At 39.2% G+C, this 113,813-nt stretch overlaps 3 protein-coding genes and 1 non-coding gene across 5 annotated transcripts; 3 read left to right on the top strand and 1 right to left on the bottom strand.

Annotated features, from left to right (window-relative positions):
• Positions 1 to 20,164: 20,164 nt before the first annotated feature.
• Positions 20,165 to 26,361, bottom strand: PIERCE2 (piercer of microtubule wall 2). Its single transcript, XM_037053939.1, has 2 exons — positions 26,001 to 26,361; positions 20,165 to 20,562 (listed from the first exon to the last, which is right to left on the bottom strand). Exons 1-2 carry the CDS (start codon positions 26,016 to 26,018, stop codon positions 20,215 to 20,217), a joined length of 366 nt encoding a protein of 121 aa, XP_036909834.1. The 5' UTR covers positions 26,019 to 26,361; the 3' UTR covers positions 20,165 to 20,214.
• Positions 26,362 to 26,420: 59 nt separating this feature from the next.
• On the top strand, positions 26,421 to 113,168 carry CCPG1 (cell cycle progression 1). Of its 2 annotated transcripts, XM_037053938.1 has the most exons (11): positions 26,421 to 26,538; positions 51,765 to 51,833; positions 54,391 to 54,511; positions 60,048 to 60,124; positions 61,788 to 61,992; positions 66,455 to 66,703; positions 71,712 to 71,833; positions 76,009 to 77,417; positions 79,452 to 79,549; positions 109,687 to 109,804; positions 112,800 to 113,168. In XM_037053938.1, exons 2-11 carry the CDS (start codon positions 51,774 to 51,776, stop codon positions 112,816 to 112,818), a joined length of 2,478 nt encoding a protein of 825 aa, XP_036909833.1. In that variant the 5' UTR covers positions 26,421 to 26,538; positions 51,765 to 51,773; the 3' UTR covers positions 112,819 to 113,168. The 2 variants fall into 2 exon arrangements, with proteins under 2 accessions (XP_036909833.1, XP_036909832.1); XM_037053937.1 differs by lacking the exons at positions 109,687 to 109,804; positions 112,800 to 113,168 and adding an exon at positions 64,602 to 64,697 and having other exon boundaries at positions 79,452 to 80,206.
• Positions 70,842 to 70,944, top strand: LOC118992709 (U6 spliceosomal RNA). The gene has a single exon (XR_005067708.1). It is a non-coding gene; the product is annotated as a U6 spliceosomal RNA (small nuclear RNA).
• On the top strand, positions 79,452 to 113,168 carry PIGBOS1 (PIGB opposite strand 1). The gene is made up of 3 exons (XM_037053940.1): positions 79,452 to 79,549; positions 109,687 to 109,804; positions 112,800 to 113,168. Exon 3 carries the CDS (start codon positions 112,873 to 112,875, stop codon positions 113,035 to 113,037), a length of 165 nt encoding a protein of 54 aa, XP_036909835.1. The 5' UTR covers positions 79,452 to 79,549; positions 109,687 to 109,804; positions 112,800 to 112,872; the 3' UTR covers positions 113,038 to 113,168.
• Positions 113,169 to 113,813: the final 645 nt, after the last annotated feature.

Below are 113,813 nucleotides of genomic sequence, written 5' to 3'. Positions count from 1 at the left end.
AGCTTACAGGATGTTTGCTAGGGACGCAGGCTCCTTGGGGCTGAGACTATTTTTCTTGTTCCCAACATTCCCCCGTTTTCTTTTGGGGCTATGTCAAACCTTTGATTCTTCATCACTCCGGAGGATGGTGTAGGGTTGGGAGAGTACCATTAGCTTAACCACTTCTATTCTCTCCTTGATGAAAGCAAGTACTTTATTTAAGATAATAGGTCCTATTGTGACCACTAATGAGAGCACTAGGAGTGGTCCAGCAATGGCAGATGTAAGGGTGGTTAGCCAAGGGGACATTTTGAACATAGATTACCAATTAGAACTTTCTTCTTCTCTATTTCTATCTTTTAATCTTTTGGTGAGTGTTTCGATATTTTCTCTAATTACTCCAGAGTGGTTAGCATAAAAACAACACTCTTCTCCTAATGCAGCACATAACCCACCTTGCTGGAGGAGGAGGAGGTCTAGTCCTCTCCTATTCTGTAAGGCTACTTCAGCAAGGGAGTCTACTTGGTGCTCTAGATACATTACTTGATCTTGTAGGAGGGATATATCCTTGGAGAAAGTTTGGGATAATTGCCTGAGGTTGAGCTCCCCCTGTATGAAAGCCCCTGCCCCTACAGCGGCAGAACCTACAATCCCTATAGTGGCTACAATTGGGATAAGCAGCGGGCACGTTTGGTGCGCTTAGGGGAGGCAACTGGAAACTCAGGATTTCCTCCATATAAATATACTTGAGGAATAATATAAGCACTAACACAGAGCTCGGGGTGAGTGGGGACAATGCATTTAAAAAATGCCTTGGGTACAGACAAACCATAACCCCTCAGAAGCTTTGGTTATGAAGGGGTTCCCTGAGGTTGTTTGCAGGGTCTCTTGGTTAAGACAGTAGTCACTATAGTTTGGATTTTTGTCTAGAGTGGAATTTGCTTGGAGGTAACAGGTTCCTTTCCCATGGAAGTCCACAAGGGTGAGGGACCCTTCAGTAACACAATCCTCCATCTGGTCTTGATCTCGGTCTATGTCATTTGTAAGAGTGACTGTCTTAGGAGCTAATTCTCCTCTTTTGGAGGTGTTGGCTCCTAATCCTATATAAAAAGGCGGCCGGGGACTTAAACATAGCCAGCAGGACTCTGTAATTTCTGGCTGAGTATTGTTGAAGAATGGGAAAACTTTATCCAATAAATCTAAGGCATAGATTTCTTGGTGATGCGGTCTCTCTAACGGCGGATTAGGAGTGTAGAATGGTAGCTTAGGGCTCTGGTCTTCTTCTGACTTTTCAACAGGGGTTACAGATGACCCGCTCTGACTGGGAGAACTCGTGGTGGGTTGCGGTGGCCTCCTTGTGGTGGGCTGTGGTGCCTTTGGTGGGAGACCACCTCCTGCCCCCTTTAGGAGTGACTCAGTTTTCGTAGGGAGCTTCTTTATAGTGAAAAGGGTTCCTGGATCCTGTCCAGTAACATATAATCTTAAACCCCAAGTTCTCCCTTTAATCCATTCAGAGTCTTCTGGGTTCTTACTAGTAATGACTGTTGGGTTACACTTATTTTTCCCGCAGTCTTGAGGTTTCCCCCATTTACTTTCCCTATCTAAGTTAATATGGGGATCTTTTCCTCCTCCTGGGACCCATCCTCCCTTGCTGACTAAAGTCTCACAACCCCAACCCCAACGCAGTAAAAATCTTCCCATCCACAGCCACAGGCTCTCTTTCTCTCCAGTTGTGGGCACCTGTAGGCTCCCGTTCTATTTAATTGTTTATTTAAAAATTCTTCTTCATCTACTGGTATGGGTTTTGGGGGAGCCCCTCCTCCAACTATCCTAGTGGATACATAAAGGGTTGAAGTCCCTAACCTATCTGAACCCGAGGAATCTTTAAGAGTGTCTCCAAAAAACTTAGAAAAATCAGCTTGTAGGGTTATTGGGCCCGCATCCCAAGTAAAATTTTTAGCAATAGCACTTCCATCTGCTGTTTGAATTAATACCCATTCTCCTCCTTTTAACCCCATATTTTGACCAAACAGGAAACAAAGAATTAGTAGTCTTAGTTGGCAGAAAAAGTCAACTTCAAGGGTTCCCCCAGTTTTCTTTTGACTTGCCATCTCCGGGGATCCTTGTCAGGGGGCTTGGCTGTTTTCACGTGGGAGAGATGGATCCAGTAGGGTTTCTCTGCCACTTTAATAGCCGTTGGCGTGCTTAAGAGTACCTGGAATGGTCCATTCCATCTCGGTTCCAGGTTACCCTGCCCGTGATTGAGGATCCACACCCACTGTCCAGGTTCTGGTGGTTTAGGTATTTGGGTGCCATGATCAGCGTCTGATAGAGCTGTCTTCTGAAGGGCTCGCACCTCGCTCCGGATGTGCTGTAGTGCCTGTAAGGACTTGAGGAAGTTGTGGTTAGAAACTTCTAGCTCTTCTCTAGTTAACCGAGGCACAAGAGGTATTGGTTGCCCAAATAAGATTTCATAAGGGGCCCATTTCTTAAGGTAAGGAGTATACCTTGTTCTAAAAAGGGCGAAAGGGAGTAGTTCAACCCAGTTTTCGCCAGTCTCTTCCCTTAATTTCATTATGGTTTCTTTTAAAGTCCTGCTCATCCTTTCTACTTGTCCTGAACTTTGGGGCCTATAGATGCAATGCAATTTCCAATTGATATTTAACTGTAGCTAATTCTTGAGATATCTTAGAGACAAATGCAGGTCCATTGTCCGATCCTAGGGCTATGGGAATGCCATATCTGGGTATGATTTCCCTCAATAAAACTTTGCAAACGGTGGAGGCAGTCTCTCCTCATGTAGGGAATGCTTCTACCCATCCTGAGAAGGTGTCTACTAATACTAATAGATACTTATAACCTGATTTCCCGGGAGTCATCTCTGTGAAATCTATTTCCCATAACTCTCCAGGAGCTTTTCCCCAATACCTTACAAGGGGAGGCAATTTCTTATTCTGCGCATTTACCCTAGCACAGATGCTACATCTAGAGACAATGGAGTGAATAATATCCCTAATGTTGGGCCCTAAATAGTATTTCTTGACAAGCTGTTCTAACTTATTTTGCCCTAGGTGGGTACTAGTATGAATATCCTTTACTATCTTTCTTATTACTCCTTGAGGCAGGTAGAGTCTGGAGTCAGGAAGTTCTATCCACCCCTGCTGATTTTTCTGTCCCTTTAGTTGTATCCCTTCCTGCTCTTCCTCTGGGAAATACTTAGGATCCGGAGGTAGCGTTGGCTGAGGCAGTAGGGGAAGGAGGTTTTCTTGTTGTCCTGTAGCTGCTTCTTTCCCAGCCGAGTCCGCCAGGCAATTACCTTTTATAACAGGGGAATTCCCCTTCTGATGTCCTTTGCAATGAATGATGGCAACTTTGGTGGGTAACCAAATGGCGTCTAGGAGGGCAAGAATTTCACTGTGGTTCTTAATGTCCTTTCCTTCTGCCATTAGGAGGCCTCTCTCCTTGTATATGGCCCTGTGGGTGTGGGCTGTGGCAAATGCATAATGGCTGTCAGTGTAGATGTTGGCCACTTTTCCTTCAGCTATCCATAAGGCCTCGGTCAGCCCTATCAGCTCTGCCCTCTGTGCAGAGGTTCCTGCAGACAGTGCCCTTCACCACAGGACCTTATCTCCTGTGGTCACTGCTGCCCCTGCGTACCGCTGTCCATCCTTGATAAAACGGCTCCCATCAGTAAAGAGGGTCAGGTCTGCCTTTTCATATGCCTGATCTCTTAAGTCTGGGCAGGAGCCAATCACTGTGTCAATGATTTGCTTGCAATTGTAGACTAAAGTGGAATCCGGTACTGGCAGCAGGGTCACCGGGTTCAGGGCAGCTGTTTTAAGGAACTGAACAGACCGAGGGTTTAATAGCTGGGCCTGATACTGCGTTAGCCGTGCGTTAGATAGCCACCTATCTGGGGGCGCTCGTAGCACTTGCTCTACATAATGCTCCCCAATCACCTGTATGTCCTGTCCCAGAGTCAACTTACTGGCCTACTTGACCAGGGTTGAGGTGGCAGCAAGTACCCTCAGACATGTTGGCCATCCTGAAGCCACAGGGTCAAGCTTTTTAGACAAATAGGCAACGGGCCTCTTCCACGGCCTGAGTTCCTGGCTCAGCACCCCTAGGGCTACCCCTCCCTTTTTCTGCTATGAACTTCTGAAAGGGCTTAGCCAGGTCTGGCAGGGCCAAGGCTGGGGCGGTCACTAGGGCCGCCTTAAGTGCTTGGAACGCTTGCCTCTCTTTATCTGTCCATGTGAACTGCTCTTCTTTCCCCCTGGTTAGTTCATGCAGGGGTCTAGCTAGTTCTGCAAAGCCTAGTATCCACAACCGGCAGTATCCTACTGTGCCCAAGAATTCTCGTACTTGCCTTTTGGTGGAGGGCTCAGGAATCTGCAGAACTGCCTGGATCCGTTGGCTGGACAGGGCCCTTTGTACCCCCTGCAAGTTATACCCCAAATAACTTACAGTCTGAGTTACAATCTGGGCCTTCTTAGTGGAGACTCGATACCCCATCTGCTCGAGATCCTGTAGCAGATCTATGGTGGCCTCTTCACATTCTCCTTTATCCTTGGCTGCTATGAGAATGTCATCTACATACTGGAGCACTACGATCAACGGGTGGGAGGAGCAAAGAGCCTGCAGATCTTTGCTGAGGGCCTCATTGAAAATGGTGGGGGAGTTCTTAAACCCTTGTGGTAGCCTAGTCCAAGTGAACTGCCCCACCAGTCCATTTTCTGGGTCGTTCCATTCGAAGGCAAAGATCCCTTGGCTCTGGGGCGCCAGGGGAATACAAAAGAAGGCATCCTTCAAGTCTAGAACTGAATAATAGGTATGGGTCGGGGGCAATGAGCTCAGCAGGGTGTACGGGTTGGGCACCATAGGATGAAGTCTCTACCCGTGCATTCACCTCCTGCAAGTCCTGCACTGGGCGGTAGTCCTGAGTCCCTGGTTTCTGGACAGGGAGTAGCGGGGTATTCCATGCTGATTGACACTCTCGGAGTATGCCTGCCTCTGGCAGACGTTGCAAATGCCGTGCAATACCCTGTTTGGCTTGGGCTGGGACTGGGTATTGCCTAATTCTAACTGGGCGGGCGGTGCTCAGCAGCTGCACCAGGGCAGGTGGCTGGTGGATGGCCAACCCTGGTGGATTGGTCTCTGCCCATACTCCAGGTATCTTGGTGAGTAGGGCATCCGGGACCCCTGCTCCTTCCTCCTTACCTCCTTGTATAACGGCAAGTAGGTATTCTTCAGACAGTGGGACAGTTATCTCCAAGATGACCTCTGCCTCCTTGCCCTTGTTCATCGAAGGGCTCTCTTCACGTCTGAAGGTAATGGTGGCCTGAAGCTTCTGCAACAAATCTCTCTCAAGCAGTGGGTAAGGGCAGTCTGGGATAACTAGGAAGGAGTGGGTGATGGTGCCTCGGCCCAAGTTAGTAATTCTAGTGGTAGTCCATGGATAGGCTTCTGCTTTGCCAATTGCCCCGACTATTTTGGTGGTTGCCTTCTGAATTTGCCCCTGAGATTGTTTCAGGACTGAAAAAGTGGCTCCCGTGTCGACCAGGAAGTCTATTGGCTTAGCTTCAACTGTTAAGGTGACCATGGGCTCCTGGGAGCCAATGGGAATGGAGCCCTGGCCCCGTCAGTCTAAGGTTTGGAGCAAGACTTCAGGGTCTTGTTTTTGTCCCTGACTATCTGCCTTCCTAGCCTTCAACTTCGGGCCGTCCCTGGCCCTCTCGTTGTCCCCCTTTTCCTTTGGGAGGAGGCTTCTGAGCGGCAATCAAAATCTTAGCAACTTCCTTTGCTCTGCCAACCTCCAGATCATCCCTATTAATATACACTTTCTGTGCTATTTCTAGTAGCTTGCTCCTATTCTCTCCCTCAAATCCTTCTATTTTCTGAAGCTTTTTTCTGATATCTGATGCTGCCTGAGTCACAAAAGCTATATTTACTAGCTTTCTGTTCTCCTCCGCCTATGGATCTAGAGGGGTATATACTCTGTAGGCCTCCATGAGTCTTTCTAGGAAGGATGCTGGGGATTCCTCTCGCCCCTGGATGACTTCACTGACTTTACTAAAATTAGTCGGCTTTCTAGCTGCTGCCTTCAGCCCTCTGAGTAGAGCCTGGCGATACTGGAGGAGCGCGTCCCTTCCTCCAGTAGTGTTGGGATCCCAAGCTGGGGGCTGGGATGGGAGGATGCCCTCAATTTCCCTCCTTCCCACCACGGTGTCCCCTTCCTCCCCCAGGACTGCCTTTGCAGCCTCCCTAATAATCCTATCTCTCTCCTCCAAAGTGAAAAGAGTCTGCAGAATCTGCTGGCAGTCATCCCAGGTGGGTTGATGGGTTCTAAATATGGTTTCAAGGAGGAAGATTAGCCCTTGGGGTTTCTCAGAGAACGGGGGATTCTGATGTTTCCAATTATATAAATCACTGGTGGAAAAAGGCACATAAATAAGGTGGGGAGGTGCCTGTGGCAGAGCATCTGGTGCGGGCGGTGCCTCCCAGAGGGGAAAAATGGTGGAGCTTCCCACCAAAGACAAAGCAGCGGGTCCTCTCGCCAGAGGCAAAATGGCGGAGTTTCCCGCCAACAATAATACCCCCTCCCTGTAGAGTGCCCCTCCCCCCCCGGAGGGTGTGAGACGGGCTCATGAACCCGCTAACATCCCGGTGGGAGGAATCAGGTTCCTCTTTGTGTGGATAGGGTGGAGGAGCATGCACAGGGTCTAGATGGTCCTCCGGTGGTTCTGGCAAAACAGGGTAAATCCTAGGCTGGTTTCAGGACTGTCTCGGGGTAGGACCAGGACCTCTCTGCCTTGCCCCTCCTTCTCCTTGGCCTTATTCCCTCCTGCAGTGAGGCAGATCGCCCGTCTGCCCTGCTGATTTCCCTTCAAACATTTCCTGACATATCCAGGCCGATCAGTAGCAATATCCACCCAGATATCTATGTACAGGTATTGGTCGGGGTGGGGAACTCTATAAACAGTAGCCCGGACAGCAAATAGGGTTGGAAGCTCAAAAGTGCCCTCTGTGGGCCATCCTACATTGAAGGTGGGCCATTCTAGTTGACTGAAGGTTCAAAGGAATTCAGGCTCCGGTGGCAGGCCACCATATCCTTGGGCTCGCCTCTGAAAATCAGAAAAATTTTTCAACAGGCAATCAAGCGGAGAACCGGGCACAGATTCTTGTTGACCCATCTGAAAGACCTTAGGGATTTCAGAGGCCAAACCAATACACCAAACAAGACATACAAAGACCCCGACAACCAACAGGACGGAATGAACACACAAATTATCCGAGTCTCTAGACATACACACTTGCAGACACACCAGGCACACTCGCAGCGCAGCGCAGTGCAAGTGAATAGAAACCTAACGGGCCGGGTCCCAATCTAAATCGTCAATACCAAGTTTCAGAGGGCGGCGTCCTACCTCTGAAAGTCACTGGGTAGGTCACAGGCAGCATCCCACCTACTACCACAGGGTTTCTTACTCCGGAGTACAAACACTAAAGAGGATCCTCACCAAATACTTACTCAACTAGAGCTGCCCGTCCGGTCTCCAAACTGAAACTCCGCCGATGGAGATCTCGCTGGGGCCTCCAAATGTTGCATCCATCAACTGTGAGAACAAATATCGGAGACTTTCAGGGTTTCAAAGATGTTACTTTATTGGCCAAGTTTAACCTGCGCAGGGGCGAACTCTCAAAGTGTCCGGAGACACGGTGCCTGCAGGGGCTGCAAACGAGAGTCCTGCCCAGCGCTTACAGCTAAATCCTTATATAGAGGCAAGCAAGCAAGTGTTGCACAGAAGCAGATGTGGTGGTTGGCTATTGGCTTACAGAGCCCGTGCGCGGTAACAGGGTGGGGTCTGACTCAACTGAAAGGAAAAATTTGAAACTAAACAGATGGCAATCAGCTTACAGGATGTTTGCTAGGGACGCAGGCTCCTTGGGGCTGAGACTATTTTTCTTGTTCCCAACATCAAACACCATTTTGACATTCAAAATATGTTGGCCAACCCAGGTTTTCCTCTGGCTCTTCTTATTACCATCCGAATCAGAAAACAAAAGACTCCTATTAGCTGGAGGAGATAGAAGGGGAAGTCTTCAAGATATTTATGAATATTTTTGAAACTATCCTCTAAATAAAGTCTTGGTTAAAATGCAACAGGTATTTTTTGTATTCATGAAATACCTGACCTCTTATTGAGCAATTTCTTATGGTTTTCAAGGGACTTTTGGTTTCCATGGACATGGTAGGTGATAAGAGCTAAAATATTGATAAAGACACTTTCATTCCCTTTATGATTAAAACTATGCCTCCCAAATAATAGTGCTATTGTTAAAGCCCATGAATAAAGTAAAAGAAAAAATTGTTATAGTAGTTCTTTTTTTATATGCCAGTGGTTTGATTGAAATTAGTTTCAAAATACCCAATAGATAAAAAATTACATAAATGTAAACTGGAGAGATCTTTAATCCCCCACTACTGTGTGATGAGCAATATAAATGATGGGGAACTCAAATGTTGGAAAAATTTTAGTTTTAGATGGTAGCTAATAAGCTTAGTAATCAATGTATGTGAAAAGCTATTGTTTCAGGAACTGAAGGTATGACCCACCCTGTATGGCACAGATGGAGGAATGCTGTGGCTTTTATCTGGTTAACTTCTCCCTGAATTCCAAACCCCTTGCCTGCACTTTTCTTCTCCTTATAGAAAGGGTCTGTTTAAAATGGGATTTAAGATGGTCTATTAGGGCACAAACCCACAGTCTTCTCAGATCTCCAGCCTTCTGAATAAAGTGCCCATTAAGATCAATCCCTGTCTCTGCTTATTGGGTCTGGTAGGTGACATCGGCACAAACTCTGGCTTTTCTGGTTTCACATTGTGTACATGATTATTAAAGAAAATTTGATTATCAACAAATACTAAAGCTGTATAAAAGTATTGCATGCAGCCCTGGCTGGTGTGGCTCAGTAGATTGAGTGCCGACCTGTGACCCGAAAGGTCACCGATTCACTTCCTAGTCAGGGCATGTGCCTGGGTTGCTGCTCAGGTCCTCAGCTGGGGGCATGCCAGGGGCAACTGGTGGAAGTGCTGAAGACTGCCCTAATCCATGATGGTGTGGGGGTTAAAAGCTAGGCACCCCAAGGATGTGGATTGTTCTGAGCTAAAGGCAACTTTAGCTGAAGGCTCAGGGGAAACTTATGCCCCTCTCTTTACTTAGAAGAACTTGAACTAGGGGCCTTACCTTAGGGGAATTTTATCAGCAAAAGCTTCTTTGACCTATCTAGAAGGCAGGGCAAACTTCCATTTACTAAACATCTATTTTTATCATCCTGCAATGGTCCTCTGACGCCCCCAAGGCACCTTACCTCATCCCTGTCTTAGAATGTCTTCTGTGCCTCAGTGCTCTTTTTTATTTCTGAGCTCCTCATACATATGGGGTCTTTGACTGTCTCATGTATGTGGGATTCCCATATATATGTATGTATTTGATTTGGTTATTTTTTCATATCTGTATGATTATTAGATGAGCTGAAAGAACCTTGAGGCTGGAGGAAAGTTTCTCCTCCCCCACAAGGATCTAGTACTTGGAATTCCCAAAGTACGAGATCCAAAGCTTTAGACAAATGCCAAGCCCATCTTTGTGACCTTGTATCCAATTGTGATAAGCCTCCGTATATCAGGTAAGTGGAGGCCTTATGTGCTGAACACCCAGTCAACTGAATTAAGGTTGATGACAATAAGATATTAGGAGAATGAAAAAAAAGAGGGATTAGGGGAATGGATAGGCTTCTGTAAAAGCCCCACAAAGTGGCTGAGCCGAAGTTGTGTGCTGATTAAGGACCATGGCAGAAGGAAAAGAGTCTCAGGCCAAGGCTGTCACTGAGGAGTACTTCAGATGCAAGAAGTGAACAAATGAAAAACTTGCTCTTGAAAACAAAAGGTATTCCTTGCTCTGGCCAGGTAGCTCAGTTGATTGGAGTGTCGTCCTGATAGGCCGAGGTTCCTGGTTTGATCAGGGAATATACAAGAATCAACAAATGAATGCATAAATAAGTGGAACAACAAATTGATGTTTCTCTCTCTCTCTCTCTCTCTCTCTCCTACTCTCAGTAAAATCAATCACTCAATCAATCAATAAAACAGTCAATTTTAAAAACAGACATTCCTTGAAGAAACTACTTTTAACATTACTTAAAACATACTTTATTGGACTTCTGCCAAGATGGAGGTATAGGTGGAAACACTGTGCCTTCTCCCAAAACCAAATTTGAATACAACAAAGGTTTGGAGAACAAAGACACAGCCAAAGAACAGAAAATCGAATTATACAGAAGTCCCACAACAATGAACCGTTCAACCAGGATGGTAAGAGGGGCGGAGCCACCAGCGGAGCAGGATCGGGCAAGAAAGATCCCCAGACCCAGGCATGCAGGCAGCTCGAAACCAGTCGGGGTGCGGGGCAGACTGACCGTGGTCTCACATTCGCGCACAGTGAGACAGACCGCGCAGGCCCCAGCAGGCGAACCCCGTGGTGGAGGGCTGACGGCAGTGGCACATTCGCGTGCAGTGGGACAAAATGCACAGGCCCTGGTGACAGTGGCAGCAGTGGCGGGAGGTGACAGACGGCAGACGGGACTGCCATTGCTCCTCTTTGACCCCGCCCCCACATACAGCGTCACAACCCAGTGACTGAGTTGCCCTGCTCTGGTGAACACCTAGGGCTCCGATCTTGATACGTAACAGGCATGAACAGTCCAAAAGAAGTCTCAAGAAGAACTCAAAGCCCCAGAGCCGATAACTCTAAGCGACCAAGAAATAGCCAGCCTCCCAGATGCACAGTTCAAAACACTGGTCATCAGGATGCTCACAGAACTGGTTGATTATACTCAGAAATTAGAGGAACATATGAAGGCTAAACTAATTGAAGGGAAGTGCACAGGAAACCAACAGTGATGGAAAGGAAACTGGGACTCAAATCAATGGAATGGACCAGAAGGAAGAACAAAACATCCAACCAGAAAAGAATGAAGAAATGAGAATTNATTACATTAGCCAAGACTAAAATGAAGGAGAGAATCCTAGAAGCAGCAAGGGATAAGGGGACAGTCACCTACAAAGGAGTACCCATCAGACTGTCAGCTGATTTCTCAAAAGAGACCTTACAGGCAAGAAGGGGCTGGAAAGAAGTATTCCAAGTCATGAAATCCAAAGACCTACATCCAAGATTGCTTTATCCAGCAAAACTTTCATTTAGAATGGGAGGACAGATAAAGTGCTTCTCAGATAAGGTCAAGTTCAAGGAGTTCATCATCACCAAGCCCTTATTATATGAAATGCTAAAGGGACTTATCTAAGAAAAAGAAGATGAAAAATATGAACAGTGAAAGGACAGCAAACTCACAGTTATTAACAACCACACCTAAAACAAAAGCAAACCAAGAGGACAGCTAGATCAGGAGTGGAACCATAGAAATGAAGAACACATGGAGGGTTAGCAACAGGGGGGTGGGAGGAGGAGAAGGGGGGAGAAGGTACAGAAAATCGCATAGACAGTAGGTAGAAAATAGATAGGGAGGAGGGCAAGAATAGTAGGGGATATATAAAATCTAAAGAACTTGAGATGTGGTTATAAACTAAGGGGAGGAGAATGGTGGGGGAGGGGTGTGCGGGTTGAGGGGAATGAAGGGGGGAAATAGAACAACTGTAATGGTATAATCAATAAAATATATATTTAAAAAATAAAATCAAAAAAAATTTTAATTATAGAAAAAAACATACTTTATTTTTGTAATTTTAATGGCCTACAGAAACATGTGGGTTTTTTAAAAAATTTTTTTGTTGGTTTTGTTTATTTTTGTATATGTTTTCAAGGTTTTATTTATTTACTTTTAGAGAGAGGTGAAATCAGTTGCCTCTCACACACTCCCAACTGGGAACCTGGCCAGAAACCCAGGCATGTGCCCTGACTGGGAATTGAACTGGCAACCTTTTAGTTTACAGTCTGATGCTCAATCCACTGAGCCATACCAGCCAGGGCTGTTTATCTTAGAGACAGGGAGAAAAGAGGGGCAGATACATTCATCAGTTGCACACATCCCCAACTAGGGACCACCCTGCAGCCCAGTCATGTGTCCTGACCAGGAATCAAACCTGCAACCTTTTGCTTTGTGGGACTATGCTCAACCAACTGAGCCACACAGGTCAGGGTAAAATATGCTTTTTTGTTTAGTGAACAAACTGTTTAGTACCATACCTAGTATATAGTAAACTCATAAAAATTTTGAACTATTAATAGATAGTAAAAATTAGCCAACTATATTTGGTCAGAATATATTGTTTAGATTCTTTTAGATTATTTGTATCTTTTTATTTATTTTTTAAATGTTTTCATTTATCGATTGATTTTAGAGAGCAGGAGGGGAAGGGAAAGAGAGAAACTGAAACCATAAAAGACACTGGAGTTCGGGCTGGATGTTACTACCAAACCCAATAAGCATTGACAGTGATTGAATCTTTATGGGCGCTTTATTCAGGTGGCTGGCCATCTGAGAAGATGGTGAGTTCATACCCTAACAGACCATCTTCCCTTTTCTTTCCAGGCCAAGGTTTTTATAGCAGGGAATAAACAAGGTGGGGTGAAGGGTTTTGAAATTCAGGGAGGGTCAGGTAGAAAAACCTGCAGCATTCCTGTCCTGGGTGGTTAGCTGTTCCCAGGGACAGGTGATCCTTTGCTCCCTGAAACTCAACGGCCTGGATGCCTCCACTTGTCCTCAGGGGGTAATCTTTAGCGGTGCCCCAGGAGGTCTGCTCTTTTCCCAGGAGCCAGGATGGGCCTTATGTTTAGTTTCTGAAACAAAAGCTTTAACATATACATTACTTGCTAGGCTTAGAACTATTTACCTTAAAGTAAAATTTTCCAACTCTTAAGTCTCCTATCAAAACACTGATTTGTTCTTTCACTTCCTTATGCATTCATTGGTTCTTTTCTAAAAAAAATATTTTATTTATTTTTAGAGAGAGGGGAAGGGGAGGAGAGAGAAGGAGAGAAGCATCAATGTGTGGTTGCCTCTCTTGTACCCTGCACTGGGAACCTGATCTGCAACCCAGGCATGTGCCCAGCTGGCAATGGAACTGCAACCCTTTGGTTTGCAGGCCAACGCTCTATCCACTGAAGCAACCCAGGCAGGGCCTTTGGTTGATGCTTATATGTGCTCTGACAAGGGATCAAACTTGTAACCTTGGTGTAATGGGACAATGTTCTTACCAACTGAGGTACCCAGCCAGGGCAGATTAGATTCTTGATGAGGTAAAAGTATATTTAAGATAGTCTTTTAGTTTTTAGTTAACAGAGGAAAAGGACTGAAACAAACTGGTAAAATACTCCTTTAGGAAGATAAGTTCAAGTTTTATTTGAAGCTGGGAGATCAAATGATGAATCCAGAAATGGAAGTGTAACTTCCAACATTCTGATTGTGTAAAGGTGGGAAAATTCGTATAAAGAATGTGAGTTGTTTTTTTTAACCTAATGTGTGTTAAATATTTTCCACAAGAACTGATTTTTCAAACTGTTATATGAAATGGAGGCTTTCATTGATAAAAATGACAAAGCACTTTTAAAATTTTCAATTGTTTTATAATTTAGGGTTGCATAGTTCAAAATGTACTGCATTATTTAGTATATCTCACAGGTAATGAATTTAATAATTTACAGTCTAATGCCTTTTTTCAGGTTGACCTTATATATTCCATGTCAATGTAAGAAATGTCCAAACCTGTGAGAATTTTCATGAATTTATTTGAGCCAAACTGATGACAACTGTCAGGAAGCAAAACCTCAATGGATTGAGAAAAATGCTCTGGAAAATGGCAATTTGGAATCTTATTTTATGTATCACAATTAAAGAAGAGGTGTAAGGAGGTTACAGGAAATCTATTGGTGATAGATTAGGCAGGTGGGAGAAAGCAAAGCTGGGAAACCTCTGGAATTAGATAGACACATACTTCTCTTACACAGGTGGGTACAGGATAGTTAATAGTCAACAATGAACACAATAATAATAACAATAAGGGGATTTGTAGTCTTGTCTCTAGCCACAGGGGTTCCGGAAAAAAAAGTTCCCTTGACATTCCACAGGTAAGTTATTTTAGATGCAAAAAGACTATAGGCTCAATTAACAAAGATTTTTTTGTTGGGGAAGACTCTAGCCTAGGACAAGTGTCCACCATTATCTGCTTTTAGGAAAGTTTTCAATTTGAGACAATCCTATGTGGTTACTCTGGTCTCTGAGTTTGCAAGGCAGTCGGGCAGACCTCCCCTGAGCTTGTCAGGTTTACTGTGTGGTCTCTTATCTTCCACATCCAGATAGTGAATAATTCTGTTTATTTAGCTTATCCATACCTTTAATTTTATACACTTGAGTTCTTTAAAGTACATATTAAAGAAACATTACTCTGTGGTTGTCTTCAGCTACATCTTCTCTATAGAACTATTTATTGTAGGTCAGCAATTCTCTAAATGTGGTCCTATCAGCATACAAATGTTATATTACAATCCTATCTTAAAAGTAACCTTTGATGCCCCATCTACTTCTAGCTATTGTCCCATTTCTCTGTTCTGGGTAGAGCAAAACTACTCTAAAGTAGTTTCTACTTCTTCCATTCTTTTTTAAAAGATTTTTATTTATCTAATTTTTAGAGAAAAGGTACGGGAGGAGGAGAGTGGGAGAGAAACATCAATGTGCAAGGGATATATCCTCAGTTGCCTCTCACACCCCCCTGTCCTACAACTGGGGAGCTGCCTTGCAACCAGTGACCTTTCCATTTGCAGGCTGGCACTCAGTCCACTGAGCCACACCAGTCAGGGCTTTCTATTCTTTTATAAACCTATTCCCATACAGTTGTCCTCTCTACCACATCACTGAAACACTTCTTGTTGAGGTAACAATGACCTCCACATTGCCTAATCAAGCCCTCAGATCTCCATTCACTGTCATCTCCCAAGATAAATTTTACATGGTTGGGGCATTCCTTTGTGTGTGTGTGTGTGTGTGTCGTCGTCTTTCTTCCTTTTTTTTTTTTTAAATTTTCATTCCCTTTAAAGACAAATTCTTCACTTGGCTTCAGGCATCACAATCTTCTAATTCCTTCTACTTTACTAACCACTCCTTGTTAATCTCATTTGTTTATTCCATTCATTCTCCTGACTTGTAAATGTTGGAGTTCTGGGAGCTTAGTTCTTGGGTTTCTTTTCTTTTTTAAAAAATATATTTTATTGATTATTCCATTACACTTGTCCTATTCCCTCCCCTTACTTCCCCTCCACACTGCACATCCCCTCCCCCACCATTCCCCCCTTTATTTGGTTTATGTCCATGTGTCACAAGTTCTTTAGATTCTATATTTCCCCCACTATTCTTGCCCTCCCCTCTGTCTATTTTCTACCTACCGTCTGTGCTACTTATTCTCTGTACCTTCTCCCCTCTTCTCCTCCTCCCACTCCCCTATTGCTAACCCTCCATGTGATCTCCATTTCTATGGTTCCACTCCTGATCTAGCTGTCCTCTTAGTTTGCTTTTGTTTTAGGTGTGGTTGTTAATAACTGTGAGTTTGCTGTCCTTTCACTGTTCATATTTTTCATCATCTTTTTCTTAGATAAGTCCTTTTAACATTTCATATAATAAGGGCTTGGTGATGATGAACTCCTTGAATTTGATCTTATCTGAGAAGCACTTTATCTGCCCTTCCATTCTAAATGAAAGCTTTGCTGGAGAGAGCAATCTTGGCTGTAGGTCTTTGGATTTCATGACTTGGAATACTTCTTTCCGGCCCGTTCTTGCCTGTAAGGTCTCTTTTGAGAAATCCGCTGACAGTCTGATGGGTACTCCTTTGTAGGTGACTGTCCCCTTATCTCTTGATGCTTCCAGGATTCTCTCCTTCATTTTAATCTTGGCTAATGTAATTATGATGTATGTGCCTTGGTGTGTTCCTTCTTGGGTCCAACTTCTTTGGGACTCTCTGAGCTTCCTGGATTTCCTGGAAGTCTATTTCCTTTGCCAGACTTGGGAAGTTCTCCTTTATTATTTGTTCAAATACGTTTTCCACTCGTGGCTGTTTCTTTCCCCCTTCTGGTACCCCTATAATCCGGATGTTGGAATGTTTGAAGATGTTCTGGAGGTTCCTAAGCCTCTCCTCATTTTTTTTGAATTCTTGTTTCTTCATTCTTTTCTGTTTGGTTGTTTCTTTCTTCCTTCTGGTCCACTCCCTTAATTTGAATCCCAGATTCCTTTCCATCGCTATTGGTTTCCCGGACATCTCCCTTCATTTCAATTAGTTTAGCCTTCATATGTTCCTCTAATTTGTGACTAAAATCAACCAGTTCTGTGAGCATCCTGATCACCAGTGTTTTGAACTGTACATCTGATAGGTTGGCTATCTCTTGGTCACTTAGAAGTATTGGCTCTGGGGCTTTGAGCTGTTCTTGAGCCATAATGTTTTGGTCTTTTTGCGCCTGTCACATATGAGGGGCAGAGCCTTAGGTGTTCACCAGGGTGGGGCAACTCAGTCGCTGAGTTGTGATGCTGTATGTGGGGGTGGGGTTAGAGAGGGGCAATGGCGTCTGTTCTGGTCTCTCTCAGATCTCGGTCCCCCCTGCTGCTTCCCACAAGCAAACCTGACCCCCCTGGTGCCGGCTCCTGGGTGTCTGGGCCTGTGCACCCTCCAGGACCCTGTGGGTCTCTCCAATGAACTCTGTGAGCCTGGGAGCTTCTCCTGGCACCTCGACCCTGAAAGTTTTTCCAATTGATGCTTTTAGGCTTTAATTCCTGTTGCTGGGGCCCTAGTCTGCACTGTCTGTCCCACTGCTCGTTTTTTTGCCTGGTTTATCTGTGGGCGAATGTGTGACCACAGTCAGCTAGCCACCTTGTGCTCCCACTGGGTCCACCTGTTGCCACCCCACGCCTGGGATCTGCCAACTGCTGCCTGTGCTCTTGGGTAGGTTAGGTCGATTTTTCCTGCCTGACCCCACTCCGCCAGCCACTGACTCTGCCCCTCTTACCGGTCTGGCTGAATGGTTCGTTGTTGTCGGACTTTCGTACAGTTCAATTTTCTGTGTTTTGGCTGTGTTTTTGTTACTAAAACTTTGTTGTCTTTAAACTTGGTTGTGTAAGGAGGCACAGTGTTTCCACCTACACCTCCATCTTGGCCGGAAGTCTCTTGTTGTTTTTTTTTCTAAGTACACTTCATCTTATCTGGTTTCATGATTTTAAATAATATATTTGTGTCAATATTAGATATTGTTTAAATTGATTATATTCAAATTTGGCTTCTCCCTTGAACTCTAGACCTGGTACTGAATTGCCTCACAGCAGGTCATTTTCCCCAGAATAGTCCCTTCATTTCCTTCAGGGCTGTAGCCAAGCATCTCATCAGAGATTTCCCTGACTAACTTACCTAACACAACTTCTTGTCTGAGCACTCCCTCTCCCCTAACTCTATTTGATTTATTTCTTTGTAAAAAGTTATTTATTGATTGATTTTAGAAAGACAGGAAGGGAGAGAACGATATTTATTTGTTGTTCCACTTATTTATGCACGCATTGGTTGCTTCTTTTATGTGCCCTGACTGGGGATCAAACCCACAACCTTAGCATATCAGGACAGCACTCTAACCAATGGGGCTACCTGGCCAGGGCCTTATTTCCTTTATAACACTTATAACTTGGCATGTTTTATACACATAGACACATATATAAATATTCACATGTAATATATGTGTATATAATAAATGCAGAAATGTTATATAGATATATTTACAAGTAAATATGTATGTATAGATTTATAAATATTTGTCTATATATAAATCTGTAACATGTGTAACATATTAACATTTAAAATGTTTACTCTGTGTGTGTGTGTGTCTGTACATGGTTTATGCATGGTTTTTGGTCTGTTTTCCCCTACTAGGATTAACTAGAATCTAAGCTCCATGAGGGCAGGCTTAGTGCCCAGAATAGTCCCTAAACTTTAAGGCACTGAATGGCTACATAATGGTATTCCAGACAGTGTGCTTGGTTTCAAGATATTCATCCTTTCTGAGAATTTTAGCAATAACTAGAAAACAAAAGGCCTAACAATCTGCCATAGTAAGGAACATTAGTCTAATACACAGATTTACACGTTAAAAAGTTGACTCCGCTTGCCACACATGGATCACCTACAGTGAAGGGAAAATGGCTTGTATAGTTTATGTGGAGAAAAAGCTAGTACATTCAAATTCTGTTGTATTATTTGCCTCAAAATCTTGTGCAGTCCCTCCGTTTTTGCTGTGTTAGAGGTAGCAAACAAAACCAATTTTTCTTCTTGCTTGTGCTGTTACCAAATAACAAATTTGGGGGTATCTGAAAGAATTTCATGAGGCTGCAGAGTTTGCACTGTTTCCTCATATCAAGCGATTTTTTAAAATAGAAGATCATACTTTTCTGATTCCTTAGTGACCCACAGGATTATTCTTTCTAATTGATGTTAATATCCTGAACCTAAAACCAAAAGGGAAAGATAGGTACAGTGACAATAACAGCTTTTTAGTAAAAGCAACATCCTCTTTGGATTTCTTTTGGTTAGGGAAAACAGGTAGCAATGTTGGTCTTCAGTAAAAGTGAAGTGGTGTAATACAAAGTTTTGGAAAGTGGAGGACACTCTTCATTTGACACCATTTTGGCTTATGAAAGGTTTCATAGGAACACTCTACTCTTGGATAGCAGGGAAGCCTGTGTCGAACTAATTGCATCTATAAAATGGTGTCACCTTCTGTCACACCTTTGTATTTACGTACATTCTGTTTCTGCTGCTTGGACTGACCTTTCCTTTGATTTGGCTTTACCTTTTCCAGGACACTTCTTCTGATCAGCTTGGTCTCATAATTTTTTTTTAAGAGAGAGAGAGTCCCTGGCTGGTGTGGCTCAGTGAATTGAGCGCCAGCCTGTGAACCCAAAGGTCGCTGGTTCGATTCCCAGTTAGGGCATATGCCTGGGTTGTGGGCCAGGTCCCCAGTTGGGGGGTGTGTTGGAGGCAACTACTCATTGTTGTTTCTCTCCTTCTCTTTCTCCTTCCATTCCCCTCTCTCTAAACATAAATAAAATCTTTTAAAAGTAACAGCAGAAAGTAACATCATAAAATTTAAAAAAGAGAGAGAAACATTCGTTGTTCCACTTATTGATACCATCATTGGTTGATTCTTATATGTGCCCTGACCAGGGATCAAACCCTCAACCTTGGTGTATCAGGATGATGCTCCAACCAACTGAGCTAGTTGGCCAGGGCTCCTTGGTCTCATTTTGAACCATTGTCTCTATGTCTAAAAGACTTTTGTATACTTTACATTGCATAAATTGTCATATATTATTAATTTGCTAATCTTCTCTAAAATTCACTGAAACAATAAAATTTGACTGAAACAATAAGATTGTCTTTTATTTTTGTTATATTGGCATAGTATAGTGTCTGTCATAAGTAGGTATTTAATAACTGTTTGCTGAATGAATGAGTAACAAGTCCTCTCTTCCACAAGCCTGGCAGAGGGAACTAACATTTCCCCAGGTTCAAAGTCATTACTTGAAATGACACAAAAGTGGGAAGACTGGTCAGGGTCTTTACTTTAATCTTTTTCTTAGAGCTCCTGTGTTCCTTTGTCTTGATAAATATACTCAATAGACAACTGAGATCATGAAGGTTTTTTGATGAGTGGGGTGTACATGTAATAAATAAAGCAAGGATGTATAAAAATGATTATACCTTTTATGCTGCTTTTCTGAACACATTTGTATTTAAGAAGTCAGTGTCAGCCCTGGCTGGTGGCTCAGTTGGGTGGAGTGTCGTCCTGTACACCAAAAAAAGGTTGCGGTTTCCATCCCCAATCACATACCTAGGTTGTGGGTTCTATCCCTGCTTGGATCACATGTGGGAAGTAGCAGATCAATATTTCTCTCTCACATTGATGTCTCTGTCTGTCTGTCCCCCTTCCTCCCTCTCAAATCAATAAAACATATTCTTGGGTGAGGATTTTTTTTAAAAGTCAGTATCACTCAGTTCTCAGGTGAAATGCTTCATTTCTTAAAGGTATTCTTTAGGTAATTAAAATATTTTTATATTTCAAATTAGGAATTCTAGCCTTAGTCTTAAAACTTATTTTTTCCTGAGTTTATTTTCTCTTAAATATACAAAGGAATATATTTTCATAGAGTGTGCTGAAAATTAGGAAAATCAAGGGTTCTGCTTCTGTCAGGTGCAGTGTTTAGAGTGTTATTTTGATAAAATCCAGTAGCTCTGATATGGCTTGAAAATTCTTGCCCTTTTGGAGTATAATTGCAGGGAAAAAACTGCGGTATAGGTGAAAATTCACCATAAGCACTTGAACTAGTTTTATACATAATCATCTTAGGCTGTGATAGTGAGGTTGCTGTATGGAGTGTCTTTGGATCCAACATGCAGGAGAACACGGGATTGCCGGGGTTCACACAGGTAGGCAGTTGTGCAGGTTTCACTTCTGTGTCTGAATTTGGAGCTGAAGTACTTTTCTTATCCTAAAACGTAAACACATCAAATCATTCTCAATTATAAAGTTCTGGGGGGGAAAAAACAAAACTATTCAACTTAGTCCCAACCCTATTTTATACCACTCACAAAAATTAACTTGAAATGAAGAATTAAATGTAAGATCTGAAACTGCAAAACTCCTAGTAAAAAAAATAGGGAAAATTCTCCTTCATATTCGTCTTGGCAATGATTTTTTGGATACGATTCTAAAGTACAAGCAACAAATGCAAAAATAAACAAGTGGGACTACATCAAACCAAAAAGTTTCTGCACAGCAAAACAACAACAACAAAAGCCATCAACAGAATGAGACAATCTATAGAATGGGAGAAAATGCCTGTAAACCATATATCTGATGAAGGGTTAATATTAAAAATATATGAGGAACTCATATAACTCAAAAGCAAACAAAAAAAATCTGATTAAAAATTGGCCCTGGCTGGTGTAGCTCAGTGGATTGAGCACAGACCTGCGAACCAGAGGATAGCGGCTCGATTCCCAGTCAGGGCACATGCCTGGGTTGCAGGCCAGTTCCCTGCAGGCCAACTCCCAGCAGGGGATGCATGAAAGGCAACCACACATTGATGTTTCTCTCCCTCTCTCCTTTCCCTCTAAAGATAAATAAATAAAATCTTAAAAAAAAATTGGTCAGAGGACCTGAATAGACATTTTTCCAAAGAAGACACACAAATGGCAAGAAGTACATGAAAAAGTGTTCAACATATGTGGAATCTAATGAACAAACTGAACTAACAAGCAAAATAGAGACAAACTCATAGACAGCAGGCTGACAGCTCTGGGTCAGGAGAGGGTTCAGAGGTGGAGGGATCAAGCAAAAAAAAAAAACTCACGGACACAGACAACAGTGTGGTGACTGCAGTGTGAGGGAGGAGGTGGCTGGAGGTGGGTGGAGGTGGAAGAGGATCTAGGGAAGATAAATAGTAATGGAAAAATACAATAAAAATTAACTATTAAAAAAGATGTATCTACAACCAGGTCTGCCCAGAAAGTATCAAGCTTTGTAATGTGAAAAATAGAGACATTTATTGAAGATGATAACAAGATACAAGAAACATTGTACATAGGACAATGATGCCTCAGTCCTTTTCAAACTAGACAGACACCTTGGGACCTCATACAGTTCTTCCAGTTACCATCATCTGCCTCATATTTTCCTGAATCTCATTGATGTTCTGAAATCTCTTCCCTTTCAAAGGTGAATATCGTTTTGGGAAAAGCCAGAAGTTGCAGGGCGCCAAGTCTGAGCTGTAGCGGGGAGGCGGGGGGGCTGAGTCACCTGTGTGATTTGATGTTTTGCCAAAACCTCTGCACATGATGCATGAGCAGGCATGTCACGATGAAGCTGCCAGTCACCATTTTCCCATAGCTGCAGCCTTCTGAATCACCCGAATAGTTTTCTTAGAGAAATGTTCAAACTTAATGCAAAATTTGATGTAGATTCATTGCTCTACTCGTTCTTTTTGAATGTGACGACCATACACTACACATGCTCACTCAGCAGTATCTACCACCCCCACTAACTAGTACAGTGAAGTCATCATTGTTCATGCATGTGCACTCCAGTCCACTTTCCTTGGCTGCCAGGTTACATCAATGCTGCACAAACCGTTCTCATTATATTAATGATGGTTGGACTTTTTCTGGACAGACCTGGTATTTGAACCAGAATAAAGTTGTAACAAATAAGTTTAAAAACGCGCATACACAATGAACAACATGAGAAAACCACAATGAGATACTGTCTCACAGCTGTTAGAATTGCTAATCATCAAGAAGTTCAGAGCTAACAGGTGCCGGCAAAGACGTGAAGGAAGGGGAACCCTGTGCACTGTTAGAATGCAAATTGGTGCAGGCACTCTGGAAAATTGTATGGAGGTTCCTCAGAATATTAAAAATACAACTACCATATGATTCAGCAATCCCAATCCTGGATATGTATCCAAAAGAAATAAAATATTGGGAAGGGAAAATTTCCTCTATCCTAGGTTCTTTTGGCTGGTCTGATAATCAAATTGACATGAGACAGGTTAGTAGTAGAAAAACAAAAGTTTAACAAAGTTTAAAAGCTTGTGTATCTCACATATATGGAAGAGACCCAAGGAAATTGAGCAAGTCTGAAATGGATGAAGCCACTACCTTAACTAACATCACCAGCTAAAGACAAAATATGCTGCCCACACTGTTGTCTGTGGGCAGTCAGTTATGGGAGGGGAAATCACCAGGAAAGCACAGTAACCGAGTGTAAGGTGGTTTAGCAGATTTAAGTCCTTGACTTTGCCATTAATATCTGTTCCCAGAGATCAGGTCATCCCCCCAATTCCTCCTAAGATGGAGTCACCCTTACAAGTGGAGATTTCCCTTATACAGTTACATGTAAAAAAAAGCTCCTACAAAAGCGTAACTTCTGAGTTTTTAGAGCTTTTCCTATGTTGGCAGCTTTCTTAAAAATAATCAGCCTAAACTAGTCTTTATGCCAAAGAGAAATACTTTGGGATGGCAAATTTTGTTTCCTTATAAAAATCGCTGTCTCAAAGAGATGCCTGCACCCCCATGTTCATCACAGCATTATCTACAATAGCCAAGCCACAGAAACCACCTCAGTATCCACGGAAGGATGAATGGGTAAAGAAAATGTGGTATATATACACAATAAACAGAGAAAGACAATTACTGTGTGACCTTACATATTATTCATAATCTTAAAAAAAAAGCCAGTCTTACTAAGAAAGAGTAGAAATGGTGGTTGCCAGGGGCTGGGAAGAACTGGGGGAAATGAGATGTTAGTCAAGGGGTATATACTTTCCATTATAAGTTCGGGGGAATCTATGTACAGCATGGTGACTATAGTGAGCAATACTGTATTACCAGCATATACTATATGAAAGTTGCTGAGAGAGTAGATCTTAAATATTCTCACCACACACACACAAAATTGTAATTATGTGAGGTGATGAAAAGTGTTAACCTTATTTTGGAAATTGTTTCACAATATATTTATATATCAAATCATCATCTTGTATACCTTAAACCTACACAATGTTACATGTCTGTGTTATATCTCAATAAAGCTGGAAAAACAAAACAAAAAACACAGCCCTAACCACTCCACTTTTTGGGGAATCCTGTTCTCTTGAGGGCATTTGGGAGTAATCCCCTTGAGAGATCTCTTGTGGGCATCCCCTCTCAGCCTTTTGGCTAAGATCAAGTGTCAAGTAATGGTGGTTAAGTGCTATGAAGAAAGAGAAAAGACCCAAGATATTTATGAAAATCCACAGGAAGTTCTAACCTACTGTGGATGGCTAAGGCAGGCCATTCTGGTGAAGTGTCATTGAATCTAAGAGTGTAAGGCAAGTAAGGAAAAGACAAGTGGGAACAAAGAAAAGGTGAGGCCCAAGTCAAGTAAGTTGACATGAGAATAGAGGGGCAGATGCCAGACTGCAGGGTGGTGTTGGCTATGTTAAAAATTTGGATCCTTATGGTAAAAGCAAAGGCAAGCTATTTAAGGGTTTTATGGAGTAGCATGCCATGATGTCACAAGTTTTAGTATGATTACTTTGGCTGTTGTCGGGGCCTTGAATGGGTGTGGAAAGGAGCTATAGCAGGCCAGGTGATACTCAGGCTGCTGGTTCCAAGATCATACTTTGAGTTAGTCAGTCCTCACTAAAGGCTGTTGATAAGAGTCTTGGAATTTGGGTGAAACCAATTTACCATAGGCTAACTCATATAAACAAGAGTTAAGTTTGTAGGGCATCTCATGAATGTTATCACAAGGACTTGCTGTCCTGGTTTATACCGCTGTTATAAAAGATGTGGCTAAGTGGTGGTCAGGGGTTAAAAAGGCCTATGGGAAGAGTTAGGATGTACTGGGACATGGAGTACCTAAGCCACTGCCTGTGCTAGAACAAAGAAGGTATGTGTCACTGGCTAAACACCTGATCACAAGATTCCCCATTATCAGAAGCAACTGAGGGGTAGCTGAAGGCATCCTACTGGAAACCAGCTGAATCTTCACTGCCACTCTCCTCTCCTTGGAGCTTTTTTCCCCAGAACAAGGCCCATAAATTTGGACTTTGTGTCAATGAACCAGCCATCCTCAATCAAAGGACACTGTCTGGCAAACACCTGTACCCAGGACACCTGGGGCAGATCAGCAGGGTGATCCACTCTCTCCTGGGGTCTGTTACACACCCTTAAAAACCCTTATACCCTTTCCCTTGCAGCTGTAGTCGGCCGGAACTCAGCCTGCCCGATCTCAGCCTCCAATAAAAGCCTTAATTGGAACCCTTTTGGCTCCTGGTCCCTTCTTAGCAACCTTGGCTACCTAACAGGAGGCAAGTGAAGGAGTGTGGGCGAAAGGACAGAGAGAGGGCCATAATGATACTTACATGGATTGCACAAAAACATGTCAAGCAAACTAATTGGTAAATTTGTATTTGTATACCTCCTGCTGTACGGGTTATAAAAGCACAAATTACGTGTTACCAGGGCTGGGTTCTGATGCTGGTGCTCATAATAGCTGTGTGACTTTGATGAAATTGTTTTACAAGGTTTCAAGTTCCTTGTCTATGAATTTAAGTCAAAGGAGATGGATTCGATGGATACTGTATCCTAATTTGAGGACTCCCTTAACAGGGCTCTTCAGATATAGCATTAGGAACTGATTTTCATTTCTTTTTTGTTTAAGAGAGGGGAAGGAGAGAGAAAGGGAAAGAAACATCAGTATGTGGTTGCCTTTCACATGCCCCCCACTGGGGGCCTGGCTTACAACTCAGGCATGTGCCTGACTCCAAATCGAACTGGCAACCCTTTGGTTTGCAGGCCAGCTCTCAATCCACAGAGCCACACCAGACAGGGTAGAACTGATGTTCAATTATTCAAAAAGCATAAAGGAAAGTGTGACATATCACAGTTAAATATAGTCACAGTTAAATATAGTAACCTCCAAAGCAAAAGATCCGGAAGTCTGATTTTGAGGCATCCTTTCATTTCAGCTGAGCCCCACCATCTTCCTTGTTAATGTTTTCCTTACCTTTTTTTTTTTGCCACTATTGAGGGACGGACAGTTAAACCTTAGCTTTCTAGTTTCCATCAACAGTGAGTATAAGTACACCATATTCTTTGATAGCGCGTATCTTTTGAACAAGGTACAAAGTAAACATGTGAAAATTACTAGGTACGTTTTCAAAGCCATCACCTCACATCTTGCAATACGGTAGGAGTTGCATATCATCCCCAATCATCTTTACACCTTCAGAGCAATTCTGGCTTAATGCAATAATGGATATTTGCATCTGTGTAGCCCAGTGGTTGCCTAGAAAATTGTTTTTTTGGGGGATAGGGTGCCCTAAATTTAAAGCAAAGAATATTAACATTCACAAACATCCAGACCTTTGCCAAAACCCACCCAGTCATACTCGGTCATTCTCGGTGTCTTCTTTGTTTATTTTTTCGTCACAGTCTTCCTGCAGCAGACCGCAAGAAGGCCGGCCAGTGCCCCAGGGGATGCGGCCTTTTTAGTACACCCAATTAAATCCGGATCAATATCCGGAGCAACCCTCCAGGGTAAAACCGCTAATCCTTTCGAGTGATTGTAGCAGCCGGTCTCCATAACAACCGCCCGCGGCGCCTCTCCGCCCTTCCAGCGCCGGGCCCGGATGTTGTGAGGCTCACGGTCACCTGGACCCGCGTCCTGCGGACTCGTCCCGCGCGTGCCGCGCGCCTCTTTGGGAGTCGTAGTTCTTCTCTCCGCAGCTGCCAGACTGAAGGCGCGGGCGAAACTACGAGACCCAGCGTGCACTACGGCGGCCCTCCGGCCGCCGCCTCTCGGCTGCGGACGCCTGCTTGCAGGTTGTTTTTATGAGAGGCGTCACTGCGCTCTGAGCTGTGAACACAGCCACAGCGACGGGCTGCACGGTGGAGCTGCGGTGGGGCTGCCCCTTCAGGTACGGCCTTGGGCGGGTTTGCACCCCGGGAAAAGAGTCGAGGTTACCTGTCGCGGCCCTGGTTGGCACCGTCGGATCAGCCTGGCGGGGGCACTCGCGCGGTCTTATCTGGGGTTGGGGCTACCGGGGCCCCGAGTTCGACTGCTGTCGCCGGGAGCGTGCTGGGTGGCCTGATAATTCTAGATGCACCCCCCGCGGCCAGAGTCGGTTCCTGAGGCGTCGCGTCTGATGGTCTTGGAGCCTCCGGCCTCCACGTGGAGACCCCAGCGGTGCGCCAGGGGTGTGGGGGAGTTGACGGCCCCGGGTACCTTCCGTCCTTCACTGGACTGTTTTGGGGTACTTCTCGGTCTTGTTGGTGAGACTCCATATGGTAAGATGTGATGTGCGTCACCCTGCCTGGTTTTCAACCGGCCCATCTTTTTTGGTGACGTTCGAATCCTCTGATGCCAGGAATAGAAAGATTAAATATTAAATAATGCAAATGAAATTTCTGCTTGTACTCCAGGCTGATAATGATCAAACCCCTCTCCATATCCTTGTCCTTTACTGGGCCGCCTTTAGCGTCGGCGTTCCTAATTGATAAATTTTCTGGAGCAGCTGTCCGTTTAGTGCCTAGTATGTGCTACATGTTTCCCTTGTTTGATGAATCCAACTGCCATTGGGAGCGCCAGTTTTAACGAGCTCAGCCCATTACGGCACTTCGTTGAGTGGTGAAATTTGCACTGCTTTACTTTAGCAATCTTAAAAAACGGAATGGAGTTTTCTTGTCACTAGAATAGGTAACTGCTTTGGTACTGCGAATTGCGCGAATTGTAGGAGATTTGCGTCTTCCAATAACGTTACATCCCCTGGATAGTCCTTGAAACGTCACTATTAGCCCATCATATCTGTGGTTTACGTTTTCAGTCTTATTAGGCCCGCAGTTTCTTGGTGATACTTGATGTGAATGGTTTACTATTCTGTCTTGAGCTCTGATCCTAAAAAGGAAGGGAAAGAGGAAGTGGGATGTTATTTCAGTGCATAATTTAATTCTTTACCTAAGGATGGGATTCTAATTATACAAACTTAAAAAATCATTCTCAAGTCTGTAAATTGTTTTTAATAAAAGTAGGTTGGAAAACAATGCAATTCTAATTTTGTAAACCATATAGATAGAACTTACAAGCAATTATATGTTTATATGAAATGTCAGCGTAAGAAATGTTTGAACTGTAGGAAATTTTTATGAGTTGAGCCAAACAGACAAATCCCAACCAATTGAGAAAATGCTCCAGAGAATGGCAGTTTTGTACCTGATTTTACACATTGCAATCAAGGGAGGGCATATGAGGGGATTACAAAAAAGTCCATTGGTGATAGATTAGGAAGGTGGGAGAAAGCAAAACAGGGAAGTCTCTGGGATTGGATAAAAAGTAAAACCAATAAGACACAGGCCTCTTAATTTGTGGGTGTAGGGTAGTTAGCACATAACACAATAACATCAAATAAAAGTAACAGTGAAGGATTTTGTGGTCTCTGTTCTGGTGCAGTCAGGGTCCCCCCCAAAGAAATTACCCTAATATTCCCTAAGTATGTTGCTTAGATGAAAACAGGCCTTCCCTGAGCTTGTCTGGCTTAGTATGTGGTCCTTTTTGTGTCCCAGAAATAAGACTCAAACAATAGTTATAAAAGTGAAACTATAAATGATTTTTTTACACTTTCTGGTATTTTGCAGGCTTTCTATAGCAAAATTTGATTTTCAAAAAGACAATAGGTACAGCAATTTCAGTTATAAAGATTCTTTAAAAATTATTTTTAAAAGATTTTATTTATTTTTAAACAGGAAAAGGGAGGGAGAAAGAGAGGGAGAGAAATATCCATGTGTGGTTCCCTCTCACACCTCCCTCCCCCCACTGGGGACCTGGTCCTCGACCCAGACAAGTTCTATGCCTGGGAATCAAACCTACAACCCTTTGGTTCACAGGCTTAAGCTCAGTCCAATGAGGCATACCAGCCTGGGCAAAAAAAAAAAAAAGTACTTTAAAAAGCAAATAAGTAACAACAGAAACTATGAAGTAATTATTGAAAGGGATAAGAATTCATTAGGTGGACTGGAAAGGACAAATAACGTATTGACAATAATTCTTAGCCTTTGTATATCTCATTTCATTTTGGTTTGTTTTTTCACTTTGTACAGTAAAATTAAAGACAAAGTGCTTAGGCTTTCTTCAGTTAAGGCAGTAAAATCTTGATTATTCCTGTAAATCCATCATGTGACAAAATATGGGAATATTAATCTGAAAATACACCCAGATCTGGATAGAATCTTCCATTTATTGTTTTGTAAGCACTTGACAGTGGAAGTAAAGAAGTTAAGCAGTTATTATGACATGGTGCATTTCGAGCTTGTTTGCATTAAATCTCTTTGAGTACTGTGTTTTATATGTCTGATATTTTGAATATGGATAGATAAGTAGCATATTATTTTGCCCACATTTTTTTTCCATCATACAGAAAGGGCCATATTCTATAGGAATAGTCTATGCATTTTTTGTAATTTTCAGTCTTGAAAGATTGAGGTTTGCCTCTTCCCCAGTTGTCCATTAACAATAAAATATCCATTCTGAAGCTTTTTTTTCCCTCCCAAGCTCCAATATTCATACTTTATTTTCTTAGGTTATCTTCTTTGGAGCTTTACTTCTCTCCTCAAATTTCAATTCCTTTTCAGTGTTTTCTACCTATATTTTGTGAACTGTGTTGGTTCAATAATTTATTAGGTATTTTGGTCCATTTATAGGGCATATGAAGCATTCATAATTGACATGTATGATGTATGATTTAGTTCCGCAGTATTGTTCAGGTTGTATAATTATATTCTTATCCAAGTTAAATAAAGATTTAAAAAAATTAAGTGAGCATGAACTCCTAAGATTATAGAAGTAGTAGTTTCTGAACACGCAAAGAGTAGGGATACAGTAGCAAGGCCTGTTGAGCCCAGGATTTTCTAAAACACAAAATGCAGACTCATCTAACAGTGCAGAAGTACTAGAGGCTGAATTGCATTTGTTTATGTGTGGTTAAGGTGAGGAAGTTACCATATTGTAAGTGATAATTCACATTTTCAAGAATTTTCTTCCTGGCAGTTCTGCAATTTTGACTAGATTAAAACAGCTAAAAAATAGGAGTCAGTTTCAAAGGTCATGTCTCATTTATTGCACCAGATAAACTTGAAAATAATCTCTCAATTTGAGCTCCAAAATGAAATTAGCCCTGTAATCTGGGGAGGATTGCAACTAACTGATACATTCTGAGCTTTTTTTTTTAAAGGACATTTAATGTGTGGAAACCTGTTTAAAGGCCTATAGGGTTTTTGAAGGAAATATTTCAAAATAAGTAGAGTGAGGTAATGATTTTCCTCTGTCATTACAGGAAGTCCATCTAATTTTTCTTTAGTGCTTGTCTGTAAATCACTATTCTAAGATCTTCTGGTTCTTTTTGCCAACCTGATGGGATATAAATAAAGAGCATTGGATTGGAAGTCAGGATGTTTAATTATGCTGAGCAAATAATGTAATGTTAGGGGTCCCTATTGTTTCTATTTGGGTTGTAAGTGATAGCCAGTTGCTTTACTTCATGGGGTATTTGTGAAGATCATTCAGATACAAAAATACTGTTCTGTTAATTGACCCAGTGAATCATGCAAAGTATTGTTGCCCTGCTGAAGTAGCATTTAGATAAACATTATACATTTGAAGTGTGATGACTCCATGTGATACATACTTTTTGACTGGAAAGTTTGATGGAGAAATAATCAAACATGATCCTGATTTGATATTTCTGGAAGAGCTTTTTCACTTCTTATTTTTATTTTTTTTTTTTGATTGAAGGAAACCTGGCCCCTTTCCTGACTGTGGCTTTGCACTCTGCTGCCTTAAAGGTCCTGAAACTGCAGTGTGCTTTTTTTAGTTGGGCTTTTAATTTTGGTTTTGATTTGTTTTAATTGCACATCTAAAGTATAAGGAAGATCATCAGTCTAACTTAACAGTAGAAAGTGGATGTTGTCTTTAGTGTTTTAAAATGGTACTTTAAGTTGATTTCATGAACAGGTCCTCTGGGAGAGACACATTGTATGTGTGAGTAAGCACTGGTCTTTCAGTGCAAGAAATAGTGTTTGAGCTTAGAAAGCCTTTTGGGGAAGTCAGCCTTGCCGGTTACAGTTAGGTTGACATATTACATGTAAAAAAGTGTTTTGGAAACTTTGTTAATAAATTCTGAAAACTTTATGAGAATAAATATAAGTAAATGAAAGTAAGAGCAAAGAAATAGTTTATCATGGGTTAAGACTTTATTTGGTTGGTAATGTAAATAAATCTTTAGTAGTATTTTTAAAATTTTATTTATTTATTTTCAGAGAGAGGGGAAGGAAGGGAGGAAAAGAGGGAGAGAAACATTGATATGTGAGAGATACATTGATTGGTTGTCACTTGAATGCCCCAAAGTGGGGATCTGGCTGGCAATCTAGAAATGTACCCTAACTGGGAATCAAACTGGTGACCTTTTGGACACTCAGTCCACACCAGCCAGGGCTTTACTAACAGTTTAATTTACTACTAGAAAGTAATAATGTATGTATAGGAATATATATTTAATTATGTATTCTGTAATAAGGTGTGCAGACTTTTAAAAATGGAAGACAATAAAAATGCATAAAATTCCTTTTTTGTTTTCTACTTTTTTTCCTCAAATGAAGAAGTTGAAGACAGTTGTGAAAAAAATTAGAACAGACTTGGCTGGAGTAGCTCAGTGGATTGAGTGATGGCCTGTGAACCAAAGGGTCACTGGTTTGATTCCCAGTCAGGGCACATGCCTGGGTTGTGGGCAGGGTTCCTAGTAGGGGATGTGTGAGAAGCAACCACACATTGGTGCTTCTATTTCTTCCCCCTGCCCCTCTCTGTCAAAATAAATAAATAATAAAAAATAATTAGAACAGATAATCCTATTGTGAAATGTATGTTTAAACAAAAATATAGATTATATGATGAATATATATATTTTTTAACAGGTGAAAACTGATTTTTTTAAAAAAAAATTGAGAATAGAAGAAAGCAAAGACCCAGAATCCAGGAATTGTAATTATTTATCCATAACAGGAAAAGGGGGCCCACCAGGGGCTTGTGGTGCCCAAATGAGGACAGTATGGAGCTGTGTTAAACTTAAATATTTGTTGGCTCTTTCAGGTTTTTCTAAAATTAAGATACAACAATCCGGAAAAGTCAGGATTTTTCTCAGAATGAGAATACCTGGTGGAAAGAATATTTCTAAAAAATTGCATTTATTGATTTGAGAAAGAGAAAGGGAGGGAAGTGAGACAGATTGAGGGAGGAAGGGGGGGGGCATTGCTTTGTTGTTCCACTTACTTCTTTGTTTCTTGTATGTGCCCTGACTGGGGGTTGGTTGAACCTGCCACCTTAGTGTGTCTGGACAATGCTCTTACCAATTGCACTAGGCAGTGAGGGCCAAGAATATTTCCATACTTAGAGGTATTTTAATTTTCCTGTAGGATTTTGTATTTATAATGTCTATTCACTTTATTTCAAACTTTTTATCAAAGTGTTACCGAACAAGGGTCCGAGGGGGGAGCAATACTTGGCCCACCGAGGGATGCCAAAAACTGCTACAGAAAACAGGGGCCCCTCCCAAGGACGATACACTAATATCTATAGGGCTCTTCTGTCCGCCGCCAATTGGAAACACATCTCTCAATGCCAGAGATTTGTGAAAAGGAAACAAAATGTTTATTTAATGCTATTCAGGCCTAATGCCTTCCTTAAAATATTAAAGTCTTTAAGGGTATACACCTACACACACACACACAGCGCTCCCTTCTCCCACTGTCCCAACTCCGGGTACCGTAAATCAGGAAAAGAGCACACGTCGTTTTTCAGGTCGCTGGCACGTGAGCTGTGTTGCCTGCCTGTCCAGGCAGGATCTCCAATTAATCCAAAGTCATGTGGCACCTTTCACTGGCAAGAGTTCTTTGTACCAAGTCCTAGTCAAAGTCTCTCCTGGTTTCCAGGCTACTCAGCCAAAGGGAGCACGCCAAAGCTGCGTGGGCCTCTTCTCCCAAAGCCGCACTCCACCAAAAGCGCATCTTTCTTCTTCACCTGGCCGCAGGGATCTCCATTCTGGCAAAGCTGCGTGGTCTTCCCTTTCACCTGGCCAAGAGGGAGGTCTGCACTCCCCTGAAACTGTGTGGCTCTCCCTCCTAATGGCTACAGGGGTCTACATCTTTCCAAAACAGGGTGGCTCTCCCCCTCACCTGGCCAAGAGGGGGTCCTCACTCTGCTAAAGCCACATGCCTCTCTCGCAGGCACTCTCTCAGAGAAGCAGCCCCAGTTCCAGCCTGGTTAGCTGCCACTCACTTCTCCCTGGCCCAAAGCTTGGCCACAGCTATTTAACATATCTATGAAACCAGTTAAAGGTTATAGATATGTTAAATGACCATTCCAGAGGTTAGCTGCAAAACTGTTGCTATGCAAAACAGCTCTCAATGGCCCTGCTCCATTCATCCCTTCCCCCAACTGACACCCTGGTGGGGGGGGTGAGGACATCTTAATATTTCCTCCAATATTCCTGTACACTTTGAGTTCTGGACACCATTCCAAATCTTTTCTGGGCCCCCCCTTGGCTGCACCCTGTATCAAAAGGTGTGGCTTCTTTTATTTAGATTAGGGCAAAAAGGGGATACTTTTATCTTCAGCTACCACAGTACTTGCTTTTGTTTCCCAATTTGAGGGATGTTACATCACAGAAAGAAACTTGTGAAGAAATTGTATTGACTAACTTCTTGCAGAGTTTATTTTTTTAGATAAAAAGGTTAATCTGCTGCTTCCTTCTGGGCGTGGATAAAGTGAAAATACTACTCCTTTTCAAGACTTTTTCCCCAGATCCCTATCTTTAGTGTTAGATTTTGGTGTTTTAAGTGGATTTCCACTCAGAGCTAGGAGGCCTGCTTGTCAGAGATGGGTTCTCTTTGCATCCACTTGCATGGTGACTATAACCAGGAGGCAGGGCAACTGTAGGACCCTCATCTTGATGCCGTAAGTACTGCTCTGTGGACTCATCCAAGACCCAAGTCCTCTCTCTGCTGTCAGTTTTTCACTGATACCTCAGATAGTAATTTTTTTAAAGATTTTATTTATTTATTTATCTTTAGAGGAGAAGGAGAGAGGGAGAGAAATATCAATGTATGGTTGCCTCTAATGCGTCCCCTGCTGGGAACTAGCCTGCAGGGAACCGACCAGCAACCCAGGCATGTGCCCTGATGGAATCGAACGCCATCCTCTGGTTCGCAGGCCCGTGTAATTTTTTAAATATGATTCCCATTATGTCCTTAAAATATCTTGAAGAAACTGATTATCTGGAAAATGATCAGATTTGAATCAGTCATTCACTGTACTGAAAATTGGGTTTGTCTTTTTATTTTTTTTGGATTTATTTACTTATTTAATCTTTATTATATTTTTCCCATTACCATTTAGTCCCGTTATATCTCCTCTCCCCAGGCAATCACCACACTGTTGTCTGTGTCCAGGAGTCCTTTTTCCTTTTTTCTTTTTTGTTCCAATGCCTCAACTCCCTAACTATCACCTCTGCCCCCACCCCCGGCCCCCCACCAACCCCACTAGCTGTCATCTGCTCTCCATGTATGAGTCTGTCTCTGTTTTGCTTGTTAGTTCAGTTTGTTCATTATATTCCACATAAAAGTGAAATTATGTGTTATTTGTCTTTCTAACTGGCTTATTTCACTTAGCATAATGCTCTCCAGGTCCATCCATACTGTTTTAAAGAGTAAAGTTTTGTTCTTTTTTCACTGCTGAGTAGAATTCCATTGTGTAAATGTCCCATTGTTGTTTTATCCACTTATCTATTGATGGACACTGGGCTGCTTCCATATCTTGGCAATTGTAAATAATGCTTCAGTGAACATAGGGATGCTTATGTTTGTCTTTTTTAAAAATGTTTTTCTTTTCTGCTGATTATAAAGGTAAGTGCTCACTGAAAATTTAGCAGACATATTACATATAATCTTTAGATTTGAAGGATACTCTTTAAAATGTAATATACTGTATGTAGATTAATGTAAATAGGATTTTATTATACATATTCTGACTTATTGCACTCAATATATTATTTATAATAATCCTATGTCAAGACATGTTTATTTTGTCAATGGCTGCACTAACTATAGATATTGTTGATTTTAATAAATTCACTGTTGGTAGAAATTTCACTCTTGATTTTATGTTATGAAACTTGTTCTAATTCCCATGTAGGAGTTTCTATCAGATAAATTCAGGGGTGCTTGAGAGGCACATTGATGTTTCTCTCTTTCTACCTCTCTTCCCCCTCCCTAAACATGAATAAATAAAAATTTTAAAAAAGAAATGGATAGGAAATAAAATACAGTTGGTACACAGGGTATTTGCCTGTAAAATTTGGTAGTTACCTCAAAATTACTCAAAGTAAAACCAGAAAAGTCAGTGTTTGTGCTGTCTGTCACTACCAGAATCAATAAGTAGGGACAAAGATTGAATCTTTATGGACGCTTTATTCAGATTGCCGGTGATCTGAGAAGACTGCAGGGTTATGTACCCTTAAAAAGTGACCTAATATTTAAAGCTGACTCTTTATAAGACAGGGTAGGTAAAGGGTTTGGAAAAAGGTTAATTGGGTAAGAGTTGCAATCCAGCACAGATTTTCCTAGTACTCCTTTATCTGTTGATCATAAATTCTCTATCTGCATCATCTGCGGTCCCTCCCCAGAACACAGTGGCTCAGATACCATCTCCATCCCTTGCAGACTCCCTGGCTCAACCACACAAAGGTTGAACTGCTGGTTAACCTCCTGGAATCATGTAGTCTGGTTCCTGGAATAACAGCATTAATCACTTAAGCCTATGAACTAAGGCTAAAACCGTTAAGTCTTGAATTCCCCTATCAAAAGGATAGTAATCTACATTTCCAAAGTTTATAGGGCCTAGTTCCTCATATCTTATTAATATTGACCTGTTTAATCTTCTTAATCAGACATTAAAATAATCTTTCTCTTTGGGTGTTTTTGGTAGTAAGGTAGAGCATAGTTTTCTTACTATTAGCCATTTTTGTGTCTTCTGTAACAGTGGTCCCCAACCTGTTTGGAACCAGGGATTGGTTTCATGGAACACAGTTTTTCTGTGGACTGGGCCAGGGGGTGTTTTCTGGGTGGTACAAGCACATTACATTGAAGTTCACCTGCTCTGTGGCCTGGGTTCTCTGGCCCTGGGTTTGGAGACCCATGTTGTATAAATTGCTTAGTCATGTTCCTTGCTGAATGTTCTATTCCATTTTTTAACCTCTTGTTTGTTTATTGGTGCAGTTTAAATACTTTGAGAACTATGTCATATATGTCACAGGTATTTTCCCAGTATATCATTCATATTTATAGTGACTTTGGCAAATAACTTTATGATTTGTATGTAGTAAAAAATTTCCCTTTATGATTTCTGCATTTTGTGTAAAGCTTAGAAAAATGATCATCTTTCCCCCAACATTATAAAACTTTTTGAGGGTTTTTTTTCCTTTTGTGTTTTCATTTTATATCTATAAATCTGTGAGCCATATTGTTACCAAGTAACTGGTCCTGGAGTTTTTTTGTTGTTGTTTCTTAATTTTTTTTTTAAAGATTTTACTTATCTTTAGAGGGGAAGGGAAGGAGAGAGGAGAGAAATATCAATGTCTGGTTGCCTCTTGTGTGTCCCCTGCTGGGAACTGGCCTGCAACCCAGGCATGTGCCCTCCCTGACTGGGAATCGAAGCATGATCCTTTGGTTCACAGGCCAGTGCTCAATCCACTGAGCTACATCAGCCAGGGCTGTTTCTTAATTTTTAAGAAGATTTTATTTATTTATTTAGAGAGAGGGAAGGAAGTGAGAAAGAGGGAAAAACATTGATGTGTGAGAGCTATATTGATTGGTTGCCTCTCAAATGCCCCCAACTGGAGACCTGGCCCACACCCTGACTGGGAATCAAACTAGTGACCTTTTGGTTCGCAGGCCGGCACTCAGCCCACTGAGCCACACCAGCCAGGGCTGATCTTGAAGTTCTATGAAGCCTTATGTGAATAATGTTGATCTTTTACAAGACAAACAAGTCATGAAAGTCATCAATCTGAAAGTCTTTTGCAACATCACATTTATGAACTTTAATGGAGGCTTTGATTTTTGTGTGATAGAACTTGGCAAAAATTGATTTTTATTTTCGCTTTGGGAGGTTAGGTGAAGGAGAACAATGAAATTGGTTTTCTTTCATTTTTTTTAAAAAAAGGTTTTAATTTACTTTTAGAGAGAAGGGAAGGAAGGGAGACAGAGAGGAAGAGAAACATCCATATGACATGGAAATCTCTGTTGGTGCCTGGACCAGAACCTGAACCCACAACCCAGGCATGTGCCCTGACTGGAAATTGAACCTGTGACCTTTTGCCTAACCAACTGAGCCACACCAGTCAGGGCCTGGGCTTTCTTCCCCTCCCCTCCCCTCCCTCCTCCCCCCTCCCCTTTCTGTTAAAAGCATTTTATGTGAAAGTGGCTCTTATCTTACTGCATCTCTTTCATCCTCTAACCTTCCACACACAGTCCATAGGAAGACTTTTGTCATGTGTTTTGAGTGTCTAAGTTGGCAAGTACCTCTTAGTTCCATATTCAAATATTTTGTCCCTTGATTCTGTTTGTAAAGCAGCTTAGTTTGGCCTTTGCTTGGTGAAAATATTTTACAACATTTATCTGCTATCTTAAACACCCTATAGAAACTTAATCTTTTTCAAATAAAGGGTTTACTTGACCATTCTAGCCAGTAAGCCTTGGAATGAACTTCCCTAGGGTCAACTTTTATTTCCCACAGTGCAAAAAAATCTAGTGATTTTCAACCAGTGTCCTGCAAGAATTTTTACATCATGCAATACCTGACTATTTAGTAAGGGGCACTGACTTCTTTTCCCTTTGTCAAAGAAGAAAAATGACACCAGACAACACAGCAATATCTGTCAGGTTTGTCAGATAGGCAAAAATATTTTTGTGTGGGCTACAGAATTTTAGTCATTAGTTTATGTGTGCCATGAGATGAAAAAGGTTGAAAATCACTGGCCTAGTGGGTAATAAGCATTCCTATGCTAGGTTTATTTATTACCAGAGTTTGGGGACTGGAATAAGGTTGACCTTATAAATGATTTAAAAAACTGTAAACTGACCCTTAAGATTAAATTATTTGGAAGAAAGAAAAAAACTGTAAACTGACCCTTAAGATTAAATTATTTGGAAGACAGAAAACAATACAGTGGAAGCTTCTTCCCTCCCACAATTAACAGGATGGCAGACTCTGTTTACTGAGACATTTTTCACCATTTAACTCCAGAAGTAGTTATGTCAGAATACTTTTTTGAAATGTGAATTTGTGCCAAATTATTAGTAAGTCTTAGATCATTTTTTCCTATATCACTGTTTCATTAACACCTAAACATCCATTAACAGCGAAATAAATTATAATAAATAGAATAGTCTGTTACGTAGTCATTAAAGTTATTTTTTAATAATTTAATAATTTACCTGGTTTGTGTGGCTTAGTGGTTTGAGTGCTGGCCTGTGAACCAAAGGGTCGCTGGTTAGGCTCACAGTCAGGGCCCACGCCTGGGTTGTAGGCCAGGTCCTCAGTAGGAAGCTTGTGAGCAGCAACCACACATTGATATTTCTCTCCCTGTCTCTCTCCCTCCCTTCCCTCTTTCTAAAAGTAAAATAAAGTCTTTAAAAAATAATTTTTGTAAAACATTAAAAAAATTCTTAAGCAGTTAAGTGGGAAAAGTAAGGTAGAAAACTCATTGACCCCAAAGCTTACATAAAATGTTTGCAAGCATATATTCCAGGTGCATTTAAATAAAATTTGCAGCAGATATAAAGTGTGCCCCGGTTATTGAGGGAGACTTACTTCACCCATGTTTTTGTTACCTCTGTACATGCTCTTCATACTGCCGGAAATGCCTGCCCTCTTCCCTTTTATTTGCACGTTTTACTTCTGTTCATGCTCACCTTGCATGTTGCCTAATTTTTGAAATCTATTTTGAGCCCCAAAAGATATTAATTAAAATAAAAGGGTTTAAAACAGTGCCATATAGTTGTTGCTCAGTAAATATTTGTTGAATGAACGTGAGTGAATGGATGGATGGATTTATCTTAATTGCTGGAAGGGTGGGGGAGCAATATAAGTAGGTAAAATGCAACAAGGTAATAATGAATATAGAGATAAGAATTCTAAAATGGAACCAAGAATGAAGATATTACTCCACACAAAATATACACTGTGAGGTTCTGTATTCTTTTGTGTGTGTGGGTGCACGCTGCAGTGTTGTTTATTTCAGTACTAAAGTCAATTTCACCTGTCTCATATTTCTCCCCTGTCCCTCAGTTGTCAAGATATAATTGACGTATAACATTATATTAGTTTAAGATGTACAAGAGGTTTGTATATTCTTTTTTTATTTTCATTTTTATTTTTTTAAATATATTTTATTGATTATACCATTACAGTTGTTCTATTCCCCCCCTTCATTCCCCTCCACCCACACACTCCCTCCCCCACCATTCTCCCCCCCTTAGTTTATAACCACGTATCTCAAGTTCTTTGGATTCTATATTTCCCCCACTATTCTCGCCCTCCCCCCCCTATCTATTTTCTACCGACCATCTATGCTATTTTCTGTGCCTTCTCCCCCTTCTCCCCCTCCCAACCCCCTGTTGCTAACCCTCCATGTGTTCTTCATTTCTATGGTTCCACTCCTGATCTAGCTGTCCTCTTGGTTTGCTTTTGTTTTAGGCGTGGTTGTTAATAACCGTGTGTTTGCTGTCCTTTCACTGTTAATATTTTTCATCTTTTTCTTATATAAGTCCCTTTAACATTTCATATAATAAGGGCTTGGTGATGATGAACTCCTTGAGCTTGACCTTATCTGAGAAGCACTTTATCTGTCCTTCCATTCTAAATGAACGTTTTGCTGGATAAAGCAATTTTAGCTGTACGTCTTTGGATTTCATGACTTGGAATACTTCTTTCCAGCCCCTTCTTGCCTGTAAGGTCCCTTTTGAGAAATCCGCTGACAGTCTGATGGGTACTCCTTTGTAGGTGACTGTCCCCTTATCCCTTGCTGCTTCTAGAATTCTCTCCTTCATTTTAGTCTTGGCTAATGTAATTATGATGTGCCTTGGTGTGTTCCTTCTTGGGTCCAAGTTCTTTGGGACTCCCTGAGCTTCCTGGATTTCCTGGAAGTCTATTTCCTTTGCCAGACTGGGGAAGTTCTCCTTTATTATTTGTTCAAATACGTTTTCCACTCGTGGCTGTTTCTTTCCCCCTTCTGGTACCCCTATAATCCGGATGTTGGAATGTTTAAAGAAGTCCTGGAGGTTCCCAAGCCTCTCCTCATTGTTTTGAATTCTCATTTCTTCATTCTTTTCTGGTTGGATGTTTCGTTCTTCCTTCTGGTCCGGTCCATTCCATTGATTTGAGTCCAAGTTTCCTTTCCATCACTATTGGTTTCCTGTGCATCTCCCTTCATTTCAATTAGTTTAGCCTTCATATGTTCCTCTAATTTGTGACTATGTTCCTCTAATTTGTGACTATAATCTACCAGTTCTGTGAGCATCCTGATAAATAGTGTCTGAATTGTGCTTCTGAGAGGCTGGCAATTTCTCGGTCATTTAGAGTTATTGGCTCTGGGACTTTGAGTTCTTCTTGCACCATCTTTTGGGCTGTTCGTGCCTGTTCCATAGCAGGACCAGAGCCCTAAAGTGTTAACTAGAACAGGGCAACTAAGTCGCTGGGTTGTGATGCTGTATGTGGGGGCGGGGTCAAAGAGGGACTATGGTGTCCTGTCTGCCGCCTGCCGCCGTGGCCCTCACCTGTGCTGCAGTTGCTGCCATCACCGGGCCCACGCGTTTCGTCCCACTGCACGCGAGTGTGCGTCAGTCCTCGCCCCCTGGGGCCTGCGTGGTCCGTCTCACTGTGCTCAAATATGCGACTGCCTGCGGTCAGTCTGCCCCGCACCCCAACTGGTTCCGGGCTGCCTGCGTGCCTGGGTTGGGGGACCTGTCCTGCCCGACCCTGCTGGCTCCGCCCCTCTTACCGTCCCTGTTGAACGGTTAGATGTAGTCGGACTTCTGTATAATTCAATTTTCTGTCCATTGGTTGTGTCTTTGTTTCTCCAAACCTTTGTTGTATTCAAACTTGGTTGTGGGAGAAGGCACAGTGTTTCCACCTATGCCTCCATCTTGGCGGAAGTCCTAGGAATCTCGAGGTTTGTATATTCTTACCAAGACTAGGTAAATGAGGGAAAACTCTTCAATGACTTTAAGCCAATTCCTCAGGATAAGCTGTTATTCTAACAGTAAAATGAGAAAGAAATTTCTGCTTATGGTCCTTTTAAAGATTTTTGAAAATTATTTAATTGTGTGCTTACTCATCCTTTCAAGGAACAAGATAATGAGTTCATTAGGGCTCTTTTTTTAATGACTTGCGTTAACATAGATTAGTGCTGTCACAAAATAAGGTATAGCTTGGGAGTAAGATTAAGACTCGGGTGCTCTCTGCACTACACAGTTAAGAGAGTAAAGTGCCTTTGGCTAGATCTTGACTAGGCTCCACTATCTTTGCTAAGATCATCTTCAGTATTATATGAAGAATGCTGTTTTTTTCGGACAGACATAAGTATATTATCATCTCGTTGACTGCTGCAAGCAAGGCGAAGTCTTACAGAGGTCAGCTCCAGCTGGAGACTTACATCTTTTTGTGGAATAGATTCTCATAAGCTTTGGTAAGAGGTTGTTTTAAAACTGAGGAGTACAATAATAGGAATCACACCACAAGGGTGATGTGGCATTAGGCCTCATCAAATTTCCCTTCCTTGCTATTGGAGATTTTTAAATTTTTTTTTTTTAGATTTATTTATTTATTTATCTTTAGAGGGGAAGAGAAGAAGAGAAGGAGAGAAAACATCAATGTATGGTTGCCTCTCGTGAGTCCCCTGGTGGGAACTGGCCTGCAACTCAGGCATGTGCCCTGACTGGGAATTGAACCGTGATCGTGTGGTTCGCAGGCCCGCACTCAATCCACTGAGCTACACCAGCCAGGGCTGGAGGTTTTTAATAGTCAGCTAGAGTGGGCAACTACACCCTACACCTAGCTGGGTGTTAGTGGATTCCTTATGCTTTTCTACTTAGACCCATTCATTGTGGTGATTGGTGATTTTAGTGGCCTAAAGTCCTTGTTGAAAATAGGCAGGATTTAAAAAAATAATCATAATTAGACTAAATTGAGCAGGCAAGTGTAAAGACTGGGCTAGACCTGAAATTAGAGCTGGATTCATCTCATTAGTATTTCTGATGTTTTACTTCCTGATATGAGTAAATCAAATGCTTGCGTGTCTTTTAGTATAAATGAATAGAATGATGAGATTGGAGATTAATAAATATATATTGTGTGACTTTTTTATGACTAGTAGGTAAATTAAAATTTTTATGTTATAATGACATTAAAATAAGATTGGTGTTCTTTATCAAATTTTAAACTTACTAGTAATTGGTAAAGTAACTCAAGGGAAAAAAGTAATATAAGCCACCATTAAGCAAGTTATACTAAGTATGGAAGTTATGCTAAGGAATAAGAAACAAATGCTATAGATTCAAGGGAGGGAGTGATCATTGTGTCAGAAACAGTGGTTGATCTCTGAGAACTTCGTGGAGAAGGGCTGAGCCTTATATACAGAAATTAGAAGGAAGGAGAAAGCATTCCTGGAAACCTAACTTGATTAAGCTTAAACATGGAAGTAGGAATGTTCATTCTGTGTTCAGAAAACACAAAGCAAGAAATTACTTTGACAAGGTGATAGATTTCAGGAGGAGAGCTAATCAATTAATTGCAAACCAGAATAGAGCCAGATAATGGGAGCTTTTGCATGTTACCCTAAGAAATTTGACTTTATTGTACAGAACATTTTTCAAGTTCGGGGGAGACTTTTGAATGGGAAGAAGTATTTGGAAATAAATATTGTACGTAACCTGCAATCAGTTTTATCTTTGCCTGTATGTAAGTGTTTAGATTGGTTGTGTGTGTTTAGGGGGGGACCAAGAAAAGAGCTGAAAGTATGATCAGTATCAGTAATAAAAATGGCATTTTATTGGTGTAGAATCAGTGGAACAGAATGGAGACTACAAATTGATTCATAAATGTACAGGAACTTACAATACAAAAAGTGGCATTTTAAATCAGAAGAGTTATCTAATATTCAGTAATTGGGATATTTCCACTTCCCTTTCCACACAAAGGGAAGAACCCCAGATGCATTAATGAAATAGCTGAGTGTAAAAGGGAAAACTGAAAAAGTATTCGTAGAAAATACAGGGAAATAGATTTTATAGTCTTGGGAGTAGGAAAGACTTTCTAGCAAGATATAAAATATAGATGCTATAAAGGACACAGTATTCTTTCTTCTCTGTCCTCTACATTTGACTGCATAAAATTTAAAAAAATCTATGAAAGAAGATATTTTTTTAAAAATTGAAGCATACCAGAAGGAAACATTTGCAGTAGGTATAACAATGAATTCTTCATGATTCAGCTTAATAAAGAACTTGTGCGAGTCAATAAAGACAACCCAATAGGATAGTGAACTTATGAACATTAGATGATTCACAGAAAAGGAAATACACAATGCCAGTAAATATTGGAAGAGATTGCAATCCACTCAATCATCTGGGAAATGCAGATTAAAATAAAATTTTTTCTTTTTCTGATAAGAGGGTCAGAAATTAAAGATGGTTGTTACTATGTTGGCGAAGCTGTGGAGAAATAGGTACCCTCATATGCTGGTTGGAGGCTTCTCAAACAACCTTGTTTAAAGTGCCAATCCCTATTCCTCATTCTTAACATTCAGTTTTCCTCCTTGCATTATTTTTCTCCATAGTACTTGCCAGCAGGCTTACAACATATTCTGCTCGTTTTGTATTTTACTAGATATAGACTGTCTTCTACTAGAATACAAGCTCATTGGGGGAGGCCCTTCCCTGCCCCTAATGCTGTATCCCCAGCACTTGGATAATAGTTTACAGTACATAGGTGTGCAATAAGTGTATGATGAGTTTATGTTCCAGATCAAGATGGACTAATTTAAAATATTTCTGTAGGGTTGTTATTGGACAAAAAATAGAGCAGAAAGAACATTTATTTATTTATTTGTTTATTTTCTCACCCGAAGATATGTTTATTGATTTTTGGTGGAGGGGAATATGTGTGAGAGAAACGTTGATCAGCTGCCTACTGTGCATGACCTGGCTGGGGAGCGAACCTGCACTGTAGATATGTGCCCTGACTGGGATTTGAACCTGCAACCTTTTGGTTTACAGGATGACACTCCTGTCAATTGAGCCAACTCGCCAGGGCTAGAAAGGACATTTTAAAGGTTTCATTAGTTGGAATCTTGAATCCTCTTCCCCGTTTCAAATAAAGTCTATTTTGAAGTCAGCATTTTCATATCTTTTTGGGAAGATGAAAGTTTCAGAACCTTGAAAAGCATTATAGGAATAGGTTCTTAAAAGCTTTATAGATGGACTCATTTTTGATCCCATGTATAGTGCAGCTGCACTTTTGGAACTTTTGCTGACAGCCCATTGGCTGGCTTACTTCGGAATTATAGTGTGTGGGAGAATAATGCCCCTATTATTCCTTATCATGTCTGATTCTAGAAGATCCAGTGGTTGAAACTTTACCTTTCACAGTAAAATGTAGCTACCCAGGAATGATGAAGGGCACCATCATGTCAGGTACCAGTCACTTAGGTTATACTTTATAGGTAAAATTAATACTGTTGCTGTTACTAGTTTTGACAGTTGCTACCTAAAGTGTTTTACAATTATATTGTTGGTCCATAACTCTCCCCTAAATTCAGCCTACAGCTGCCTAAGCTGTTTGTTGTGTCCAGTTAGGTGTGAATGGTATCTCTCTCAAGTTTAATATGCCCCAAACCAATTTACCAGTTTTCCTCTCCTAACTTACTGCTTTTGAAGTCTTTCTGTCTCAGTTCTTGTATTTGTTCAGGCCAAGAGTCATCCTTCACACCTCTGGTTCAGTATGTATCAGGAAGCTCTGTTGCCTTACCTTCAGAATACGTGTATGATCTGTCCACTCCTCATCGTCTTCACTGCTGCCACCCTGTTTCACACCACCTTCTCTCGACAGGATTATTGTAGTAGCTTCTCGAATGGTCTTCCTGCTTCTGTCTTTGCTTCCCCATAGTACTGTCTCAATAAGACAGTCAGAATGAGTTTTCTGTTCCTTTTCTTCAAAAATCTTTTGTGACTTAGTAAAAAGCTAAAGTCTTAGGATCTGTAATTATTATTTATAAAGCCCTTAAAAGGGGAAGGGTGTGTGTATTTACATGTGGTCAAATTATGAGAGAAGAACCTCAGGGTTCCTCCAGAATTTTTAGTTCCTTGAGTAACAGTGTAGATTTGGATTACCAACTGTACTGTCACCCAAGAAATCTGTTTATGATTAATACCTAATATGTATCAAGCAAGCACTGTGCTATGTGCTGGGAATACATAACAGGCAGTCAAATAAGCAGTTACAGCACAGCATTCCACTTTTAGTAGATTAGGGAAACTACTAGCCTTTGGGACTGAGATCAGGTCAGGGAATGCTTCACAAAGAAGTGATGGCTTTTGCTAAGATAGGAAGCAGTGGATACAAGATTTGGGTTGGGATACGTGGGTGGGGAATATGCAAAACTCCAGAGTTAACAGAAAGCATTGCCTTTTAGGACAGTTGAAAAGTTTGAGGGAAAGGGATTTGCTGTAAAAAAGATAAGATGCTAGAGTTAAAACTAAGATCCAAGCCTTTTGAGATTATCCTGAAGACTAAGAAAAAGCTTGAAAGTTTTAAGGAATGACATGAGATTATCATTTTAGGAAGATCACTTACAATGGCAGCTTTCACAGTCAGTGCCAGCCACCCTAGGGTGGGGCTCAGAGATGTACTTTCTAAAATTTGCTTTAATTGAACCACACTTAACTTTTTGAAAATAGCTAAATTAGGGTGACTCTCTAGTGTGAGATTGAATTTTGCTCATCCAAACTATTACTTTGGTGTTATCGTCAGTAAGAATCTTTTTTTCTTCATTTGGGCTAGATGTCAAGCTTGTCCTTCCTTCAAGACAAGTAAATAATTAAATTGGGGGCTGATTAAAATGGGCTCTTTCATTTGTGACATTCAAATAAGCTAAAGTTGTCCCATTTTAGCAATGTATTTAACTTTCTTTTGAAATTTTTTTTTCATCTCTGAGCTATTAGAGTATTTTGTGACAAAGCAAAAGCTAGCAACCACCTGCTTTAAAAAACTTTAAATGGAAATTACCTAGAGAAGGGTAGGGAATACACACACATTAAATATCCCTGATTGTGTCTGGTGAAGTTTTGGAAGGTTATTAAGAAAATAAAGCATCTGCTCTGGCTGGTGTGGCTCAGTAGACTGAGTGATGGCCTACAACTCAGAGTCACAGGTTTGATTCCTGGTCAGGTCACATGCCTGGGTTGTGGACCAGGTCCCCTTTTGGGGGCATGTGAGAAGCGATTGAGAGGCGCATGTGGTTGTTTTTCTCCCTCTCCTTCTCCCTCCCTTCCTTCTTCTCTCCCTAATATTAAAAAAATAAAATCTTAAAAAAAGAAAACAAAGAATCAAAGTCTCAGAGTTGAGATGCAGGAGCAATGAGAATGTGGGCTGCTGCTAGAAGAGGCAGAAGATGGAGGTATACAAAGGAAGGAGAGAAACTTTCTTTTTTAAAAAGATTTTATTTATTTGCTTTTAGATGGGAAGGGAGAGGGAGAGAAACATCAATGTGTGGTTGCTTTTCACAAGCTCTTCACGGGGGGACCTGGTCTATAACCCAAGCATGTGCCCTGACTGGGAATAGAAGCAGCAGCCCTTTCCTTCGCAGGTAGGCGCTCAATCCACTGAGCCACACCAGCCAGAGCGAGAAACTTTCTTATGAAGAAATGCTTTTTAGGCTTCAGCCACTTTAAAAAATATTTATTTATTTATTTTTTAGGAGTGGGGGAGGAACAGAGGTAGAGAAACAGCAACATGTGAGAGACATGGATTGGTTGCCTCTCACATACACCCCAACTGGGGCCTGGCCTGCAACCCAGGCATGTGACCTGACAGGGAATCCAACAGGTGACCTTTTGGTTTGCAGGACAACACCCAACCCATTGAGCGACCTGAGCAGGGCAGCCACTTTTCTTTGTATCAAAGTCCTATTTGGTGCTTCTTATTGCATTGAGAAAAGTTTTTCAAGTTTACTCACTTAACCACAAATCTGGTAGTTATCCTGCGTGTTCTCCTTTCTATAATTGGTTATTTAATTCTCTTACGGAAAAGTCTTTTCTGTCTTTTCAAATTTCTCCTAACCCCCCTCCCTTTCTTCTTTAACCTCCATCAATACTGGTTCAATTTAGGTGCTCATCTTTATCATGGAATATTGCACTGATTTCTTGAATATCACAGATCTAGGCAGCCTTCAGTTGCTTTCCCATCTTAATATATGCTCTTTTATTTTTTAATTTTTATTTTTTAATATATTTTATTGATTATACCATTACAGTTGTTCTATTCCCCTCTTCATTCCCCTCCACTCTGCAAACCCCCTCCCCCACCACTCCCCCCCTTTAGTTTATGTCCATATGTCACAAGGTCTTTAGATTCTATATTTCCCCCACTATTCTTGCCCTCCCCCCTATCTATTTTCTACCTACCCTCTATGCTACTTATTCTCTGTACCTTCTCCCCCCTTCTCCTCCTCCCACTCCCCTGTTGCTAACCCTCCATGTGTTTTTCATTTCTATGGTTCCACTCCTGATCTAGCTGTCCTCTTGGTTTGCTTTTGTTTTAGGTGTGGTTGTTAATAACTGTGTGTTTGCTGTCCTTTCACTGTTAATATTTTTCATCTTCTTTTTCTTAGGTAAGTCCCTTTAACATTTCATATAATAAGGGCTTGGTGATGATGAACTCCTTGAATTTGATCTTATCTGAGAAGCACTTTATCTGTCCTTCCATTCTAAATGAAAGTTTTGCTGGATAAAGCAATCTTGGCTGTAGGTCTTTGGATTTCATGACTTGGAATACTTCTTTCCAGCCCCTTCTTGCCTGTAAGGTCTCTTTTGAGAAATCAGCTGACAGTCTGATGGGAACTCCTTTGTAGGTGACTGTCCTCTTATCTCTTGCTGTTTCTAGGATTCTCTCCTTCATTTTCATCTTGGCTAATGTAATTATGATGTGCCTTGGTGTGTTCCTTCTTGGGTCGAAGTTCTTTGGGACTCTCTGAGCTTCCTGGATTTCCTGGAAGTCTATTTCCTTTGCCAGATTAGGGAAGTTCTCCTTTATTATTTGTTCAAATAGGTTTTCCACTTGTGGCTGTTTCTTTCCCCCTTCTGGTACCCCTATAATCCGGATGTTGGAATGTTTCAAGATGTCCTTGAGGTTCCTAAGCCTCTCCTCATTTTTTTTGAATTCTTGTTTCTTCATTCTTTTCTGTTTGGTTGTTTCTTTCTTCCTTCTGGTCCACTCCCTTAATGTGAGTCTCAGATTCCTTTCCATCACTATTGGTTTCCTGTGCATTTCCCTTCATTTCAATTAGTTTAGCCTTCATATGTTCCTCTTATTTGTGACTAAAATCAACCAGTTCTGTGAGTATCCTGATCACCAGTGTTTTGAACTGCGCACCTGAGAGGTTTGCTATTTCTTTTTCGCTTAGAGTTATCGGCTCTGGGGCTTTGAGTTCCTCTTGGGCCATGTTTTGGACTGTTCATGCCTGTTATTTATGAAGAGCGGAGCCCTAGGTGTTCACCAGGGTGGGGCAACTGAGTCGCTGGGTTGTGATGCTGTATGTGGGGGTGGGGTCAAAGGAAAGCAATGGCGGTCCCCTCTGCCGCCTCCTGCCGCTGGGGCCTGCACAGTCTGTCCAACTGTGCGCGAATGTGCGACTGCGGTCAGCCCGCCGCCTTGTGCACTCACTAGGTTCACACGCTGGGGCTTGCGTGGTCCGTCTCACTGCTCACTCTTCTGCTGGTTTATCTGTGCGTGAATGTGTGACCCCAGTCATCCTGCCCCGCCCCCTCACTGGGTCCGCGCTGCTGCCCCGGGTGCCTGCGCCCCTGGGTTGGGGGATCTTTCCTGCCCGACCCTGCTCTGCTGCTGGCTCCGCCTCTTTTACCGGTCCTGGTTGAACAGTTTGTTGTTGTTGGACTTCCATTTAGTTCAATTTTCTGTTCTTTGGCTGTGTCTGTGTTTACTAAACCTTTGTTGTATTCAGACTTGGTTGTGGGAGAAGGCACAGTGTTTCCACCTACGCCTCCATCTTGGCGGAAGTCCCTTAATATATGCCCTTTTAAAGATTCATGTCTGTTCTTATAATACTCCACTCATGCTAAAATAATTTCCTTTCTTAAAACTTTATTCTTTAACTTTTCTGCCTTCAGATATTTTTAAGTACCAAGAGGTCATAGACTTTGTGGTGTTTTCTACTGTATTTCCAGAGCCAAAAAGAGAGCCTTCTGTACTCCTGGTGCTCAATGACTAAAGAGCTTCAGGAAATGCATCAGGCTGCTTTTTTTTTTAAATAAAGATTTTATTTACTTTTAGAGAGAAGAAAAGGGAGGGAGAAGGAGAGGGAGAGAAACATTAGTGTGATAGATACATAGATCAGTTGCCTCTCCCACGCTCCCAGTTGGGGACCTGGGTGGCAACCCAGCCATGTGCTCTGATTGGGAATTGAATCAGAGACCTTTTGGTTCTCAGATATATTTAATTTATATATTATACGTAATATATATGTAGTTTATATAATATATGAAATATTGTTTTCCTCACTGATACCACACATGTGAAATATCCCAAGATTAAATGGGTTTTACCCCTAGTCTCTGCAGTGTTTTTTTCCTTCTCAAGAAGGTAGAGAAAGCAATAATATGACTCATGTTGGTTTGTTTCCTTCAAGTTCTTCATGCTAGTCTCATGGCTGCCTCTAGTATGTGATTTGGTTGTTAGAGTAAGCATTGTTTAGGCAGGATCTGTAAGTTCCCTGGAGCTATTGTGGAAGAGCTTATGTAATATATAATTATGAACACGCTAAAAAGATACATAATTAACTTAATTGTTTAGCATGACTCCTTTTCAGTCTGCCTCGTAAGTAATTCGCTATTTTGCAACCAGAGTGCAGTTTAATGCTCCTATAGACATGAATTACACCATTGAAAAATAAATTTACATTTATCAAATCTAAAAATTTCTTGTTATTAAGTGGTAATATTTTCAACTAACTTTTCTTATCTTAAAATAATAGTTAACACTTTTTTAAAAAATTACTTGTTTTTAGAGAGAGGGCAAGGGAGGCAGAGAGGGAAACATTACTGTGTGGTTGCCTCTTGCGCGCCCCCTGCTGGGAACTGGCCAGCAACCCAGGCATGTATGTACCCTGACTGGGAATTGAAACATGATCCTTTGGTTCACAGGCCTGCACTCAATCCACTGAGCTACACCATCCAGGGTGGAACTTTTCATATTAAAATATTCAACACGACAAATTCCTAACAAAAAATAGGTTAGTGTAGGATTCAATATGCAAATATTACATTAGGTGCTAAAATTCAGGTTACAAATGTAAATATCAAATAATGTCATGCTTTTGGTTTAATAGAAAATAAAACAGTTGTGTATTCATACTCAACATATAGGTTAAGTACAGAGAGAAATGGGCAAGGATGTCAAAGAGGTATGCAGAGATTTAACAGTTCATGTCATCTGTAGCTCTTCTGACAAACTGTAGAGGGAAATATGTGGCAAGTGCTCTGTAATATGGTGGCTTCAGTTCATCAGTGATCACTGTGTTCATGGGTTTTAAGCACTGAAAACTAGATTCAAAGTCTGCTCAACAAGCTAATAATACTGTAAGTCCTTTCTATTAAAAAACATAGTTTAAATTTAGAAAGTTCAAGGTATAGCCTACGAAATTATACTACTGTATGTAATCAGATATACCGCTGTGCAAAGTTAATTCTAGTTAACATATTTTATATTAGTTATCAACAGCACACATTTTATATCCAAAAAGAAATATTATCAATCCACTAAAGTTTGTTACATTTAATTTCTTTTAAAGAGGAAGAAACTAACCTTTAAGAATAGGGTTTTTTAAAGCTTATTTTCAAATTATTGATAAAAACTTACTAAAAGAGGCCCTGGCTGGTGTAGCTCAGTGGATTGAGCATAGGCCTGTGAACCAAAGGGTTGTTGGTGCAGTTCCCAGTCAGGGCACATGCCTGGGTTGTGGGCCAGGTCCTCTCTGTAGGGGGTGTGCTAAAGGCAACATTGATGTTTCTCTCTCCCTCTCTTTTTCCCTCCTTTCCCCTGGCTCTAAAAATAAATCTTTTAAAACAATTTTTAAAAGAACTTATAATGTCTGTAAAATATTATAACCTCATTTATAAAGCCTTATTTGACCATTTTCCTTTCTTCTGACAAAGTAATAATTACTTTTTAAAGATTTTATTTATTTATTTTTAGAGAGAGGGGAAGGAACGGAGAAGGAGAAGGGAGAGAAACATAGATTGGTTGTTTCTTGCACATCCCTAGTTGGGGACCTGGCCTACAACACAGCGTGTGCCCTAGCTGGGAGTCTAGCTGGGAGTCAAACTGGCGACCCTCAGATTTGCAGGCTGGTGCTCAGTCCACTGAGCCACAGCAGCCAGGGTGAGGCTTTTACTCTTTGCTGTCAGTTTCCTGTTCACTGTTTTCTCAACTTCCTCACTCAGTTAATTAAATTGGGTTCTCCTTTCCCTTCGATTCTGCCTGGCCAAATCCTACGTTTTCTTTCAGACCCAGCTTTCTTCTACATTCCAGCAATATGACTGTGGAGAGTATTTCTAGCTCAGGAGAATCTTCTTGTCATAAAAGTGTTTACTTATGTGGGTATACAGTCATATCCTGTATGGTAATCCATGGGTGGGTTGTCTCAGTTTCAACTGGGAGGTAGTAAGTCGTTTTTCATATTTGGATCACTTATAGTACTTCCTATAGGATTTTAAATAGTATATCTGAAATGTTAATATGTTTTTGTATTTGTAGGCCTCAAAAATGTCTGAAAATTCCAGTGACAGTGATTCATCTTGTGGTTGGACTGTCATCAATCATGAGGTATGCTACTTAATACTTTCTTTAAGGCAGTTTGTAATATAGTGTTAGCAGTGATTTAAATGAGGTTCTTTGAAAGCCAATATTTTTCTACGTTTAAGCATATGGTTTCATTGTCTATAGCTTGGACATTTTCCCACCTACATTAAACTTTGTTACTAAAAACTTCATGAGCCAGAGTCATCTACATTATTGTACATTATTTTTCTCACCTTTGAGACGGTAGGAAAATACTTATTGAAGGTTTATTATTGGTCAGGTCCTGTGCTTTACGTACATTCTCATAATTTTAAACCTCTGGTATAAATTGTTTTCATTCTCATTTCATAGTTGAGAAAAGTAAAGCTTAGAGAATTTGAGTAATTTGGCCAAGAGTAGGTAACTGGAAAATATCAGAACCTGCATTTAAACAAACAGAAAGGAGCATGGAGAACATGTGTTCCATTTATAATACGTATTAGCAGAAAATATGTATTGACAGAAAAAGGACTATGGCTAGAACTTTATTACAAAATGAATTTTATATAGAAGTATGATGTTACATAATTAGTATATAATAAACATCCTCACACTGGTGATGTATGTTCATTTTTGGAAAATCATAAAATACTGGTTAATAGAAGCAATAAGAAAAGTCATCTATACCTATTCAAAGTTTTAATGGATTTATCTGTTTTCCTGTTTGTTTTTAGGATCTCTTAATCCTCGCTTGCTTTCCTTCATTAATATTTAAAGTGGTATATGTATATATATATATATACATATGCATATATTTTTATTCTCACCCAAGGATATGTGTATTGATTTTAGAGAAGGAGGGGGAGGGAGAGATAGAAGAGAAACATCCATGTGAGATTCTCTGTGCACCCTGACTAGGGATCCAGCCCACAACCTAGCCATGCGACCTGATCGGGAATCGAATCCGCAATCTTGGTGTATGGGATGACACTCCAACTGAGCCACTTAGCCAGGGCTAAAATGATATTTTTTACAATTTGATAATTTAAGATTTAGACAAATGGTTAGTCATATCTTCTATAAAACAACATTAACAAAGAAAGATTGCTTTTTCCACAAGAAAGTTTCACAGTTTAATAGCAGCCATACCAACTGGTTCCTTCCTTCCTTCCTTCCTTCCTTCCTTCCTTCCTTCCTTCCTTCCTTCCTTCCTTCCTTCCTTCCTTCCTTCCTTCCTTTTTTGGTGAGGTGTTTTTTTGTTGTTGTTGTTTTTTAATGAGTAACTCTTTTTCTACAAAGCTTTGATGAACTTGCATAGCAGCAACTTCTTCAAGCATAATTAACTAGGAGCAAGGCAGCTGTGGGGGTCCTACTTGCGGTGTGCGGTGTGAAGCGAGACAGCAACCAAACCCCTCCAGCACTCAGACGCTCATCAGGGCATTGTGTATAGGGGGTATCTTGTCCCAGAGTGAATCAGAGCTGTACTTTTATGTTTCTTCCCTCCATATCACTAGATCAAGTTCTACTCTTCTTTTGCTCTTGTGTGTTCCCTTTTCCTTTCCCATTGCCCCCATTCCCATTTAGGGCAGGACTGATCTCTGGGACCCCCAACCCATCCCTACTCTTGCTTCTGTGTCATTCTCCTACCACTTTAGGCAACCCCAAGACGTACACTGAGGATTCTGTAGTACTCAACTCAGAACCTACTCATGTAATGAATTCTTTTAAGTTTTGTTGTTTTGAGCTATGTTTGTCAGGAGAATTCAGGCCTTTGGGTTTCATGGGTTAGTAAACTATAGGAAAATTGAGGGAGTATGGGGAGAGGCAGAATCAAATGAGTGGTTAACTTAATTTTGCTAATTAAGGCAGAAGATCTACTGTTTGATTAAAGAAAAGACAGCCTGATTGAGACAGAAAACAAATTGAGAACCAAAAAATATTGTATGACATTTTTTTGCTTTTAATTGCTCATTTTTAACTTTACAAATGAATGATAACAAAGCCTCAAAAAAGAATAAATAAATAGTCTGACATCAAAGTAAGGACAAACTTGAAATTAATAATCTAAAGTTATATATATAAGCTAAATTTACTCCGTTAATCTGATGGGTTCATGTTAAGCCTTGCCCTTAAACTTTTTTTGGTTGCTAAAATAAGTAGTTACTTATATGTGGCTGTTTATCTGAATGGGCTATAAATTTGAATTTTGGATTCAAATATTTTATGTCTTATAATACCTGTAACAAACTGCCTTGCTTATAGTAGTTCTTTAATGTTGAATACAAGCACATTAGTAGAAATGGATAAGTTCAGAAACTTTTATCCTTTGGCATTCACATTTATTGCTTGGACTTATAAAATAGTGATCAGATCATTTGACTTTTGGGCCAACTTCTGTTTTAGAATCTAAACCTGTTCTCCATTATGCTGTTTGCCTGCCGTAGACCTTTATGGACTAAATTGAACAAAAGGTAGTCGGATTAGATCTGTTTTCTTTGGAGTATGGCAGCATTGAGACTTGTGGTAATGGAAGCATCAGCTTGTAGTCAAACCTAGCTTTGAGGAGCTGATAGATAAATAACTGATTTTCACTTTTCCTTAGGGGTCTGATATAGAGATGGTGAATTCTGAACATGGGACAGCCAGTGACAGCAGTGAGCTCACCCCAGAGGATTCATCTTTAGAGCAAGAGGAGCTGCAAGTATTGCAAGTAGAGCAGGGAGGTAAGAGGTTTAAAAAGTCAGGTTTTTAATTTTTTTAAATAGGATATGTGAGAGGCATTACAAATCTTACCCTCATCTGGCTAATCTAGGTCACCGAAGGACTAGAAGTTGAGTATGTAGGTGGGCAGGCCTGCAGAGCCTGGCGGTACCATCCTGCGAGGGGGGGTTGTTTATTTGCAGCTCTAGTATGTTTGGGCCTCCAGATAACATGTGTTTGATATTGCATGTGTTAGTAACTCAGTACTGTTAATCTTGATTAGGACCAGTGATGTACAGAATTATTGAGTCATCACAAGTGACTTACTAAACTGATTTCCAGTTATTGTCACATGTAAGAGTACTTTGGTTAGAGGTGGTAAATGATATTTAAGTACTGTATGATATATATATATGACATTATGTTATATATAATCATACTTCTTTTTTTAAAAATATATTTTATTGATTATACCATTACAGTTGTTCTATTCCCCCCCTTCATTCCCTTCCACCCGCACACTCCCTCCCCCACCATTCTCCCCCCTTAGTTTATAACCACGTGTCTCAAGTTCTTTAGATTCTATATTTCCCCCACTATTCTCGCCCTCCCCCTATCTATTTTCTACTTACCATCTATGCTATTTTCTGTGCCTTCTCCCCCCTTCTCCTCCTCCCAACCCCCTGTTGCTAACCCTCCATGTGTTCTTCATTTCTATGGTTCCACTCCTGATCTAGCTGTCCTCTTGGTTTGCTTTTGTTTTAGGTGTGGTTGTTAATACCTGTGTGTTTGCTGTCCTTTCACTGTTCATATTATTCATCATCTTTTCCTTATATAAGTCCCTTTAGCATTTCATATAATAAGGGCTTGGTGATGATGAACTCCTTGAACTTGACCTTATCTGAGAAGCACTTTATCTGTCCTTCCATTCTAAATGAAAGTTTTGCTGGATAAAGCAATCTTGGCTGTAGGTCTTTGGATTTCATGACTTGGAATACTTCTTTCCAGCCCCTTCTTGCCTGTAAGGTCCCTTTTGAGAAATTTGCTGACAGTCTGATGGGTACTCCTTTGTGACTGTCCCCTTATCCCTTGCTGCTTCTAGGATTCTCTCCTTCATTTTAGTCTTGGCTAATGTAATTATGATGTGCCTTGGTGTGTTCCTTCTTGGGTCCAAGTTCTTTGGGACTCTCTGAGCTTCCTGGATTTCCTGGAAGTCTATTTCCTTTGCCAGACTGGGGAAGTTCTCCTTTATTATTTGTTCAAATAAGTGTTCCACTCGTGGCTGTTTCTTTCCCCCTTCTGGTACCCCTATAATCCGGATGTTGGAACGTTTCAAGATGTCCTGGAGGTTCCTAAGCCTCTCCTCATTGTTTTGAATTCTCATTTCTTCATTCCTTTCTGGTCAGATGTTTTGTTCTTCCTTCTGGTCCATTCCATTGATTTGAGTCCCAGTTTCCTTTCCATTACTATTGGTTTCCTGGACATCTCCCTTCATTTCAATTAGTTTAGCCTTCATATGTTCCTCTAATTTGTGACTGTACTCTACCAATTCTGTGAGCATCCTGATAAATAGTGTCTTAAATTGGGCTTCTGAGAGGCTGGCAATTTTTTGGTCGCTTAGAGTTATTGGCTCTGGGACTTTGAGTTCCTCTTGCGCCATCTTTTGGGCTGTTTGTGCCTGTTAAGTAGCAGGTTTGGAGCCCTAGGTTTTCACCGGAGCAGGGCAACTCAGTCTCTGGGTTGTGACGTTGTATGTGGGGGCGGGGTCAAAGAGGGACAATGGCTTCCCTCTGCCGCCTGCTGCCGCGACCCCCCACCGGCACCGCAGCCACCACTGTCACCAGGTCCACGCGTTTTGTTCCACTGCACTCGAGTGTGCCACCGCTGTCGGCCCTCCACCACTGGGTTTGTCCCCTGGGGCCTGCGTGGTCCGTCTCACTGTGCGCGAATGTGTGTCCTTGGTCAGTCTGCCCCGCACCCCGACTGGCTTTGGGCTGCCTGCGCGCCTAGCGCCTAGGTCGGGGGATCTGTCCTGCCCGACCCAGCTCCGCTGCTGGTTCCGCCTCTCTTACCATCCCCATTGAACGGTTCGTAGCTGCCGGACTTCCGTATAATTCCGTGTTCTGGTCTTTGGGTGTGTTCTAGTTCTCCAAAACTTTTGTTGTAGTCAAACTTGGTTGTGGGAGAAGGCACAGTGTTTCCACCTATGCCTCCATCTTGGCGGAAGTCAATCATACTTCTTATAAGATTTGATGTTCACATTAATTAGAAATATGATGCCCAGATAATTAATGCATACTCTTATCTTCATATTTAAATTACCATTATTTCTTTTTTAAATATATTTCATTGATTATACTATTACAGTTGTCCCCCCTTTTTTTGCCCCTTTATTCCTCTCCACCCTGTAATCCACTTCCATCAGCATTCCCCCACCTTAATTAATATCCATGGGTTGTACATATAAGTTCTTTGCCTTCTTCATTTCCCATACTATTCTTAACGTTCCCCTGTCTATTTTGTACCTACCATTTATTTCCTGTACCTACCATGCTTTTTATTCCTTGTACCTTTCCCCCCATTCTCTCCTGCCCTGTCTCTGATGATAACCCATTCTGATTCTGTTCCTGTTGTAGTTGTTTGATTAGTTTTGTTTTTTTGTGTGGGGGGGGGTTGTTGTGAGTTTCTTGTCATTTTACTGTTAATATTTTTCATCATTTTCTTTTTCTTAGATAACTCCCTTTAACATTTCATGTAATAAGGCCTTGGTGATGATGAACTCCTTTAACTTGACTTTATCTGGGAAGTATTTTATCTGCCTTCCCATTCCAAATGATAGCTTTGCTGGATAGAGCAATCTTGGATGCAGGTCCTTGCCTTTCATTACTTGGAATACTACTTTCTAGCTCCTTCTTGCCTGTAAGGTCTCTTTTGGGAAATCAGCTGATAGTCTTATGGACACTTCTTTGTATGTAACTGTCTCCTTTTCTGTTGCTGCTTTTATGATTCCCTCCTTACCTTTAATCTTGGCTAATGTAATTATGATGTGTCTTAGTGTGTGCTTCCTTGGGTCCAACTTCTTTGGGACTCTCTGAGCTTCCTGAACTTCCTGAATTTCCTGGAAGTCTATTTCCTTTGCCAGGTTGAGGAAGCTCTCCTTTGTCATGTTCTCAGATACATTTCCAATTTCTTGCTCTTCCTCTTCTCCTTCTGGCATTCCTATGATTTGGATGTTTTTAAAATTGTTCTGGAGGTTCCTAAGCCTCTCCTCATGTTTTTGAATTCTTGTTTCTTCATTCTGTTCTGGTTGAATGTTTACCTCTTCCTTCTGCTTCAAATTGTTAATTTGAGTCCTGGTTTCCTTCCCATTACTGTTGGTTTCCTGTATATTTTCCTTTTTATAGCTTTTATTTCTCCCTCTATTTTGTGACCATACTTGACCATTTTTGTGAGCATCCTGATTACCAGTGTTTTGAACTCTGCATTTGAAAGGTTGGCTGTCTCTTCATCACTTAATTCTATTTTTGGAGTTTTGATCTGTTCTTTCATTAGGGCCATATATTTTTGGCGGGTCTCAGTACTCCTGTTAACATTGTAAGGGGTAGAGCCTTAGGTATTCGCCAAGGTGGGGCCACCCACGTCAGTGTGTTGTGGTGCTGTATGTGGAGGAGGCGTCCAAAAGGGAACAGTGCTGCTTGTTCAGCTGTTGTCTGGCTTTTGTCACTTGTCCTGCTGCCCACAAGCAAATTGGGCACTTCTGGTGCTGATTCCTGGTTGGATGGGTTTGTGTACATTCTAGGACCATGTGGATCCTACGAACTTTTTCCAATGAGCTCTCCTGTGAGGCTGAGAGTTTCTCCTGGTGCCACAACTCCCATAGGTTTTTACAGCCAGAGGCTTTGAGGCTTTATTTCCCTGTGCTGGGACCCTGGGTTGCATGGTCTGTGTTGCCCCCCAGTTGTTCCTCTTGGTTTATCCACATGAAGATATGGGACCACCTGCTCGGCCATCTGCTGCCTATCCTGGTCCTCCAGCCACCGCCTTGCCTTGAGTCCTCTCCTCCCCGATACCCGTCTCTGCCCCTCCTACCAGTCTGGATGAATGTTTCTTCTTTAACTCCTTGGTTGTCACACTTCCATATAGTTCAATTTTATGACAGTGCTGGTTGTTTTTTTGTTTTTAAATTTGTTGTCCTTCTTTTGTTTGTGTGAGGAGGCAAAGTGTATCTACCTATGTCTTCATCTTGGCCGGAAGTCAAATTACCCTTATTTCTAAACTTAAAAAAAATTACTAAACATGTAAAAAGAATATACCTCCCCTGCTGCCACCCCAGAGAATCCATGTGGAGGTGCACATACTAGAAATATAATAGATTATGCTTGTTAATCTTATTTTTAATGTATGTGTTAATTACTAATCTTATTTCCTCTGTAATTGTCCTTTTTCATGTGTCAGAGATCTCTTTGAGAACCATAAAGCTAGGAATTTCTCCCAGAATACATGTATATTACAAAGATCTCCATACTCCTTAGGAGTCCCTGGACCGAAGTAGACCTCTATTGAGGAGTCTTACCTCCAAAATAATATTCTGTGTGGAACTGTGTAACACAAAAGCACTGGGTATTTTTTTTCTTTTTTCTTTTGGCAGGGGTTAAATTATATGGGAAATACATGTTCATGAAAGAAAAAGAGAATGAGGAAAAAAATTAAAATTACATATATATACACACACTTTTTTGGTCTGTAGATAATTGCTATGACCATTTAGTACACAGGGTGGGGCAAAAGTAGGTTTACAGTTGTGAGTATGCGAAAGTTTATTCTTGTATTATTATTTATTGTGTTACTTTCCATATAAATAGCTATAAACCTACATTTACCCCACCTTGTATATTCTTTGCTATACATAAATTTATGTTTATTATATAGTTTTAATATTTTTGTTGATATTATATAGCTTTCTTCATTAAATATCTAATATTATGAACTCCTGTTTCCATGTTTTTTTCCTTTGATGAGTTTTAAAGCAACCAATAAAATATGGTTGCTGCAGGACATCATTTTTCTGTGTTCTTATATTTTTACTATTTTTTTATTGTAGAGCATTTGTAATTTGAAGCCATAGTTTTGATTCTTGTGTTACCGGACATTAATGGTCATTAGAAGAGTGATGTCTTTAGTTTGAATCAACTTTAAGAGTGCAGGATGTATCTGACGTCAGAAGTCTGAGAATTGATTTTCCATGTTAACAGATTTTTATAAAAGCCTTGGATTAAGTACTTTGTGAGGTAGAGATGATATTTATTTAGAGATTGTTTTGTTTTAGTGGCTCTTAAATGAGCTCAGTTCCTTATCTAAAATTATCACCTGACAATTTCAAATATTAAAACAATTATATTTGAAATAGAGATCTTTTTAGTAACAGAAGAATGACTTTGTGTGTCATTTGATTAAATCCATTTTAAAAAACTAGGAATACATTTTATGTACTCAGATTATTATGCTTATAGACTGCCAAAGTGATAAAGTATAGCTAAATTGATTTTTGCTTTTTATCAGAGAGCAGCCAAAATGTCATCATGTTAGTGGGAGAAACTGCTTATCCAGCTTTGGTGGAAACGAAGTCAGCACATGAGGTAAGCTGTGTTTTACTCTGGAAATACGGTAAACATAGAGAAGACTACTTAAAGCTTCCATTTCTAGTTGTGCATTCTGTTCCTATTTGAATTATAAACAAAGGTCATTGAAAATTTTGAGATTCCCCAGATCGATTGCTTTTAAGTTCAGAATTATTAGCTTTTATTTAAATTTCTGAATTTAAATTAATATAGAAACGTGATTTCTTGGTCATTTATGATCAGATCACCCTGAGAGGTTACCTTCCATAGAACCCCACTTTTTATCTACAGTTGCCCCTTTTGGATCAGATAGTGCGGTCTTAGAGTGCCAGGAAGGTTCATTCCTCGGAAGTCTCAGTGTTGACGTCTTGGGATCGTTGGAGATGGGGCAATATTGTAACCGTGGGATCTGAATTGAGGCTGAGTTTTTCCAAAAGGAGAAAGGCAGTTAAATGGAAGGCAGTCAGGTCTCATGGTCTTCACTGTGGAAGAATACTCAGACCATTTCTATCCTGTATATCATGATTTGAGTTCTGCCCTCCATCTCATTTTTCTGTGTTTGATCAGGATAATACTTATGTAAGCCATGAAAAGGATATTACCAGTGATAGATTTTTAGCCATCATAAATAGTTGTACTGTAGAGAAGAACCCAAAGAACAAGTATAACTATTATGATTAGTATCAGTAGTAGACAGGAAAGGACAAAATGGATTTGGAGTTTGATATCAATCCATAGGTATACAGGCCAGTTGATGTCTTGTGATATAGTTTGACTGATAAAGTTGTGTTCCTTTTTTTAATCACCACCTGAGTATGTGTGTAATGATATTAGAGTGAGAGAAAAAAATGGATGTCAGAGAGAAACATCAATCAGTTGCGTGCCCCCACACCCATACGTACTCCAACCAGGGATCGTACCTGCAGCCCTTTTTTGCCCTGACTGGGAATTGATCCTGCAACCTTTTGTTGCACCCGATAGTGCTCCATCCAGCTGAGCCACTTTGCCAGGGCACATCCTTGAATTACTGTATTTTGCTGTGCTTATTTGGTGCACATTATACACGGGATTGTTATGCCCATGGCATGGAATCATTATGCCTATGTATAATGCACACCCTTAATTCTCCCTCAAAAATTGGGTCAAAAAAGTGTGCATTATACGTGGCAAAATATGGTATTTTAAAAGTTAAAATGAAGGTCAGTTTTTAAATTTGAAAGCAAATTAAACCTTATCCTTTAGCAATTACTTGACTTCTAGATAAAACTAAATAGCTAGATAATCTTTACATGGCATAGCTATTAAAGTTTTTACATATATAACCAGGACAATTTAATCAGTCTTTTGATGGGCAGACTCCCTGAGTTATGCTAAAATAAATCCATGGAACTGGTGAGAAATCTCTCCTCTCCGTGGTCACTGGGTGGCAAAGGTGGGCTTCTTAGCATCTGCAGCCTACCAGGAGTAGGCAGCAGTTAGCGTCCCCAAGGGATTTGAAGGTGTTTTCATACTAAGAGATGAACCTGCTATTGAGTAAACCTTTCCTATTGGATGGAATTCATATCTTATATTTTTAAGCCTTACTGCTTACAAACCATTATTTACTTTAAACTGTGTAGAAAACAGTAAGGCCCTTCAATAATTGTTGAGTATAACTGTCTCTAAAATTATGATTCCTTAGGGAGAGGAAGAAAGATCACCTGAAGACAATGTCTACTTTGGAACTGTCAGTGATGATTCTGATATTGTTACCCTTGAGCCACCTAAGTTAGAAGAAATGGGAAATCAAGAAGAAGCCGTAATTGTTACAGAGGTACAGAGTCCAGAGGACTTCAATATGGGCTCTTCTTCCAGCAGCCAGTATACATTCTGCCAGCCAGAAACTGGTAAGTACTATATAAAGAATATACTGATAACAGACTTAATGTAGTCACAGGTGACTACATTTTATACAGTTGTTTGTTTTATAACCCCAAATCTCGAGTTTTTAATACATTTGAATCAAACTTAAGAAACACATTTATAAAATTTACTGTCATATTTAATATTTTCCTAGATTCTAGGGTGTATAGCACAGTCTTCTTTAACAGTAAATACCTTCTCTTAATCATTAGTGAAAGACAAAATATAGCCTCAAAGAGGTTTGTTAATATCTCAAACACTCCAACCAAAATGCATTTGACATTTTTTAAGATCTTTTTCTTTTTAATATTTATTTATTTTTAGAGAGAGGGAGAAAGAGAAAGGAACATCAGTGTACAAGAGATACATTGATGAGTTGCCTCTCTCACACCCCCAACTGGGAACCTGTCTAACAGCTCTGGCATGTGCTCTGACTGGGAATGAAACTGGCAGCCTTTTGGTTTGCAGGCCAGCACTCAGTCCACTGAGACACACCAGTCAGAGCACACATTCTTTAGATCTTTAAGAGTGGGAGACTGAGCCATTTTACCTAAAAAGTGGGAGAATGTTAAGATTTTAACCTACATTGGTAAAAATTTTATATCGTAGAAAAAGTGAAAGAAACTTCTTATTGAAACCTTTCAGATCTATTCAATAATTAGTCATTTAATAAACATTTACTGAGTGGTACCATGTGCCAAATGGGGCTTAAGTAGATGTCAGTACAGCAGCACCCCAAGTCCCGGATTTTTAGATTTTAGATTGATTTATGAAAATGTGCCTATTGTAAGTCATATCTTTTTTTTTTAGATTTTATTTATCTTTAGAGGGGAAGAGAAGGAGAGAGAAACATCAATGTATGGTTGCCCCTCGTGGGTCCCCTGCTGGGAACTGGCCTGCAACCCAGGCGTGTGCCCTGACTGGGGGGTTCAAAGGCCTGAGCTCAATCCACTGAGCTACACCAGCCACGGCCTGTAAATCATATCTTAATGCAGTTAATGCCTGTTGTTCAGACAGAATCATTTGGAGGTTAAAATGTTAGTTACTGAACTAGTTCCCTTCTAGAATTTTTTGGCTCAACTTTAGGGGCATAAATAACAACTTTCAATGTGATACAATATTCAGATATAACTTACAGGAAAGATATAAGAAACAAACCTATAGTTAACCCACAGTTGCAACTTACGGGTGAATTACAGGAAAGAAACCTTGGAACACTGCTAGTAATTTCAAGAATTTCCTAAGTTGATACAGAAACGGGAACATGTGGTATCTATTTCAGATCATTTCCTCAGATTTTACCATTCTTTAATATTTACATTTACCAGAATCAGATAATGGAATTTCTGTTACTGCACTTATAGTTAATAAAATGACAATTAGAAGTTTTTTTAATTATTTCACTTAATAACGAGTTATTTTCAATTAGTATGTCAGTAATTTGCCTGTAAATGAGCTTGAAAACACTTGATTCAGATGTTTAAATACTCATCTGGCATTCTTAGTGGTCATAGAGAAACTTCAGCCTTGGCCAGAATAGGGCTAATGTAAATGATTTTAGAATGCATTTTAGTCATTGAATTTTATTTTATTTACTTAAATATAGGAATCATGCTATATTCAAGTTTTTTTTTTCTTTTTCTTCTTCTTTAAAAGACCATGCTGGACCCTGGCTTGTGTGACAGTGGATTTAGTGCTGGCCTGTGAACCAAAGGGTTGCAGGTTCCATTCCCAGCCAGGGCACATGCCTGGGTTGCAGGGGGTGTGTGAGAGGCAACCACACATTGATGTTTCTCTCCTTCCCTTTTTCCTTCCCTGCCCCCTGTCTAAAAATAAATAAATAAAACCTTAAAAAGAAAGAAAGAAACTTAAAATTTAAAAAAATTAAAACTAGAACACCATGTTAGTTCAATTTGAGAGTATTAATAGGCAAGAAAAGGTAGTTGAAGCAGGAATTTTGCAGAAGGGTCCAAGCATGCATTTAAGAAATTTACATGTACTATTAATTGTTTTTCAGATAATTGGACACTTCAGAGCACATCATTCTAGTTTTTATCTAACTTTATAAATTTGGACTTTGGAATTTTATAGATTCAGTTAAGAGGTATAGTTTATTAGGTATATTTTATCCATTGCTGTTCCTCCCAAAGGACAATGCTACATAATAAAAAATGACATTGGGTTATAAACCAGTTGTACAGTTTTTGTTCTCTATCACCGCCCCCCCCTTTTTTCTTTTGGTTTAAGTTCCTGCTGCCCATTGCTTACTCATTTTGTTTTTTCCTTTTCCTTTCTTCATCTCTGTAGTATTTCAACTTCAATTTTTTCTTCTAAATTAGATTCTTGTGATAGTAATCTTTTATTGATGTAAGAGCACTCCCCACCCTCTTCACGTGGCCCTCTTCTTTCCTAAGAGAGCAAAGCATGTAGTTGTAGAGAAGTTTGTATTATATATGTTTTTTTTAAAGGCATTATTGTAAGATTTTGATGGAGCACAAATAGCAATGTTATATGATAATTAAAATAAGTATTTTCAATTCTTTTTACTTATAACAAAGCTTTATACATCTTTTTTCCTGTTTATTCACAAAAGAAAGGTGGTGGGAGAAGCTGTGGAAGATTCCTGAATGCATAAGGGGATGGGATGATCAGCTGAAACACCATGTTCCTAGCCAACTCGCTTTCCAAGGTGGTGTGACTAAATCTATCAGCTTTTCTAGAGCTGAGTATGCCTAGTCACATTTACTGTTTACTTAGTGCTTTAAAGATACCTGTTGTCAGCTGTGGTACTCTAAACAGGTGTTGAAGTTGATTTTGTAATAAAGCTGGCTAAGCTTATTGCATGCCTTTGCATTGCTTGCATCTTGGACTAAGCTTTAAAAATTTTTTAAAAAACTTAGTCCAGTATATTTCAGCTTTCATATGTATGGGTTAAAAAAGATGGAAGCATTAGATAATGATGTGAATTTATTAATATGGGTTAAGCTGGTTTTTTGACTTGGAATATATAATGAAGGCAGTATGTTAATATAGAATTAAAAGTTTATTTAAGGACTTTTGGCAAAAGGGTTTTTTTGTTTGTTTGTTTTTTGATTTTTTTTGTTTGTTTTTACATTTACCCATCTTAATACTATCAGAATGTCTGACTTGAATACTCCAACCATGGTCATGCCTTTGTATTATGTAATGCTTTGTTTAAACCTTCCTTTCTTTCTTTTTGGCCAAGATATGTAACCTGACAGCTGAGGTGAAGGTATCTTGGAAGAACTAGTGATCTAGAATAAACATGATGGGGGTGAGGGTCATGAACAAAAGCTTCCTCACTGGCATCTGTGTCACTAAATGTTAGGAATATTCATTCATTCAACACAGTGCCTTCTGCCTTTGTGTTTGTTGTTGTAAATGTGAACGTTAACTGAATTCTCCGTGATTCTTCTTTAAAAAGTATTGCTTAACCTAAGTCACCAGCTTTGCTCTGGCATGGATAACCTGTCTTTTGAAAAATGGTTTTGCTTTTTCGAAGCATGAATATTGGTTGTTTTGTAGCTCTGTGCATCAAGTTTAAGTTCACATTTTATCCTTACTTTTAGTGCTTTTTTTCTTTCTAACTGGCCTGGGGGAATTATTATTGAGTCTTATAATCTTCTATGTCAACATTGATAATGTGAAAATGTGTTAACAGATTACACATGGGGAAAAAATCGTAATTTTTCTAGTGGATATGTTTCCAGGACTTGAGATTTCTTGTGAATTAAAAAAACATTTTTGTTTACTATTTTTTTCGTAAAGGAGCAGCACCAAGCTAGTCCTAGTGTCGGAGATAGCTGTTGTGTCGCTTCCTCATGCTGACATGTTTACTAGAGGGTAAAATTAACAGCCTTCTAGTAAGAGTGGCAGTTGAAGGGAAGGGCTCATCTGACATCTGGAAACCTGTGCTAAACAATAGTGCTCTGAACTTTGATTGTAGACTCAGGCTGGAAGTGAAACTAGGGTCCAGATACACCCCAGGAACTGCTTGTGTGTGTCCCTCTGTTCCTTAAACACTTGAGCTTAAATTAACCTCTCTTTGAAACTGAACGAAGAGATACAGGGTTCGGTTTTCTTTTTTTTTTCTTTTAGAAATAGTATTTGTTTATAGCTCTAATATCAAAGAAATTTAACAGACTATGAGAATGATTGTTCTAATGGTATAAACGACAGGAGAGGTTTAACAAAAAAACAAAGATAGACCTTCAAAGGCATATAATAGGATCAACAGATTCATGTGCATCACAGTTGAAGTATTTTATGCTTTGGCATTGTGTTGATAAGCCTGAAAATTTGAGGTTTTGTTTTTGGTTGTCTTATGTGAAAAAGGCATGAAGGGATGGCATTAATTATTGTATATTATATTTACTGGGAAATCTTTTCTAGAGTTTTTAATATTCATCCTCATTTTTTTAATAGTATTTTCATCTCAGCCTAGCGACGAGAAATCAAGTAGTGATGAAACCAGTCATCAGCCCAGTCCTGCCTTTAGACGACGCCGTGCTAGGAAGAAGACCATTTCTAGTTCAGAATCTGAAGAACGACTGCTTCCTGAACAAGAAACTGAACCCCCTAAGGAGTGTAAACCCCATTTCAGTAGTGGCCTCAATAAGTGTGTTATACTGGCTCTGGTGATTGCAATCAGCATGGGATTTGGACATTTCTATGGTAAGTAATTGATAAGCTGATAGCATAGGGTAAAAACACTAAGGGTGAGGAATCTTGGGGCCTGTTGTAGTGTTCGGTGTGCTTATATGATTTAAACACACAGGACACATGTTTAGTGTTTTCGTGATTAAAATATAACCTTGAAAAGCTTGCAATTTGTTTGATCCTCAGTTTTCTCAATTGGAGAGTGGGGATGGTGTTGCCTATTTCACAAAGCTGTTTTCACTTAAATTAAGCAGTGTTTATTTAAGAAATAGAAGGATTATTAGCATGTGTGTTTTTATTGTAAGGAAAAGATTGGAAGATTAAAAATCTGAAGTGCTTACTGGAAGGCAAATCATTCATTTTAAAATCACAATTAAAGCAATTTGAACTAAGACTTTATTAGGAGGATTATTTAAATCCCGTTTGAAATAGTTACAATAATTGTTGCTCATTATTTCTGCCTTCCAGTTTCATGTAAGCTTTATATTTTGTTGCATTTGTTTTATAGCTCAGCATTATATTTTGCTTACTATTAATCTTGTTAGTGTTTTTTTATGTATATTGATTATCTTAATGCAAAGCCTTTAAAAGTCTCAGGTGAAAAGGAAAGAATTCTTTGTGGTGTTACTCCATTTGAATGCCCAACAGTTGAATCTTATTTAAGGTACATATTTGCACAAAGATGAAAGTGTAGCCCTGACTGGTGTGGCTCAGTTAGTTGAGCGTTGTCCTGTGTAAGTGAAAGGTCACCAGTTAAGTTCTGGTCAGGGCATATGCCTGGGTTGTGGGCCTGGTCACTGGTTGGTTCACATGCGAAAAGCAACTGATCAATGTTTCTCTCCCTCTTTTTCTCCCTCCCTTCCTCTCTCTCTAAAAATAAATAAAATCTTTTTTAAAAAAAGATGAGTGTTTGAGAACTGAACATTCACACTCTGCTTTGTTACAATCAAAACAAATGGCTTAGATCTTGTCAACAAATTTCGGTTTGTGTCTTATATTAACAACATTTAGATTTTTTGTCTATGTAATTCACAATTTAACTTTCTGAAGTATTCCTGTTTTGCTATTTCATTCTACCAGTGTGTTCATTATATAAAGATTGAAGAAATACATATATTTGTATGTTGATTTGTGGAAAAGATATCATTCAACATAATATACTGTTAGGGTAATTAATGAAGACAGTCAATATTCGATTTAAATCAGTAAAATGTGTTTCTTATAGGTGTCTGCTTGAATTTAATACTGAAATACTATCATTTATATCCTCTCTTGAAGTTTGTTGTAATGAGATTTAACCTGAAATACATATGTTTAACTTTTTTCATTATCTAGCTGGAGCAAATGTGTGAATCTTTTTTTTTTTTTTGAGCATGATTCTTTTTCCCCACAGGTAAACACGGAGATAACAAAGGAGAAGGTCTTATCTTAATCTTTTTTTCCTACTAAAAATAGAACAGTGATTTAATGTTTATTTAAATTACATTAAAACCTCACCAATTGCATGAACTTCTAAGTATTTTGTAGAGAGATCAATTTAGAGAGGAGTGCTTTCAAAACTGAGAAATTACTGCCACTACTTAGGATCTTGGTTACTTGTAAAATTTACTTTAATAATTATATTTAACAAAACATTGTTCTGTGCCTGAAATTAGCTCTTCAGAATAGGAAAAGACTAAATAATACAGTGTGAAGAAGGTTGATACAATAAGAAGACTGGCTCAGTGAACATACAAAAACTTACCTGAACAACTTACGACTTTTTTCACAGTCACTGTTTAAAGGACATTACACTTTTTTTTTTAACTCTGGCATTAATCTCAGCTCTTTTGAGTTGACTTCAGAGCCACTCTGAATTTCTCATGCACCATGAAGTCAGTTGTTGCATACTATAATGTCATTTGCTTGACAATTTAACTAAAACATACTACTAAGTGAAATCACTGAGAACATTAACCAAGTTTGGCTCCGTATAATTTTGGAGTTTCACACCTATTCTGGAAGGAAGAGAAAACTAGTATGACTGAGGATAGTAAAAGAATGTACTTAAAAGTATTTGGACTGCTGCAGGTTCTGAAACTGCTCATAGAAGTTTAAAAAAAAATCTTCATGCATGAAGCACCTAACTTCCTTACCTTTCTTTGCTCATAGGTACCCATATTCTAAATTATTAGTGTAGTTCAGTTGGACTAGTTTTCCCAAGAAGTTACTTTAAGTATTGATAGACTGTCTTGCTCTTCAACAGGTAATACCACAGAATATAAGTAGGTGCCACGGTATGTAGCGTAGACAAAGATTATAGCTCAAAGGCTATACTTAGTCATCCTGGAGATGGTAAGATTTTAATTGTGTTTGGTCTTATTATGCTTATGCTAGGTGGAAGGAAGGGGGAAAAATTCCAGCAATGGAGAACCTGATAACCGGAAAGTAAACTTGCTGGGTTTGGGAGCAGTGAGAAGACTGCCTGGACTATAGCAGGATTGTTATTTAGTATAATGGAATGTAAAGTTGGAAGATGTGGCATGCTGTTACATTGTCAAACATCTTGTAATCAGGATAGGAGAGTTTGATTTATAGAGTGACCTGATGGCAATAAGTTTAGAGGGAAAGTGCAGGAAGGAAAATGGTGTGGGGAAAATTAGACCAGTCCTCTGGGAAATTTTGTAATTTAGATATTTGGTGCTTAGACCCTTAATTATAGGGATGGTGGGGATGGAGAGAAGGTTGGTGAAGTAAGGGACACTGAAGTAATAAGGGAAAACAGAACTTGGAGATGGGATACCCAATATCCTTGTTTGTTTGTTTTTGTTTTTAATTACCAGAAGTGTGCTAGCTGCTTTACTTTTGGAGATGGGTTATGACTGGGAAAGAGTTTTATTTAGATGATGCAGTAAATAGATGGTGAGCCATTGGTTTGTTTTTACTGAACTTTAGTCTAGAATGGTTTAGGGTAGCTGTTGAAGTCTGATTATTTTTGTGCATTTGTTTCCATGAAGTTGTTCCCAAAATTGTGCCCAACAGGCAGCTGGATATATTGTATGGAAGCTCTGGTCAGATCTGTAGAGAAGTCTTAAACAGCAGTGATAGCAAAAACTGACAGTAGGTTAATGTAATTAATATAGATGTGTACACATGACCAGAAGGCTAAAGATTGTACTTTGGGCAGTAACACTTTGTAGTCAGGCAGCTGAAGATGTAGGAAAACAACAAAACAAACCCCAGAACCTCTAGGAGTGGCTGCTTTCTTGCTCTTGGAGGGTAAAAAAAACCCAGGAGTGAGATTGACAGTCATCGGATATGCTATATTATAGTACTGCCCATTTGGGCCTCTAATAGGTTATTTTCCAGTGAGTGAAAGGAATTCATCCTATTAGAAGTTTGAAAAGAAAGATTTTCTGTCACTTGGGGAACTACATATGTATTTATTTCAATATTAAAAAAAATCTGAGATTCTTTTGAGAGATACTGAAACAAATTTGCCATGCTTTTATATATTGGAAAATTTAAAGAGAAGGTGTGACTCCTCAGAGTATCAACTGTTAATTGATAACAGTTGTCTGTAATTTGGCAAAGGATTTCTCTTTAGTGTATATCAAGATGTATTAAAGAAATTAAAAATTATTTTTTTAGCAGAGAAGAAATAGTAAATTATCATTACATCCTTATTACAAAATTCTTTACATAAGGTTATGCTACTCTCGTAGATGTAATACTAAAATTGTGAAATGCATTTTGCTTTATTTTTGATTGTATTGTTTTTGTTCTCTTATGCATGAAGCATGTAGCAGCATGTGACCAGGCATGTGTTGGCAAATTAACATTTTAATTTTTAAGGTGATTTTAATGTTTTTAATTGGATTAAGATCCCTGTAGCACTGCTGGGATAGGGATGGTGGTGCTATAGTACGGATGTAACAAACACAAAATGCTCAAAAGATTTGGCTTTGAGAATGGTGGGGGATCACAGTCAATAATTTTCCTTGCTGTAACTTTTGAGTTTGTGTTATATTATTTAGGGGAATTATAGTAAGAAAAAATAGGCATTTTTGTTTTTCCTTATAAACTGAATAGACTCCTGCTTTGTTTATTTCTCTGTTTGGGAGAATGCAACACTTTATGTATTTCAAAGATCCCTCAAAAACAACACACCTGAGTCCTCGAGCCAGTAGCACATACACTGAAAATGGAACACTACAGAGATTAGCATGGCCCCTGTGTAAGGATGACACAAGTTTCGTGAAGCGTTCCATATTTTGTGCAGTGTCCCAGAGAGCATCCTCGTACTGTTTAATTAGCTCAGAAGAAGTATGAGTCAAAGCACAATGTGTATCTCTCAAGAGCATAATAGTGACATTCCACTGTAAAAAAAAGAAAATAATAAAGCCCTGGCTGGTGTAGCTCAGTGGATTGAGCTCGGGCTGCGAACCAAAAGGTTGCCAGTTCGATTCCCAGTCAGGGCACATGCCTGGGTTGCAGGCCAGGTCCCCAGAGGGGGGCCATGTGAGAGGCAACCAACATGTTTCTCTCCTTCTCTTTCTCCCTTCCACTCTCTCTCTCTCTAAATAAATAAAATCTTTTAAAAAATGTCCAAGCAAAAAAAAATAAAAAGAAAGAAAAGAAAAAAGTAAGCAGACCTTAGTGTCTTCTATATAGTAAGATAAACACATTACCATAAATTGTTTTCTTTGTTAGGGTAATATAGACTGGCTTGTTTTAATCAAAAGGATAGTGAGCTGCTTAAATATCTCTGGGTATATGAGAAATAAAATATGTTAACCTACTTGGCATAATTTATATTAACATCCATCTACCACCATTTGATGAATGGTACCATGAGACTTTACTTATTCATACTTTGTTTATATATTCAGAAATTTTATAGAACTGAAATGCTAATATTTTGAAGAAAATGATCTTACCTTGATTAGTTAAATATATGTACTTTAAATGTTTTATTACATGTTTAAAATATTGGTAATCATAACATTTATGTTATGTATCTAATAAAAATTTTCATTTTTAGGCACAATTCAGATTCAGAAGCGTCAACAGTTGGTCACAAAGATACATGAGGATGAATTGAATGATATGAAGGATTATCTTTCCCACTGTCACCAGAAACAAGAGTCTGTTACAGATTATAAAGTATGTACTACTAACACATTTTATTAAAAAATAATTGTTAGCCAATAATTAATATGCTATTCAGATACAGATTAGCAGATTGATAATATTGGTAATTGTTGATTCAGTACTGTGTCCTTGTCATTGTACTTGTGTACAGTATTTCTCTTATTTCTGACCACAATCCTGTGAATTAATCAAGTCTTAACTTCATTTTAAAGATGGAAAGAGGTTCAAAAAAGTTAAATAACTTTACCAAGGCTAGCAACTGGCACAGCTGAATTTGATTCTGTCTTCAAAGGTGTTAGTCCTAATCACGTATATCATAGTTAACATTTTATGTTGATATTATATATAAAATATATGCCATTATTATTAACATAATTTTTACAGAGCTAAGCAAAACATTTTCATTCACTGAGAAAGAGGAGTTTTTGTAGCCTAAGGTCTTCCCTTAATCAAGGAAAATAATCAGCCAGTTTTTTCCCTCTGGTTTCTTATTAGTTCTGATGCAAGAGATAGCATGTTATACTTTCCTACCTAAAACTCACCAGACTCCAGCAGGACTGTGTTTGTTCATTGTGTCCAGTGACCTAACACATTTGTGGATTTATGAGGACCAGCAAGATAGCTGGTCTCCTATCTAGTTCTTCCCTGGAAAGGGTGTATAGGGATTGTAGATAAATTCAGGGTAGGAAAAGAATAAACTGTTCCTTTTTCCTTCCCTTTCCCCACATTTCCTTTACACTTTATATATCCCTTATAGGATTATGATTATGTTTCTTTGCAAGACAGAATCCCACTTGACATCTGAATTTTATCTCTCAGGAAACAACCACTGAAGTTAGTTGTGAATAATATAGTTTTCCCTACCTTTGTCAGAGAATGTTTTCAAAAGAGTATTCATTTTCTTTCACCAGCATGGTTCTGGGTTCATAGGTCACTGGCTTTTAGGAGACTCACCCTGCATAGGTCTTTTTTGAGTCAGTTCTTGCAGAGCGCTTGTCTCCATCTGGTATACGTGGTTTGGATTTTTGAAGATCATCATGGAAGGACCTCCCCAGGATCTGCTTACTAGTTGCTTAATTCAAGAATATGGAGTTTACTGGATCCTGCAGTCATTCTGTGGCTGCATATGACTGTTCATTTAAAGATAATGCTACATCACTCAGTTCTCCTCCATAGCCCACTTTCGTTGGTTAGCTGAAACTTGTTTTCTCTTACACAGCAGATGAAATGAGTATAATGAAACTTTAATAACTCATTCTCTGAAGATTAATGAGCCAGACAGTGAAACATCCATTTCAGATTGTTTTTTAAGTGGGAGATATCATTCTCTTAAAGGCGTTTTTTTTTTTTTCTGCTTGTTTCTGCAAATCAGCTATTTTTCTGGTCTGATTCATTGGAATAGCTGTATCTGGTAAATCAAGGAAAATTTAAGTATCATTTGCAGTTGTACATAACATGTTTTAACTGAATACAGCTAATAACCATGATTAAGCTATATAAACATGTCATTTAGTTTCTGACTATTTCACTTAGTTTGTTACTAATGCATATGTTGAAAGAAAAATTAGGCCACTCAAAGCAACCTTGAACTCTGCAGCAAAATGTTATAAGCTTGATTGAACATAACTTTTTTCTATCAAAGGTGCTGACCTTGGAATTATATTACTAATTATCTCAGTTTCTTTAGAATATTATTGAATTTGGGGGAATTATTTATAAATGTTACCAAGATTCATTCTGCCCTCTAAAGTAGAAGAGAAATTTTATGATTTATCAGAACTTAGAGATACTGATTTGCATAGGACTAAGATGTTTCAAATAGGATGAAGATTATTGAAAGCTTTTTCCTTGTAAGAGTGCAGTGAATATAAAGAGAAGTTTTTGAAGCATCCTGTCATCTCCAGCTGTAATTATACTTTTTATAAAAAACATGATCTCACACACAAGGATCAGAGAAGCCCTTAGTCATGTCTACATTCTTGCTAGGAGCCTTATCAGGAGAGATTAGAATTCTATAGTCAACAGATAGGAGGCTAACCTCCTCTTTTCCTAACCTGTAAGTGAGCCTAGAAACCAGTAAGGATTGCAAATCCTATGGTTTCTATGGAAAACACTAATCAGAAGTACCTCATCTCTGATTTTATTATATTTATTTATTTATTTATTTAAATAGATTTTATTGATTATACCATTACAGTTGTTCTATTCTCCCCCTTCATTCCCCTCCACCCGCACACTCCCTCCCCCACCATTCTCCCCCCCTTAGTTTATAACCACGTGTCTCAAGTTCTTTAGATTCTATATTTCCCCCACTATTCTTGCCCTCCCCGCTATCTATTTTCTACCTACCCTCTATGCTATTTTCTGTGCCTTCTCCCCCCTTCTACTCCCACTCCCCTGTTGCTAACCCTCCATGTGTTCTTCATTTCTATGGTTCCACTCCTGATCTAGCTGTCCTCTTGGTTTGCTTTTGTTTTAGGTGTGGTTGTTAATAACTGTATGTTTGCTGTCCTTTCACTGTTCATATTTTTCATCTTCTTTTTCTTAGATAAGTCCCTTTAACATTTCATATAATAAGGGCTTGGTGATGATGAGCTCCTTGAACTTGACCTTATCTGAGGAGCACTTTATCTGTCCTTCCATTCTAAATGAAAGCTTTGCTGGATAAAGCAATCTTGGCTGTAGGTCTTTGGATTTCATGACTTGGAATACTTCTTTCCAGCCCGTTCTTGCCTGTAAGGTCTCTTTTGAGAAATCTGCTGACGGTCTGATGGGTACTCCTTTGTAGGTGACTGTCCCCTTATCCCTTGCTGCTTCCAGGATTCTTTCCTTCATTTTAGTCTTGGCTAATGTAATTATGATGTGCCTTGGTGTGTTCCTTCTTGGGTCCAACTTCTTTGGGACTCTCTGAGCTTCCTGGATTTCCTGGAAGTCTATTTCCTTTGCCAGACGGGGGAAGTTCTCCTTTATTATTTGTTCAAATAAGTGTTCCACTCGTGGCTGTTTCTTTCCCCCTTCTGGTACCCCTATAATCCGGATGTTGGAATGTTTGAATATGTCCTGGAGGTTCCTAAGCCTCTCCTCATTGTTTTGAATTCTCATTTCTTCATTCCTTTCTGGTCAGATGTTTTGTTCTTCCTTCTGGTCCATTCCATTGATTTCAGTCCCAGTTTCCTTTCTATCGTTATTGGTTTCCTGGACATCTCCCTTCATTTCAATTAGTTTAGCCTTCATATGTTCCTCTAATTTGTGACTATAATCAACCAGTTCTGTGAGCATCCTGATAAACAGTGTCTTGAATTGTGCTTCTGAGAGGCTGGCAATTTTTTGGTTGCTGAGAGTTATTGGCTCTGGAACTTTGAGTTCTTCTTGTGCCATCTTTTGGGCTGTTCATGCCTGTTATGTAGCAGGATTGGAGCCCTAGGTGTTCACCAGAGCAGGGCAACTCAGTCACTGGGTTGTGATGTTGTATGTGGGGGCGGGGTCAAAGAGGAGCAATGGCGTCCTGTCTACCGCCTGCCGTCGCAGCCCCCCACCGGTGCCGCAGCCGCCACCAGGCCCACACGCTTCGTCCCACTGCATGCAAGTGTGCCACTGCTGCCAGCCCTTGCCCCCTGGGGCCTGTGTGGTCTGTCTCACTGTGCGCGAATGTGCGACCGTGGTCAGTCTGCCCTACACCCTGCGTCCGGGCCACTTGTGCGCCTAGGTCTGGGGATCTTTCCTGCCTGACCCTGCTCCGCTGCTGGCTCTGCCCCTCTTACTGTCCCCGTTGAACGGTTAGTGGTTGTCGGACTTCCGTATAATTCAATTTTCTGTCTTTTGGCTGCGTCTTTGTTCTCCAAACCTTTGTTGTATTCAAACTTGGTTGTGGGAGAAGGCATAGTGCTTCCACCTATGCCTCCATCTTGGCGGAAGTCTCTCATCTCTGGTTTTAGAATCTTGGAGACAAACCAAACTCTAGCTAATTTTTAACAAAGTCTTCGAACATGCAGTGCTCTTTTGATTTAGCTCTCTACTGTGCATTTTTGTGTATCAACCTTGTATTTTCCAATTTTATATATATTGGAAATACATAAAGACTAGTCTGCATAAATGTACACTAAAAATTTATGATGTATTATATGTTAAAGATTTAAATTCAGCTTTTAAAACATTTGACATTTTTCTTCTCTTTCACAAAAATTTAGTCATTGAAGGAAAACCTTGCAAAGTGTCGGAGCCTTACTGAAGCAGAGAAGATGTCCTTTGAAACTCAGAACAAGAACCTTGATACAGAAAACCAGTATTTAAGAATATCTCTGGAGAAGGAAGAAAAAGCCTTGTCTTCACTACAGGAAGAGTTAAGGAAGCTAAGAGAACAGATTAGAATATTGGAAGATAAAGGGACAAGTACTGAATTAGTTACAGAAAACCAGAAACTTAAGCAGCATTTGAAAGAGGAAAAGCAGAAAACACATAGCTTTCTTAATCAAAGGGAGACTCTATTGGCAGAAGCAAAGATGCTTAGGAGGGAACTGGAGAGAGAACGACTAAAAACCATGGCTTTAAGGGTGGAACTTCAGCAGTTAAGCTCTAGGCAGTCAGCTGGCAATCCAGACTCTCCCGAGGTATTGACTGAAAAGAAGGAAGTAGAAATCTTACGGGAAAGACTCACTGAGCTGGAGCGGAAGTTAAACTTTGAACAACAGCGTTCTGATTTATGGGAAAGACTGTATATTGAGGCAAAAGATCAAAATGGAAAACAAGAAACTGATGGAAAAAAGAGGGGGAGCAGAGGAAACCACAGGGCTAAAAATAAGTCAAAGGAAACATTTTTGGGTTCAGTTAAGGAAACATTTGATGCCATGAAGAATTCGACCAAGGAGTTTGTGAGGCATCATAAAGAAAAAATTAAGCAGGCTAAGGAAGCTGTGAAAGAAAATCTGAAAAAATTCTCAGATTCAGTTAAATCCACTTTCAGACATTTCAAAGATACCACCAAGAACATCTTTGATGAAAAGGGCAATAAAAGATACGGTGCTGCAAAAGAAGGAGCAGCTAAAAAACCAACAGTTTTTAGTGAATATTTATATCATCAGCATAAGGCACGTATACAAAACCAGAATAATAGAGGCCCTACCATGCAAAAAGAAGGAAGGAAAGGAAAACCAATTCACTTTGAAGAATTTGGAAGAAATACAAATTCACAGAAATGCAGTGCTGAACATGGCTGTAGCGAAAATTATAATTCTTTCAGAAAGGCTTGTTCTGGTGTATTTGAATGTGCTCAACAAGAATCCATTAACCTATTTAATATGAAAGTGTTGAATCCTGTAAGGATAGATGAATTTAGACAGTTAATTGAAAGGTACTTAGTAGAAAAATTGGATAGTTTTCATCATTGGAAAGAACTCGATCAATTCATCAATAAGTTTTTCATACATGGTATCTTTATACATGATCAGAAGCTCTTCACTGACTTCGTTAATGATGTTAAAGATTATCTTAAAGACATCAAGGAATATCAAGTAGATAATGATGAAGTGTTTGAGAAGTTGGATGAATATATATATAGACACTTCTTTGGTCACACTTTTTCCCCTCCATATGGACCCAGGTCGGTTTACATATCACCATGTTATAATAGTTTTTAGCATTTATAGATTTGATAGCATTTTATCATTTGATAAGTTGCTTGGAATGTTACTGTGTGTAAAGAACTCTGTAAAAAAAAGTACTATTTGCAAATGTACTTTATTGCCAGAGAATTTAGAATAAATTAAACGTGATTTCAAGTTAATAGATACTACAAAATGAACATTTTATATAATCAGTTTGGCTTGAGCAAATAGGTTAGTTTAATTTCTACCTGAAGTATCAGTTAAAGGTATATAAATCTTATTTAGCTTATTTTGTTTCTGTGAGATTATTTTCCTTTAACCTTTTACTTACTTTGGGGAAGCGAGGCACGGACAGTGCAAATTCAGTTTTGAAGCCAGAAGAGTGCAGGGGCAGTTTCGATGCTCCACTTTTCATCTGTCGATTCCATGGACTAAATTATGGTGTTTAGTCCACTTATCACAGAATTATTGTTGATAAAGGTAGAGACATGATCAAAGAGGCAAACTTGGCAAGCCACAAGATTTAATGTGTGTCCTTTGTAAATAACTACTAAAATGAATGATATCTATTACAGTTTTATATTCTGTACCATGATACTTGACTAACCTTCAAATGTTGGCTTTTTTTTTACATTTAATAGGTATCTTTCTGAATAAAAGTAATGTGTCTATAAAATAATGAGACTGGTACTGGTGAATTTAGTCATTAAATTAGTGTCTAGTATTTACAATGAGCAAAGCACCATGAGGCTCCCTTGAGGAAACATGAAAAATTCTTGCTGAGAAAGAGATCATAAGCTATTGGAGAGTTAGGTAAATTAGTGGAGGGTATAGAGACACTGTATGTAGTGACCTTAGTCTAGAGATAATGTGGGAAGGCTTCATGAGTGAGGGGCTTTTCAACTAAACATTTTTAAACTAGCTTTTGAAGGAAAAATGAATTTGTTAAGCAGATGGGGCAGGACATTCCACTCAAAGGGAACTTTGATTTGGAGATCTGAAGATATGCCACTTCAGGGAGGCAAGGTAGTACTGCAGTATGAATAGAAGAGGATACGTAAGTCATGAATAGCTTCGTTTTGTGCTCTAGGACATGCTTTATCGCATTTTGGGTCAGTGGCAGCAGCCTGAAGAATGAGATAGTCATTAAAACTATACAGACACGAACTGATGAGGATGAGTGGAAAGGAGGAGATAGAATTGAATAATATACAGAAAGTAAAATTAGTGATATTTCTTGTCAAAGAGAAGTAGAAAGTGACAGTGGTTTCCATACTTCTGGGTTGGCTCATTGGTTGGATAGTGAGATTATTAAGATAAGGAATACCAGAAGGTTTTAGATACGGGGAATTGGAAATGAGAATTGTGCTTAGAGGTACCTATTGACATCCAAATGGAAGGGATTAGTTATGTGACTACCTGTACCCCTGACTGTGTGTGTCATCTTGGCTGGAGCTACTTATCAGACTTTTGGGGAGTACCAACATATAGGGGATTGTAGGAAAAGGAGGCTGAGAATGGCGTCATGAAAAACCAAAGATGATCTCAAATAAGAGGCAGATATGTGTGTCAAATGCAATAAAAAGGACTGTATTTCTTGGCTTGGGAATTGGGTGGCCATAGATGGCATTATGGACTGTTTGAGTGACATTGTGGCAGAAGCCTGATTAGAGAGATAGGGGAAGACAGTGCATGTAGACATTGTTTGTGAATTTTAGTTGTAGTGGAGAAAAAAAGGCTTTGTGTGTAAGAGATATATATATATATATACATTTCTGCTTTTTTCAGGAACGAAAGAAAAATAACTTTTAAAAATCTCATTATTTTATCGTCACATTCCCCCCCACCCCATAGGATAAAAGTATAATATTGAATCTGGCATGGTTACACTAAGATTATATTTCAGATTAATTTAACATCCTATTTCAGAGTGTTCAGATAATAGATTAGTGGAGAAAAACATTGAAATTGTTCCTTGTTTAAATAGATTTAACTCTAACCTAGATGAAAAATGTGTTTACTGCTTTCAGTCGACCAGATAAAAAGCAACGTACGGTAAATATTGAAAACTCCAGGCATCGAAAACAAGAGCAGAAGCACCCTCAGCCACAAGCTTATAAGAGGGAAGGTAAATGGCATAAATATGATCGCACTAATGGAAGACACATGGCAAATGTCGAAATAGAATTGGGGCAATTACCTTTTGACCCTAAATATTGACCACTGTGATTAAGTTAAGAAAACTAACACATGTGGATGCTTTCTACAATGTTTGGTGTTGCAACTAGGTTGAGATTATAAAGATAACAATGTCTTTTTACCACTTTTAAGTATCAGTTTGATGACTATTACTACTCGGAAGCATCAAACAAAAGCTTACTAACCTGCTGTTTAGCTTTGCTGAATATTTTTCAGCACTGGAAATGTTCAACTGTAGTTCTGTTAAAAGAAACCAGGCACACAACAGATTTTGTGCATGAAATGAGACTTCCTTTCAGTGTATGAGTTTAAAGCAAGCCCAAATCATACATGACAAAGTGTAATTTACACTGATATTTGTGTTAAATTTGCAGTAGAGCTTGATAAGAGTACATTGTGATGGAGTTTCTTTAACATTTTATAATCTTACTCTTGCTTCTTGTCTTTTTGTGGGTTCAAGAGCCCGTTGACTTGTGAAGAATTTGCTGCCTTCTTATGAGCTTGCTGACTTGTTCTCTTGTGAAATTTCTTGCACATCTGAATATTGTGGAAGAAACAATAAAACTACAACATGCGGAAAACTAAAGGTCTTTATTTTAAAATCTGGCATTGTATGAATATACAATTTTATAGTTTGTGATATTTTTCATGCATTTCCTCAATAGTACTATTTGGTAAAGAAGTTCATAGGTTTTTGCAAGTTCCATGAAATCTCATCCAGTGTTTATTAGTGTAGGTAGGCAACATCTGAGTTGACACTAGCCAGCAGTGTCTCCCAGCAGTGTCTATTTCCCCGGGAAGGATTTCAACACAGTTCAGAATTTCATCTTCTCTGGAGTTTCCCTTTCAACTTCCGTTCATAGACATATACGTGACTTCCAGTTCGACCTTCTGGCAAGTGAGTGTGGAAGAAAACAGCAGTTCTCTCGTAGTTTCTTGAAATTAGGAAAGCACTTATTTCCTAGAAGTAAATATTTAAGTAAATAAAGGCTACATTTTGATGAGTACTGGTTTCAGAATTTTAGAATGACTCATTGATTTGTGCCTCTACCTTTTTCTTAATAAAAAATGCAGTTCCTTAAATTAACTTGTGGCAACTTACATAGATAGATACATATAGATATTGATACACATAGAAATGCTGATTTTTGTCTGGGGAAAAGACCAGCTACCAACTATAGGGGTTAAAGAAGACCATAGATCTGTTGTCTGTTTCCCTGAGTGTTTACTCTAAGGTGAAACTGTTTTTCCCTTTTTTCATGTTTCCTTACCTCTTCCAAAATGCTGAAGATGATCAAGTAAGTAGGCAATGTTGAATTGTTGTGAAACTCTTCATACAACCAGCTTAAGGGATTTTGGTAAAATAGATCTGCTTCATCAAGATACTGGCTTTTTCCAGTCAGGTCTGGGGGACATTGGAGAAATCTCATTGGAAGTGGGTAGTGAACATGGCTATGAAAAGAAAGTTACCATTATAGTTACAAGAAATTTTTTAAAAAGTGAATTTTCAAATTACTCTTAAGGTAATGTTTACATAACAAAATGTGAAATCTGAATGTCAGCTGGGTCCCAGTTTAGGTGAAGAGGCAGGCCTTTAATGGAGCTTTCTCAGAGATGTACGATCCTTACACCACCATGTGCCTGCGCAGCAGCAGCATAACCTTTGTTTAGGATTCAGTGATAGTAATAATGCTCACTGGTTACAGTCCAAATAAGTAATGGTTCTACTGTGCATGGCAGGACTACAGCCTCTATAAAAAAGATGGATCGATAAATCATGATAAATTAATGTGAGTTACTTGGACCATGCAAAAAGCCATGTTTATAACTTTGCCTCAGGAAAACTTAGTAAAAATAAATACATGATAGAAGTTTAGTTTTATCTTTGAAGTGCATACAAAGTACATTTACACAAGACCTAATACTTCATGACTTTTGTAATTTTGGAAATAAGGGGAAAATAGAAACAGCTGGCACCTTGTGTTCCAAAGCAGACATCACAGTTATTTGCTGCATTGTGTTCTTTGAAAAAACAAAAGATTAGAACCTGGCAAACTATGCAAAAGCTTGAGACCTCAAGCACTGTTACCATGTATGGAAAGCAACTTGGTACCTGCAGAATTTCTGTTCTCTGCAGTGTTACCACTAATGGGAGCCTGGGGGGACGGTGAGTGTGCCTCTTTCAGCTCTAGTGTCTTCGCACAGTAGGGGAAGCTGAAGTTAAAGGGACACTTGGGGTGCTACATCTAACCTGTGACTTTTGTGCTAGGTGATTCTCATTTTCCAAATTGTGTATTAATGGTTGGCATTAATGACCGACATAAAGAGTATCCAAAGAAATGTTAAATTATCTTGAAAAGATAACTCTGTATGATTGAATGTGCACGTGCAAAATTAACTTTAGAATGTTTACAGCCAGATTAACTAGGTGTAAAATTTTCTACATAAAAACTGTTTGCCTTCGTACTGATATTAGGCAGTTGATAACTAATACATCTTCCTGACAAGCATAGGGCCAAGTGAATGTCTTTAAATGCCCTGCATAGTTAAGACAATTTTACTGTTGTATTCCCAGAAACATCTAATTCAGGTATTACGATATCATCTAATTGAGTTCCCCAATTTTCAAATGTGAGACGAGAGATATCCACAAGATTAAAAAGACTGGGTAAAGACCAGTGCAATTGTCAGCAGTAAATCTAGACTAGAAGCCAGTGTTTTGAGATTAATTACAAATTGTAATACATGTAAGATGTACCTATCACAGAAATTTGTAGTGAGATCACTGATAATTTCTTTACTAAGAAATTAAGCCCTGGCCAATGTGGTCCCATTGGTTAGAGCATAGTTCTATAAGCTTTAAGGTTGCGGGTTTGATTCCTGGCCAGGGCACTTACCTAGTCAGTCAATGTTTCTTTCTCTCTTCCCTTCTCTCTAAAATCAATAGATGATTGATTGATCAATCATCTCTCTAAAATGATCAATCAATCAATCATTTTATGTCTTTGGGTAAAGGATAAAAAAACACCCCAAACCATCAAATAACCTATAAGGTATATATTTAAATCAAATCAATTAAATCTAAATTGTTTTAAAATTTTGAAAAGGATATTGAGGTTAAAGGTGGTATATGACTTGCATCAACATAGTTCAAATGGTTTTTAAAATTTATTTGAATAAATGTGGAGTTTCAAATTTTTTATTATTGATCAGTGATCCATTAATTTAAATCTAAGAATCTGAAAGTAATTTAAAAGTAGTTTCATTTTCTTAACAATAGCACAAAGTAGAACTATGTTTATTACCTATAAAAAGGCGTAGAGTGGCAAGGCATCATTACAAATACCGAAGCTGCAGATTCATTGGGATTATTGTAACAGAGTTCTCGAATATGAGTCATAACATCCAAAGTACCTCGTTGATGAACTAAACCAGTATAGAGCGCAAGGAGCATATTTGATAAAAACAGGAAACTTAGAGCTGGTTTTTTCCATATTTTCAGGTGATTTAGTGAATACCCTGTATGAAAATAGACATATGTTTAATCGTAACACTGGCAATCTTGTTTTCTTATAACTAAGCAGTTGTTCACTATAAATACATTTATAGTATTTCATGGAATTAGCACAGCTGTACTGCTGTCATAAACAAGATATAATCAGTAGGTTGTTATTTCCATTCACTGTCTTATTGTCTGGGTCTTGACCTTTTTATAGGAAAAGGAATAGAAGTATAATGGAAAGATTATGGCTGGGGAGCCCAACAGATGCAGGTTTGAATTTTTGCTCTGGCACAAGTTGCTTTACTTTGCTGAGCATTAGTTTCCCCAGCTGCAAATGGGGTAACAGTACTTTTTTTCAAGTATTAGTATAAAAGGTGTGTCATGTGCGTGCCCTGCTACACAGTAGTTGCTAAATAAATAGGACTTTTATTTATTCCATTACCTCTCTTCTCTTTAATATCTGAAGCAGTAGCAGTGGATTGTGTATACACAAGTCCCAATAATTCTGGAGGAAGTACAGTAGAATGTCCTTTAAAAAAAATACATCACTGGGCTCCTAGATTTTCAGTGTTCATTATGAGTGGTGGCATGGATCTCTTTTTCTGGAAGGAGAGGAGCTAAGTTTTTTTTCTACCCCTCCCTCACTATAATGCTGAACAATTAGAGATGCTGAACAATTTTCCTTTTTCACTGTGGTAGAAGTTTGTCCCCCTTCCACAGTCCTACTTTCTAGCAATAGCCACTGATAACGTGCACTTTAGGATCTGTTGAAAATGCCTTCAAAGAGAACAGGCCTACGTGGAAAAGAAGGGGCCTATTAGTAAACTTCCTTTTTAAAAAAAGATTTTATTTATTTATTTATTTATCTTTAGAGGGGAAAGGAGAGAGGGAGAGAAACATCAATGTATGGTTGCCTTTGGTGTGTCCCCTGCTGGGAGTTGGCCTGCAGGGAACTGGCCTGCAACCCAGGCATGTGCCCTGACTGGGAATTGAACCGCGATCCTCTGGTTCGCAGGCCTGTGCTCAGTCCACTGAGCTACACCAGCCAGGGCTTATTAGTAAACTTTCTTGATGTTCGATTTTATGCTCGATACACACTGTCTTCACAGAAGTAGATAATAGTTATTTTAGAATATGGGTGTCATGATCCAATCTGTGGCCTGCCTGAAATTTTAGCGCTATTCCCATTGGGGCAAGGCACTGTTTTCCATGACCATCACCTAATTGACTATTGTCAACCATCTTAGCTTGGCTCAATCACTAAAAAATAACTGAACATGAGTAAAATTAACTTTGAACTGTTTCCATTTAAACTACACTACCAGAGTTGGCTTAAGGAAGAATTGTAGTATCAAATTTGGGCAAGAAATCTTAAGTGCTCAATTCTGTTCCTCTATGAATGTGTTTAGATAAAGTTACCTACAGTTCATTACATTCAGTAGTTTATCACACATCCATTTTGCCTAGTACTGCTAGAAATTGCTTTGATGAACCAAAGAATGTTTTGAAAAGCAGTGTGATAAATATAGCCAAATCAAGAAACCCAAACCTACCTTTAAACTTAAACAGAAATCTGTAAGATTTTTCAAATGGTAAAATGAGGAACCTACTAAAGAAGATGAGAACTAGAATTAGCTTTCTTAGAACTGAAATAGGATTCCAAGTTCTGCTACCTATAATAATTTCAGCTACAGATACAACAGACCAGCAAATACAACTTGAAAGTGAAGTGCTTAGGTTGACAGGCAAAAACTAAATCTTCCCAGTGGGTGCAAATTACAGAAAGGTACATTAAAGCCTACTCTGGCAAGTCCCTAACTCAGGAATGTTTAAGTAAGTATACCATGGGCCTCTAATGTGGTTCCCTCATTAACAATTTTTTCATTGACTAATCGTTCGTTTAAAGCATTATCAGAAACTATGACATTAGGGATACAGTAGTATGGGTGACATGCAAAATGAAATACAAAGTGGTGAATGTTGTAAAAATGGTATTCTGCACTGAATGCAGGAAGATACTGTGCTTGTATTCCTAGCTTCAATATTGAAGGTCTTTTAAGTTAGGTAGTGCTTATGTTGGTTTTTCACTTTCTGAAGCTAGCTCACTTTAGAATGTTGTATCCTTTCAGTGAGAAATGAATCTCCATATTTGAAGAAATAAAATTTTGGGAAGAAAAGGAACAGTTAAATAATCTTGAGTTCAAGGGTTTTCAAACCATCTAACACTGAAAACTTTCTTGGGGTGCTTTAGAAAGTGGAGTTGCTAAAGGGAAAAAGAATAGCTTCAATGCTAGACTGATTTACAACAGAAGCCTGGAATCCATGGTTTCCTTACAGGGAAACAGTATGGTTTCTCTAATATTTAAAAGAAGTGATTAAGAAGGTCATAAAAGCCACCACTCAGTGAATCTACTTAAATGTACATACAAACAAGGAGATGCAGCATTCACTAAAAGGGTCCACCCTAAACTAACATGAGCTAGCTTCACAAAATTTGTTACCACCCAGAATGTAAGCCTGTCCTAACTTGAAATTTAAGACCCTGCCCCCAGTGACTTACTGCACAAGTTTTCTGTCTGTCCTGTAAAACCACTTACATCTGTCAGCTTTCTGTGATTTCCATGAGAACAAGGATATAGTATGAATCCTGGTGACTACTGTCCGAATACAGGCCCCTTCTTTTCACATAGTGACTTCAAGGATTTCACTGTTAAATAGACCAGTGGCACCTTTGTTTTATGGATAAGAAACTGAGAAACAAAATTATAAAGTTCACTGAGGATCAGAGCCAATTTCAGAAGGTATGTTTTTCTATGGTTAAGTCCTATTTTTGGATAGGACTGAGGGAAACAAACTAGAGAAGAAAAGTTACTGCAGATTAAAAGAAGGTACATAATTATTCTCTTCCTGTGCTCAGCCCATAAATGAGCCTGAAGTTCATTTCTCATCTCGAATCTGCCCTGGCTGGGACTGTGGTGGAAGTGACTGTGCCAGTTCAGTTCCGTGCTTGGGCCTCAAAGGGCCCTGCACACTTCTGTTCCTTTTGGAACCCTGCTTATAGCAAGTGAACAAGCCCCAGCTACATGCAGAAGAGCTGAGGTATCTTGGTTTATAGCTAGCTGAACCCCAAACACGAGAGCCCCGCCTAGGTCTGTAGAGCTGTGTGTACCCCACCTGCAGCTGATTGCTCTTAAGTGAACTCAGTGAAGATGGGAAGAACTACCCAGTTGAACTGCAGACTTGGAAAAAAAATAAATGGAGCTTTAAGTCAGATTTTGAGGTACCTTGTATACATAGCAATTGCTAATAGAGATGTCATGTTTATATAAAACCAGGTTCAAATAGTTCAAACTAGAAGAAAACTGACACTTGAAATGTGATATAACTCAAAAATTCAGGTGGTTAGAAAAGACTCAAACTGGGTTACTGAACACGTCAAGTACTCCATAAAGAACTGTTGTTTAACATCCTTACTGAATATCCAAAGATTTTTGTCTAGGTGAGGTCATTACTTAATTGGTCCTCGTTTTGGAACCTCCTGACATTAAAAGAGGTCTAACTCTTTTTTTTTTTTTTTTTTTAATCTTTAGAGGGGAAGGGAAGGAGAGAGGGAGAGAAATATCAATGTGTGGTTGCTTCTCATGCATCCCCTGCTGGGAACTGGCCTGCAACCCAGGCATGTGCCCTGACTGGAAATTGAATCTTGATCCTTCGGTTCACAGGCCTATGCTCAATCCACTGAGCTACACCAGCCAGGGCAAAAGAGGTCTGACTCTTAATGGCAGTATGAGTGTCCCAGGAATCAATTTTGGGGCCACTCAAGATCCTTGGGTACCTATCTGGTGGAAGAGATCACATCCTGTGAGGTCAGGGGTTTTGGTGGGTCTCGGTCCTTCAGGCATCTTTCTGAGTGGACGCCGGCTGGAAAAAAGATGGATTCTTATCTGTTACAAGAGGATCTCAACCCTCAACAGCATTTCATCTTAAGTCGTTGAGACTGGGAACTAGAGATTACTGGGATCCTAATACTTAAGTCTTTGGACTGGGAATAAAGTTAAAAAATGCAGTCTTTCCCTGAAACACTTCATGAAGATGCAAGTGAAATGCTGGAAAACTCCAGATTATAAAAGTGAAAACAACTTTTTAAATTAAATGAGACACATATTTGTTTTCCAGTAGTCTGACAATGCTCACCAGGGCAGAAACCAAACAATTTAATTATAACTCAAGTTAATTAAGAAAAGATAATGGATAGTGGTTTATAAACATTTGCTATGGTAAATAAGCCACTATTCTTAAAACAAATAATTGTCAGACATCTATATTTTTATATGTGCCTGCACTATATATAAAGATAAGGCAATGAATTAATTTTGGTTTCAGTACTTTAGATACACAAATATAGAGAGTGTATATCTGTACTTAAATGAAATGAGTACATCTGAGATCTGAAAGCAGTCAAGTGTACTTACTTGGTCAAAGAAGACTGCCTAACTCTGGTTCTCTGGAGTTGTTTTATAAGTAAAAAGGTTGATGCCGTTAACTTACTAGCTTTGCCCTGTCTCTCTCTAGTCCCAGTTGATTATTCATTTCTTCCCTCCCCAGTCAAGTGATTTTTTTAATGATTAATATTTGAAGGAAATCAGGTCATTTATTTTGAATTGAAGCTAATAAAGTTTCAGTTCATAATTTTTCCAAAATGAGCAGTGTAAAAATTCCAAAGCTGAGTGATATAAAACTCTAGAAATCACATGTACAAAAATTATTGCAAAGACCTACTGGAAAAGATGAAGGGCCAAAAATAAAATCAGGTGTGAATCACTTTACAAATTGCATATGCATAAGGGTGAGTCTTAAAGCATTAAAAACTAGTTTCAATAGCTATAAGTATGTTTTCATGGAACAAAGAACTTACTAATTTAATCATAAAGTATCTTCTAAAATATGTTATTCCATTACTTTTTAGGGAGATTTCCAATAGCCAGAAACACTACCACCAGAGGGCGCTTCAGATAGTGGATCCTTACGATTTTATCTCACTTTATAGGACACAGCAAAAAAGGATATTTAGGCTGCAAAATGAGAATACTGCAGTAATATAGTTATTTTATCATTAGAAGCAATTCTCTTTTAGCCTAGCTGAAAACATATTTTAGAGTTTAATGAGAGTTTAGTCTTTTACCTACTTTTATATAATTTGTTTCTATATTGAACAAAAATACTTACCACAGAATACCATACAAAATGGTAAAACTGGATAGATAAACCTGAATTCTTTGTGGCCCAACATGCTATAATAGAAAAACAAAATATTTTCTCATATTACATACTTTAATAAATTAGTGCATTTTAAATGAAACACAATTAACAGGACCTGTTCTTCGAAGTACTGAGATTGACTTTCATGCCTCAGGAATGAGTATCCCATTTTTCCGTTGTAAGGTGCTGTGTTACAAGTAACCCTAACATTTGATGTGAGTGTCTAAGGTGCAGTTACATTCTAAGAAATTTCTATTACCAATCCAAGTCAGATTACTCAAATTTGGAAGATGCATACATTTTCATTTTAGAATATTACTTCTCTAGTTCCTCCCATATTTAAAACTTTGGTAGTTTTTAAAGAACAGATGAAATCTCTTCAACTCCCTAGAAATTGAATGTAATCCTTGTTAAGTAAACTAATCAAAACCATTCTATCTGAGCACTGGTGTAATTCTACCTTTTCTGTCTGCTAAATCATCCCAATTAACAAGTTGATCTTTAATGCATCTGTAAAAGGTAACAGTTTACTTTTTGAGGAACTTAATTTCTTGGTAACATTATCAAAATTAACTATATGAACAAATAAAATCTTACCTGTAAACCAGAAGTGTCCACAGCACAGTCACCAAAAGTATCTGGTACCTCTTTGGGGCTAGAAAGCAGCCATGAATAAAGAAGGGTAGGTGAGTGCCCAAAACAACTGGAAATCCTTGACTGAAGTACCAGTGCCATGGGTGAGAACCATAAAATGTTCCCAAATTCTGCAGCACGTTAAATTTCAAAAAATTATACTGAACCAGAGTCCACTGGCATGGTTGAAGGAAAGAGAAACAGAAATGTGTTAGTGCCAAGTATGAATCTTTGGCATTAGGAAATTTGGCAGAATCCTGACATGATAAATCAGGAATGAAATCTAAACACCAAGTCATAGTTTACATGAATAATTTGGATTAATGATCATATGAAGTATTGTTTTCTAAGTGTTAATGTGTTCTTTGTTAACTTGTAAAACACTAGGTTTTTAAGATTCAAGAAAGGGAATACATGTTTACATTTTGACATAAAGTTTTACATAAAGCTAAAGCCCTGGCTAGTGTGGCTCAGTGGACTGAGCCTGCGAACTAAAAGGTTGCTGGTTCGATTCCCAGTCAGGGCACATGCCTGGGGTGTGGGCCAAATTCCTAGTTGGGGGCATGTGAAAGGCAACCAATCAATGTTTCTCTCTATCTACCCCCTCCCTCAAAGTAAATGAAGAAAATCTTAAAAAGTAAAATAAAATCTTTAAAAAAATTTGATTCCAGTACCTTACATCACGTATTACCTAGTATGATAAAGCTTTGGAAACATTGCAATTTGAAGTATGATACAAAGCAGATAATCAAAAGCAACAACAGCTAACGTTAAGTACTTGCTTGTGCCAGGCACCACTGTAAACATTACATGTGCATTATCTCATTTAACCCTTCAACATTATGAGACAAGTACAATTATTTCCAGATAAAGAAACTGGCAAGAAAGGTACTTGACATGTCCAAGGTCTCACAGCTAATAACAAGAGCACTAAGCAAAGGATTCCAGACCCCGTAAGCAACTGAGAAATGGGCCCGTAAGTGATGGAGAAACAGGAAACTTAAAAACAACCAGCAGTTATGAGATTAAAATGTCAAGCCAAATGCTTGAAGAATAGAGTATTATGGTTGATTTGAATTCTTTATGATTACCTTAAGGCCAACTAAAGTAATTTTTATAAAATCTAACCTTTGTTGCTTGCAAACCTGACAAAAATGCCTTACAAAGTGTACTCCTGAATTTGAACTAGGAGTACACAGTTCTGTTACATAGAAAGTGCAACAAGTTGAACCAAAGGCACATGCTGGCAATCTTCTTTAATGATTTGCCTGTGTATCCAAATATTCATGAATTTAAGAATCGGGTTGAGCTTTTATTGTAACACATAGCTAGATTTACATCTATTGTACATCTATTCACAATATACTGTTAACACCTTATTATATTTTACTCACCTGACCAAAAAACGTACGATCAATTATTAGAGAACAACTTAAAGTGACAAATCTGAAAATGAAAAACAAAAGGATGATTAACAGTCTGAACTTACTGAAAATTCAATATTGGCATATGGGTTTGCAAGTGCATTTTATCAAAGCCATTTTTTGTAAAAGCCACTTTAAAGATGTTTTAGTTTCATGTCCTGAATATGGATTTACACATTTTGAAAGATATTTCATTACATACCTGCATTTAAGCAAACTTTAAAAAGTAATAAACATTGCATTTGTAATGCTGCATAACAAATGATCCCTAAACTTGGCAACTTAAAACATTTATTTTCTCAGTTTCTCAAGTTAAGAATCCAGCCAGTCTAGCTGAGAGTCTCTGAATCAGGGTCTCATGAATCGTCAAGATGTTGGCTGGGCTGGTTAAGATGGAGGTGTAGGTATAGGTAAACATGCCTCTGCTCCTTGGACAACGACAGCAAAAATTAGTACTAGGCTACAAAAACATCACCCAGAACCATCAGAAAATTAAGCTGTTGTGTATTTCAAGGATTTAAAGAAGCCACAGTCATCCAGACGGGTAGGAGGGATGGAAAGGCACGGGGACAAACAGACACAAGTGGGGCAGAGAAGTGTGGAGATGTGGAAGGGGTGGGCCCACATCTGTACGTGGTGGATAAAAATTGGGAGATATCTTAGGGGTGAAGGATCCCAAACCAGACCATGCAGCCCAGGATTCTAGCACCAGGAAGATACTGTATTTCGCCATGTATAATGCACACATTTTTGCCCAGTTTTTGAGGGAAAAATAAGGATGCACTTTATACATGGGTAGTACTAATACAAAGGTTTTTAACTTTTTAACATGCTTATGTGTTAAAAGTGAAACTAGAAAGCAATAGTGATATCCATATACAAAATAATACCCTGAAGTATGATGATCAGGCTTGTTTCTAGATGTAAATTAAAAGTTGAATTTAAAAAATAAAATGACTTTTTCCCTGAAAGTTTGGGCCAAAAATGTGGGTATGCATTTTACATGGAGTGTATTATTCACAGCAAAATACAGTAAGACCCCATAACTTCCGGCTGTAAAAACCAGCAGGGGGTTGCTGCAGCAGAAGAAACCAGGAGATTCTCAAGAGACTCCTCTTAGTGGGCTGGCAACAGGCTTACGAGTCATGCAGACTCACCCCCTCTGGGATTCAGCACCAGGGTTATAGCTGGAAGGGTGCCAATGGCATATGGAGGGAAATTGAAGTGAGCGGCAATACGGTGAGTGCTGAGAGACAGCTTTCTCCTGGGCCGGACTCCAGACACCAGACAGCAGCATTGTCCCCTCTCTGAGCCCTCTCCCACACAGAGCTACAGAGTAGTAATACAGGTTGCCCTGAAGACTACCTAAGGCTCCACCCCCCATACAATTCACAGGTGTACTTTTCTACAGTAGGCCACACTCCTAAGACAGGAAGTCAAAGCAACTCTGCCTAATACAGAGGGGAAAAAAAGGGCTGCCAAATTGAGAGAGAAATATGGCTCAAATGAAAGCAGAATGAAACTCCAGAAAAAGAACTAAACAAATTGGACCTAACTAATCTATAACATGCAGAGTTCAAAACACTGATTATCAGAATGCTCCAGGAACTCACTGGGTATTTCGACAGCATAAAAAAAGACCCATGCAGAAATGAAGGTCATACTAATTGAAATAAAAATTTACAAGGAACCAACTTTATCCAGTGGTGTGGATAAAGCAGAGAATCAAATCAATGACTTGAAACATAAAAAAAAAAAAGCAAGAAGAATATAGCAAGAAAGCATTTTAAAAAATGAGGATAGGCCAGGAGCCTCTGGGACATCTTTAAACATACTAACATCCAAATCATAGGAGTGCCAAAAAAAGAGGAAGAACAAGGAATTGAAAACTTAATTATCTGAAAAAATTATTGAAATGAAAATTTATTGAAATTTCTTTCATTATTATTGAAAAAATAATGAAAGAACAAACAAGGCCAGGAAGCAAAAACAGTCCCAAACAAGATGGACCCAAACAGGTTCACACCAAGACTCATCATAATTACAATGCCAAAGGTTAAAGATAAAAAGATAACCTTAAAAACAGCAAGACAAAAGCAGACCAGTTACCTACAAAGGAGTTGCTGTAAGACTGTCAGCTGATTTCTCAAAAGAAACTTTACAGGCTAGAAGGGACTGGCAAGAAGTATTTGAAGTGATGAAAAGCAAGCACCTACAACCTAGATTACTCTATCCAGCAAAACTACCACTTAGAATTGAAAGGCAGATAAAGTGCTTCCCAGACAAGGTAAAACTTAAAGGAGTTCATCATCAGCCATTCTTAGTATATGGGCTGCCAAAGCGAGCACATCACCAAGCCATTCTTATATGAAATGCTAACGGGACTTAGATAAGAAAAAGAAGATCAAAACAATGAACATTAAAATGGCAATAAATTCACAACTATCAGTAATCTAAATAACTAAGCAACTAAAATAGGAACAGAATCATAGATCTGGAGATCACAGAGGGTTATCAGTTGGGCGGGGGAAGGGGGAGATTGAGGTGCAGGGATTAAGAAGCACAAATTAGCCCTGGCTGGTGTAGCTCAGTGGACTGAGCGCAGGCCTGCGAACCAAGTAACGGAGGTTCGATTCCCAGTCAGGGCACATGCCTGGGTTGCAGGCCAGTTCCCAGTAGGGGTTGCATGAGAGGCAACCATACATTGATATTTTTCTCCCTCTCTCCTTCCCTTCCCCTCTAAAGAGAAATAAAATCTAAAAAAAAAAAAGCAAAAATTGGTAGTTATACAGGGGGAGGTTAAGAACAATATAGGAAATGGAGAGGCCAAAGAACTTATATGCATGACCCATGGACATGAACTAAGAGTGGGGAGTGTTGCTAGAGGGAAGGGGGTTACCGGACAGAAGGAGACAAAGGGGGAAAAGTTGGGACAACTGTAATAGCATAACCAAAGTATATTTAAAAAAAAACCCAAGATGTTGGCTGGAGCTATAGGTTCATCTAAAAGCTTTTTTGAGGGGGGGGCAGTAATGGGGAGATTTGCTTCCAAGCTCACTCACAGGTTATTGGCAGAGCTCAGGCTCCCACATGTGACCCTCTCCTTGAAGGTGCCTCAAGACATGGCATGTGGCTTCCCCCAGCATAAGTCAACTAAGAAAGAGTGAGACAGGTATCTTAGATGGAAGCCGTCATCTTTACCAACCAGTTGTGGAAGTGACACCCCTTCTGCCATTTCTGTTTGTTAGAATTAAGTCAAAATGTCTACTCCATGTTCAAGGTAAGGGGATTATACAAGATTACTAAAATTATGGTTATATTAATATTAAGATGATGGGATTAATGGAGGGCATCTCAGAGGCTGCCTGTGACAAACACACACAGAGAAGAGTACGCCATGAGTATGTGGCTTCATGAATCATCACAATATGAACACAACTGTGTGACATACAGATCAGGACACAGCCCTTCAAAAGGCCCCTTCCTCCCTCCAACCAGTCAATCTCCACTCCCTTCCCAGAGGGGAACACTGCCCTGTTTTCTGATAGCACATAGTTTTACCATTTTTGAATTTCACAAAAATGGAATCATACTATATATACCCTTGTCCAGTTTCCTACAATCAACAAATGTTTGTGAGATTTAACCATGTTTTTGTGTGTACTGCAATAGTACATTAATTTATAATACTGTACAGTATTCCACCGAATTAGTATGCCACAATGTATTCTGTTGATGGTCACTGTGCTTCCCTTTTTTAGGTATTACTAACAGTGCTATGAACATCCTTTGACTGATCTTTTGGTTCCCATATATATGCCTTTCTGTTGAGTATAAACATAGGGTTGAAATTACTGGGCTTTAGGGTATAGGCTCAATCAGCTTTAGTTGACACTTAGTTTTCCAAAGTGTTATATCAATTTATATTTCCAGGGGCATATATAAGGGTTCTATATCCTTTTATACCATTTGAGTAGATTCATAGAAGCATGTCACGAATGATTTTATGAGACTGACTCGCTGCCTACTGTGCTAAAAGGGCGGGCTGTCATGATGGTTTTATTTACATTTCCTTGATGACTAATGAGGTGAGTATTTTTATACTTCCTAGATAACGAAATATCTTTTGAAGTGCCTGTTCAGGTCTTTTCATCAATTTTCTATTAAGTTACCTGTTTCTTAAAGATTTTTGTAAGTTCTTTATATAATTTTATATTGTTATTTTATATTGTAATTTATACATTTTATAATTTGTTATTTGTTATTTTATATTGTAATTTATACATTTTTGTTTTTTGTATTACAAATACCTTCTGATCTGGGCTTTGCTTTGCTTTTTCACTACTTAATGGTGAATTTGATGAAAAAAGTCTTGAATTTTAGCATATTCAAATTTACCTATCTTCTTCCTTTATACTTAACACTACGTTTTATTTAGGAAACCTTTTCTCAAGGCTACAAGGACATCCCCCTCATATCTGGCAGAAGTGCCACTCTTCACCTTCATGTTAGTGTCTTTAATTCCCTTGGGCACAGGTGGCAAACACAAGGCCCGTCACCTTGTTGTATCCATCCTGGCACCTTGTTGTCTACCCAGCGGCAGTGCCAAGCTGTAGCTTAACTGTTAAGGAGCAGTTAACATTTCTACAGTCCTAAAATTCCATTCAGCCCTTTGATTTCTGGCAACGGAGAGGCTCATGTGGCCCCTGGTGAAAATGAGTTTGACACCCCTGCCTTGGGTTTTTGTTTTTTATTGTAAGGCTTATGGTGGCAAGTCAGAATCAATAGTAATTTTTATATGGCTATCCAACTAATTCTATACTCACTGAACAGACTATTCTTTCTCTGCTCTACTCCAGCAATACTAGAGCCGGATGCTGTTGCAGATGCCGGAGATAGAGCAGTTTCACAAAGTCCTTGCATTCATGAAGTGTGCATGCTAGTGGGGAAAGACAAATAGCCAAACACAAGTATGTATTTGTAATACATATTTGTCAATGGGCAGTAAGCAATGAAATGGGCATTTATGTCTGGGTCTGTTGCTGGACCCTAGTGTGTTCATCAGTCTATCTGTCTTACCTTGCATTAATTACCGTAACTTTGTAATAAATCTTGGTATGTAGAAATGTAAGGCTTCCAACATTTTTTTCCTCCAAGATTCTATTGGCCTTTTTAAAAAAATTAATTTATTTTTAAGAGAGAGGGGATGGGAAGGAGAAAGAGTGGGAGAGAAACATCAATGTGTGGTTGCCTCTCACATGCCCCCTACTGGGGACCTGGCCTGCAACCCAGACTTTTGACTTTGGGAGCAGACACTGTGTCTGACCTCTGAATCATCAAATGCTGGATACAAGGTATGTTAAAGCTTGTTGAATGAGTAAACTATATGCTGCTAAGAGTAAAAGGATTTTTATCTCCCTCAGTGTAAAAGCCTAATTAATGACTAAGCCCCTGCTCTCCCTCTGACCTCACTATCACATTGTCCCAAGCTCACTCTTTTTTAGACACACCGGTCCCTCTGCTGTTCCTGGGAAATGCCAAACAATCCCTGTGTCAAGGCCTTTGCACTTTGATTCCTTTGTCTGGAATATTTTTTCCTCCTCTACATGGTTTACTCAGTTCCCTTAGGTTTTGGCTCCAATGTCACTGTATCATGGTGGGGTCTTCCCCAATTGCCCTGTAAAATGTAACACCCTTTCCATCCTGCACCAGCGCTCTATCCTTCTTATCTCATTATTTTTTCCTATAGCACTTATTGTCAACTGACAAATCTATATTACAAATGCATACTTGTATTTGGCCGTCTTTCTTTCCCCACTAGCATGCACACTTCATGAATGCAGGGGCTTTGTTTGTGAAACTGCTCTATCTCCAGCATCTGTAATAGCACCCAGCACATACTAGGGTTAATATAAATATTTGCTAAATGAATGTATTAAATTCAAAACAATTTTTATAAATCTGAGAAATGACAACAGTGATTTAGTTACCAGATGACTCAATCCTTTTTACTATTACCAAAAAATACTATATAGACTGTCTCCTAGTATATTAAAAGATCACTGTTCTAAGAGTTAGAATACATTCATCCCTTATTAATAAATAACTGTTTTGGATACTCTGCTAGATATTTGGGTTAAGGCTGATCCTAAAGCTCAAAATATAGAAGACCTGAGTTTCAATCTTAGTTCCATAATAGCAACCAACCTAATGACTTTGGCTGACTCAGTTTTAATACCGCCAAACCCATTTCTTCCACAAAACAAAAACACCTACATTGCTAGATCCAAAAATTTTGAAAATCATGTGGTAATATGTGAATGCCCATTATAAATTATAAAGCCATGTACAAATGTAAAAAAATTAAGTTTCTCTAAAATGCACCCAGGAAATATTTAAGAAATAATACATAGGAAAGTTCGAAGAAAGAATTGCAAAGATTCTTTCTCACTTAAGCAAATTAAAATATTTATAGTTAATCAGAATCATAAATGTTAAATATTTTGTTTCCTTGATCTGACAATTCTTATTGACATTAGAAGATATAATAATTAAAAGATGTAAAATTATTTTTTTAATCATCACCTGAGGATGTGTTTCTTAATTTTAGAAGCAGAGAAAGAGAAACATTGATTGGCTGCCTCCTGTACAGGCCCCAACCCTGACTGGGGACTGAATCTGCAACCTAGGTATGTGCCCTGACCAGGAATCAAACCCACAACCTTTTGATTTATGGGACAATGCTCCAACCAACTGAGCCACCTGGCCAGGGCAAGATGTAAAATCATGTTCATAATATATAAACTACAGGTTATTAAAATTATAAGAAACTATAAAAATAAAATTAATAAATGGACCGTAGCAATACTTACCCTACAGGTAAAAACTGATGCAGAATAAGATCAAACTTTCTTTGTTCTTGCCAGAAGTGTTTGAAGAACAAAGGTATCCATGGAATGAGAGCTGTGGGACGAATTATGAAGGCAAGTGCCACCAGGGATGAGTACTTGACACTATAAACAAGGAAAATGTATTGTCAAGACAACTGGGAAATGAGTTTAGAAGTTATCTACTATTTACACTTTGACATAACACTTTGAAAAAAATGAGAGCCTTTTCTGGTATAAATAGCTATGTGAACTTGGGAAAATTACTTATACTTTCTGGCTCTTAAATTTTTCTCATCCATAAAAAAAGTAATATCTAAGGTTTTCCCCAGCTCTAAATTTTGAAATCAATAATTATTCTATGTCTTATTGTTGGTTTTGTTTGCTGAAAGGTATACTAACTTTCAACCATACAATCCTGCCAGTTGCTTTCCTAATGAAAAAATGACCAAGTCTCCCATAGGAATATCAAAGTCACACAAAACCATTCTCTAAGAAAGACACCAACTGCATTTAAAGAAACATTGGGATTATTTAGGCAATGATGGGCTTCTGAGTCCATATGATTCTGTTTTCAAAGTAAGCTGAAAATTATATCCAACTGGAAGATGTTTATGTACAACTGATTTTAAAAGCCTGCCATAAAACCTAAATGATGGATCATGGGTAGAAATGTGGACTTTTACCATTAGGACTTCCTTCAATAGCTAAAAGAGATTTAATCATAAACTACAGGTGGAAAATTATCACCTGGAAATACACTTAGCCCTGCTAAAAACTGAAAGCTAGCAAACAAAAATAACTTTATGATACTATTATTTACCTGTTAACTATAATTGTAAAGAATTCTAATGCTGGTGAGGATATGGCAGCAAAGATTTCAAATTCAAATGTTTACACAGATCAAATAAGTACTCAAAATGAGGGACGTAGGATTTGTGTGGACTCTTGATATTGCCATGAAGGAATCCTGGCCTAAAATATTGTTAGGCCTTCTATTCCCGCCCCCTCCAACAGAAACCAGAAATCCAGATATTATGTAAGATAATCCAATTTTAAAACTTTGCCAAATGAAATAAAACATAGTTCTGGCTTGCTCTGACTTGTAGACAGTATAATGGTAACTTCTGCTATCACGAAACTTCCTAGGGGACAGTCAAATGTGTATTTCTAGCCCTAACCTCACCTCAAATTTTCAGACTTGGACTTCTTACTCCTTTCTGAAGATTTCTATGTAGATCTCTTCATGGCATTCAAAATCAAAGTGTCTGAAATAAGCCCCACAACTTCCCCTCAGACCTGTTCAGTGTCAAGTATGTAAGTTAACCCATCACTCAGTTTCTCAGTCTTAAAATCTTGGAGTCACCTTAAACAGCAACTTCTCATCTAGACATTCGCTTTGTTTCTCTACCATTCCCACCAGCATGATTTCACATCAAGTCCTGATATTTGTCAGGAATCTTTTCATAGTTTTTTTTTAATTGCTCAGAAACATTGCTTTACTTAATAACAACATCATCATTGTTATTTTCAATACTTACTGAGCACTTTGCAATAGGTCCTATGCAATGCACTTTACATAGATTCTCATTTAATTTGTATGACAGCTATTTTATTATTCTCATTTTAGAAAAATCAATGCTTAGATATTCTTATACCACCCTTAAAAATCTTTCATTTATAATACTTGCATTTCAAAGTAGTTTGCAAAATGTCATTTATTGACAGGCTAGGAATAGTACCTGTCATGGAAAGAATGTTTATGTAATGGTAACTTGTTCCACATGGTCCTCCTTTCCTGACTGAATTGGAGAAGGGTGTCCGAGCCCAGGCAGCCAATGTAAGGCTGGCCAGTGTGAAAACTATGTCCAAATAGGGACAATGACATTGAAAAGACCTAATCACATTCTCTCAAAGTGAATGAGAGGTACACAAGAAGTGGACAGAGAGACTGGCTAAGCCTCAAAATGACGAATGACTAAGACAGGGATTCATAGGCTGGGCTATACAGGCACAAGAAAACAGCCCATTCCTCAAAACTACCTTGCATTCTGCATAACCTTCTAATTCATGTGTGTGGCTGAGATATTCTGTAATTTTCTTGCAGGCCTGGCCACAAGCCTAAGATGCCCATTTTCCTTATTTTCACTTTTTGTCTTGTAGTAAAGTCCTCATCATATAGATAACTGAATGACTACTCTTGCAGTCAGGAGTCTAATGCAGAAATGATCTTTTTTTTAACTTATTTTTTTCAGGTTTTATTTATTTATCTTTAGAGGGGAAGAGAAGGAGAGAGGGAGAGAGAGATCAATGTATGGTTGCCTCTTGTGGGTCCCCTGCCGGGAACCGGGAACTGGCCTGCAACCCAGGCATGTGCCCTGACTGGGAATCGAACCGGGATTGTGTGGTTCGAAGGCCCGCACTCAATCCACTGAGCTACACCAGCCAGGGCTGATCTGTCTTAATTTCATCCTTACAACCACCTTTTTACATATGAAGAATGGACACTAGTTTCTTAACTAGACTCATATTATGGCTTTCTCCCTTTCATTATATCCTAAATACCAGCTATTAAAGAGAATTCTTTCTAAATCAGACATGATAATGTCCTGCTTCTCAAAAGCCCTCAATTGTTCTCTATGACCTATAAAGTTCTAATTCTGGGGAAGGGCAAAGTTCCTTTCAACCTCATCCCTTATTCTCTTCTCCCATGCACCCTACCACAAATTAGCTACTCTGGAAAAACTGCCAGAAATACAATGAAGGCCCTCCACAGCTTTGTGCCTTTGCTCCTATTGTTCCTTTGGCTTGGGATTTGTTTCCCCAGTTTATATGTATATACCCCAGTCAAGTCTGTGTATTTTTCATTTGCCCTCTAGATCTGCTCTCTACTTTTCACCTACTGCATGTGCAGGGAGGCTCACCTATGTGGTCCCTGTCAGTGGGCTATTTTGCTTTCTGATCGCCTTTAGCTAACTGGAGGACAGAAAGTTGAGGCAGGGTATTTCATTCTCTCAGCTCTCTCTTTGTTATGGCTACAGGCTGGCTGTGCCTTCTGTTGGGGCCCAGAGAAAGTTACAGCTCTGCATGGATTCTAGTAATGTTTCCTCTCCTTGCTCCTTGGGGCCAAGGTGTAGTAGAAACTTCCTGCTGAGCTCAGTCCTGGGGTACTGTGGTATCCCCTTATGGGCTTTACTAAACATTGTCTGTATTCTTAAATGGTCTTTTTATTAACCTCTCCTTAATTACTCAGTTTGAGTATATCTGTTTCCTGCTATAAAAAATGTATCCATTAAAAATTTATTGTTGTAATAACCTTCAACAACATTATAGAGTCCAATGGATATTAAAATATGTTGCTATTTAAGATTTTTCAAAAGCATGTGAATTTAGATTTTTCTAAAGCATGCTTTAGAGTTTTGTATATTAACAGTAATATATCTTACCTGTTCATAGACTTTGAACCTTCCAAAGGATAGTAGAAAAGAGCAATTATAGTGAGAACAGTTTCCATGGTGTTGGTAAGAGTTCTGGTACAGCAATACCACGTGAACCAAGAGCATAACTGGCAAAAAAACTAAGAAAAATTATGAGCAAACATATATAGAGTGGGAAATTGACGTTTAGTGTTCTATTCTATAGAAAAGAGCCAGCAAGTCTAAATACTGCAAAAATCATCAAAAGGTAAGTAATGTTAAAAGTAGGCATGTCCAAACATTGTTTTTGAGAATTTGTATCAAATACAGGTCTGTGATATCAGGTCTATGTTTATTAAAGTATACTTTCAGATACATTTTTATGGCACTGCATTTGATCTAATCTCACTTCCCATTACTAAAAGGCACAAAACACAAATCTTTTGATGGTACAGTTTATAGAGAATTGAAGTTCATAACTATGTTCTCCTAATCAGTATTACTAAACTTGTCTTATATTACTGACAAGTAAATTGATTGTTTTTATTGATCTTGGTTTGGGATATTACCCTATTTCTTGATGGAAAATTAAAACAACATAAAAGAGAAAAAAACCTATCAGGAAGTATCATTAAATTTTAATCTGGAGACTGACTAAATTAATCAGCCAGTTTTCAGAAGACTATGTAAATATCATCAGTCAGTCTACAAAACAAGGACTTTAAAAGAAGCTTGTTAGTTGATGCAAGGGTGTTAAACAGGCACACCAGCTTCCTATCTCCTTAAATATAGCCTTTAAACATTGTTTCCAAGTTTTGTGGAGTTAAAGGCTTTTCCTAAACTAGAAAAACCTAGTGCTGCTACTTTGGAGCAAGGATTTCAAAGGCATTATGCCGCTGTCATTGTAGGCTGAGCCTTCAGCAGTATACATAAACATAGAGACTGGTTTTATCCTGGAATCAATTAGCAAGGGCTCATTTGCTAAACCAATCTGTCTTTTTAATGCAAATCGACATACTACCTGCAAAAATATGTCCTGTTAATCTTTCATAAATTAATATTTATTAATAGTTATAGTAAGTTACATTCCAGAAATGTGGTGGTGAATTGGTTACTTGGAATTTGAAATGTATTTTCCAATAAAAACAGTATTTAACAAGGTAGTTAAGATTTCTAGGGTGGCTCAAGTAAGCTTGCTTAATTTAGAAAAGAGCCAAAGTGAAGTAGCAACAGTATTTCAGCCTCCAGTCACTCTTCAGGATATGGATTAAATGGGGAAACCCATTCAGGACTTGACTGTGAGATAAGGAATCTATCTTCCCACTGAAATAAGCTAAATGATAAAAGACTGCCTTTCACACTACCTCCTCTCCCTTAGAGAGTCCAGCTATTTCAAACACTAGCCAGAGGTGAAGAAGGCTTCAGTGAAGAGGTATTTCTCAGGCTGAGTCTCAGGTAGCTGGAGGAGTAGTGAACAGGGCTGTAAATGGCTGAGGTCATTGGTGAGGTAGGCAACAATTTAGAACTATTCCTTCTGAATGTTATGGCAAGTGAGGCAAGGACTCTGACAGCTGGAGGGGCGAAGGTACTTGCAAAGGCTGTCTCCTAGGGTTCAGCCTCTTACTGGGTTTGCGGGCATCAGGGACTACTGATGGAGCCCCGTCCAGAGAGAGATGGTGTGCGCCACTCGTATTCTACTGTCCTGAATCATGGAGGTACCTCTGTATGAATTATCTTCTGAAACCAGTTTGGGAATCGATGCTGTTCCCTGTCTTTCATGCTTATAGGAATGAGATAACTGGCATATAGTTTCTAAAATGTTTAGGACTTACCACCCATCTTGCTACTTGCTGATTTTCTAGTTGCTTCATTAATGAATAAAGCTTCAAGTCAGCTATAGCAGACAGAAGTGCCTGGGCAAGTCTAGGAATCCAAATCTTCATTGGTGGGAAAAAAAGATATTAAAAGATATTATACATCTGCTGGTTCACACTGAATCACCGAAAGATATCAACAAGCTAATCCAACTATCAACTGAAAGCCATTCTTAGTACAAAAGTAAACATACTGTATTGTTCTATTCTCCTGCAAAAAATTGCTGTTTTTCTACAAAAATTACATTAATTTTTCATCTAAATACCCAAAGTAGTTTTACCATTCTCATATGTATATATACACACACACATATATAAAACACTACTAATTTTAATTTAATTTAAATAGCCAGCAAACCATTTCATTGTGTTAAGGTTCTATTTTAGAAGCATAATTAGTTTCATTAGCATAACAATAGTTAATTTAAAATAAGATGTTTATAGTAGTGTGTACTAGGTGTCATGTTAAGTATGTACTTTATATATATCAAGTACAGCTCATTCAATCTTCCAAACAATCCCATGGAATAGATACTGTTTTTTAAGTGAGAAAACAGAGGCACAGAGAGTTAGGTCACTTTCCCAGGGCTGTGTAGCTAGTTAATGTGAAAGCTAGGATCAAACACAGGTCTCCCTGACTCCAAAGCCTATAATCTTAGCTATTAAGTTACAATGCTTCCCCATCTTACAGTATAGAAAATAAGATAATATTTAGATGACATTAAAGTAAATTTAAGAGAAAATTTAAAAGAAATTAAAAGATTATATATACAGGGGTAAACAAAAGTAGGTTTACAGTTGTGAGTATTTGAAACAAAAGAGTTTATTCTTTTATTATACTTATTATTGTATTATTTTCCATAGGAACAGCTCTAAACCTACTTTTGCCCATCACTTGTAACTTATCGAGTTAGTAATTTTTTTTAAAGTAATCTTTTTTTAAGATTTTATTTATTTATCTTTAGAGGGGGAAAGGAGAGAGGGAGAGAAACATCAATGTATGGTTGCCTTTCGTGCGTCCCCTGCTGGGAGTTGGCCTGCAGGGAACCAGCCTGCAACCCAGGCATGTGCCCTGACTGGGAATCGAACCGCGATTGTGTGGTTCGCAGGCCCGCGCTCAATCCACTGAGCTACACCAGCCAGGGCTTTGAGTTAGTAATTTTAATGCTATACATTAGCATCTTAGAGTTTTAAAAAATGTGTCATAGTTATCATTAACAAAATAACACTTTGCTGTAGAGCATTATTTAATGTTGGTTTATTCAAAATATATTTCTAAAGATATATAAATTTATATATTGTTGGCTCAAAATATTAACTTTACATTATAATTAGAGCTGCATAACTTTCAGTTGTCTGTCGTTTCTAACACTTTAGCTTTGTGTTCTTTTTCTTTTCATTAGCCTGTAAATAATTGCTTAAATCTTAGAGTTATAAGTATGCTGTACTTCATATTCTCACTTAAACTGTGCCTCATAACATGTAGTAAAGGGCATCTGTTACATACCTTTTGTTTACTCTGCATGGAGATCTATAAGCTCCATGCTTACCTTTCAGGCCTGAAAGTGGTTCATTTGAAAACTCAATTTGGCTACAAACTTAATATGAGCCAACAGTGTAAGGTGGCCACTAAAAAAACTAAAAGAATCCTCGTGCACCGAGAGAAGTGTAGTATTTATGAAGTAAATGGTCCCACTATACTCTTCTGAACCAGTTACCCTAACTTTCAATATTATGCTCAGTTTGTAGACCCTCATTTTAAGATGGGTATTAATTACAAGATATTTAGAGGACATTATCTGATTATGAGGTTTAGAACTAGAGATGTTCATCCTGGATAAATAAAACTTTTTGAAAAGTTGTCATGTAAAAATCTTAAATTTAAAAGCAGGTAGATTTTAGCTCAACACAAAAATAAGTAGAGTTCTAATCTCGGTTATTAGCAGTCTCTCCAGACACTTAGGGTACCATCATTTTCCAGGTTAACTGGAAAAGTTAACGACAGTAAGGAAGGACCTAACAAAAATTAAATAATAGTTTCACATGGTTTCTGGAAAAAAGAAAGTAGTAGTGTGGGGTAAAGAAGAAAAGGAACACGTCAGGGGTAAATCTTGAACACCAAGCCCCCACTGTGGTACCCCATCAGGTCTCCCTTCTTTTATTTTTTAAAATATTTTATTTATTCTTAGAGAGAGGGGAAGGGAGGGAAACATCAATGTGTGGTTGTCTCTTGCGTGGCCCCCACTGGGGGACCTGGCCCACAACCCAGGCATGTGCCCTGACTGGGAATTGAACCAGCAACCTTTTGGTTTGCCAGCTGTCACTCAATCCACTGAGCCACACCACCCAGGGCAGGCCTCCCTTCTTATTCTTCTTTCTCCTCACATGTTCTAAGCCAGAATTGTCTAGCAGAAATAGAATGAACCACATATGTAATCTAAAATTTTATAGTAACCAAGTTAAAAAGTTAAAAAATCACAAACAAGTAAAATGATTTTGTTTAACCCAATATATCTAAAATATTCATTTTAATCAATATTTATACACTTACAGCACTTCTCAGTTCGGACTACTCACAAGTATTTGAATAACCACATGTGCCTGGTGGCTACCATATNATCCACTGAGCCACACCACCCAGGGCAGGCCTCCCTTCTTATTCTTCTTTCTCCTCACATGTTCTAAGCCAGAATTGTCTAGCAGAAATAGAATGAACCACATATGTAATCTAAAATTTTATAGTAACCAAGTTAAAAAGTTAAAAAATCACAAACAAGTAAAATGATTTTGTTTAACCCAATATATCTAAAATATTCATTTTAATCAATATTAATATTATAGAAATATTTTACATTTTTAGTTCATACTAGGTCTTCGACATCTAATATGTACTTTAATATAATATACACTTACAGCACTTCTCAGTTCGGACTACTCACAAGTATTTGAATAACCACATGTGGCTGGTGGCTACCATAACTGACAGTGTAGCTCTAAGTCATCCCTCATTTTGTGCACACACCTTACACAGTTTAGAGAGAAACGATTTGGAAAGACTTTGGATCTAGTTTTAGCTCTGCTTTTAGCATGCTGTGACCTTTGTCTATGTAAATACTTCACTTCTCTGACCCCTTCTAGTTCAACATTATATGGTCTTTATTTAAAATAATCAGTATGACAGTATTAATGACTCATAGTATCCTAATTTCCTCCACCTGGAACATGACCAGCTACTTTTTGGGGAGGGGTTGTGGTGTGGGGTAGGGATTGTGACCAGGGTAGGTTTCCTTTAAATCACAAAATGGCCAGGAGGTTCAACTACAGGTTGAAGGCGGTGGGCAGGTCTTGGAGGACTAAGAAGTTTTTCTATCTTGAAGACCTCTTCACTGATAATACAACTTACTTCCTGGGATATGAGACATCCTTGGTGACATTATGTGTATCTGCCCATGGTTCCAGACTACGCAGACTATACCCTGCATGACCTACAAGTTAGTGGCTGTCCCTGAAAGGAGAAAAGAGAATTCACAGTTCCTAAGTTCTGCCTGTGTCCATGACAGAATTTCTGCTACTGCTCAGGATACTTCCTGATGATCCACTTCACAGGTCTGATCCTTGTTTCTCAGTAATGGTGAGTCAAATACCATTGGGAAGGGCAGGGTACAATCTTGCCTTAAAAAACAAAAACAAACAACCCCCTGCCTCCTAGAACCTCAGTGTCTTTCAGTGTCTGAGGTTCTTCAAAAACCCCTCAGGATGTAGACTGCCTTTGTAATTCTGGGGTACTTCCCTAACAGAAAGTGGGGAAGGCCCAAAGTTCTGAGTCCCACTTGATGAAGCTAAAGGATCCTGACAGTGAGGTTAGAGAAACTGTTGCGCCATTAGTTCTTCCTTTGCATCCTCTCCTAACAGATAACCCCAGAAACCCACGATCCAGGAATTACAGCCCTGTTTACTATTGATGCCTAATTACCACAAAGCACAATAATTGTGCATATCATTACATTTTTGTCAAACTAATTTTTCTAAGTTTTAATTTCAATACTAAATTCTCAGTGGGTTTAAATGTATTTAATCTTCATAAGCTCATACAACATGGTCTTCTGCTCACAAGTTAAAGAAACAAGATACAACCTGCTCTCAAGTGATTATGAAGGAAATATACTTCTAAAGTCTAAGTGATTAATATATAATGTAGTCATTATGAAAATCTTAGCAGGATTGCTCCCAGCAGGACACTTTCATGCTCAGTCTTGTGTCTTAGCACATATTAAAGACTTACATCACAGGATGTCTTTGGAACCCTGTGCTTCCCAGATATGGTCAGAGTTTAGCAACAGTAGCCTTTTAAAAACAAATTTCATGATACCAATAATACCATTTAGTTAATATACACTAACATTTAAAAGAAGATGGAATAAATCGACTTTTAAGAACTTTGATTACTCTTATTTAAAACTTACCAGCAGCTGAACACTATCTTTCCCCAAAAGATGCAGAATCTTGTAAATGCTTGCAAAGATTAAAGGGTAAGTGTAACCTCTTAATCTTTCTGTCCATTCCCAGGTCAAATAGCCATAATTAGTAATATTAAGGACTAATGTTAAATAGCATTGAAACAAAAACTACTTTCATTTTCATATATAAAACTATGTCATTTTTGTAGATAGCAGCTCAAAGACACAGCATTTAAAAAAACAGCCTTTTATACTAGATATTTAAAAATGCAATTGGCCAACTAAACTCTTAACTTCTTCGAGACAGAAAGGTGCTTTTTTACCTTGTATATGTCCTTCACAGTAATGAGCACTGTGGGAATATATGCTAAAGGTTAAGTCAAGTACATTAACATCAAAGAAATATATATGTATTTTTATGCATAAAAGAAATATATTTTTAAAATTAGCATAAAATAAGGGTGTACTTTGATAAATTAAAATTATTTGGAGAAAATATGGAGGACTGATTGAAAATGTGTAACAGAAACTGCCACAGTTCCTAAGAGGAATACACACATTCCTAATTTGGAGAAGAAACTACAAAGGATATTTGAAAACCATATGATGTGCAACTTCAAGAGACTGCCAGTACTCATCTGGAACAAAACTTGTCTGGACTAAAAAGCAGTTACATATTCGTAATGTTATGGTAAACAAGACCAGGTAAATGTTTTCACCGAGAAGATCTGAAAAACAAAACAAGACTGGTAATTGTGGCACAAGTGTTGCTTGTAGAACTAAAGTCTGCTGCTCTGTTTGGCCCCTTTGTCCAGGCTCTGCTAAGGCACATTAGTGAACTTGGGCCCCTCCAAACCATTCTCAAAGCACGGCCTCACTGTTGGGTGATTTACCACTCCTTTCACTTAACCAATCATTCTTGCAACTTATTGTATAAAGAGAAGATAAGTACCGAAAAAGATTGGATTAATTAAGGCCTTAGATGGATCCTATATGTGTATCTAGTGAAAGAAACCAGCTAACAAATTACTAATTTAGGTAGCAACTTTTTGTATATGTGCCAAACAATGACTTATAAAATGATCCGTACATTTTTATATAAACTCAATAGTCAGGCACTGAGTTTATTTCTCTTCATGCATTATCTCATTTAGTCCTGAAAATAATGCTATGGGGTAGATATTTGCCCTTTTTACAAACGAGGAAACTGAGGCCCAGGAGTAAATTGCCTTGTCCAAAGTCAAAATGGTTGTAAATGACTAAACAGGATTCAAAACCAGGTCTGTCTGCTGACTCCAACATCCTGCTGTTAACCATTGATGGACAGCGCTAGGCTAAATACAGAGTATTATTTTTAAATTTAAATTTAGTTGCCAAAATTTTAAAAAATCAGAATTTATATTAAAGTCTCTATTGCAGCATTTCAAAACTAAGATCTGGCAACACAGAGCTCCACTGGCAAATGACTGGTACTGAAATAGAGGGTGCTTTGACTTATTTAGCCTTGTCTGCGTTGATCTCCTGAGTATCTGAGTTTGCAGCCTACCTCTGATCCACTGTGATTCTTTGCTGTCATTCTGGGGTCCTGTCAAGTCTCCTCCCTTATTTTCATGAAACACATCCTCAGTGTTTCTCGGACAATTGCTACATTCAACACAACGTACATGCCTCATTTGAACTCTCCTCTTACAGAGACACTAGAAGAAGATAGTCCACTCACTGGACTCTCTCTGTTGTCTGCCGCGGCGCACCCCCCGCCCCGGCCTTTTCTCTGTGACCTGGGGTGGAAGGAAAAAAACTGTTGAAAGTATGGTAATTTACTGTCCTCACTAACCTTTACCTTGCTGGCACGCAACTTCTAACAATGTGTGGGTTAGGGGAAGGCTGGGGCCCAGCAGGCTCTCCTCCCCACCACCCCTAAAGCCCGGTCACACTCCTCCCACCCTCACTTTCCATTTAGCAAAAAGATTTCCCCTTTCTTTTCTTAAAAATGTACTAATTGTTTTAATTTTTGTTGAATGTATACATTTCCTCTTTGTTGGCCTCAGGTTTCCAGAGGAGTAACTAGGCATTCAGTTTATACCGCCCATTCTGTCCTTGTCACATAAAAGCCTACAGTCAATAATTAATGAATGAGGAGTCCATCTTTTTATTAAATCCACCCTCCCCGCAACTTGCTGGGGTGATTTTTCTACTGCCAATATCATCCCTACCAAAGAGACAGACAGAGCGAACAAATGAAGTAGGGCAGGGTCGGACTGGTCCCACTCCAGGAATCAGCCCCTCGCAGCTGCTAAAGCTTGGGTAACGCCTGGCCTGGGTGCCCCCTCTAAACTAATAGGATGGCCGCTTCATGCCCGCTCACTTCACATGGCTGCGGGTTAGGCGGCACTAAACAACACACAAAACACTGCCTTGCAAGTGGCAGGGGTGAAGAATCTTGTCACCAGCGCACATCGATTTCTTGGCAACCCCACCCAGCAGGTGGAGCCCTCGCTCCGAGCCCGCGACTTCCCTTCACCACCTCTTTCTGAGTGTCCTCTTCTCACTCACCTCCGCGGCGCCCCGAGCTGTGCTCGGGGCTCACGTAGAGAACCGACTTTCTCTTTCGCAGCTTCACCTTCTCGTGGGAGCGGCTCTGGAGACGGCGGAAAAAGAGGCTGCTGTCGCTGGGCCCTCGCTCCATACCGCCGGTGCTTTGGGGATCGGGGCCACCACCTTCCTCCACAGAGGTAGGCTGTCGCAGCGCGCACTGCTTTTGAACTCACTAAGTTTGGCCTCTGCGAGCAGCCGTCCTGGGCAGACGCGGAGGGATCTGGGAAAGGGCAACTATTGCGAACTTACTAAGGTAGCGGTTTCGCTGCCGGGTTGCTGCAGTTTTGTTACGGGCCACTAAACTTAGCCTTGCACTTGCCCGCACTTTGCCATAGGCATTTCCCTGTGTCGCGGAGTTGCTGCCGGCTCCGGTCTTGATGTCTCTGGGCCCCGGGATCCGGAAACTGCTGGAATGAGCGGATATCATCACCCTTTGCTGGGACAGGCGGGAGGCGGGGTCAGTGACTCGGAGTGAGAGCTGAACGGTGGGAGAAGTCTGAATGGTAATGGTGATAATACAGGCATACCTCGTTTCATTGCGCTTTGCTTTATTGCGCTTCGCAGATATTGCGGTTTTTTTGTTTTTGTTTTTTTAAACATCTGGCAACCCTGAGAGGAGCAAGTCCATCGGCGCCATTTTCCCAACAGCATTTGTGCACTTTGTGTGTCAGTGTCACCTTTTGGTAACTCGCAGTATTTCATACTTCATTATTGTTATATTTGTTATGGTGATCTGTGATCAGTGCTCTTCTGTGTTACAATTGTCATTGTTTTGGGCTGCCACGAACTATGCTCACATTAGAAGACGTTGGACTTAATTGATAAATGTTCAGCATTCTGACTGCTGCACCGCTGGCCCTTCCTCTGGTAGTCTCCTTTTCTTAGACCTTCCTATTTGCTGATATACAACACTATTGAAATTAGGCCAGTTGATAATCCTACAATGGCTTGTAAGTGTTCAAGTGAAAGGAAGAGTCGCATATCTCTCACTTTAAATCAAAAGCTAGAAATGATTAGACTTAGTGAAGAAGGCTTATCGAAAGCTGAGATAGGCCGAAAGCTAGGCCTCTTGCGCCAAACAGTTAGCCAAGTTGTGAATGCAAAGGAAAAGTTTTTGAAGGAAATTGAAAGTGCTACTCCTCTGAATACCCGTATGATAAGAAAACGGAACAGTCTTATTGCTGATATGGAGAAAGTTTTAGTGGTCTGGATAGAAGATCAGACCAGCCACAACATTCCCTTAAGCCAAAGTCTGATACAGAGCAAGGCCCTAACTCTCTTCAATTCTATGAAGGCTGAGAGAGGGGAGGAAGCTGCAGAAGAAAAGTTTGAGGCTAGCAGAGGTTGGTTCAAGAGGTTTAAGGAAAGAAGCCGGCTCAATAACATAAAAACGCAAGGTGAAGCAGCAAGCGTTGGAACAGATGAGTTGCTTCTTATGAATGAGCAAAGAAAGTGGTTTCTCGAGACGGAGTCTACTTCTGGCGAAGATGCTGTGAAGATTGTCGAAATGACAACAAAGGATTTAGAATATTACATAAGTTTAATTGACAAAGCAGCAGCAGGATTTGAGAGGATTGACTCCAATTTTGAAAGAAGTTCTGCTGTGGGTAAAATGCTGTCAAATAGCATCGCATGCTACAGAGAAATCCTTCGTGAAAGAAAGAGTCAATGCAAGCAGCAAACCTCATTGTTCACTCATTTTAAGAAATTGCTGCAGCCACCCCAGACTTTAGTAACCACCACCCTGATTGGTCAGCAGCCATCAACATCGAAGCAAGACCCTCCACCAGCAAAAAGATTGCGACTCACTGAAGGCTCAGATGATGGTTAGCATTTTTTAGCAATAAAGTATTTTTAAATTAAGGTATGTACTTTGTTTTTTAAACACAATCACCCATTTAACGGACTTCAGTGTAAGCATAACTTTTATAGGCACTGGGACACCAAAATCATTTGTGAGACTTGCTTTATTGTGAAATTCTCTATTACAGTGGTTTAGAAGCAAATCTGCAGTATCTCCGAGGTATGCCTGTAATGATAATTATAAACATGTTTGGGTGACCACACAATAACAATTTGTTGCACAAGGTGGGCAGGGTAGCCTGTTGCAGAGATATGGAAAATGAGGTTTAGAAAACGACATGAAATGACTTGGTCAGCATCAGCCAGCTGGTGGCAGAAGAACAGCTTTCTTATTATTGGCATGGTTTAATGATCAGTTTTCCAAAGAGCAAATAAATGGCTCTTTTTCTTTCTTTTTAACATTTAGCAGACATTGATTCAACAGATGCTTACTGGTGTCATTCATCTGAGTTAATGGTAGAATCCAAGAGAAAACAGGTTTTTTCTCTCCAAGATTAATAAAAAGTAAGTTACATTTTAGTGATTAAGGGCAAACTAGTTTCTAGTATCAGTTCTGCCCCTAATGTTTTCGTGACCTTCGAGATTGATCTAGGAGGCCATGAAATATTGTTTTAATAATGAAAACACATAAATTATTTGCTCTGTTATCCTCGTTCATAAACACCTACCTGGTTTCTCCAGAGACTAAGATTTGGCAAGGAGTGTAACTTTTCAAGAAGTGCTAGAGTCTTAACTCCTCTATTAGAAGTAAAACCAGCCAAATCTGTTATATTTTTGTCAAAAATGGATGGCAAATGATTTATACTTGATGTCTACTTGTACTTAGTAAAGGATCAAAGGGACTCATAAAATTTTAGCCTGTTTTTTTAAACTGTTGCTTTTAATTATACATATTGCCAAAAATATGAGATAATAAAAATGGGCAAATAATGAAAAGTAACATTTCTCTATCTTCTACTTCCAGATGGGATTGGTATGCTTTAAAGGCATAAAGACTGGCTCACCCTTGTCCCACTTCTGCCCTTTTAAATCATCCATTTTAAACCATTGAGAACATTCTATAACAGGATTTGGCTTTGTTTTACACCATCCCCTAGCCCTCTTTTCCATACTCCCTAAATACAAATACATTCTGTTTTTAGTTTAATCAGTAAGTGATATTTACATATGACAAAAGCACTGTTCACTCTGGAGCAAAGTAGTAACATGAAATCTAAAAAGAATCTTGTTCTAACTTACTGCTTTGTTTTTCATTTACTTTGCACATAGATCTGGAGAGATTTCCTGAGTGGAGTATAACTTTTCAAAACCATCTTTGCAACGTGTGGCATTTATTGAAAAAATGTTTGGGAGATTGACTTTTCCACAACTACTTTTTGCTAGCATCCTTGGAATTGCTGGAGGAATATATATTTTTCAACCGATATTTCAACAAAATTCCAGAGATCAGAAGGAATTAAAAGAGAAATTGAAATTGGCAGAGAAATCAGAAGAGAAGAAAAGTTAAAGCTACATGCAGTTAAACTGTAATTGCTTAAATTTTCTTTGAAATTATACATTGACCAAAAGTAGTCTTGTAAAAACTTCTCAAAATATATTTTAAACATAAATAAATCATAGATGATGGTTTTTAAAACTCGCACTGTCAATCTCAGTGTTTACTTTTATTTGCCATTGTATGTCTTTTCACCAGGACAGATTAGTAATTCTCTTTTAAGCAAAAATGAATGTCTTTAGAGATATTTTGTTTCTTAGTAGACATTTTCTGGGAGTGCAGTACATACAGTATCATAGGTAACAATTTAGCCTGTATCTATACAGTAGCTGGGAATGGTGTTTGCTGTAGTCTTTGTAGGTGCTGTGAACCAAGTGAACCATCTCAGGCAGAATGCCTCTCAATTAGCCTACAGTTAGCCTTCCTCAGTCTTTCAACTCCAGCCCTTTCTCATCCCAGGAAGAGTGGAGAAGTACATTGAGAGTTGGGGTGGCTCAAATCAAATGGTTTTAGAGAGGGTATAGGGTGTTATATAGGGTGGCAAAGATGACACAAATCTATTTAATATAAGCAAATTTGCATTAATAATGGTGGTTAGGGAGGAGTTAATTTGTTTTGAAGCTATTACTCATGTAGTTAAAGGGTATTTTGAGGTTGCGAAGAACTGATACTTTTTTGTTTATTTTTTTCTTCTTTTTGTATTTTTTTATATTAGTTTTTAACCTAACACTGTTAAACTTGATATTTTCAATGAGAGCTACAAATGTAATCACATATGTACAAAGTGC

The sequence above is a fragment of the Sturnira hondurensis genome, unplaced genomic scaffold, assembly GCF_014824575.4.
Source record: "Sturnira hondurensis isolate 20B ecotype Veracruz unplaced genomic scaffold, ASM1482457v3 Scaffold0008196, whole genome shotgun sequence".
NCBI lineage: Eukaryota > Metazoa > Chordata > Mammalia > Chiroptera > Phyllostomidae > Sturnira > Sturnira hondurensis.
This window is presented reverse-complemented; position numbering and strand designations above follow the sequence as displayed.

Coding starts and splice junctions, on each gene's coding strand:
- CCPG1 (XM_037053937.1), top strand. CDS start 51,774: ATGTCTGAAAATTCCAGTGACAGTGATTCATCTTGTGGTTGGACTGTC. Junction 54,512..60,047: donor ATTGCAAGTAGAGCAGGGAG/GTAAGAGGTTTA, acceptor GCTTTTTATCAG/AGAGCAGCCAAAATGTCATC. Junction 61,993..64,601: donor ATTCTGCCAGCCAGAAACTG/GTAAGTACTATA, acceptor TATTCACAAAAG/AAAGGTGGTGGGAGAAGCTG.
- PIGBOS1 (XM_037053940.1), top strand. CDS start 112,873: ATGTTTGGGAGATTGACTTTTCCACAACTACTTTTTGCTAGCATCCTT.